Source organism: Eretmochelys imbricata, chromosome 2, assembly GCF_965152235.1.
Source record: "Eretmochelys imbricata isolate rEreImb1 chromosome 2, rEreImb1.hap1, whole genome shotgun sequence".
NCBI lineage: Eukaryota > Metazoa > Chordata > Testudines > Cheloniidae > Eretmochelys > Eretmochelys imbricata.
Window position 1 is genome coordinate 219,718,715 of NC_135573.1, and position 123,364 is coordinate 219,842,078.

Sequence of the window (123,364 nt, forward strand, 5' to 3'; positions counted from 1 at the left end):
CTGCTGTGTTTTCCTACTTGGGCACAGAATTATTTTGTTTTAACTTCTTCTTTGGTAAATCTTTCTGAGATACTGTACCTAGAAACTGAAAGATGCTTAATACAAAATTTTGTTCTACATATACAATATGTGTCTATCAATTTTATTATTGAAGCATTAATAGATATTTTGTTTTCTATTAATAGGAGTAGTAAGTCATCTGATTTTGGATCACAGTAACTATGTGGAAAAAACATTTTGCCTTTTGCCTTTTATTTTTGGCTGTCACAACAGATCGTGTAGCCTATGGACAAAACAGAAAGAAGGGACAAAAGCCAAATCCTCTTGCAAGAAAAGATGATTTTCAGGGTAAAACCTTTTTCTTAGAAATTGCAATAGGCTGTATAAAATGTTTCCTAGAAGTTTTCCAGGATAATTTCCAAGGAAATGTGTGGGATTATTTTTTGTTTGGTTTTTTTTTGGTTTGTTTTGCTAATGAGTCCTGGAATATATAGCAGCACATTTCACATCTACATTGTATTGTAATGTGATATATTGTTTTCATCTAAACATATATCACTTCTGAATTATATACATTATGAGAAATTGAACAACAGTTTTTCATATTGAATTTGCTGTCAGAAAATTTATATTTTAATGTAATATTAATATGACAAAAATAATCTGTGATGTAAGTGTGACCTAAACCTGAAATATTGGGCTAATGAAGTACTATAGAGCAGAATTTGTCCCTACCTCCTAAAAGAAAAAAAAAATGATGGGGGAGATTTGGGAATGTTGCAGTGGCTTCCTTAAGTTAAAACCTTGGAAGCAGGTATATACCCTTAAAATAGAATTATTATTGTAACTTTTTTGTTCCATTACAGATTGTGTGTGCTTCATTGACATGGTCTTTATCTTGGACAGTTCTGAAAGTGCAAAAAATGCATTGTTCAGTGAGCAGAAAGATTTTGTTTACAACTTAAGTGACAAAGTTTTCCTAATGAAACCAGTTAAATTCCGGAAGTATGATGTCAAACTGGCAATCATGCAGTTCAGCAGTACAGTCAAAATTGATCATCCCTTTGTAGCCTGGAAAGACCTGAATAACTTTAAGCAAGAAGTCATGAATATGAACTATATTGGGCATGGCACCTACTCCTATTATGCAATTTCCAATGCCACTCAACTGTTTAAAACTGAAGGTCGTAAGGGAAGTGTAAAAGTGGCTTTGTTGATGACTGATGGTATTGACCATCCAAAGAGTCCTGATGTCCAGGGGATATCTGCAGCAGCCAGAGATCTTGGAATATCATTCATTACCATTGGACTGTCTAGTAAAAAGGCCAATAAATCAAACCTACATTTGATATCTGGGAATTCTCCTAGTGAACCTGTTCTAATCCTAAATGATCCTAATCTCTCAGTGAAAATAGAAGAGCAATTGGTAAGTAACTGTGAATGTTTACATTTCTCTTCCCTTTTATTAGTGGCAGAGTTTGTTGTTGATAGACACATATTAGACATGATATAGACACATAGACACATAAGGTACAGTCTTATTTTCCTTCTTAAGTTTCTAGCCCTCCTGGTTGCAGAGAAAAGATTGAAGACATTACATGAGCGTACCTGAAAAGTTCAAAAACCAAGCAACAAATAAAAAAGCCAATTTTTTTTAATCGAATGATTTTTAAAACAATCTGATGATTTTTTAGGACCTGTCTCATGATGACTTTTGAATATTTAAGATTAAGCAATGCTGCAGGAATAGGTGGAGTGGTTCAGCTGCGAAAAAGATCTGAGGCAGCATGAATCCAGTTCAATTCACAGGCCCAGCCTTCAGTCAAACTACATTTTGGGCAAGGCAGAATTTTGTGCCATCCCTCAGTATAATTTCGGGGATAGTTACTCATAATTACAGTGTGCCTCCTAGTTTTCAAGGAATTGTGCTGTACTTAGATCACCAAAATCTTACACCATCCTTGCAGATCTATCTGTGCTGCCAAAATAGCCTTGTACTCCAAAATGCTGGCATGCTAAGGCCCCAGTCCTGTAATTTTTATGTTAAGTTACTGGTAATTTTGACATCAGGTTAATCAACATTTTGATTTTGATCTAATTATACAAAGTCACACACAAAAGTATGGAGACTAAGACCCTGATGCTGCAAAGACTTATATACATACATAACTTTATGTATTGTTTGTAATTCTATTGAAGTGAATGAGATTATTCACAAGCACATGCTAAGGGCCTGATCCATTGCCCATTGAAGACAATGGAAGATTTTTACTGACTTCAGTGGGCACTGGATCACAACTTAAAATAAGTGTAAGTCTCCTACTGTTCTCATTTAGAAAACACACTAAAAAATCCAGTGTCGTGCACACATACAGTAAGCAGTATGTCCAAAACTGTTTTCATAGCTGACAGTAAATACCAGCACAGCTATGAAGTTGGTAGGGGCTGAAATCAGTGGCACTGACTTGTGAGCTCTGTGGAATAGTCAAAGAGTTTGGATAGGCTATTGTGGCACTTCTTTTCAAGGCTACTGAAAGTATTTTCTTGTAGGATAAGAGGCTGTACATAATAAGCTAAGATAAGGTGAAAACATGTTTAGAATTAAATTAGCTTTTCAGTAACTACACGAGAAGAAATATTGTAAGGGTTTTCTTAATGTTTACATTTCACTAAGTCACTCTAAAAGCATGTTAAAACTAGTTTGGAAAGTTTTAAAACCAGATATAGTGACTAGGTATCACATATGTGTAAAAGTACATGGATAAGCTATGCAATTAAGGAAACATCTGGAGACTTCTCAGGCACTGATGGCAATTGGCAAAAGACAACTGTAAGAGTTTAACTAATTTATGTCTTGCCATGTGTTAGATAGATGTCCTTTGCCTCTAAAAAGGAATACATATTTATAGAACAAACATTTTAAAATCAAATCCACTATATTGTATATTTTAATCAATAGGTAATAGGCCAAATTCTTCTCCGAGTTACACTGGTATAAATCTGGAGTAGCTCTCTATAAACTGATGCATTTTTATGATCTCTTCATACATTGTGCAATGAGTCAAGATGTCAGGTTTAACTATTCACATTTTGACTCTTTGTCCTTCTTATCTTTCCTACTTTTCCAAGGTAAAGATTCTGACTAGATGTTACATACTAGCATTGGTGGCCCATTGGTGGTATCTTCCTGACTGGTGCTACATTATACACATTGTTTCAGTACATATTCCTAGGCACCAGTATATGCAGCTGAAAGTTCCAACCCTCTTCCACTCATTCTGTGGGACCTATTCTCCTCCTGCTGGATATGAGTAACTACCTCTAAAGGGTGGCTAGGATCAGAGTCATTGTGATTTAAGGAAATGTAAGCAAAGAAATATGAGATCTTTGATGGCCCCCTAGAAAACATGGTTTTGGGGGCTGGCATAGTACACTAGCTTGTGCAGAGCTAGCGTGTGCCTGTGTATCTGTGCTGTCAACCGTGCTCTCAGCTGCAATGTCAGACATACCGTAAGAGAAGCTACACAGGAAAACACTGGTAATTCATCTGCTTTTGGAATTTAAGAAAGTGTCAGGATATATTTCTATGATGCTACATGTCTCTCAGTGAATATGGCATGAGTAGGCCTACTAAGGGTTCACAGGTATAAGAATTGCACACTTAAAGGTTGAAACCATTCACTTAATTTACCATTCTTGGAATGGTATTTGGAAACAGTATATTTTATAGGAAACATCTTAGTTAAATTAATAAACTGGTATATTTTACAAGAGAATATATTTTTCTTCTTTTTCCTTCCCAGGTTGCCTTATTTAACAAGCGGGTAAGTGTTCCAAGATTTGAGTACTATCAGCATATCAGTGTAACATGTTTTAATCAGCACATCAAGGCTGTGCCATTTCCTTCACTACTGATATCTGAATACAACTGTAGTAGTGCTATGTTTTTATCTCCTCACAGAACAGAAGAAGAATTTTCTTAAAAACCAGAGTGTCAGAAATCAGATGGTTATTGATATTAATTGTTGGGCCAGATTCTTCTACCTTTACTTACACTGAGTAATACTCCTTAAGCAGAATCATTGGGATGGATGGGACTACTTGAGGAGTAAGGTACTATCCAATGTAAATAAGGGTGACAAAATCTGGCCCTATTATTTGTATAGAAATATGGTGACTTTTATATTAACTCTCATCCATTCCTTCCAGGCCTTCTCACCATAAATCCCCAAACACTGCTCATTAGTGGGCGATATTCAGTTTTTCAACTTAAGAAACTTTCCCTTTGAAAGGATATTGGGGCTACTCCAGGTATAAGTTACTTGCCTGTCTCATTAAAATGTGGCAGTCTACTTGGCTCAAAATTGAGATTCATGTCCAAAACTAGTGGGTAACATTACAGGCTATGTATCCACTACCTGAAGTGTTGATATTGTATAACAGATTTGGCCATTAAGAAAAACATTTTTCAAAATATTTGTAATACAGTATGTGCAAAACAAAGACTGAGATGGAACAGATTTAAGGGATTATTTTAATGGAGATTGTGCAATGTAGAAGTGGTGTATGGTTTGTTACAGGAAGGCACATTTTATAAGATCATTTATTTTCTGACTACTTGACTGTTTTGCTTCAGCTAGCTCATGTCCTAGCCAAAAATACTGGTTTAAAAGTGCTTCTAAAATTTGAAATTCTAAACCTGAATAAAATATAGAAATAAAATATTTCTAAAATATTGTATTAACCCTTTAGTGTGAGCGGAAGTCCTGTGAGTGTCAAAAGGGAGACCAGGGACCACCCGGCCCTTCTGTAAGTATATATATTTTTTGTTAGGAAGCTTCAGAAATATGAATTCTAATCAGAGGTCAAGGCTGAACATTATCGATGTTTGCCAGAACAGTCTTTTAAAATGGTTACAGTATGTATGAAAGCAAGATCTCAGCCTTCCGTGTGCTGTAATGTAAATGTTTAATTTTGTTTCTATGGTTTCTGAAATTATGGATTTTATATACCCTAATGAAGACCTGAAACCTCCAAACAGAGAATCTTCTTAGTGATGTTTTTAAAAAAAACATGAACCCATATACTACCCAGAAATTAGAAGTAAGAAACCCTAATTATGGTTTAATAAACTAGCTTGGTTAAACTGGTACCTGATTTTGAAGCACAAATCAAGAAACCCTAGTTGTGATGGAAGGCTGTTAGGGCCTCTGTGCTATATACGCCCACAGCCTATCTCCTTAGAAGGACATCGCAAAGATTCAGCATAGAAATGGGTACAAGCCAAAAGTCTGAATCTGAGCAGGTCAGGCTTTGGGGCAATTTGAATCCAAAGTCAGAGATGAGCGTTGCTGCTCAGGCAAAGATCTCTGTCTCTTATTCCATCTTTCTGTGGTAGCTGGCTTCTCCATGGCTAACAGATGCAGTTGGTGTCTGAGTGACTTGGAAAATCTTAATGTTGTATTCTGAGTGATCGGCTGTAAAGTTACAGCATAATATTATAGCTCTTCTGGCTAATCTTAGCCAGATGCCGTGTCAGTCAGATGATGAGGCACTTAAAGATATATTCAGCCTACAAAAAGATGATGCTTGGGTTTGTCAAGGTATTCTGTACAACTGAGAACCAGTTCAGTTTTCCAAATACAATATTTATGTAGCTTTTGATCATGCATTTTAAGTACTTTATGGAACAGAAGCAAATCTAGAGTTCGAGCAATTCTAGCTTATAGAATCAAATCTAGACCTGGAGCAATTCTAGTTAATAGAATTTGATTTTTGTTTCTAAGCTGACCAGAAAGTGCTTTCTAAACTAATTAGTTGGATATTGGGAATGCAGTGACTGTTTAGGCTAACAAAACAGGCAGTAGATGTCTAGCAATATCTGTTTCACAGCCTGAAACGTTAAAACCTGTTTGTTTATAATGAATGAGAAAGAATGTTGTCTAGGACACTAGGGTTTTCATGTCCAACTTGTGAAAAGTGCCGGTTAGCACTGCTTTAACTTATTTCTTTACCTAGACAATCTCATAGTCTACACCATACCTCATCCACTGGACCAACTGGCCAGGGCATGGTGGAACCAGAATATTGTGGCAGGCCTACCATCCCATACTACTGCTGGGTAACACAAGTCCAGAAATGAGCCTTCCTCCACTTTTTAGTAGTCTCTAATCAGAATTTAATGTCTAAGACATTTAAGTTATTTTGTCCAAAATTATTAGATCACAATACGGTATGTAACAAGAATCCCAGGACCTCTGCTTCCTTTTCCAGCCCACCCCTTTGCACAAACCACATCACACTTGGTCTCATGGACCAGGAAGGTGTTGGGAAGAATTCTTGGCCTTAGAGCCGCAGAATGTTGGCATTAATCTGTTCTTTAAAACAGAGCAGAGACAACTATATGGGCTAAATCAATTCCTATTCTTTATGTGACAATACTAGTCAAAAATGACTGGAATGTCTCCAAAAGGTAGCAGCGAGGAAGTGTGTTATATTTTCTGTTGCACCTTAGTTCATGAGGTTTACTAGGATTCTATTTTGCTAATGTTGAAGATGGAAAACATATTTACACTGCGCATGGGTAAAGAATCCCTGCTAGAGTCATGTTTTCTAATACTGAGCAAGGAACTTTTTCAGACTAATGAAAACAGTCTTATGCCTGTCCAAGCTCCTTCTCTTTCTCTCTCTGCTTCACTGTAGAACTTTTGCCTAAACCTTTGCCATCGCCATTGTTGCCTTCCTTCCTGGTACAGTTTTAAAGAAACCAGAAACATATCATTAGGATGTTCATAATATTTTCCTGTTTTATTTAAGGGAGGACTTGGTAGTAGAGGGGATAAAGGTGAGCAAGGACCAAAAGGAGACAAGGTAAATTGACAGAGTTTTCTCTTTAAAATTAATGCCAATTTCTTCTAGTTTTATTCAAACTATGCAAATGAGGAAAGCAGAGAAAAGGTATAGTACAATATGCCATAAATCAATCTTCAAGCATGGAATTCTGCCCTCAAAGGATCCTGTTGAAATCTATCAGAGCTGCATACAAGGATAGTATTTGAATCTAAATCCTTATCAGACTGAACAAATTAAGAAGCCAGTTCTTCAAGCTCTTCTCTGCAGACAGACCCCTGCACCTTTGTGGAGCTGTATGAAAGTCAATGAAGCTCTATGTGGCCTCCGGGCTGTTTATTAGGAACAGTTTGCAGGATTGGGGCCTAAGATCCCAGGCATCTAATAACTGTGCTTTAGATTTCTATGTTATCAACGTTTTGCACTGTATATGCTTTATTGTAGAAGAGAAGTTGGAGCCCTTTAAGTTAAAATTGGTGTTGATTTTCAGTCAGTATATCTTGGTTCTAATTTGGTAATGTTTGGTAAAACAGTGCTGCATATTTTGATTGGGCTCCATTGTTCTTGACAGGGTGAGTCTCAAAAAGGAGAAAGTGGAGAAAAAGGTGAAGAGGTATGTAGATGAATTAGTATTTCCTTATTAAGATCTATTCTTGAGAATACTGTATCATAATTTAGAAAGCTAGGGCCAGATCATTACCTGGTATAAACTGGCATAGCTCCAGTGACTTGAAGAGAGCTATGTTGATTTACACTAGCTGAGAATCTGGTCCTAGATTTCAAATTTTTATGCAGATGTTTCATATTATCATTTATAATACATATCTGAACTAGCTCCTGCTTCAGAAAAGCATCTGTATTCAGGAAAGCACTTTCCTTAAGCACCTGTTTAAGCTAAGCATTTGCTTATTTCCTTTCCTAAGATGTGGCCCTTGTGATAACAGGAACTTTTGAAGTGACAGTGTATTGAAGTGACCAGCATTTTACTCATCTGCAAGGGAGAATTGAAGTTCTCATAATAAAGATCTCGTCTGTATAGTTGCCATGAATAGGTCCCTCATCCGGTATTCCCTTAGTTTGAACTCTTGAAGATTCACAGTCAATAAACTTGACAGTAATGCAATAATTCAATCTAATTTGAAAATCAGTCTAGGGTAGAGATTATATTTGCTAGGAATGCAGTAGAAATTTTTTCTGGTAAAGGACATATTTGTCTATCTACTCTTATGGGGGGAAGGGAGTGTATGGAGGGGGACAACACCATTTCTTGAAGTCTACAGAAGATGACAACTTAAATGGACTTTCTTACAACTATATTTAAACTTCATTATACTTGACAATATTATCTATATTTTTCTTGTTCATAATCTAAGTATGTGCTGTATCTTCACTTTATTTTTTTAATCTATTTGTTTTTTAAATAGGGGGATCCTGGCAACAAGGGAGAAAAGGTAAGATCTTTTTGGAGAGGCTAAGGCCGGATAGTCACTTGATGAAAATGCACAGGGGAGTCTCAGCAGAAGGTTCTGTCTTAAGTCCCTACAAACACATATGCACATATAAATGTTACTACCATGAGCAGTTCCACTGAAATCAGTAGGACTATTCATGTCAGTAAAGTTAATCATGTGTGTGTTTGGAGGATTGGGGCCATCACTGGTCTTTGATGTGATCTTTCGCGGGGGTCTCTGCTGCCCTCTGACTGGCTTTCTTTGGTTAGCCCCGGGTTAGGACAGTTCTTGTCTCCTGGCCTTTCATTAAGCCAAGTGGTCTGCTTCAGTCCCTTTTGGCTGTGTTTCTTCACTGTCCCAGGCATTTCTGCCTCCCTTACTTCTCTGAGCTCTCTCCTTTTATAGCAGGCCTTGTTTCCCCATTGGTTGCAGCTGTAGGTGCCTGCCTCCATGATTGGCAGTTGTGGCAGCTGCGTGGGGATGTGGTCAGGCTGCTTGCCTGTAGGTAGGTTTCAGAGTAACAGCCGTGTTAGTCTGTATTCGCAAAAAGAAAAGGAGTCCTTGTGGCACCTTAGAGACTAACCAATTTAATTGAGCATGAGCTTTCGTGAGCTACAGCTCACTTCATCAGACTGATGAAGTGAGCTGTAGCTCACGAAAGCTCATGCTCAATTAAATTGGTTAGTCTCTAAGGTGCCACAAGGACTCCTTTTCTTTTTGCCTGTAGGTAGGAGAGACTCCTCTCCCCCTTTTGCCTCTGCTCAGTATGGGGTTTGTAGACCCTATTACAGGTCCTCCCCTGCAAGGCTGAGGCCCTGCCTTGGCTGAAATATGCGCCTTCCCTGAATGGAAAATCAACATTACAGCGCAACCTTCCCACCCGGTGTTGTATCCAAAAGGCATAAGGCTGTAGTGACAGGTACCACCTCATGATCCTTGGGTTTGTCTGCTTCATCACATGTTGGCAGCACAGACGCATATGGTCCGTAACTAGCGTGAATCTGCTTCCTAGGAGGTAGTACCATAGGCCCGCTATTGCCTATTTGACAGCCAAGCACTCTTTTTCTATCACTGAGTATGCTTTCTCCCAGGGGAAGAGTTTCCAGCTGATATATACTACCGGGCATTCTTCTCCATTGACATATTGAGAAAGGACTGCCCTAGCCCTATCTCTGCTTTTTGGTCATGGGGGTCTTGTATGCCTTTAAGACATGAACCTTGTCCACCAAGGGGCAGACATGTCTTCCACTGACTCTATGTTCCAGGCCTCTTCCTTCCTTATAGCACATCTAGTAGGGTTTGCTGTTAATCTGGCTTCTCTCAGTGATCAGAGGACAGTGGCTACCTTGTCCAAATGGGAGTCCCAACCTTTGCTGTAGATAACTATGTCATCCAAGTATGCCACCACATATTGGCTGTGTTGTTGGAGCATTGGTTCATCAAATGTTGAAAGGTGGCCATTGCTCTGTGTAACCTGAAGGGCATGGTCTTAAAATGGAATAGACCTAGCAGTGTAGAAAAGGCTGTTTTCTACAGACACTCTGGTGTTAAGGGGATCTGCCAGTACCCCTCTGTCAAATCTAAAGCGGTGATATATTGGGCTTCTCCCAGTTGGTCTAAGAGCATCCACTCAGGGCATGGGATAGCCATCAAATTTAGAAATTGCGTTCACCTTCCTGAAATCTATGCAGAAATGTAGTGAGCTATCGGGCTTTGGCACAAGCAGAATAGGATTGCTGCAGTTACTCTGGAACTCTTCTATCACCCTGAGTTCCAGCATGGTCCTGATCTCTTTCTCAGTGGCCCCCTCAACTTGTTGGGGATTGGTCAGAGCCCTTCTTGTATTACCTTACCAGGTTCTGTATTAATATGGTGTTGTGTTCGGAACGTCTTCCCGGGTAGGGCTGAGAATACCTATGGGAAAGCGGCCAGCAGCTGGAGTGCCTTCTCCCTTTGCTTATCATTTAATTTTTTCCCCGAGGATCACTGAACCTTCTTTTAGGCAGTCTTTACCTTGGGGTCCTAGTTTCAGTTTTCAGGGTTTGGTGTGATAAAAACATTTTCCCTGCCTTTCCAGGGCTTCAATACATTTACGTGATAGATTTGTTGTTCCTTTTTTTTCCTGGTTGTCTGATCAAGTATTCCACAGTTTCCACTTTCTTTATCACCTCATGAGGGTCTTGCCACTAGGCCATTTGCTGTGATTCTGAGCTTGGAAGAAGCAACAGGACTCGGTCGCCCAATTGAAAGATATGCATCCATGCCCCTTTGTTATACTTTGTGTTGTTCCTGTGCTTCCTTCAGGTTTTTCTAGCATACACCCATATAGCCTCCAATCTCTGACATTTTCAGCTCTCAGTGTTTGTCTTTCTCAGGTTTTCCATACCAGGTTGAATATATGCCCCTCAGTTGTTGTCCATATATCAATTTGCAGGGTGAAAACTCTGTGGAAGCTTGGGGCACCTCTCTGATGGTAAAAAGTAAGGCTGCAAATAATTGCCAGTGCCTGGGGTCCTGGGCAATGAACTTCTTGAGCACCCTCTTAAGTGTCTAGCTGAACCTATCTGTTAGGCCATCTATATGAGGGTGGTACATGGATATCCACAGGGCCTTGTCTTTTAAGAGTTTCCATACTTTCTTCATCAGCTGGGACATGAAATTTGTCCTCTGGCCTGTCAGGACCTCTTTGGGAAACCCGAGCCATGTGAAGATCTTCAGCAGCTCCTTGGTGATAGTCTTAGCATCTGTAGAACATAGTGGTATGGCCTATGGGTACCTGGTGGCATAGTCCACGATGACAAGTATGTGCTGATGCCCTGAGGTGTTCTTTTTAGGGGACCTATAAGGTTGATTCCCGCTCTTTCAAAGGTGGTCTCCACCAAGCGGAGAGATACTAGTGGGGCTCTCAGGATTCCCTTGGGGACTGTCAGTTGACATTCAGGATAGGAGGTGCAGAAATTCTCAACTTCCTTGAAGACTACTGGCCACAAGTATCGGGCCAGGATCCTAGACTGCGTTTTGTCTTTCCCAAGATGCCCTGCACATGGGGTTGCATGTGCCAGGTGCAGCAACTCACGGTGATGTATCTGAGGTACTAACAGTTGCATCCGTATCTTGTGTCTACTTGTCTTGGTTTACATGGTATAATAAGTCCTCCTTGAGGGCAAAGTGTGGATACTGCTGGCCTTTAGGGGGTCTACCTCTTTGTCGTCCGCCATGGATACCTGTTTGAAGGCTCAGCTCAAGGTCTCATCGTTCCTTTGCTCCACTTGAAACTCCGAGAATCCAGTTAACTTCTCTGGATCCATTTGCAGCAGCGGTGGTATATTTTGTCTCCTGGATGGTCCTTCTCTGGGGTCATCATCGTCAGTGGTATCAGATCTGGCATCTGTGGTCCCTATTATGGCCATGGAAGGGACCACCTCTGCCTCCTCCCTCCACTCTCTCCCCGCTACCAATTTTTCATTCCAAGATTTTCTTTCCTTGGGTCAGCAGGTAAGAAGGTCAGGGTTCTTAAAGGGGAACAGGATGCCTAATACCTCTTCTGAGGTATCTTCCTTGAGTTCCTGGGCTAAGGGAAGCTTCTACAAGAGCTCAGGGAAATATGATCAGTCTCAGCCTAATATTACGGGGTAGGTTAGGTCTGCAGAGACTCATACCTTCATCTGGTCTTGGAGCCCATCAAAAATCTTATTGTCTTAGTGGGATACCCAGTAGAACATTGCCTTGGATACATTTAATAGGGATTTTCCCCTTCTTGGGTTTCCCTGTCACCTCGGCTACCTGTTCTCAGATAAATGTCTGGTCACACCCCAGAGTCTGTTGGCCTTCTACTTCCACTGGGATTGTGAGTTTCTCTGGACTTTTCCTGTGGGCCCTATTCTTGCCAGTCCAGACCTGCCTGAACTTACACTCCATGTAGGGGCAGTCTTAAAATGAGTGCCCCTGTTGTCCACAGGAGTAAAAAGTTATCACATCTGTCCCTTATTTTATACCATCTGTGTCATCTTCTGTCTGGGTTTCAGTGGGTCCTTGCTCCTGTGCAGTTACGGGCCGAGGAGTCAGTGGGGTGTTTAAGGGAGCAGGTCTGTTGTCACTGGGAAATCTTACCCATGGACCCTGAGATGCACCCCTGTCTCTTATGTTGACAAGTCAGCATGGATTTGTCAAGAAAAAACATGACAAAACCAAACCTAATAGCTTCCTTTGACAGAGTAACATGACTTATGGATAGGGGGGAAGTGGTAGATGTGGTATATCTTGACTTGTTATGTTATGTATAGTCTTAGGAAGAGAAATTTAGATATGCTGAGTAGAACTGACCGTCTGCAGAACTTGATATAATTATAGTGCTTACGTGTCTTCAGAAAATACCAAAACTCATATAATGCATTTTATTTAATCAAAAAATCTTCTTCAATTATAAAATTTTAAAATTTGTATAGGGTGAAAGAGGAGAATGTGGGACACCAGGATTAAAAGGGGACAGAGTAAGTACAACTTTTTAATTAAAATGTTGTCTATGGTGTTAATTGTGGAGCACATATATAAGTACCATCAACCTGTGCACTGAATGAGGCAGGTGGGGATCATGTGATTAAAGAATGTATCATTATGCATATACTCACAGGGTGGCTGAATTGGGGTTGCACGGGCACCCTTAAATCTGGAATTTCCTAACTTTTGACAGCTTGACTTTGAAACCTTAATAATGTTATTTTAAAACAGTATTTTTGTGTGTAATTTCTTAATTTTTCTAAAAGCAAACTAAAACCCCAGAAATTCCATCATGTGGCATCATTTTGGAACCCGCATGGGTTGCCAGCAGGGCTTGAACCCTTAGATCCACCTCACAAACCTCTGCCACTTGACCTAATGGAGTAAGGTAAAGTGAAGGTGGTAGTAGGTAGTCATCCGCTATGTGGACCAGCACTCGAGAGGGATGAGACAGTTTGCCTATGGGTTTTGAAGATATTTGCTGTTGGCAGAGGAATGATGAGAATCTTGGGTTCCATTCCAGGCTCTGGACCCTGCTGGCTGTTCCCCATAAGCTTGACTCTTTCTACCCTATTCCTCCAACTTGTCCCTGTCAGAGTCCCAGCTATGCCTCACCCCAGCTCCTCCTCTTACTCCCAGTCTCCTCACCTAGTGTGTCCCAGTCTCCACTGCTCAGATTTTTCATCCCAGTCCCAGCCTTTTTGTCCACACAGTTCTGTTGCCCACTCCTGGCTCCTTGTCTGATTTCTCTGTCCCTCTTCCCTTCACACACATTCTCCAGTCACACAAGTTCCCAGTCCCAGTCTTCCTTCCCTTGTACAGTCTCACTGCCCATCCCATTCCAGCTCCTAGGCCCAGTCTGTCTGCCTGGAAAGTCCCAGTTCTCCCCCCACCTCCTGGCTCCTTGTTCTCCCAGTTCTCCCCCCACCTCCATTCCTGCTGCCCCATGGTTCCCAGTTCAAGTGTCCTACCCCCATCTTATATTTGATTTCAGTCTCCCCACAGGCTTCCAATGCATCACCCCTACCACTTCCTTCCCAGTCCAGTCTGCCCTCCATCCCAATCGCCAACTTGCTCCCAGCCTCCAGTCCCAATCCCACCCCCACATTTCTTGTCCCAATCTACCTCCGACCACACTTCCATAAGTTGTCTTTTGTCCCCTCTGAATTCAAAGTAAGCAGCTCTTCCTCCATGCTGCCTGAGCCCAGCAAGCAGCACAGGGAGAGAGTCTCTCTGGTTTCAATTCCAGTGCCTGGCCCTGGCACAGGCTACAACGGCCCTAAGCTGCAATTGCTGGGAAAGTCCTGCCCAGCCCTGGGCTAGATCATACCCAGTGTGGACAAAATCTTCAGAGATTTTAGCTGCCAAAATCAAAGAAGTCTTTACTAAGCATGTGCGAACCACAATTTTTCAGCGGTTTACAATTTGGCCAAATGATGACTGGATTTTCCTTGAGGTGAGAAAAGACACATCTCTGATACAAATCCCTCCCCCTTGCAAATGTTATATCCCTGCTCCAAACAATGGGAGTGCTAGAACTTTTCAAAGAAAAGGTTACCAGAGCTTTTTAACATGGGCAAAGTAATATATTTTCTCCTAGCCTCATTCTCAGAGAGAGCTGGACTGCTTGAGGCAGATATCCAGCATGAAAAAATTCAGCCCAAACAGTTAGAGTCTGGCAAAATTATAAGGAACTGAAAATTATAATTTCTAGTGTTCAGCAACCATAATACAAACTGCTACCAGCCCTATCTATAAGGCGCTGTCCATAAATTCCATTACACATTTTTTGGTGATTTTCAAGACTCACCTACCCCTTGTAACACTTTGTAACACTGAAACAAACATGCAAAATTAAGGACCCCTGCCATACTTTACCTAATTTATGCACAGCCCCGAATTATACACATACACACACTGTATATATTCTGTCCCTATTTTTGAATATATACTGTAAAGGGAATTACAGATGGATTTAGGGCCTGAGCAAAACCCCACTGAAGACAATAGCAATCATCCTGTTAACTTTATTGATTTTGAATCAGGCCCATGGGAAAGACAATACAGCCTAGCCCTTTCTATATAAACATGCAATATGATTAGGTTGAAATGGATTAGACTTTTATATAAGCAATTTAAAATCAATTGACATAAAAGGAATAATGGTCACTCTTAAGAGGTATCAATTAGCTTTGTAATGACATCATATTACCAAAATATTTACAATTTTTCTTCGGTATTAGTCTCTGTAATATGTACACCTTATCAGAGGCAAAACTGGAAAGTTTTTTAGTGCCTATAAAGCAGTCATTTGATGTAAGTTAACAAAGCAGATGTTTGTGAAACATTTCCGTTGGCAGCTAGGACATACTTTTAAGTACTGTAGATTCAAAAGTTCAAGACATTATATGTATCCAGGCATGTGAGGGCCTGATCCTGCAGGGATTAACCACTGGGTATAGTGCTTGCTACCATGAGTAGCCACAATGATTTGATGCACATTTGCAAAATTATATGAAGATATAGCAAAGCCACCACTAGAATGAAACAAATCATGGTGGTAAGTGTGTGTAGAATCAAACCTACACTGAGAATATGGATAAATGGTTAGAAACAGTTCCGATTTCAAATCAAGACAAGTTTTCTGCATTTTGAGCTATTGTCTATATTCTAGTCTAATTTGCATTTAGGGAAACCCAACTTTCAGGCAGTGGGAAACATCAGATGCACTGCTGAAGTCAGTGTAATTAATTAAATTAAAAGAAAGAAAAATAAACCCTCCTCCTGGACAGCCAACAATACTGCCTATTATACTGCAATGTCAATCACTGCAGCTTCTAAATTTGCTTCTGATTATTGGAGTTATGCTCTTGACACTCTTATGTGTGTTCAATTTCTGATGATTTTCCACAGGCACAGATTTTTTTTTTTAATTCTTGAGAGGTGGTTGGCAGATCTTCATCTATTTTTTCAAATGTGCATTGAGCTGGTAATTCTGTGGGTGTCTATAACTCTGGTCTGTTCAGTAACTTTTTAAAATGCTTAATCTATTATAATTTCTTTACAGATCCTTTACAGATGTCAAATGTTTTTTGCATCACTGTCAATTAAGTAACAGAGGAACACTCTGCTTAGCTTTCTGTAGTCTTGGCATATGGTTTTTATGTCCGATCTCCTGGGCTGCTTTGTTCATGTTGTTTGCCAGTTTCTGAACAACTTCCTTTTATCTTAATACACATTTCACGTAGCCTCCTACTGCTTTGCATGTTGCCCAAACTCGTATTCTTTTTTCATGTGAGATGTGCAACTCCTCTGTTTCTTCGATGTCATTCTCTTCTGATTCACTTGTCCTTAAAGAGATTTCTGAACCCCTGCTATTTCACATGATCTGGGGGGTCTTTCTTTGAGACAAATCTTATTACTGTATTTCAAGATGAGGAAATAGCTGATGGAATGTAATGCTTTAGATGTCACTGCTTTATTCATCAGGACAATTACAAGATCAAAACAACACATGCTGTGGAAAGGACAGCCAGATCCACTGACTTCTGTATATGTAGAAATATAAAAGAATGAAGAGAGGATGAGGAGGAAAAAAACAGGGGAACATCTGAATTGGTCTAAAATTCTTTTTACTTGGGAAGCAAATTGTAATTGATGTGAGTTAAACACTGAAAGTGTGCATTCTGATAACTAGTGAAACTAGTACAGCAGAAAGACAGATTTATGAATTACACTAGAACTGGACAGTAGCTGTAACTAGTAAATGCTTTTTTATGGAGCATAAATATGTGAGCTAATAAGATAAAGGCACTTTTACTTTTGAAGATAAAGGTTTTTATGATTATTGAAAACTGTAAGTCTGCATCTGCTTCTGCTTCTGTTGCATAGTTTGAAGTAACAAGGTTAAAGTCAATTGAAGTTACGGCAGTGTAAAACTTATTCAAGTGAGATCAGACTCAATCTCTGTATCACAGAGAGAACATGATCACTGTTGGGATTGTTAAAGATTTTCCATAAGATATATCAATAGAAATTGAGATTCAGGACATGTATCAGATGACAACCAGCTAAGCAACCAATTAACTCTTATCTAGCAACAGGGATTGATTTCTGAGGGTACGTCTGCACTGCAAAATAAACCCAAGATTAGTAGAACTTGAGTTAACAGACCCTGGGCTCATTAACCTAGGCCTTGAGCATCTACATGCATTTGTAACCCCAGGTTAGGAATTGTTGAACCCTGGGGCTCCAGCATCTACACTGCATTATGTGGGTCTGAGTCCAACCACCCATACCCCAGACTTCTTATCTCTCTCCCAAAATGTGGCCACTCTAGCCCTTTGTTCATGGGCAGTGTAGGAAGATTTGACTGTCCAGAGGACAAAGAAAGTTATCTTGTGGGATTGAGGGATACTATTGGCAGACTTAGAGAGCACTTCTCCATTCGAGCTGCATCTACACTGCAAACCAATAGAACTTGAATCCTGGCTCCTTGGTCTGAACCCTGAGTTAGGGTGATTTGTGTGTAGTTGGAAGGAGGGTTAGGCTTAAGCCTGAGTTCAACTATGGGCTTACATTGCACTGTAGACATACCCTAAGCCACCTTGTATATCTTTTATAATAAAGATGTTTGATCAAACATCAAGAGACAATTCAAAGGAAAAACAGAGAATTACTAAAAACAAAACAACAAATTCATACCCCTGAGGAAACAGCTATACCAGCCTAATCCCCGTTGTAGGCAGCGTGAGGTTGATTGAAGAATTTTATCGCCTTTTGAGGAGATGGATTAACTACAGAGACAGGAGAAGTGAAGTGTCTACACTGAAGTTGCTGAAGTGTCTACACTGAAGCACTACAGCAGTGCAGCTGCAGGGGTGCAGCTGTGCTGCTGTAGCATTTTAAGTGTAGACATAGCCACAGTGGAGTGGGAATGAAATCCAGAGGAAATTCATGAATAGAGATATGGTATAAACAAATCTGGTCTTTTTGTATATTATAAAGAACAAAACAATTTGGGCTACATTTCCAGTACTGTGCTTTAGCAATATGTGGTTCTAAATGCAGTTGGTTGATAAAGTGTACATTGCTACCTTCCCCCCCCCCCAGGGATTAGAAGGCCCTCTTGGACCAAAAGGACCGCGAGGACCACAGGTGAGTGAGCTGAAAGTTATTACACAATAAAGAGAGCTACTTATGCTGTTGTCTGTAACCTTGTTCTGTATTTATCACACAATCCATTTTATTGCTAAACTCTGCAAAGTTGCACATTTTGAGAAGTAAAGTAAATCATGGCAACTCTATGAATTTCAGAAAAATTTTTACGACCAAATCCTGGCCCCTGCTATGTATCTCACACACAGTCTAGCCAGAGCTGTGTGGCTCAGCTGGACTCCTCAACTGTAGAGTTTTCCACATACTGTGGGAGATGTTTCTCCTGTTAGGTTGACCACATAGCACCTATGTAACTGCCAGATCCCATAGCTAGAGTCTAAGGCTTCACCCCTCAACGACCATATATGGCAGCCTCCCTGATATCCTAGCAAGATGGGCAGAGTACTGCCCAGATGAATGATAGCTGGAGAGATGGAATTGGCTGAGCAGCTCAAATGCCAATATCGTCATCAAATGTGCATAGTCTACTGAGGACCCATTGCATCAGCCAGTGACCACAGTTGACGGGCATCATATTAGACATTGTAGAGTAAAGTTCCCGGATCTGGCTCAGTCCTGCAAATCCACGAATCTCTGAGGCAGCCCCACAGGTGACGCCATGTAGGGTCAAGGCATGCATGCTTTTGCACGTTGATGGAGAGTCTGAGAGCATGGTGCGCTGGCGTATTTTTGTCCATCCAGGTGACATGGCCAAAGAGCAAGCAGTGCTGCTTTGAATGTAATGAGCAACTGGAGGAAGGCCAGATCTCTGTGAGATTTTGGCATTTCACACAAAGTCGAACCACTTTAGGCTCAGGATTTGGAACTGACAGTGCCTATGGTGTGTCTCTAGCCGCTCCAGTTCTATCTGTAAGAGGTTTCTGACCCATATAGCAGTGCAGGCAGCACACAGGTTTGATAGATCCTAAACACTAATATGAGAGTTTCAGTAGCAAGAGTGATGAGTCAGAGTAAGGTCCCATCCCATTGATAAGAAGATGCTTCTTGTTGCTTGAAAAGGGATGATGGACAATCCCTTCATGGCTGCCAATCCCCCATTCCAAGCTCCCTCTCTCTCTCTTCCCCTGCAACTTCCACAGTCCCTCTCCAGAGAAAGAGTGAGGACAGGGATCTGGAGATATTTGCTTAGTATAGCGGGGACCTCAGCAAGTTGTTTGTGTCTCCCTAGTGGCTCCATATGCTGGTACTGTGGAAAGTGCATAGAGCCACTCCACTTCTGCACCCAGCCCAACTATTTCTAGATTGAAACACCACGAATCAGAGAGATTTAGACCTATCATAAAATGAGAAAAATCAAATAGTCACCATTTACCTACAGAAACTAAACTCTCCATGCAATGTGTGTTCAGTTATGCATCCTTTGTAAAATACCCAGCTGCTAACTGTTACAAATTGAGCCATTTCTGAATTCTGGTAAAAAATAACTTAGGAACAATTTAGTAGGAAAACAACCCTGTTATTTTTAGGTGAAGTCATAATGAACTGAATATTTTTTTCTTTTCAATATACAGTAGTCAGTGTAGTTTTTAGTTCTGTGATACTCTTGTTTCAAAACTAATGTTGGAATTGTTAATATTATAGTATATTATATTAATTATGTTATATTATATTCATATTATAGTATATTATGGTGTACATTCAGTTTGTTTGGAAGACTTCTGAGGCAAAAAATTGCTGGAAAATAAAAACAGATCAATGTTATGCTAAAATAGAGGATTAATCCATTATGTTCAGCAATTTACTGTAACTATGAACTATGGCAACTAAATAATTACAAATGAGAATAAAGTCCCTTCAGTGACCAAAAGGAACATGCCAAACAATAAACTGGATAGTGATTTATCTCATTTACAGAAAATTACATTATTAGATTCCCTGCCATCCCTGTTGCACATTTTCTACTGCACAGGCATTTCTTCATCTCACTTCTTGGTAATCTATTTTTCACCAAGACAAATACATCAAAAAGAGTGATGTGATTTCCAAAACTTCTGTTAGGAATTCTTTTCAATGTTTGTGTTCTCATAGGCTTAAAAATTATTTTGTTTTCTTATGTATAAGTCCCTCATTTATTAACAGAATAGAGTAGAATTTGTTTTTATTTAAACACATAAAAATTAGTGGCAAATAATAACCAACTCAGAACGACAAAGCCCAGGAAGTACAGAATAAAGGCATATATTTACATACATACAAACACACATACTGTTACCAGCCTTACCTGAGCAAATCAACTAGTCTCAACTCAGTCAGAAAGGAGACACTCAGACAACATTAGCTATCCCCCTTGTTCCTATGGGAGGATTCTTTGCTAGGTTGTGTGATTTGATAATTTGCCTTCTAGAACTTTAACTGTTTTGTGGTTTTGGTGATGGTTATGATGGGTTTTTTTTTAATAATTTGTGAACTATATTATTTTGCGATTATTTAGGGGTACTGGTGTGTTGTTGCATGGTGTGTAGAGCAATTGGTATGGTTTATTAAGCAAGGGAGAGGTACAATAAGTTGATATTTTTTCCAATCCTGCCACAAAGGGTGCAAAATTAAGGCTTTTACAAGTTTTGTAAACAAATTAATTTGGTACGAATACGTCTGATTTAATCTTTGGTGGGACTGCCTTTACTATTCACTTAAAATTGTCAGCCACCATTATTAAAATACCTGTCCTCCTTTAAAAGATCGGTTTTGTCAGTTCCTTGGGTGGTCAATAAATATAGGTTTCCCACTCCTGTACTGCAGCTTCAGCACTGGTGTGATTTATAGCTGTGAGAACATGTTTGTACCCTCAGGGAAACTGAGCATTTTGGATTCTTGCCAGTTCTTTTTCTTTTTACCAGCATACATTTTTCTAGTATTTCCCAAAGTTTCTACTGTAATAAAAAGCAGTTTCCATGGTTGAAACCTCTTTACTGCTCATGAATATCTCTGCCCATCCACAGGAAAACTCCATGAGGCCTCATAGGGTATGTCTACACAGCATAGAAAAACCCGCAGCTGGTCTGTCACAGCTGACTCAGGCTCATGGGGCTTGGACTGTGGGGCTGTTTCATTGCTGTGTAGGCTTCCAGGCTTGGGCTGGAGCCCAAGCTCTGGGACCCTCTCACCCCACAGGGTCTTAGAGCCTGGGCTACACACCTAGCCCGGAAGTCTACACCGCAATGAAACAGCCCCACGAGCCCATCAGCTGGCACAGGCCAGCCACAAGTTTTCCTTTGCTGTGTAGATATACCTATAGACAGAGACACAAAGATCTGGTTATCAGCTCTGCTGCTGGGAGCTGCGATGAATTGCACTTCACAACCCCATTATGGGCAACCTGCCAAATGGTCCTGGGACTCCCAGTAGCAGACTATGGAGATAAAGATCTACTTTGGGTGTCAAGAAGAATTTTAAGGGCTGTACGCATAGGATGTATAACAGTTCCACATTTTGGCTGTTTCTCACAGTCACTCATCAATCTGCACCCAGCAGCCTGACCACCCATTTGGGATATGGACACACTCATGCCCCACACCTTTGTGTAAGTGCTGCAGACTGGGTACCTTACATACTGCTCACAGAAGTCAGAGGATTGTTTTGCTTGTGTCTGAGAACACAGCTGTGGTCACAGTAACAACTAGTTCTAAAAGTATCTTGCAGAGTGCAATGTTTTTCAGAAAATCAAAATAAACTACAGCTCAGTAGTAGATAGCTGGCCTCACAGAAGTGGTTTCTTTACAGACTTGAATGGAGAGAGAAGATGGTGGCTTAGTGAACTTGCTTGGGAAGGGAATTCCAGGCATAGAGGGCAGTATGGAAGTATCACAGAGTCCAGAGCTGGAGAAAGAGAGGAACAAGAAGCTCCAAATTAAACACATGCAAATTATATGTAAAAGTACAATCTACTTTCTGCAAGAGCTGGTTATTATTATTAATGTATATTATGGTAGCACTTCAAGGCCAGGGATCTGTTGTGCTAGGCACTGTACAAATGTATAACAAAGACAGCTCTAGCCCCAAAGATATTTTACTGTATTGTGTTCAAGACAACATTCAAAAGAAACTTATGTATCTTTGAAGAAAACTAATTCTATGGTATTTATCTTGGTTAGGGAATCAGTGGACCTCCAGGCGAGCCAGGTCCAAAAGGTATTCAAGGAAAGAAGGTAAGATATAGAACAGTCTGTGTGGAATATGGAGTGTGTGCAAGATAAGCTCTAGCAGAATGCTAGATTACAGTTTTATCACTGTGATGTCATGAGTTTCTTGACAGTGGTGTGCTCAGCATGAGAATGATGTACTGTAGGGCAGTGTCATCAGGGTAGTAAATCTTAACGTTACTGACAAGGCTCTCTGGTTCTAAATTCGTTCAGGCAGTTTGCTACAAAATCACTTTTTAGGCTGAAATATTTTGCGCTTGAATATTGTTGAAGTAGTTTGATATGTTTCTGTTTTGCTGTTATGAGATATTCAGATGCGAAAGATCTCTTAACGAGTTGAGTATTTATGTGATGCTTTTTTGTGTTCTGAGGACTGAAAAATGGCATTAAAAAAACATTAGATGAGGATTTGGTCCTGAATGAAGACCAAGGTCTTTGACCTATTTAAGATATAATGAGAAATAATGAGTTGTTGTAACCAGAGCTAGTTAGAATTCATTGGTCCAAGTATCAGAGGAATGTAGGCATTCGTCCTGTTCACAAATTATTAGCAAATTGATTTATGCAAATGTATTTGTTTTACTCATAAAATTTCCATTATCTTCAATGAGTGTTGTGCAGTTAAATCCTCAGACATCTCTTTCAAAATATAGGGGCTAAGGTTAACACCTGAAAGTTATCCATTTTACAGCAGAACTATGGGCAGCCTAAAGAATGAAATACCATTTTTAGGTTCCATTGGAATTGGGTGTGCAATTTGGGATATATTCATGTTTTGTTCCTGAGGCAACAAGTCCAGTTGAAGACACAAAGGACCAGCTTTATATGTGGAAAATATTTATGATATAAATGATTATGGAATCTTGGTCTGTTAATTTTTTTCCTTTCCTGACAGATGCTTTTCTTGTTCTTTTTTGTCTATCTTTCATGCCAAACAAAATTAAGGGAGCCCATAGTCGATTATTTCAGCAAGAAAAAAAAAGGGTGATGGTTCTGAAAGAAACTATTCATGCATTGGCAAAATAGCCATGTCTCTACTAATCCTGATTTAAGCTTTGCAAAAGCTAGAAGTCTTGGCTTCTTTCTGTAATTTCACATTGACAGCGCATGGACAGTATTAACAGCTAATCTTATTGTATATTGCATTTACGTCTTCTGAACTGTATTGGTGCTTTCCTCTTAGTTTATATATGTGTATATAACATATATTTGTATGTGCATATGTATAAAATTGCATTTGGTCTTAGCTGCAGATTGTGCAAAATTCAGCCTTGGACCAGCATAGTACTAATTTGAAAAGACACTCAGTAAAAAAGTGGCGTTGAGTGTTCAAAATTAATTGTCTCTCACTGATTCTAGATTAAATTAGTTCAGTGTACACATAAAAATATTTCTCCTAACTGCCAGCTCTACAAAGTCACCCAGAGTTCTGAGAGACAAAATGGGTTCTTCCTGGTTTATGCAACATCGCTTGTAATAAAGATTCTGCAAGCCAAATTCTGCCCTCATTTACACTTTGTACAATTCTACTGTTTACTATCTAGATTTAAATCTAGTTACAGAATCTAGGTATAGAAAGACAAAGATATAGATATACTTTAATTACCTTGTGCCACAGTTAAGCTTTGCATCTCTACACAATGTAATTTATTTGAGATGAGTAACTTAATTTTTTTTTTTTGCACAAGACAATGAATGGTTGTTCACAGCTTAATAACCACCCATTCAGCTAGTGAAGATCAGGGCCTTTTCCACTTAAGTTTCATGATAGTCAGACCCATAACAATCTTCTCAACTTCTGTTATCCTTACAGAAGGATTATTGAGCAACTCTTTTAAAATTAGTTTTCCAGACACTTATTATGATGAATTTGAAAAGTAGGAGTTACTTACAGCCACTCTTTCCAACAGTATGCATAATCAGTCTAGTCTCAGCGTAATAGCAATACAGCTATTCACTTGCCATGTAGAAGCATTTGTTGTCATTTAGTTGAGCTGATGTCTGGCTGCATTCTGATTTTGGAAAATTAAGGCTGGCTGTCCAGAACTGGCACAAGTATGGCATAACTCAGAACACTATTACTGTACATTTCTGTTCATGATGAGGTCAAGTTAGCTCGGACATGCCCTGGAAGAGGACTATTCAATTATAGTGAGCACAACAAATTCAGGGTACATGTACAGCAGCTGGGAGCTTGCTTCCCAGTGGAAGCGGACAGACAAACTTTGCAGTGTAGCCAGGGATAGCACAGATGGTGGCTCAGGCCACCTGACTCAGTTTCCAGTGGTCTGAGTGGATTTATACTCAGGCAGCTAGCCCGAGCTGCCAGCCATGCAACCACTGGCTACATTGTTATTGTTAGTGTGCTAGTTTGAGAAAAACTAGCATGTTTGTCTACTAGTGCTGGGAAGCACACTCCCAGCTGCAGTGTAGACGTACCCTAAATCCGTCATGCTCACTAGAATTGAATCATCCTCTTCTAGACATAGGCTTGAGCTCAACCCCAACTTCTGTCTATATAGAAACCTCTCAGACTCAGGCTCAGACTTAGAGTTCTAGGACCCTTTGGTGGAGGGTTCAAGCCCAAGTCAAGCTGGTACCTAGGGGTCGAGCCCGATTGCTTTGCATTGTAGACCCCGCATCCCCTGACTTGGGTTCTGGAAGTACACCAAAAGTATCCCATAATGCTATGAGCCAATTTCCTTTGTCCTCTCTGTCCCAAAAATCTCCAGTCGACTCCAGGGAAACAGAAGTGTCCCCCCTTGGTGTAATGCAGCAGTTTGGTGAATCTGTGTTTAACCCTTCTATTGTCTTCTGAACACTGAGCTGCAAACAATATCAGACAGCCTTCTGTGTTTGAAATGGAGATTGAACAGAACAAGTCTGTTGCAATGCTGCTTCATGGTCACGGGAGCACAGCCAGATTTTGGTAAAGTCTGGTGGGAGGCCAGTACAACTATGGACGTTAGTAACAGTACGCAGAGTGATCACACATACCAGTGTAAGCAGAGTCAGAATGAGCTCTACCCTGACAACTGGTGGTGAGCTGTGGAAAAGGACTTCAGGGGCTGATCTCATTTGCATGGGCATACCCACCCTGCCTAGCATGATGGGACTGCTTGCCCAAATGGTCACTTTGGTTGCTGTGGGATCCCCACTCTCTTTGTTATTGGGGCAGGAGTAATAAAGTGTTGTTATCTTGGTTATGTGAATCAAGGGCAGTAGAACTGTACTTGGCATTTTATGACTGAGGGACTTGCCCTCAACTAAGGAGCACTTGCTAGGCAAGGGACATGGGTTCCAAAGCCCAGTGAATTGAGAGAAGCTTGAGATAGGTATGTGTACTTAGCAGCATGGTCCCCCTTCTGAGGGCCTTAAACACTACTTTAATCCATCCTCTCTCCACTGTGTAATAACAGAGCTGATTTTGACTCAATTAGGAGGCTTGTTATATACTGCAGAGCCAAAATCACTGATACCTAGGTCTAAGCCTTAGACCTACATTGGGCTTGTGGTTCTGAGTGTACCAGTATTGAGGCTCCCTTACTAATAGCTGAAATCACTAAAGTGCTGAAACAATGAGGAGTCTTGTGGCACCTTAAAGACTAAAAAATGTATTAGAGTGTAAACTTTTGTGGGCTATGACCCACTTCTTCAGATGTATGGAGTGAAAATTACAAGAGCTGAAATCACTGAGAGCTGTGTTGGGGGGGCTGAAGACATATTGGTGAGCGGCTAGCAGAATGGCTAGCGGAGAGGAGTGGCCAGCAGGACAGCTGGCAGAGAGGCGCAGCCAGCAGGGATGGCTGGTGGAGGGGCACTGCTAGTGGTGAGGACTGCAGCAAAACCCCACGGAAAGGCGTGGACATTGGCTGTCGGTCAGAGCAGCAGAGCATGTAAGCTGCCCCCATGCCTCCTCTGTCTTCCACCCAGGCTGAGGGGTAAATGCTGCAGATGAATGTCTGAACTCTGGGGGCTGCACTGACCAAGAACAGAAACTGTGGGTGCGGTGACTTTTGGGTTACTGGACTTAAGACCCTGAGGGAAAAAGGACACTGCCAAACTTACTTGGGGGTGGGTCTTTTGCTCATGGTTTGTGTTATGAATCCTGTTTGTGGTGTTCCCCACATAATGCCACATTGTTTCCCTCCTTTATTAAAAGGCTTTTGCTACCCTCAGACTCTATGCTTGCGAGAGGGGAAGTAGTGCCTCTTAGAGGCACTCAGGGAGTGGTACTCAGGGAGGTGGTACTGGGTGGAGGCTCGAGCTGATTTTGCACTGTGTTCTTGAAAAGAAACCCCTAGATACTGAACCTGGCCCTTGTTGCTGCCAACTCTGATGGGCAGAAGGGTTACACCAGCAAATGACAAAGAAGCTGGCAGCTTTCCAGATTTATTGGACTGGTGAACAGTGCGGGGAGAGGATTACGCGGCTCAAGAGTGAGTACCAGAAAACCAGAGACCAGAACTGTACCTTGGGCAACTCACTGACATCATGCCCATTTTAGGATGAGTTTGAGTGGTTGTTGGGCACTGTGCCAAACATGGAGCCAATGCACCCTGTTGGCCTCAGAATTGAGCATGGGGACTGATGGAAGCCAACAGCAGGTGCCATGTGAGGACAGAGAAGTGACTTTGTTGCTAAAACTGGTCCCAGAGGAGGCTTTGCAGCAAGCATCCTGGGGCTGTACTCTGAGGAACTGTTTGATGCCCCCTTCAGGAACAGCCCACCGCAAAGCCTGCAACAGACACAGAAGGGACAGAAGACACCCTTGAGACTGGTAAGTTTCTGTCTCCAATTTAATATTTATTAATACAGTAATGGGAGGGATTTCCACACTATGAACCAATGCAAAAGTTATGAGAAGCCGTAGCTAGCAGTGCATATCTGCTAATCATGACTGGTGTGGAGAAAGTAACTAAGCAAGTTGTGACAAAGCTCCTGCTCTACCTTGGTGGGTCTTGTGCTTACTGGCGGATTTGCTCAACTTGGAGCTTCACGGCAGCCCTCAGCTTATCCGTTTTTCTGAACCCACAGTCCAGGTCGACTCCTCCTGTGTCTGACCAGGAATTGGGAGGATTTGGGGGGAACCCGGGCCCGTCCTGTACTCCGGGTTCCAGCCCGGGGGCATGTGGAATGCAGCTGTCTAGAGTGCCTCCTGGAACAGCTGTGCGACAGCTACAACTCCCTGGGCTACTTCCCCATGGCCTCCTCCCAACACCTTCTTTATCTTCACCATAGGACCTTCCTCCTGGTGTCTGATAATGCTTGTACACCTCAGTCCTCCAACAGTCTGTGTTCTCACTCTCAGCTCCTAGTGCCTCTTGCTCCCAGCTCCTCACACGCACACCACAAACTGAAGTGAGCTCCTTTTTAAAACCCAGGTGCCCTGATTAGCCTGCCTTAATTGATTCTAGCAGCTTCTTGATTGGCTGCAGGTGTTCTAAGCAGCCTGTCTTAATTGTCTCCAGAAGGTTCCTGATTGTTCCAGTACCTTACCCAGGGAAAAGGGACCTACTTAGCCTGGGGCTAATATATCTGCCTTCTATTCCTCTCCTATAGCCATCTGTCCTGACCCTGTCACAAAGTGTTATTTACTCCTTCTCATTACACAAGAACTGGGGTAACCAAATGAAATTAATAGGCAGCAGGTTTAAAACAAACAAAAGGAAGTATTTTTTCACACAGCGCACAGTGAACCTGTGGAACTCATTCCAGAGGATGTTGTGAAGGCCAAGACCATAACAAAAAAAGAACTAGATAAATTCATGGAGGATAGGTCCATCAATGGCTATTAGCCAGGATGGGCAGGGATGGTGTCCCTAGCCTCTGTTTGCCAGAAGCTGGGAATGGGCGGCAGGGGATGGATCACTTAATGATTACCGGTTCTGTTCATTCCCTCTGAAGCACCTGGCATTGTCCACTGTTGGAAGACAGGCTACTGGGCTAGATGGATCTTTGGTCCAACCAGTAGGGCCACTCTTATGTTCTTAATGGTGGATGATATGCCACCATTGACTTGGCTCACTCCACCCCACCCAACCCCATCAGGAAATGCAAACAGTAAACATGCTTTGAAAATGAATTTACACATTTTTGCTAGGGGCATTCCTGTTTCTAAAAATAATAACTTACATAGCCATGGCTGTAAGTGTGCTACTCTGTAACCACTCAACAGTTTAACAAGCTACCTGCAAACAGTTAACTATATGAGGGTGAAGGAGGTGGAAATGTGTTCCATTTACTAATTTAGTCCATTTCAGGTAACGGTAGTCCATGCAGTCCACAGATGACAATGTTATACTTAGAAAATAAAAACCAGCAGGATCTTATTTAGGGGATAAGACAATATGCCACATTTATTGTGAATACAGAAAGAATCAGAGTAAGCAATCAGTTCTAGCTATAACATTCCATTCACTCACACATTCATTCACCCACACACACAAGTTCTGCAAGGTTGTTATAGTTACCAGCCTAGAAGTTGCTTGTGCCAAGTCACTGACCAGGTGGCCTGGACACAAGGATGGAGCTGAGTCTTGTCAGATGCGCAGCTGATGCTCCTGGAAGTTGGTTGCAGAACCAGACTCAAAGTCCTTAGTCTTCAGGGTCTGTCTTTATAGGGATACATCCTCATGCAAGTCTATGGTACTTGCCTCATCATGCTGTTCTCACGTTTGAAGTGATAGTCAATCACACAGATGGTACAGCAGTGATGGTTTGTTGTTATCTTGTTCTTTGGTTCTTTGGCCCCCCTGTCCTTGGGGCGGTTGGGAGTGGATTCTGGTTTGATACATCTGTGATAGTCTATACCCCTATATTCACCTCTTTTACAGGACTATGATACATTTCATACAAAGTATGCTTTGTGAGGTACAGTGTACTATATTTATAAGACTCACTGATATAAGAATCAACCAATCAAAACCACGGGGACAAAATTATTCCTATACTAACCTATACTCTGCTTGTAAGAATCAATCGCTTATAAGAATCAAATCATCTGAGATGGATCTGATTCTTATAAAAGAAGTGCACTTTATCTGTTGAAAACTCATAATTTGCTGATCATTATTGTCATGGTAAAATATGTGTGGCAACATTGAATGTAAAGTTATAAGATTCTATGGTATGATATTACTAAGACATGTTCCAAATCTGGAGAGCAGTCACAAGCCAGTTCCTCAGAGACAAAAGGCAAACTGACACTTCAGCCAGGTGTCAGCTAAATCAAATGGACCATGATCTGGTTCAGTGGCCATTCTTCGGCAGAAAAAAGAGTATGGGTGAAAAATCTACATCTTGACAAAAATAGCTTGGGGTTCTGATCCATGCAAACTGTCTGTCTCCTGAACCTCAGCTGGAGATGATTCTCAAAGAAGAGAAAAAACTATAAGAAGGGAGAGCAAATATTCCTCCCTTTATATCTACCCATGGCATCAACAATACCTGAAGAACAAAGGAAGCAGCATTGACTGGGGGAGGGATCCTGACTGAAAGGAATTCAGCCATAAGACAGCTAGAATATCTGGTGAGAGGGATGTTGCTCTGAATTCATTTAGCTTGTAAGTTAGGCATTAGTTGGATTTTATTTTTATTTTCTTGTAGCCGATTATGACTTTTGTGCCTCATTACCTGTAGACACATGAAATCTATCTTTCTGTAGTGAATAAACCTGTTTTATTTTTTAATCTAAACCAATGTGTTTGGACCGAAGTGTTTGGGAAACTCCATTTGGGATAACAGTCTTTGTGCATATCATTTTCTGTTAATAAAATGACAGACTTTATATGAGCTTGTACTGTCCTGAAGAAAGCTGGGCAGTATAAGATGTACATTGCTGGGGGAAAGTCTGGGACTGGGAATTTGCTGATGTTGCTCTGCAGTGTAATTCAAGAGTGGCTGGCAACAGCACTCATACAGTATAACTGGGAATAATTTACATGTTGGAGGCTATGTGTGAGCAGATCAGGAGTGATAGCTTTCACACTGAAGCACTGTAAAGGGCACCCCAGGTTGGAGAATTGTGAGCACACAGTTGTTCATCAGTCCAGATTGTATCCTTGGTAATGTCATAGCATCCCTCTTACAATATATTGAAGTTCAGTTTGAAAAGTAATGTTCTTGAAATTCCGCAAGGATTTTTTTCTGTCTTTCTGCAGTGAGCTATTTGGCTTGCTGTGTTCTTCAAATACTTTGTGGAGCCAAAGGTGAGCAATTTCCCCCTGAATGAACTGATGACAGTGAGGGGCTGCTGAATCAGTACACTCAGCCTGAAACTGCATCTACCACAGCTGGAGCTGGATGAACCCAGGCAACGGAAATCAGGGTTGCTTTTGTGCTCCCACGTTATGGACTTGCATGGCCCCATGAAAGAGGAGGAATAATACTTCTATGAATGTGCTTGTGAGGGAAAGGGGCTAACTGATTGGGAGGGGGGTCAGTGCTTGTGGGGGCTTGATTGCCATGCAACCTATTTCTAAATGACAAGATGACATGTGAAATGGGGATGGAGGTGGGGATGATCCACAGTATGGAAGTGACTGAAGTGTCAATTGCTGTACCTAACTGTTGTGGCAAGGCACCTCCTCTGTCCTGCCAGGCTTAACACTTCCCCCTCTAACGGTGATGGGGCCTGGACTAAATTAGCCCCACTCTGGACAGTGTTTGTCTTCCCACTCTGGGTTTATCAGTATTTTCAAGGTAGGTCTTTTGGCAGGTCCCAGGAGTGCTCCTCCTCCAAACAAATTCACAAACACAAAATAAACGGGAATATCTTTTGCTACCCCTTGCTAGGGGGGCTGGGAGGGGAGGGGTGTTGTCCTGTTATTCCCCCTGGGCTGCCAGTCCTTTGCCTAAACCCACATTCAGTATGGTTGTTTCCTCTGAAGGGAGGAGAGCAGCCTCTAAGTGGAGAAACCTATCTCTCTGCTGTCACTATCCCTACAGCAGCTTGTCTCCTCCTCCTCTCTTACCAGAGGATGGGTTTTTAAAGGTGTCAGGTAGCCCTTAATTGGACTCAGGTCACCTAAGGACACCTGAGGTATTACCTTTTCAGCTTATAGTGAAAAGGGCCTTTATTATTCTAGGGCTAATATACCTGCCTTCCACCAATCTCTTGCAAGTCTGGAACCCAATAGGACCATTTTCTTGCAAGGTTTGGAGGGCAGGGTGGCTGAGTGGCTGCGGAGATGGACAGGAATGCTCCGGTGCCTTTCCCTGCAGGGAAGGGCACTCACGCTCAACCAACTTGTCCTGTCCATGCTCTGGCACCGACTCAACTCCCTGAGCTGGGCCCCAGGTTTCCTGGCCCACCTCCAGAAGTTGGTTCTGGAGTTCTTTTGGCCAGGACTGCACTGGGTCTCTGAGGGGTTCTTGAGTCTCCCCCTGGAGAAGGGAGGACAGGGCCTGATTTGCCTTCACACTCAGGTGTCCATGTCTTCTGCCGCCAGGCCACGCAGAGACTTCTTTATAGTGCAGGTAGTCCGGCGAGGAGCACATTGGTGCACGCCTTCCTGCGCTGCTTCCAAGGGCTTCACTATGACCAGCAGCTCCTTTATCTCCATCTGAGAGGTCTTCCAACCAGCCATTGAGTTTTCCAAGCTGTTCTGGACTGCAGCACAGGATACTGCAGCGGGGAGACAGGCCATGCTGTGAGTGATGTGGCAGGAGTTGGTAGTCTTGCAGCCATTAGTGATATCAGCTGCTCAAAAAGCTATTTCTGTTGAGCTCTGTCCTCTCCCTTAGGTGCTGCTTTTGTTCCAGAAACTGTGAAGCATGTGCCTGTTCCGTTGCTGAAACCGTGTCCTCAAGCTGTGCAGCCAGCCGGAGCCTTTCCTCTTGCCTCTGGGCATGCCTTTTCTTTAGCCATAAGTCCCCCTGTCTTTAGTACTGGACCTGGTTGTTGTCCCTGCCTGGAACTTCAACGATGACTTCATCACAGAAATGCTCCCTCTTGGAAGGGTCTGTGCAGGCACTTTGGGCAGGCTTGTGTAGCACTGAGAGCTAGCTGTGGAGGTACAAAAGCCAGTAGAGTTCAAGGGGGCCTGGAACAGGGCAATACACCAATGGGTATTTTCTCAAATAACTCAGAGCAGGAACGCAGAAGTCATTCTTGTGGAATTTCAAGGACATAAAATATGTCACTTTACAATATTTTGTGAAAGGGATGCTTTAGTCCACTGAAGCTCCCAGGACACAGCCTGGTTAATCACAGTGAAAAGTGTAGAGATAATGGTAAGTTAACTGAAAACAGCTTTCATAGCGGCTCTGGAAAATATGCCCTTCCCTGAAATCTGACTGCCTCTCTGTAGTCCCTGCTTCAGGAAAAGTTTGCAGCTATTAGTAAGCCTACGTTTTAGTCATGAGTATTTTTAGTAAAAGTCATGGAGAGGTCACGGGCGGTAAACAAAATTCATGGCCCGTGACCTGTCCACGACTTGTACTATATACCCCTGACTAAATCTTGGGGGAGGGGAACCTAGGGGGCACCATGGGTGCTGGGGGGGGGGACAAGGGGTGACCCAGGTGCTGGGGGGAGGGTGGCCCGGGACCCCCGCTGGAGCTGGGAGGGCAAGGTGAGGGGGTTGACAGGGCTGGCAGGCTCCCTAAGCGGCAGCTCCTGGAAGTGGCAACAGGCCCCTGCGGTGCCTGGGGGAGGAGTCGTGGTCAGATGGCTCCATGTGCTACCACCCCCCCGAGCACCGGTGCAGGTGGAGGCAGCGCATGGAGCCACCTAGCAACGCCTCCATGTAGGAGCCGAGGGATGTTGCTGCTTCTGGGGAGTCCCCACCATGAGGTAAATGCTGCCCAGAGCCCTCACCCCCCTCCTGTGCCCCAACCCCCAGCCCTGAGTCCCCTCCACACCCAAACTCCTGCTGCTGCAGGGGAAAGGGGGCGCAGTGGCCCAAGACTGCTTCAGCAACAGCTGGTGTGGCTGGCCCAGGGGCCACCTGAGCTGATCAGGTGGCCCCTGGGCCCGCCACACCAGCCGCTGTAGAAGTCACGGAGATCCTGGAAAGTCACAGAATCCGTGACTTCCATGACAAACTCACAGACTTAGCTATTAGCACCTGAGATGGGGTCAGAATTTATGAGGGAATCAACAGGATGCTGTGTTAGCTTCCACAGGGCTTACCTGGTTATGGCTGTGTGCAAACATAGGTCCACAGCCTTCCTCCTCCCCAATCCCAGCACATTGAAACAAAAATTCAAACCCAGTCATACTTGGCACAAATTACTTTGTCACCTATTGACAGCATGGACTACCTCTAACTGAAGTGGACTAGATTTGTAATTGGAACACATTTCTACCTCCCCCAGCCCTACACAGTTCACTGTTTCAAGTGGCTTAATAGACTTCTTAGTGGTTACAGAGAGGCATACTTACAAGCATGGCAATGTAAGGTTATTATTTGTAAGGAAGTAAGCAGGAAAGGCTCTAGCAAAAAATTTGTCTTTCAAGGCATTCTTTGCTGTTTCCATTACCCAGTCACCATTTTCAACTCCATGTGGTGGTGGGAATGGGGAGGAGGCAGGAACCAAGGTGCCTTGATACAATCTGCCATTAGTGGATACATGTTGCTAGCCAGGGCTTCTCATGACTTTTGCATTGGTTCACAAAGCAGAAACCCCTCCCATTACTGGATTAATAAACTTTATAATGGATCCAGACATTTACTGGGCTCAGAAGTGACTTCTGTATCTGCTGCAAGCTCTGCAGTGGACTATTCCTCACGAGTGCATCAAACAGGTCCTGCGAGTACGGACCCAGAATTTTCTGCTGCTGCTTCTGTTCCAAAGCCTGCTCTGAGACCAGTTTCAGCACAGTACTTCATGGTCCTCACACAGTGCCAGCTGCTGGCTCCCACCAGTCCCATACTGGATTCTGGGGCCAGCAGGACATCATCCTGGCTGACCTGGTCATCATGCACCATTCTTGGCTCAATGCTGCAGGGACACATAAAACAGGCATGATGTCAGTGAGTTGTCCAAGGTGTGATTCTGGTTCCTGGTTTTCCCGTACTTGTTCTTGAGCCACTGAACCCTCTCCCTGCACTGGTCACCCGTCCAGTAAATTTGCAACGCTGCCACCCATCTTGCTATTTGCTGGTATGTGTGGTCATTCCTGGTACTCTTACTAAAGTCCACAGTTGTGCTGGCCTCACAGCAGAGATTCACCAAAATGAGGTTGTGCTCCCGTGACCGTGAAACGGCACGTTTTGCAAAAGGCTTGTTCTGTTTGGTCTCAGTTGCAAACACAGAAGGCTCTCTGCTGGTGTGTTTGCAGCTTGGTCATCAGAACACTTACAGAGCTGTTGCTGTATGCCACAGGGGGTAATTCACAAATGGAAAAGTATGCTTTTTTTTTTTTAATCAAAAAATAAAACGTACTTCCTGCAGCCAGCAGAGAAAATTGTTCACTGTGAATAGTTTCCCTAACTTTAATGCTGTGCCTCTCTGGTAAATTCCACAGATGTAGCAACATTTTGGATTAAGAGTCAATCCCTACTAATAATAGTAAACACAAAATTTCATTAAGAAATATTTTAGGTTGGAAGTCGATATCAATGATAACTACCTAGCACCAAAAAGTATTAGAATTATGTTATAAAAACTAAATCTCAAATTGTGAAAGCCTGTAAATGAATTGTTAAGAGGTGCTGCTATTTCACTCATATATGTTGTAAATTCCTTCTTTACTTACTTTCGTACAAGGTGTATCTCCCCAGGCGATCTTAATTTTGCCTCCTTGAAATTTAATTAAATATGTGTAAAATTAAGAAGAACATACAACTAGGAGACTGCAATTATACCCCTTTAAAATGAAACTGGGTTTTTTCAAATGTGCTATAATTAGTATAGTAGAGAGTATATTCTACAGTGATGCATGTTACTTATAGTGATTTTAAAAAGTATGTGGAAGATTTACATCAGGAAGTTAAATATCTTTCTTGTAGTGTGCACAAGCTTTAGTATTCTTAAAAAGTAAAGAAACTGTTTATACTGGTACTACATTGAATTTAGTGAGCATAGTTCTCATATTAAATAATGAATTATTTGGAAAAAGCTAAGAGGAGAAACAGCAATTATTGTTGAGAATGTGCCAGACCTAAAACAGTGGAATTTTAATGCCTGGTGATATTAAACCCAGATCAAATGGTATTTTTTGTTGCCATTATCGTATTTAATTTTAAACTCAATTGAAAGAAGATCCCAGCAAGAGAAAAGAAAGGGAACTCAAATGGGTGCATGAAAGAGAGACAATAACTAAAAAGATTTGGGAAATCTTGTTTACACTTCCACAAAAAATTATGTAATGTCCAGGCTTTGATAATTTTGGTAATTTGCACACTACCTAAAATCCTAAGAAGATAAATCCATCATAGGTCACACACACACACACACACACACACACACACAGAGGTTGTGATAATATTAAACAACAGTTTCTAAAACAGCATTTCCTTGGGGTCAAGTGGTTTAAGTTTCCAACTTATTGCCTATGGTATGGTAGGGTTTAGGGTTTTTCCCCATCAGTTGTGAAACTATAGCCAATATCAACAAACATTTGGCAGAATAGTTTCCATCGTAATCCAAATACTCTTAGATTTCCTGTTCTGTGGAAAAGAAATAGCTATGTCAGTACATACTAACTGTGATAGTAACTGCTGAAAAGCTGGTTAAAATCCAGTAGTCACTTGAAGGAAAAACTATGTTTTACATGATTAAGAAACATCTCTGGGCACTATTTGAGCTCAGTGGGACTCCCATCGGCAGTCAGCACAGCCATCATGCATCCCCACCTATGTAAGCACACACACGGCTAGAACATATGGATATCTGAGAAAGAACAAAGTGCATTGGTTTAGGAAATATTGCACAGGGTTACCATCTTTTGAAAGTTCTATCACAAATTGCTGGAAGTGGATGCAAAACAGGACGTCTCTTTGGAAGGCAGAAAACTACTTTTGTAGAACACTTCCTAACAACAGAGTTAATCTCAGCTGAAAAGTGAGTCAGTGCTGATCAAATAGTGCTTTTCAGACTGAAGTGAGACCCCCACACAGTTGCCCGGCTATAGTCGCTGTCAACATCAAAAAATTCAGCCAGGGAGTTCTGTGATATTTTACTAGATTCTACAATTAACTTATTGTCATTTTATAAATACTAGTACTAGATGAATATAGCAAAACTAAAACCAAATCCCAGTAATGGGTTTCATTATTTTCGTTAAATTTGCTTTATATTCACATGGCTCTTTGCGATCACTCCCTGTGAATATTTTAGCAGAGGATTTTGCTGGCAGAAACAGTAATAGTACACTTTAAGCAAACATTGCAGAATATTCAAGGAAAGCAAGTGTAGAGGTTCCAATCCTCATTGTCAGGGACCAGGGTGTAGGCAGTCTTGTCTAACAGTCACAGTTGGGCTGATGTCCACAAGTCAAGGACAGCCACAAAGCATCAGTCAGCCAAGCAGGGATTAGAATAATTGCTAAAGCCAGGATCAATAGGTAAATGTCAGGGCAGTCTCTGACCAGGGTTGGAGACCAGAGATCAGAGGTTCTTCATGGCTAGACGAGGAGGCAAGAGGCAGGGTCAGAGATTGGAGATCAGAAAGCAAGGTTAGGTCTGGAGCCACAGCAACCCAGCAGTCTACATAGTTATCCAGACCACTTCCTGGACCACCCTCCAGAGAGTTAAATAGTCAGCATGGGCCAATCAGAAGGCTGTAGGGTGCTGTTGCTCCAGTCCCTTTGGGTAATACGTCCTGCCGTGCCTAATCTCCACAGTGCTCCTTGGCAGCTACTTTACATGATGTCCTGGTGGCAATCTGGGAACATCAGCTGTCCCAGGTGTTGCAGATGTGGGTTCTTGTTCCCTGGATTCTTACACTCAGCTGCACTGAGAGACATAGCACAGCTGCTGTGAGTAAGGCAAGGATGGCTCTATGCCACATTTTTGCCTTCCCCACTCCCGGGGCCGGCTAGAAGCTAAACTAATCCATGATGCAAATTAGGTGCTGATCCAAAGCACACTGAAGTGAAACATTGCCATTGACTTCAATGGGCTTTGGATCAGGCCCACACAGTAGCCACAAAGCTAGTCTAATTTATGCTGGTTGGATTAGTTCTCTTTTTATCAACCAGGGATTGCCAGAGCACGGTGCACTCTGGCTCAGACACCCCCTACATGGTGGGGAAGAATGAATGGTGTTATTCTGGCTCAGTTGGCTTCTTCCATCAGGAGAATCCTCAGCTTTTGGTTTATGGCAACTTTAAGTCCTCTTTGTCTTGTTGGGGCAACACAAACGATGCTTAGTTTGGCCTGAAGTACTGGCCCAGAATTTGTAATTGCAAATATTCATGCTGGAACTCTGTTTCTGAGGGTTATGGTCCTCCATTCAGTGACTAGAAACATACTCCGAGACCTGTGTGTGCTGTGTTATGTGTGCAATCAAAACAGCTAAAACTCTGAGTATTGAGTACTCACAAGAAGCTATTTACAAACAAGGTCAAGAGCTCTATGGAGAACTTATTTGGTCAATACTTTTGAACAACTAATATTCAAGAAAATGGGCAGCTGTTTGTGGCAATTCATGAACAAGAAAGAGGAAACAGTTCTGTAATAAATTAAATAGATGCATTCAAAGCTGCCAGTTCTGCTTTAGGAGAAGATTTTACAAAGGTGTCTCAGTAACAAGATTTCCCCCTCCAATACACACGCTCTTCCTGTAAGGGCCTGATACTGTAGCTGTTTCATATGGCCCTCATTACTGTAGTATCTGAGCACCTCACAATCTTTTTAATGTAGTGTTTCATCTCTGCGAGGTCGGGTGGTAGTATTATCACTGATTGGACAGACGGGAAACTGAGCACTAAAGGCCTTGTCCAAGATCACATAGGAAAGCTGTGTAGGAGCAGGGAACGGAATGTGGGTATCTCAAGTCCCTGGCTAGTACCCTTGGACCCTCCTTCCTCTCAGCCTTATACCAGCGGCAGTCCTAAGCTGTCAGCCAAAGCCACAGGAGATTTTTCCTTTGTAAGGAAACTTTGGGTGGTGCTGAGCCATATTGGCTGTTGTGCCATACCAACATGTCTGGGGTTTCCCTGTGCTCTGGCTGATGGAACAGAATCTTGAGACCACCAGCAGACTAGCTTATAGAAGAGCTATATGGATTGCCCATACATTCCTAGTATCAAAGGACAGCACAAAAAAAGAATAAAACCGTGTTTGTACCCTGCTTCATGATCTGCACTGAGGGCAGCTTGGGCACAGCCTAGGAATGGGGTGAGAAAATTCAATAAGGTCTTACTTAACACCTATTGAAGTCAGTCAATGGAAAGTCTTGTGTTGCCCTTAATGGGAATTGAGCCAAGTAAGTACACCTGATAGTGAGTGATGTACTGCAGTTGGCTTCAATAACTGTACCCCAGATAATTATTACCAAGTTGTCATGCACAACAACATTAATAATATTTTTCCTTGCACATGAAAAGCTTTCCTCCCTCCAGGTCTGGGTGGCGCTCATGCAGCTTCATCTGTCTCAAGTATTAATATTTAGCATTGCTTTATGGTCTTCAAATCATTTGTCCAACCAATCTCCTATAAAAAAATCATCAAGCTTCTTTGCAGAAGGCCAGCACCACATTGGTTCGTAGAGCTTCTATAATTGTTTTATATCCTGGCAGCTCTTGCTTTATTTATTTCTAGGCAAGACCACCTGTTTGGTGACTTAAAGGCTCAGGGGATTGGTAATAGGCTCTTTTAGTCATGGGTTCAATTCCAGCCCACACAGAAAGTTACCACAATATAAACAACAGGGAGACGCCAGCAAATTCCCCCCATCCCCAGCCTTGCACCCCAGTAATGTACCGTCTTACACTGCTGAAGACCTTCTTGAGCAGTATAAGATCATTAATTAGCTTGCCACTCCATAAAAGGGTCATGGACATACACCAGCCTCTGTAACCTGAGCAGATTACCTAAGTACTTTAACCAAAAACATGCTGATTAGATAAAACATTAAAATAAATGTATTAACTACAGAAAGATAGATTTTAAGTTATTGTAAGTGATAGGCATAAAGGTCAGAACTGGTTACAAAAGGAAATAAAAAATAAAATCATAGTCTAATTCCTAAACTTTATCAGGCTTTATCAAGATTTGAATCAAAGTTTTTCCTCGCCTTACTGGATGTTGCAGGCAGAATTAAGTTCACAGTTCATATTAACGAGAAACCACTCTAGCTAGGACCAACCCTTCTCCCCAGTTCAAGGAGGTTTCTCTTTGTCTTCCAAATGATCTTGCTTCCAGGTGTTGAGAGGGGGATGGGAGAGGTGAAGTGTTGATGTCATCGTCCCTCATTTTATACTCTCCTCCAGGTGCTGGAAAGATCCTTGTTGTGTCATGGAGGTTAGCCAGCCCTATTGTGTATGTGCTTGCACAACCGCCTTTCATGTGAATTGCAAATCTCTTGCTTACTCCGCTGCTGGTGAATGCCTGGTGGTGGTCACTTACCATCTGGCTGAATGTTGTTGACCCCTTAGTTGCCACTGAAAAGCTAGTCTGTGGACGTTTTATAGACTTACAACATGTTTCAGTAACAAACATATAGCAGAACTTCATAACTTCATATACAAGGATGATACATACAGTTCACAGGATAATAAAGTTCAACAGATCATAACTTTTCAAATGATATCTCACAAGGCATATTTCAAACAAAACAATCATATAACAGCGGTGAATGTGGGTACAGTAAAATCACAAGCCTTGCGTATAACTATTTTGCTATAATTATACCAGCGCACTTCTGCCAGGAAATTTTCTCATGTAGACAAGCCCTTAGAAGCATAATTACAATGTTCAAAAAAGTGTCTCAGGTCAAGCAGAAAAGTGAAATTCAGCAAACCATGAGGTGGTTCTGTTTAGATGACGTATGGAGTCAAATCTTCTCTCTGCATCAGTCAGAGGTAGAATTTGAATCCACATCTTCTACTTCCCAGGCCAGTGCCTTAACCACCAGGCTATAGAGTGAGAGGGTAAAAATAATTAACCATTGTAAAAATTTATCAAGGGTCATGGTGGATTTTCTACTGTCAATTTTTCTAAAAAATATGCTGTAGGAATTATTCTGGGGAAGTTCTATGTTCTGTGTAGTACGGGAACTCAGACTATATAATCACAATAGTCTCTTCTGGCCTTAGAATCTAGAAGTCATTCTCATTTTCTCTTTGGCCCCATGAGTATTTAAGTATTTCCACACCGTGGAACAGCTTCAACAGAAGAGATTGAGGACCTGTTATTCTGGAATAGGCTATAGCTTGGTGGTTAACAGGCTCACCTAGGCAGTAGAAGATGTGAGTTCAAGTTCTGCTCCTGAGTGGGCATTCAAACCACATCCTAAGCTAGTGGGTTAAGTTTATAAGGGGATGCATGTAGGTATGCACACATACATTTTGTGAAGCTGGCCCTGAACATTTGGTCCTATATGAAATTTACTGGGTCAAATTTGTGAACGGTTTTGGATTGACTGAAACTGCATTTTTGGGCAAATGAACAATTCATCCAAAAATGTTCATCCCCTTTACTCTGAAATGCATAATTCACTTACCTAAGTCACTTTTGAAAATGGCACTTAAGAGCCTAAATTACTTAGATGCTTTTGAAAAATTTACCCTTCATGTATATTTCTGTATTTATACAGATTGTACTAAGGATTATCCCAACTCAGGATAATTATTTCTCATCCAAATGGAACCACCCCATAATACCCTGAATTTCAACTTTTCTGCTCAGCCTACGAAGGGGCAAAAATACATATAGTAGAATGTTTGCCAAGAAAACTAGAAAGCAGACAAGTATTAATTGTGTTTGTATTATTCTTGGCCTTTTTCTAATAATCCTGCTGATGGGAAATATTTAATAGTCAGTGTTTATTTTTGATAAATTGATATTAAAACAAAATGTTATCTTTTTCAGTCCCAAATAACCTTTGAAGTAGAACTGGTAGGATGGAAAATCTGGTTCCTGGGCAATCTTATTTATTTTTAAATATTTTTAATCAAACAAAGGGAGAAAGAAAAACAATGCAGAAATAGGTCCAAATTCTAATCAGAGTTACACTGGCATAAATTGCATTCAATAGAGTTAATCGGGAGTTATACTGGTTGAGATCAGAATCTGGTCCAAAGTCTCCATGAAAATGAGCACCATCATGGAAGCTAAATAACATAGACTGCCTCAGAATATAGCAAATGCTATTGCTATGATTGGTATTTTGACAGCAGTGACTGCTAAATATACTGTATATACAACAACACAAACTAGGTGCTGTTGGAAGCCAGCTGGTGTATTATTCTGAGCTATACTTGTGAGCATTTCTGTTCAGCTGTTGAGAACTGACCTTTAAAAGCTACATTAATTATGAAAGAATGATTTTTCAAAGTGTCAGAGTTTATATTACGATTTCCTATCAATATATTGTGCTCTAGAGGAGCGAGCATAGGACTGGTAATCAATGTCATGTTTGCATAAGGCTTTATTAAAGATGCAGTGTTACCTGTCTGGTTATAAATTGGTAGGAAAATAGCTACAAGTGTAATCAGGACATTGGGGCAAATTATATACTATTAAACTCCTCTTCTTGCATCTCAGTTTAACTCTTTGCGAGAGGACAGGACAGAGTTCTGGGGGAAACATCCTGGCCCCTTGAAATAAATGGCAAGTACTTAGTATACAAAGAGATTGTAGTGTAGACATAGCCTAAAACTAAGTTAAGTTAAACCGCTGTTGTATATCCACACTATGCTCCTTGTGTCGGCTGAGTGCATCCACAGTAGCGGCTCTTGCATCAACACAGAGAACAGTGCACCCTGGGTAGCTATTCCCCTGCGCAACTGGCTGCAGGGGGTTTTGGGAAGGGTTTGCAATGCCTCATGGGGATGGATTGAGGGTCACATGATGCAGGTGTCTCAATCCCATAATTCTATGGGCATTTTACTAGGTTTCTAGCAGCTTTTCAACTGCCCTAGCAACGTACGAGTCAGTCATCTGTGTCAGAAAGCATGGATCCTGCACTGCTTTTCAGTATTGTGCTGTGCGTTATGAACACAAGGATATAATAGGAGCTCAACAGGGAAGCTATTTACCACCACCCTGACCCCAACCCCCTCCTTGTAGAAGTGGCGTGTCTGCGGCTCCACACTAGAGGCGACTATTTGCCTCTGTTGCCTTCTGCTATGCCTGCTGGAGATCTTTGACTTTTACACAGCACTGCTGCATGTGTCCCTATCATAGCCCTTCCCCTGAACAAGTTCTTGTAGCTGGATTCGAGCTGTGCCTGCCCAGCCTCTTCTCCCCATAGACCAAGGAGATCCACCACCTCTGGTGTGCTCCAGATAGGGGCGTGTATGTTGCATGGAGCTGGCATTCTCAGCTGGGCAGTTGCTATGTGAGCGCTCCACACTGAGCAAAGAAGAAGAGCAAATTCAAAACTTCCTGGGGCTTTAACAGGGGAGGGGTGTTCACCTGTGTACCTGGCTAAAGGGTAGAAGAGTTCAAAACGATGACCAGAGTGGTCCCAGTGGGCATTGTGGGATACCTCCTGCAGTCCAGTTAGGGAGAGGTAAACAACATAGTGTCAACACTGACATTATGTCCCTCTAACTATGTCGTCCTAAGCTCTACGTCTCTCGCAGAGGTGATTTTATTATGTTGGCATAGCAGGCAAGTTAAAGCATTGGGAGGAGCATTGCAATGTGTACACCTCCAGTTAGGTCAGCATAAGCTGCCTTATGTCAGCAAAACTGTGTAGTGTAGACATGGCCTTATTCAACAAGCTAAGCATTTTAAATATTGTTTGAACTACTTTAAAAATACTTTAAAAACCTTATTAGTTTTACTAATTCGCTAAATCAAATACAATAAAGGGGATTGTTCTTTTTAAAATTTTACTATTCTTAAAAAAGGTCCCTAGATACGATTAAGTACATAGCACTGAAAAACGTTAAGGGTCTGGGAAACCAAAAAAGAAAGGAAATGCAAAAGCTGTCCTTATCTCGACACACTGGCCCAAATTAACTACTGGGGTAGGTAGCTGCAGTCACTGAAGTCAATGCACCTTGTTACCACAGTATGTATTGTATCAAACATCAGGTACATTCATATTCAGAGACCCTGGCAATATCAAGGTAATGTTAGAGTAGATTAAAACTCTATTAATGTATATATCGGGTTTATCACCAAGGCAGCTGAACAAAATATTTGTCATAATGTTGAGTTTATTTCGTTTAAATTAAATCCTAATGATGTTTTAAGACAGTGATTTTAGTATTTGTTAGATAACACATCAGAACTAATTGTCTACAGATCTCATTTTTGTTAATGAAACCTACCTTAACTGGATTAGAATCACACTAAGAACACTTGAGAATCAGAGACTGATGAAGATTTACGGAGGAGCTATAATATACAGTCAGCTGTGTGGGGAGATATTAAGCTCAGCAGTTAAGGCATAAATACTTCCTAATCCCCAAAAGAAAGAGCAAAGGACTAAGCAACACACATCAAGTTACCAAATAAGGCCAACAACCAAGGAACTAGCACAAAAAACAACCACAATTTGGAGCTTGTGTTTGCAAAGGAAATCCTGTGGTCTCATTATTCTCAGATTGGTTAGATTTATGCAGTAACATCCTGACCCCAGTGATGTCAATGACACAGATCCCAGTGACTTCAACAGGACTGGGATTTCACCCATGACATCTATTAATTTTGGAACTCATTTCCCTAAATCAGAAATGTTCTTTGTAAGTAAATACATATTTTCCCATCTGTAATGACACTAGGGACACATATTGTGGGGAATATTATCAAAGCACCATAAACACTTTGTTGTCTCCTAACTTCTTTTGGTTCTTTAGGGAGAGCCAGGACCTCGAGGTCCTTATGGTCCCATCGGACTCCCTGGTATTGGACTTCAAGGACCTAAGGTAATCATCAATAATACAGTACATTTCCTATCATGATGCAGTCTCTATGTGAATCCTTTGTAATATATTTTAATGAAAGTTAGCTTGAGTTTAATGTCATAACAAGTGAGTTATTATTATTTGAAGCTGAAGAGCATATAACCAGGGCTTTGGAGCGGAGCACAGAGCTGGAGCGCGGAGCAGCTCTGGAGCAGTGGAGCTGCAGGTTTTTGCTTGGAGCTGGAGCGGAGCCAAAGCACAGCTCCAAAGCCCTGCATATAACTTTAGAAGTTTACACACTTGCATAGGATGGAGGTAGCTGAGTTGCCTTTCAGCCATCCCAAAATCTGATTATAATCTCACCTACAGCAGTAAAAATCAGAAGTAACTCTACTGAAATCTGTATAGACGAGATCAGTTTCATGGCTGAAGTACACATGGTTTGCCTCCAATCCTGCACCATTATGCATATTTATGTAAAGTGTATAAATATACCTTGGCTGCTTTTACACACAATATATATTGCCAAGGACAAGGGAACTAAAAACTTGTTGGAGAATAAATGACTGATTTCTCCCATATTTCTTAGTTGGGAGATGGAGATTCTCTGCTATTTTCTCTCTTATGCACCAATTCGTTCCTGCATCTTGTTTGAACCAAACATTACTTGTGGTGCTAATTCTTCAAAAACTGCTTTAAGTCATGTATCTTCTGTACTGTATGGACAAAGGCCCAACGCCTAGAACAACAAAGCTGTAAGGTTTTATTGCTCTTTTCCCTGCGTCCTTGGAACTCATGGGCGTTTTCCATGCTGTGGAACAGTGTGAGGTGTTGGAATGCATTCAATGTGTGCTACGTGAGAGCTACATAATCATTTTGTAATCTGCCCAGACGAAGGAGCAGAGCGTTGTTCTGCCGCCTTTGGAACATCCCAGGAGGGAAATTGTGGCTTAGGGAGTCACAGTGTCCCTCCCAGGCTTCATGATGCTCTATAGAGGAACTACACTGCATCAGGTTTACACCCAGTGTGGGATATGCTGCCCAATGTACTGGAGTACCTATGCCAACTGTCTACTGCCTTATACAGAGTGGGGGATGTAGTGGCTCTGTGGCACCTGATACTCCCTGTGTGCTGGCTCTAATGGTACCATGTACTGGTGCATGACTATAAGTAGGTGCCTGTTACCCCCTTACTGTGTTGTCATTAGCATGTAGGGTAGGCTACAATCTAGCCCTAAGGATAAACGAAGATGACTTTTTTATGCTCCTAAATTATATTTCATATTAACTGTTCATTCAAAGATGCTAGTGGTTTCATTTCAGTGCCACCAAGGGACATTATATGGTGCACTATACCTCACCTATGAGTAAAGAGTAAAATTTTCAAAAGTGCCCAAATGAGTTGGAAGCCTAAGTCCCAATGAAATGTAGGCTCCAGAGTGCTAAGTCCCATTTTCAAAAGTCACTTAGTCCCAGTCACTTGGGTACTTTTGAAAGTCACACTCTAAGAAAACAATAAGTAACATCTCTGAACTTCCTTCCCAATAGGGTGATAGAGGCCAGGAAGGAAGAATTGGGCCTCCAGGACCTATTGGAATTGGTGAGCCAGGATTAACTGTAAGTGGACAGGACAGTTCTGTATAATGTGTTAGAAATTAAAAACAATACAAGACATCTAAGTGAACTTGTTTGATAGATGATGGTCATATTGACTGGCACACTCTGTACCTGCTGCTGGGACAATGAAAGTGAGGGGATGTGTTAGTAACTGTTGCAATAACAACTGCACATGGCAGAGCTGAGCCAGGAGCCAGTGCCATCTCTAAAGAATATGAAACTTAAAGAAACATTTGATTGCCTGATCCCAGCTAAATAGCCTCTTAGGGCCTGATTTTCAGTAAGACTCTAGGTGTGAATTTGTATCTGTGCTTCTCTTCTAGATGATGTTAAGGAGAAACACACTTTTTAGAACTGTCTGAAATAAAAAATATATCTTTAAAGAATCAAAAGTTGGGGCATTCCTATGTACCTGTGTGTCACTTAAATACGTCAACAACACTGCTGGTCTGGAAAGGTTATTTAGATGCCACATATCTTTAAATGTTTCTGTGCCACTGTCAGTCTCAGGATCTTAGTTCCTGGTTTCAAACTAGTTCTTATATTTCTTTGGTTATAAAGAAAAAGAAAAGAAACTTGTAGTTGGTTAATTTCCTTGCTAAATATTTCCCCATAGTCTCCGCTTAACCCAGAGGTTCTCAGACGGGGAGTTGGGACCCCTCACGGGGTCATGAGGTTATTAAGGGGGGGGTCACAAGCTGTCAGCCTCCACCCAAACTGCGCTTTGCCTCCAGCATTTATAAATATATAAATATATTAAATAAATATATATATTTATATATATAAATATATAAAAATGTGTTAAATATATAAAAAATGTTTTTAATTTATAAAGTGGGGGGGTCGCACTCAGGGGCTTGCTGTGTGAAAGAGGTCACCAGTACAAAAAGTTTGAGAACCACTGGCTTAACCACCACAAATCCTCTTCAAGATTCTCTGCTGACCTTATTCTCTGTAAAGCCTTTCCAAAACAAAGCATGTGATAAGCAACTGTTCTTGAATGCTTCCAATATCTTCCTGGTAGTCAGTGCTTTTAACTAATTCATGTAGATTTAGGTGGTTCTCTTCACCAAAGAGTTAATGCCCTTTGGCATCTAATCTGGGCACCAAATATATGGGAAGAATTATAAAAGAGGTTACATTTCCGTTGTTAAAAATCACAGAGATAGATTATTCATTTTACAACCACAAAATGACCTGGGTGGCAACAATGGTGAATCACTAAGATTTCATTCTAATACCATTTTCATTTTTAAAATCAGCTTGTAACTGGAACAAGTTGAGTATTTTTTTTCCCCACAGAAATCACAGGACCTTTACACTATGCTGTGGTCATCCTTAAAAACTCGTCAATAGCCTTAAATAACTAAGAAAGGCTGAATTCTAGGGAAGTGTAAAGAATGCTGCAAATAGAAAGTTACTTCAGTGTTTATCTAAGGCAAAATTGTCTATTCTTTTTAAGAGCAGCCTCTGAATTTCTATGCTTTGCCATTTCTTTTTTATCATTTTATCATTCCACCATTTCTCCAGTAATCACTCAGAGATGATAATTCCTGTGTTGACCTCAAAAATGATGCTATAACATCACTTGATTAATGACGCCATGGACACTTCCAAGAATAGCAACTCTCTTCCCCTTTGTCTTCTCACAGAGTAGTTCTTCTGGGGAAAACATAAAAACCTTTCTTTCAGTAACTTGGAATGAAAAATACTGCAGTGGCAATTATGAAATATATGACCAAGAATACAAGCTAAATATTGTGGAAAATGTTTGTAAACTTCTCTTAATCATAGAAATGTAGAGCTGGATGAGAACTTGAGATGTCATTAAAAGTCCAGCCCTCTGCACTGAGGCAGGATCAAGTAAACCTAGACCATCCCTGACAGGTGTTTGTCCAACCTTTTCCTAAAAACTTCGAATGGTGGGGATTCCACATCCTCCCTGGAAGCCTATTCCAGAACTTAACTACCCTTATAGTTAGAAAGGTTTTCCTAATATCTAATCTAAATTGCTCTTGCTCCATATTAAGCCTATTACTTCTTGTCCTTCCGTTGTGTTTTACACTACCTTCAATAGACATGAAGAACAACTTATTGTCCTCTTTATAAAAACCTTTTATGTACTTGAAGACGGTTATCATGTCCTCCCTTGGGCTCCTCTTCTCCCGAATAAACAAACCCAATTTTTCAATCTTTCATCATAGGTAATGTTTTCTAGACTTTTAATCACTTCTGTTGCTCTCCTGTGGACTTTCTCCAGTATATCCAATTTCTTTCCTAAAGGGTGGCACCCAGAATTGAGCAGTCTGAGGCCTCACCAGTGTCGAGTAGAGTGGGCCAGTTACCTCCCCTGTCTTACATACAACACTCATGTTAATACACCCCAGAATGATATTACCTTTTTTGAAACTTCATCATTTTTGACTCATTCAATTTGTGATCCACTATAACTCCCAGATCTTTTTCAGCAGTACTACAAGCCAGTTATTCCCCATTTTATATTTGTAGTTGCGTATTTGATTTTCCCTTCCCAAATGAAGTATTCTGCATTTGTCTATGTTGAATTTGTTGATTTCAGACCAAATCTGTGATTTATCAAGGTTGTTTTGAATTTTAAACCTGTCCTCCAAAGTGCTTGCAACCCCTCCCAGTTTGATGATGTCAGCAAATTTTACAAGCTGACTCTCCACTCCTTTGTCTAAGTCATTAATGAAAATATTGACTAGTTCCTGACCCAGGACTGACCTCTGCAAGACCCCACTAGATATGCCTTCCCAGTTTGACAGAGAACCATTGATAACTACTCTTTGTGTACTCTTTGTATACAGTCTTGCAACCAGTTGTGCACCCACCTTATAGTAAGTTAACTTAGTCCACATTTCCCTAGTTTTCTTATGAGAATGTCATATGGGACTGTGTCAGAAGCCTTACTAAAATCAAGATATATCATGTCTATTACTTTGCTGCCATCCACTAGGATGGTAATCATGTCAAATAAGGAAATTAGGTTGGTCTGGCATGACTTGTTTTTGATCAATCCATGCTTGCTATTACTTATAACCCTATTATCCCCTAGGTGCTTACAAATTGATTATTTAATAATTTGTTTCAGTATCTTTCCAGGTATTGAAGTTAGGCTGACTGGACAAAAATTCCCTGGATCCTTTCAGTTCAATATTTTTTAAAGAGAGGCACTATGTTTGCCCTTTTCCAGTCCTCTGGCCCCTTACCTGTCCTCCATGAGTTCTCAAAGATCATCGCTAATGGTTCTGAGATTGTTTCAGCTAGTTCCTTAAGTATTCTAGGATGAATTTCATCAGTCCTTGTGGACTTGAATACATCTAACTTATTTCAATATTCTTTAACTTGTTCTTCCCCTATTTTGGGTTGCATTCCTTCCCCTTGTTGTTAATATTAAACTGTGTTGAGTATATGGTCACCATTAAACTTTTTAGTGAAGAATGACGCAAAATAGGCATTGAACACCTCAGCCTTCTTGATGTCATCAGTTATTAGCTCTCCTTGCTCACTAAGTAGAGGACCTACATTTTTTCATCTTTCTCTTTCTAATGTATTTAAAGAATCTCTTATTACCTTTTATGTCCCTAGATAATTTTAACTCATTTTGCATTATTGTCTTGTGCATTATAATGCCTTTATGAAAACAGTTGAGGGATCAAATTATGCTAAGGGAACTAAAAACATTAATTTTATTATATATGTAGAATTGGGGTTGTATGTGTTAAATAGAAACTAATTTATTCTATGTATAACTTCCACAATTAATTCTTCCATGAATTATTATTCCTTTAGAGTTGATGGTAATAAGCATTCAGTAGTACCTTTAAGACTAAGTTCTTTGGGATCAAAAACTGTCGTTTACTATGTTTGTAGAATGCCTAGCCCAGTGAGGCCCTAACCTAGCCAAAGCCTCTAAGGATCACCAGTATACAAACAATGGAGGTAATTACAATAGCTTATACTAGCTCACAGTACAATACACTGATTTTACAGGCATCCTGAAACCTCTGTAGGTCACGCTATATATGCAGTAGTACTGTAGCTGTGTTGGTCCCATGATATTAGAGAGACAAGCTGAGTGAAGTAATATCTTTTATTGGACCCCCTTCCATTAGTGAGAGAGGCAAACTTTTGAGCTTCATCAGACCTGAAGAAGAGCTCTGTGTAAGTCTGAAAGCTTGTCTCTCTCACCAACAGAAGTTGGTCCAATAAAATATCTTTTTTTATGTTACTCACACCATTGTTATGTAACTCATCAAAAAGTGGCTGCTCCACCATGTTCTAATTGCTTGCTTTAAGTAGGCTGTTGCAGAATTTCTTGTGGCCCTTGCAGTTCTCAGCTCCATGACAGATGGGATGGTACTGGTGTACTTGAAATAGCATAAATAAGGAAATGTCAATTGCACATGCCATCTGAAGCTGTTCTTTCTTTTTTAACATCAGGGGCCTCGTGGTCCTGAGGGTGTACAAGGTGAAAGAGGGCCTGCAGGAGAAGGCATTCCAGGCCAGAAGGTAAATGTTACACTGAAATTCTTAAATACTGTGACTGTGGTTTTCAAAAAGTGCCTAAGTGATTTAGGAACACAATACTGAAAGTCAGTCAATGGGGCATAAGCTCCATGACATTTTAGGTGCTCCTTGAATATTTCACTTTCTCTTAAAAAGTTTAAGAGTCCTACCAAAAGAAATTTCACCCTTGCCAAATACAGTAATAAATTACTGACCCACTTAGTGCTGAAGACTATGTTAATAAGAGGTCTTATCATGTTAGCACTGGTAGGTTAAAAAAGTATCTTTTGAAAAGCTCTTTATGTAAAATATAACCCGTACAGCTGCTCAGTACTGGAGGGAACCATTCAGAAGGCAGTTTGATCCTTCTTGCCACTCTGGGAAATTCTGACAAGGATTATACAGTTGTGACTTAGGCACCTCTGTATTCACACCCTACACATTATTGCAATAATATTTGTACCAAACGTGCCTTATGAGATATCATATAAAAGCTAATAATGTGCAGGTTATTAATATAATTGTAAAATATGTGCACTTATGTTATATGTGGGGTTATGCATTTCTTCTGTCTGATGTTATTAAAATGTATTTGAACCAGACAAATCTGGGCTGTGGGTAAGCAGTTTTTTCCAGCCAATGGAAAGTCTGGTGTCTTCATCCAGGCACAATCACAGACACTTGGCAATGACAGTAAATTGGCACAACAGGAGCTTCAGGGACAGATCACTTTGAGTTATAGAAAGCACTAGTGGGGAAGAAACTAGCATGGAACCTTCTCCATCAGACTCCATGGCACCTTTCCTCACAGCAGCAGAGCATTTTAAGGCACTCAGGTTTACAGGATAAGCAGTGACAACCTCTCACTGCTCTGAATAACACTCCAGAATGTTACAATGAGTCTGTATGGACATATACCTCATTATAGCCTATCATCAACATCAACATATTAAAATAAAAAGTATGAGTATGCTGATTAATAAATATTTTTCTGAAACTAAAACAAACCCCCAAATATTAGCGGTGGAACTTGAACTGAAATCTCACCTCCCAGTCCCATGTAATCCTCTTTCTGTTCTTTTGTACAAGAGCACAAAGTATCATGCTAACAGATATTTTATTGGTTCCACAATTCCCTGGTGCCTTAACTGCTGAACAAAGAGGATTTTCCTCCCTATAAAGGAAAAGATGTCAGACAGTCACATTGTGTGCACTGGTGTTACAACAGTACACTCCAAACTGCAATGTTTAAAAGATGAAACACCCAGAGTGATCTAGTCTCCCTTCTGTTATTGCTTTCCCCTGTCTTACTCTATCTAAACCTAAGAGTTATTTTAAAGCCCTTTCAAGTTACAATAGTTCTATCAGAGTAAATGCAAACATGGTGGTTTCTGAACTGTAGCTAAGCTACTTTCCATTGCGACAAATGACTCTTTTGATAGTGTGTCTTGTTTGAAGAAACTGTTTCCGTGCAGACATTGTCTATTGTGATTTTCTGTTGATTTGTGTTAGAAATTTAAATGTATGAAGTCCTAAAGCCAGTTAACTTATACCAATACTATATATTTCCAGGGTGAAAAAGGCATAGAAGGCCCAGCAGGTCCAATTGGAATAGCAGGAGAATCAGTCAAAGGTGATAAGGTGCAGTAAATAAGATTTTTTTTTAAATCATATTTGTATGATTTATAGTTAAAGTAATGATTATTTAATCCTTTATGTGATCTAGAAATAGTATGTAAATATCTTAGAGTTGGATATGGACTGAACTATTATATGCTATTCTAATACTATGACCATGCCCCTGGTTAAGACTATTGATTGATGACACATTGGGCTCAGTCCTCAGCTGCAACCAGGCTGTGCTCTGTGCAGTTGGGAGTGAGGGGGAAGAAGTTGACAAAGGTGACTTTACCCCACATTTAAGCTCCCAAATCCTGGGGCGGGGCAGCTTCTGGTGCTATTCAGGGCACCTTTCCATCATAGCATGCAAGGGGCATTTCTGTCAGCCAGGGATCGCTGGAGCAGAGTCCCTTGCTTTGACCATGCCCCCAACCTCTGTGCAAGGACTTAGAATGCAAAGTCTGCATTGCCAGCCCTGTGTCACTTGGGAATCTCCAGGAAACTGGGTAAGATGCTTTACTGTCCCATTGTGATGCAAATGGACCATATTCATGATTTTCCAAAATGTGTGTTGAAAATGAGGTCATCTACCAGCAATCAATGGGTCTCACCCTTTCAAAAACGAGGCCACTTTTTAGGCATCCAAATGTGTATTGAAGAGCCTATCTTTAAGTTCTCTATTTGGAAAATGGCCTCAGAATCTGGTGTATGGTATTAATTAGCCTGCAAACACTGAATTCATCTCTATCTGCTAGCAAAATAAATTCAGCCAAAAGCCAGACAATAAATTCTCTTAATTTCTGAGAGATCTCAGTGAGACACACTGAAATCACATTGTGGCTACATTACCACCACATGCCATAGTTTGTCATGCTCTACATAACATACTTTCCCAACACTCAGAATTAACTGTTTTTACATGCTAGATTGTAGAATTTATCAGAAATTCTGATTAGAAGACAATGTGGAACCACCCTACCTCAGTGGGAGATGAGAGAAAGATTGTGTCTCTGGGAGCCATAATTTCTCCCCAAGCACCCCACTGCTTAGGGGGAGTTCGCAGCAGTCCACATTATCTTTTAGGATATCCCACCTCCTCCCTGCCTCTTCAAGGCAATGTGTTTCCCAAGCATAAGAACTACAATTGTCCCTGGCCTTTGTGCAGGGGAAAGTTTCTTGCATCTTTCCTCCCACCTCATGTCCACTCAAATGCCAGGGATAATCTGTTCCTATGTCTGACATTTCCCATGCATAGCACTGAAAGTATTGTAAGGTGCACATATCAGTGAAGTTTTTCTTGTCTGCAAGTTACTGGCATTCAGGGCAGAGTGTTATATTGGAAACTTGGTTCAATAGTAACAAATGCATATAATAGGAACTGCAAAAATAGTTTCAGGTATTTTAAAATATAGTTGAAAGACAATTACTAGCTTGGCTGCTCAAACCACCATCACAGACTTTAGTTGTCTGTGACATACTGCAGAGGTCTTCTGTCTAGGATGTATACTTCAGTCTGCTGCTTTCTAATTCTAATTCCTTTGTGGGTTGGGTGAATGCAAGTTTCAGAAAACTTCTCACTGTATGCATTGCTATGTGAATTATTCTTATTCTTTATTAGAACAGAATTTTGTTAACTAAACTTTGTTATTTGAGTTGGTGGAAGAGTTATATTTTCATTTGCTTTATTTTCCTTAAAGCTGAAGTCTGTGAATTATTCAGACACATTTTCTTAGTGACTTCATGTTCCAAAGATTGGTGTTACTATATATATTGTTATTAACACTGAATTAGACATAACCAGAACAGCTCTTTGGAAAAATAATGGCAAAGCTAGCCCAAATATTCTGTATCCCATGACCTCTCTTCATGGGTTTTTCTTTTGGATGTTTAGCAAGTTAATCTACATGGTAGAATGTGAGGAAACCATTTCAGACCTAAAAATGATGGTGTTATAAATCACTGTGATTTACATGTTGCAAGGTTTCTCCATGCAGGGGGAACAGGGCCCTGAAGGACCACAAGGACCTATTGGACAACCTGGAATCGGCAGTCAAGGAATCCAGGTAAATCTGACATTAAGTTTAGTTAAGAAATACATTCAGTTGAATGTCTAGTTTTGGCATAATATACTCCATTATTATTAGATGACAGGAGCACAAACTAAAACCCTATTAGCTTTGTTTAAGTAAATGGCTGTGTCACTGATTTCAATAGGAAAAGGGTCAGGCCTAGTCCTAAATTTTGGAGATGTAGCAAAATTTAGATCCAGATCTAGATTTCATACTTGGTCTAATCTCTAATTTTTAATGCCTAGAGATTCAAAAAACACCACTGTGATTTGTACCTTAAAAATACCAGACAGGGCCCAATCCAAAGCTCACTGACATCAATGGAAAGACTTTGATTTCAATTGTCTTGAGATCAAGCCAATAGAAAAGTGAATTATCTGGACCAATCCATGCAATAATTTGCACAGCAGACTTCCTAAAATCTCCACATGGGATGATGCAGTAGGGAAGATTTGTATAGGGTGCGTGCTCAGCACCTCTGAAATGCTGATTATTTAAGAGGCCTCACAATGGACACTGAAAAATTGATGCATCTAAAGTGATGAGTCCCTTTTGAAAGTGTATCCCTATCCTCTCAGAGGCCAGAGCATAACTTCCCACTGCACAGGGTTAGTCTGAGGAGACAAAAATCCTCACCCTGGCTTTCCCCACCACTACCCAAGGCAATCCCTGAATTTGGGGTAATTCAGTGAAATCCACCTGTGTGGGGCTGAGGGAAAATTGAGTAAGGAACTCCTGATTTGGCCTTAGAACAGCCAGCCAGTTAGGTTTCTTTCCTTCGGAAGATAATAAATTCATTTTATTAACCTGGAAAATGAACCCATGGAAGTGTAGTTTTCATTAACTTCTTCCTTCTTTTTTTTTTAAGGGTATCCAAGGTCCTAAAGGTATACCTGGGCCAAAAGGGTCTCGAGGCATGGGTGTGCAGGGTCCAAAGGTAACTTTCAAGAGAATTGCAATTAAAAAAAATTATTGGCCACCTTGAGGGACAAGGAATATATCTGACCAAAGTCAGACATCCTAATGCTTTTAATATTCCATTGTGGAAACATTGGAAAGAAATCAGAGCTGTGCATTTTTAGACCACAATCCATATTTGGTCTTTGTAGGAAAACTCCCATGATAGTGTGCTCTGTGGGTGGAATAAGAACTGAATGTTTGGAGCTTGCTCTCAAGTACTCAAACAGTTTTCTACTGCGGAAGAACACACCTCATAAAAGGCAACACTGGCTACCAGTGTTTAATAGTATATGAAGTAGAAATGTAGAGATTTCTGACTGATATATTTGAAAGATTCTGAAGAAGAAAGCCACTCCATTTTAACGGCCTCCATTACTGGACCTCACCATCACATTGTTTCAGGCTAGCAGTTCTTTACTGTTTAAACAAATACAGATTTTCTTCATCAACCATGGATTCAAGTCATATTTCTTTCATTTTGATATATTGTGTGTTGGTTTTGTGGTATATAGCCACTGTATGTAAATGTCATACTCTACTGAGAAATTCTAAACTAATGGCTCTCCCACTGTGAACTCTGGTGATTTGCAGAGAATTTGCTGGCCACATGATGCTGGCTTTTATTCTTCTTTCCATCTGATTCTCCAGCCCTCCATCCTCAACATGGGAAAAGAGTTCAGAGGTCTGTAGCATTAGATGAAAACACGAAGGGAGAAAAAAAAGTCAGCCTAGCTACATTTACAAGGTGACATTGCTACATAAGTGGAAGAAAAATAGGTGAAACAGGAGCCACCGTCATAACCAGAGCCACTAGCAGGACTGGTACTTCAGGAGAGGAATGTTCAGGGGCAAAGCAGCTAGGCAGGATGGGCAGGGGAGCAAGAGAAATGGCAGGAACAGATGAAATAAAAAGCAAAAGTAGACATTGTGATTAACTTCTTCCGCAAGAGGACAGAATGCTTATTTTATTGAAAGCAGCCTGTTAAATACTTTCTGGACATTATTTTTGCATGTAAGCAATTGCTATAGTTGCCATAGGGATGCTGTGTGGTTGGGCACGGGAGAACAGATGATCAAGAGATATGGTCTCTATTAATACGATGAAAAAATCAGGGCTAGTGCTGGTCAGAAAATGGAATTTCTGATCCTCGGGATAATTCTGCCATTTCAAAATTAGTTTTTGTTCTAAATCAGAATGAAAAGTCAAAATATCAAAATTTCCAGTGGAAAAATTTCCTGCCCCCTTCCCGCCCACCCCATTTGATCTGGAACTATGAAGACATTTTTGTTTCATTATGTCAAAATATTTCATTTCAATGTAAATATTTATATATTAATATAAAAGTCAAAATGAATCAAAAGAATAAAGTCAAAACAAAATGTTTCACCATCAAAATAAAACTAGAAAGTCAAAATGAGTCACTGACTTTTTTCTGTTGAAAACTTCATCGAAATAGACATGTTCCTGCAAAACAGTTCAGCTGACACAATTGCATTTTCTGATGGAAGACTGTTTTGTCAGCAGTTTTCAACCAGCTCTACCTGAGAATCTCTGTTCTAAACCTTCAATAATCTGTGCTGCTATACAAATAAATAAAGTTAAGATCTGTACTCATGCTAAACACAAATAATTTTTCATTACTAGGGAAAAGAAGGTGAATTGGGACAAAAGGGGGATCCAGGACCACCAGGAGTTGGAGTACCCGGACCAAAAGTGAGCCTATTTTTTAAAAAAAATTGTGCCCAGTTTTCTGCAAAAATATCTGATAACTTGTAGTGAGAAGTTGGTTATGTCCATGGACTTCAGTGACAAAGTCTCCACAGAGAAGTGAGTTTCAACGGTTTAAAATTCATACTTTCAGCCATTATTCACCCTTCTAAATAAGTCATGTTTAAGTGATGGCATGATGCTAGCAAACGGGAGAGCAATGATCATGCTAATGAAGACTGAATAATATGGAAGAGTGATGAGCTGGGAGGAGCAAACAGAGCTCTCATAGAAGGTGCTGCCTACGCTACTTTTATATCACTTCTGATACACACCCATCCCTTGGCTGACTTGCCATGCCTTCACTCTCTCTCCTCCTTTATGTCCCTTCTCAAATCCCACTTCAAGGAGGTTTGCAAATTAGTCATATACGTAAACAAAGAAGCAAAACCCTGTGTAACTTTTGTATTATTCACCCAACTAATTGCATGAGTGCTCCCATGTCTGGCTCTCCTCCTAAAGTCCAATCCTCAGTTTTTATATCCTAGTCTCTTTAGGGCTAGCGAAGAAAGTGTCTAGGCCAGCACTAACTGCCCCAGGGTTTACTGAGATAGAGTCATAGCTGTGGGACAAGGAATGCAGTTTGTGTGGGAGAGGAAGTGGTTTCTGGGAGTTAGACCATTGGTGGTGGTCGGGCAGGCAAGGCTGCAATTACATTCAGGGAAGATGAAGACAAGATGTCCGCTTTCTGCAGGGTGTTTGTGTAACACCGACAGACCCTGGTTGTCAGCGGGCAGGATCGAACTTGGGATCTCTGGAGCTATGTGCATGAGCCTCTATCACATGAGCTAAAAGCCAACAGCCTGTTAGCTAAGGCTGCAGAGCAGACTCATTTTATCTCTCTCTGTCTAAGTGGTCTCAGTGCCACTAGATGGGACAGAACACCACACTCAGAAGGTGTGTGGGTTACATTTGCAGCAGAACAGAAGTGCACAGGTGTGCCCCCTTCCTGCTGTGCTGAGTCGTGGGAGAGCAGGGGGCATTATCCTCCTCCTACTGCACCCAAAGGCCTGGGGAGAATGTGGCATGAACCCTCTCCCCGCACCGCCTGATCCCTGAAGAAGAGTTCTGTGTAAGCTCAAAAGCGTGTCTCTCTTACCATAGAAGTTGGACCAATAAAAGATATTACCTCACCTTGTCTCTCTAAAATACATCCTAGAATACTTAAGGAACTGATTGAAGAGATCTCTGAGCCATTAGCTATGCAGTATACCTATAAATAACCACAGAAGCATGCCCTTATGTTACATGCTAGCCATGCCATGTGAATACTAGTTTGTTAAATCTAGAGATACTTAAATTTGACAGAGGTGTGGCATTTTTAAAAAAGAAATGTAAAATGCATGAGTTGGGTTTCTTGATTGGTATAATCAGCAAATCCTATTAAGTATAGTATTAAGTAGGAAGAGACTATTTTTGGACATAAATATTGCCCATTAACCAGTATTGTGCCAGAATGTAACTCCCTCAGTGTATAAAGTGTATGAGCTTACTAAGCTTTTGGGAAATAAATATTTATCACCTTTTAAGGGAGATCCAGGAACACCAGGAATCCCAGGAGAATCAGGAATGAGAGGACTAACTGGAAACAATGGGAAAAAGGTAAACCAGTATTTCTGTTTGCTGGATGTGAAAGCTTTAGGCTATATAGAATGATCAAATTCAGACCTCATTGCAAATTGAATCCCTCTGCTCCCAGGAGGGCAGCTACACAATGGAGAGATGTTCCTCCTGGGGGAAGGTTGGCACCAGTACCTGCCCTTTCCTAAGGGGTCTGCTGAGGTAAGACAGTTTTAAATCTGGATAGGTTTCCATACAGCCCCACTGGCGAAGAGGCACTGGGCATTGAAACTGCAACTGTTCTAGCTGACCTCGCAAGGATGGCCACCTGTCCAGGTTTTCCCAGGATCATCTCCTTTTTTGTGGTAGCTGTCCCAGGAGCTCTGTCAGTACACAATTCCAGCTGTCCAGTCTTATGGGTTCAGAATCATCTCAGATTTCCCACTTTTTTTGTACCTTAGAGGTGGCAACCCTAGACCTGGTCCTGTCCATTTTGTGGATTGTGTTGGTCAGCTCTGGATTTCTGTTCTCACCCCCACTCAATACACACACTCCATCAGAGTGATGTAGCAGACATCTTGTGTCATTAACCCCTCTTCCACTCAGATTTTCTGCCAGTGGAGGATTAGTGTGGCCTTCAGTATCTAGCTTGCTTTGCAAGATCTAGTTCAGTCTGTCAGTCTGTGTCAGTAAACCAAACAAAACAAAGAGTACAAGTCCACTTTTCACTTCATTACAACTTCTTTCTAGTGCCAGGCTAAAGGCTGAGGTATTGAATCTTTCTAGGTGAATGGAAAGCAGGGATGAGGTTTTGCAACTTAAAGTTAAATTATTTCACATTCATAAAAAATTGAAGTCAGTGAAAATCCACTCTCCCCCCAAAATGAAGGTCATTGAGTTTAGTAAAAATTGTAGAAAGCAAAAGTTGCTAGGGGGCTTATTTTAGTGGTGGCCTTTGTGTCTTCAGAAAAAAATGCATTCACAAACAATTATACCTTCTTTATAGTTTCCACATTCTTTGCAAGCACAAATATTAGCAATTGGGCATCTATCACATTCATTATAAGTGCAAGTAGGTGACTAGTCTAACTAGCGTTTGCACCTGCAGTGTATTGTGGACACAAAGAATTACAATTATTTGCAGACACAAGACTGGCTCATACAAATGGAGTCCAGGTTGAGGCCCAACTTAAAGTCATGCCCTATAATTGTACTTAAAATCAAAAGTTCTAATCAGAGGCAGATTTTTCAAGAGCTGGCAGACTATATGCACCAATTTAAGCTATTTAACACTTTTTTCTGTTTGTGAATTACTTACAGTCATGTTTATTTACTAATTTGTTCTTATTCAAAACAATTGGATGAAGGATTTTCCTGAATGCCTTTCAGTCTATAGATTGTTTATTACCTATTTGCCACACCTATTGCTTCAAGTATTTGCTAAATGGCATTGTTTCTGCTTCCAAATTGCATAGCTCACAATCTATCCCACAAAGAGTTTTTGAGACAGCTATGCAAGCACTTCTGGTACTTCCCTTATGACTATATGTGCAGAGAGTATCTTTCTGGTTGAAATTTCCTTTTTGGTAAAGTTCTGACCAGAATTGGTCACATGTAGCATAAAAATGAGTTTGTAGCTTTTATTAGATCATTTTCAGATTCTCTTTTGCAATATTTATCCAATTGTAAATGGATGAATCTCAAAAGCAAATCAGGCCCTGATCCTGCAACTGATTCTGTGTGGGCAGTCATCTATGCCTGCATAGAGCTCTGCTGATTTCAATGGCATTCTGCATAGGAATAAGGGACTGCCTGCAGAGACTCTTTTGCAGCTTTTGGGACCTAAAAGTCTGGATACTAACTCCAAACTGTTTGGTCTTTAAACCAAGCTGAAAAATCTGAAGGTTGGGTTATTTTTTGAGGCTGTCAAGCTGAACTGTTTCAGCTACACTGGATATGATTGAGAGAAAAAACTTTTTTTGGTATGTTGGGAGCTTGACCTTGCCCAACCCAGGAAAAGCATAGTGATCCAAACCAGTTCTCAGAATGTTAATAATTAGGATTTTGATTCTGTAGCATACACATCAATGTGAGAATTAATAAACTGATATAATTTTCATTAGGGGGAACAAGGAGTGCCTGGCTTAAGAGGTCTGGAGGGACCACCTGGGAAAGGAGATGTTGGCCAAAAGGTATGAATTATTAATATCCATCTTTGAGACACATAACAAGGGTAAATGTTTGTGTTTAAACACAGTTCAATGACTGGTATAATTTTAATTTGTTATGGTCTTCCTTAAGTAATAGCTTCACCAGTTTACATGTTTGCTCTCAATAGAACTTGAGAGTGCTCAGCATGAGTATGTGGCAGAATGAAATACAAGTACTAAAATTAAAGTTCAAAATGATCATTGAAGTCAGTGGGACATAAATGTGCTCAGCTCCTTGGGGTCGGGGGTGGAAATCAGGCTACTTTTTAGTGCCTAAAGATGGCTTTAGGAACCTAGAAGGATATATTTAAAAGGCACTCATGAGAGTTAGATCTCTAAATACTTTTGAATCTTTCTCCCTAACTTTAGGCACCCAGGATTTTTTTTTAACTATCAAGTGTAAAATCTTTGTAGTGATTTATGAACTAAATAATTATATTTGGGTCAGGGTGACCAAGGAGAAAAAGGATCCCAAGGGGATGCTGGTGCTACAGGATTACAAGGGTCTCCAGGACCAAAAGTAGGTTTGTTCCTTCCTATGCTCCTTTTTCTACACTATACAAACACCTCTGGAATTTTTAAGATATGAATTTATTAATGACTCTGAAGCTTTGAGTTTTTTATGTTAAGCTGGCAAAACAGAAAAGTATATTTTCATCCTGTGCACTGAATGAGGCAGGGGTTCTGTGGAGAAATAGTAAGTGATTATGTTATTCAACACTGTCATTAAGGGGCCAAATTAATGTTGCAAAGGCACTGTTAATTCAGGCATTTCCTAAGCTTGGGGTGCTTAATTTTGCAACTTGAACATTCTTTTGATGTAGTTTAATGTATTATATATAGAGAGAAATAATATCTATATATATGCCCTTCACACTGAAGCCATCCAGATCACACACACATACAGTAAAATAGCTCTGTTAGCCGAGAAAAGAAACAACCACCACCAAAAGAGTTAGTATTAATTTTTTTTTCACATAAGTTGTTCAATCGGTGCTCATTTCAGACTTGAAGTTCAGTCTATGATCCTCAAGAGGTTTGTTAGCGTTTGCAAATTTGAGGAAAAATAGATTGATTTATGTTTTTTCACCAAATATTACCCATTTGATCTGAAATATTTTGACTATTTTATACTAAGGGTTGAACAATAAATAAATTAGCACATACACAGGAAGTATTTACTTTATACTTATTTTAAATTGTTTTGTTGTAGGGTGAACCCGGAAATAAAGGCGCAGTTGGTAACCCTGGACCATCCATTCATGGATCGCCTGGACCAAAGGTAAATTATCTGAGATTTGTCAGCTGGAGCCAAGATATTGAACATATTGCACTCACTAACACTTATACCTCTCTATTCAAGTTAATTGAACTAAAGTTGCAATGGTAGAAATAAAGGCAGACCTAGCCCAGTTAGTTTAATACAGATGTATGCCTGTCTTTTGTTGTATTGTGGTTTATTTCATAGAGGAGAATAACTGTTTTGTCATTTCATTGAAGGTAAATTTTGTCAGAATGGCCCGCAAAAGCTGAGACTTCATATGTATACTGAAAAAGCTAAAAGATTTATTTTCAGCCTTTTGTAATAGAATGCCACCCTCTCAGCAGGGGAGGAGGATGTTTGATTAGCCCAGCAGGGAAAAAAACCTCTGAGATTCTGGGAGGAGGGGTGGAAGGGAGGAATAGGCTTGGCTGCTCAGGGGCCTTACAGACTTTCCCCTTCCTACCCCAAAACTCACACTGAGATGCGCCTGGCCAAAGAGGGGGCAAGAGATTCTCCACCTCTCTCTGCTACCATTGGATAGGCTATGGGACAAGGGAAAAAGGAGAGTAGATTGTCTTAACTCCTCTCTTCCTGTACATTAAGCTCTCAGAGCATGCAGCAGCCATTTTTCTTTCATTGCTGCCCTGCCTGATAATGGAGGTATCATGTGAACTGTGTTTCCAAGATGCTGTAGGTATGTCCGATTGCCAGTCTGAGATCGGGAAGGAATTTTTCCTTTGGGGCAAGAACAAAGTGTCATGTGGTCTGAGTTTTTGTGCCTTCCTTGCAGCATCCTGGAGGCCGAGTTGTGGGTTATTAGGGAATAAGGGCAGAAACTAAAAGTTAAGTTTACACATAATTTCATTGCAGTTTGGGGGCAGTGGCCAGCTCAGGTGAGAAGCTAAAAGGGGCAGCTCCCAAAGGTAAACATAAGTGACACACCCAGAAGATGGTTGGTGGACCCTATTATCCTGGAAGAAGAAGAGTAGCTCTCTCAGACTCTCTTCTTCATGTACCCTGGCTCCCCTCATGGTGCGGGGGAGGGTAGAGGATTCAGAGGTGGGGTGAATTCTAGTGTCTGGTCTGAAGGGGGCCAACCCTGAATAATTATTTTATATTGAGGCCATTTAATATCACACTGGAACCAAAAAATTGACTGGTATTATAATTTTGGGCCATTTAAATCCCATTTTCTTCCATCCTTGAACAACATATACAGTCTCCATTGTGGTTGTGATGCATTGTCTCTTGTTAATTTGCCACTCTTTGACTGGGCCAATGGGGTGTAGTACAAATCCCAGGATTCTGGCCTTGCTGCAGGTGATAGGAATGAATATATGTCCTTCTAAAGTCCTTTCCTCCCTCCCCCACGTCAAACAGGCACTGCCAGCTATATTTACAGTGAGTGAGGAGAATTCCTGTTACTGTTCCGAGCATGGAAAGGAGAGATATTTTGCTAGGAGGGCAGGCTAGACTATGCAACAGTGAAGCTTTTTGATGGGCAGAGTCAAATCCTGAGGTTCTTACTGAATTTTTCCTCTCAGACAAAACTCCCATTCATCTCAGTTGCATAGTAATATGGCCAGGCTGCTAAGCCTACGGAAGTCATTCTCCTGATTTTACTTGGATCAGGCTCTCCTTTGAGTGATGTGATCTGACAAAACAAATTGCTTATGAACAGCAAGTTATTCTTTCAGGAAGAACTTTCTAGGAAATGGACAAATCTTTTTCTCATTGTCCCTCTATCACTTAGATAAGTTTCTTGTTAGGCCATCCACTATTTCTCCCTGATATATTGGGATGAATGGAAGTCCAGCTTCTCTGAATTTTCTTTGGCAAGCACAATCATTAGTAATTTTGTCCTGGAAGCCTCCCATCATTCCACAGTAGTGAAGTCAGATGAAGCAGATGAAACACAATGAGTTTGCATACCATTCAACTCTGGGAGCATCCTAGGCCATTGTTGGCAACTGCTGTATATCAGACACCTGGACAGCTTTGGAAGCGTTCATTGGACAGTTATTTTGGAACCAAAAAGGTATGGATATAGTTCTTACTGTCTCTTGGCAAAGAGACTGTCTTCTGCCTGTTGCTGGCTTGGCTATAGTAACTTCAGCTGTACTTTTGAAATGAACAATTAGATAGCTGTCTTGCACTCTATGGAGTATGCTGTGTCCCCATAGTTTTGAAGTTGGTTGCAGCTCAGTGATTGCTTTATGTAAACAACAATCTTTTAGGAATGTTACTTGAGCTCCTACTGGTGCATTCCGTTGGTGTTGATAAATTGCAAACTTTCTGCTGAAAATTAAGATCTTTGAGAGATCCCAAGAAGGGGGAGGGGGGAAATATAGTTGTTGGTCTAGGTTAAGCCTCAGTGGTACAAGGAGATACTGCTATCTTAATTATGTAATAAAAGCTCAAAGCTAAGCTTGGTAGCACCGAGCAAACCAACTATCTATCAAGTCAGCAGTAAGTACAGGTTAGAAATTCACCAACTATACCCAGCAATATTCAACTGAGACTCAAGTTTCTTTCTGGAGCTCCACAGAAGCCCCATGTGGGAAGTCTGCAACAGAGGGGAGCTGAATCATTGCAGTTTCTGACTTTATTTGCCACAGCCCCTTCCAGGACCAGCACTTGCCACTTTTGGGGCAATACTGACTCTCCTGTAGGGCATCTGGCAGGAGAGAGGTTTTGCCCACTTTGTACCAACACAACAGCTTTTTGGCAGAAGTTCTGTCCCCTGATTTACACTGGCAGTAGCAGGCATAAAACACAGGTGAATGTGGCCCATTGATTGATTAGCATTATTTTAACCCTTGTTCTTTAATGAAAAGAAGTGTTTGGAATTAGTTCTCAAAGGGAGAACTAGCACTTTTTGACATGTTACATTTTTTTTCACAAAATAACATGTCAAGGGAGATCAGTAGTGAGGTAGAAAGAGATTTTCCTAAAATGTTGGTAGCTTACTGTGTAAGACCTTCAGTCACTGTCATTTTGGTGTCAAAAATAAGTGACTACGTGAAGCTGGTTCTTTTCTGCAAAACCTAGAGTGAAGACGATAAATAATAAATTGTTTTGTGTAGGGGGAGCCAGGAGCAACTGGGCCACCAGGAAGTGATGGAAATCCTGGAGATTCAATAATGGGACCAATGGTATGTAGCATGTTTCTTTATTTCATGTTTGGTTGAAAAGAAATGTGAGAAATATTAACCATTTCAAAGAAAAAAATATGGTTGAATGGTTTTGAAAAACCCAAACTGGCTGATACCTCAACCCCATCATTCCAAACTGAATGTAGTTATTTAATAAGCTTCTGACCAGTTTGAGAAATGTAAACAGATTAAATTACTCTCTCACACACCCAGCTCTGCAAAATCTCTACAACAGATCCCTCTTCTGGTCAAAGTTAGCTCCTCAAATTTCTCTATTTTTCGTCCTCTCACTTGGTCTTTGTTCCATTCCTGTGAGTTTCACCCTCCACCCCACATTAAGACCTGTCTGCACTTCGAGCTTGTGACAGATGTCAAACAGTTATAGTTGTGACTGTTAGCCAGGATGGGCAGGGATGGTGTCCCTAGCCTCTGTTTGTCAGAAGCTGGGAATGGGCGACAGGGGATGGATCACTTGATGATTACCTGTTCTGTTCATTCCTTCTGGGGCACCTGGCATTGGATACTGTCAGAAGACAGGATTCTGGGCTAGAGGGACTGACCCAGTATGGCCATTCTTATGTTCAAGTGTTGCAACCCCAAGCAATCAAAAAAGTTATGAAAATTTAAAAAAATTTTAAAAAAACTTTTGGGCTCTTTATTTGCCTACTGGTTTTGGAACCTGAGACATACCAGGGGTACAATCCAGACAAGTGGGGGGCTGTGTCACTCCTGCTCTACAACCTTGAGTGCCTTACAATGCCATGCTATAGTAGCTTCCATGTAGGCTGCTCACAAGCAGCCTTCCAGCATGCAAGCCACACACTGAGTGCCTGTGTGTAACTGCAGCCTGCCAGCTATACCTTGGCTCTCACCAGCCTGGGTTATACTGCAGGGTGACCCCAACATCCCCCCAGTACCAGATCTTCCCCCAGAAATGTCCTGTACTGGAAAATCCACACCCAAGTGACACAGTTATACTGACCGAACTTCCAGTGTAGACACCGTTATGTCAATGGGAGGGCTTCTCTCATTGACATAGCTACCGCCTCTCACGGAGATGGAGCACCTATGCCTAAGCTCTCCCATTGGCATAGATAGCATCTTCACTAAGTGCTACAGGGTACAGCGGTAGTGCTGTAAGTGTAGACATGCCCAAAGACTATGTGAAAGGATATTGCACTTTGTTTTTTTCCTACCTGTTTGAACTTCCTTTGTTTTCCCTTCCAACTCGATGACTCCATTTACTGCTTAAATGCTAATTAAGGCAAGCACACATTCCTTTGTTTAGGACAGACCTGTTTGCCAATTTCTGTTTGGGCAGGGCTGTGGGATTTGAAACATGTGTTGATAAAATCATACAGGGAAACTTTACAACTTCACATACAATGTTGCCACACATTTTACCTGAACAATACTGACCAGCAAATTATGAGTTTTCAAATGATACCTTACAAGGCATACTTTTTGAACAAAGAGTACAACAATAGTGTGTAGGGTGTGAATACAGAGGTATATTTTGTCCCAGAGCCTTTACGGGGGCAGTTGGTTCAAATTTTCAAGCTTTTATCTGTATTTATGAGGGCGAGTGCAAAGGAGTCCATTCACCACAAGTGCCCTCCTTACGGCTAGGTCTGGGAATTAGCTCTCATCTCAGCCCCTTGCCATCAGTTGCTTGCACTGTAATCCCTCCCTCATTCCATGACTCGGGATGCTCCCTCTTCATGACTCGGTCCTTTGGCCAGGACACTATATAGTCCACCCCCTCTGGGGTAACAAAGTCCTACTGAACAAACTGTCCAGATGCTGCCTCAGACGGTCTGATGTTCCATCTCTAGGTCCTGTGCCAATTTTGTCAGTGGCTGATAGGGTCCTGGACTGTAACCTGGAGTATTGATGGGCCTGGTTTCCCCTATGACTAGCAATATAGGTCTGCTCAGTCTCAGATCTTGTTGCTGTTTCCCTTGGTTCCTTCCTACCCCACCTCTCCATCTCCTTGTCTATCTCTGGGTTTACCACTGGAGAGTCCTCTGCTCACAGTGGCTACTTCACCCTTCTCAGCTTTTTGTCAGACTCCCCAGTCCAGGGCAGGACCCCAGGCCTTACTCTCCCCCGGATCGCCTCCTTTTCCCTGGCCAACTCCCTTTCCCCCCAGGGAGTGACTGCAGACCTTCTCCCTGCAGTCTTCTTCCCCTTGCGCACCCCCTCTTTGTGGCATAGCAGACACACTTCCTGATTCTATGACTACCATGGACTTGCACTTTTCCTGGTATTCTTAAAGAATCGCAGAAGAGCTTTTTTTTTTAAATGGGCCCTGTTTTCCTTAGATTCTTGATAGATGCTGCAAGGAAAATTGTGTTACTGTAAGGCCTCTTAGTTTTTTATACAAACACTGCCTTCACTGGTAGAGTCTTTACAATTCCAAAGGATATGATCTACCATTTCCTGAACATTACATGTTACGAATAATTCATCTTTGTGCATATTAATTAGAAATAAATTACTATTTAATCCACAATGCCCTGTTAGAATTCTAAATAGAGCCCTTTTGCTCTTCCTCTCAGGATCTTGGATTATAATCTACATTTTCAACTGTTGGGCATACTTCTCGAAATTCCTGTCCCCCCCCCACCCGCCTTTTGTTTTGTTTCTCCACAGTTTGTGCCATTTCCTCCTTAGCTCATTTTTGATTAGGTGTTTAAATTCCAGTTTGCTTCAGGGGATTCCTAGGTCAACTTGTTTGTGTTTATTAGCACTGTTCCGGTTCATCAATTAATTGATTGCTATCCCTGTATGCCCCAGCATCCAAGCTATTACTATGGTTATATCCAGTTGCACCCAGTTCAGTAGTTAGCAGTAATATTTCATCAAGAATATCATTTCCGCTGTCAGACTTACCACTGTAAATTGCCTGCAGCCCCGATAAGGAGGCAGACAGGATGGCCACAGCAGCACACACATCCAAAGCCCAATTTAGTGCTAACATAATCTCTGTCAGCTCAGCTGTGAAGATGGTACAAAGTTAGTTTTATGGTTTTCTTGAGTCTGAGTGAGGGCATGCAGAAAGCTGTTCCCACTCGTCTTGTTCCCTCCTCTTTTGAGCCATCTGTATATGTCTGGCAATAGTGTCCCCATTTGTCACATATATATTGATTTGCTAAATCTTGTATATTTACCAGTCTTCACCTTTAATTTATTTCATTATATAATTCTATGTCTATCTCAGGGGGAATGGTTTACCAATGACTGAGTATTTTCCCACAGCTATAGATTTTGGTCTCGTTCAATCATTTCTTTTCATTACAATCCTTTATCCACTTCTGTACCCAACTTACATGAGAGATTTTGAATTTTTTGTCCTACTCAGCCTCCACTTAACTCTCAGCAATCATTATATATTGGCTTCATGTTGTCATCTTCGCTGTTTCCTACTACTTTGGCCTAAGAGGCTAACTCTAGGAGTTTCATTCTTAGAAAGGTAGGCATTTAACTAGCTGCTATTTGGAGACTTAGTAGTGAAGGCTCCACATGTGCTCTGCAATGCCTGTGTTTGGATATAGGTCAGTTTTCTCTGTATTTGCTGCTGATCCAAAGGCCTAGCATCCATACTCAGTAATTGGTCTTGTTAGTGCTTTGTACAGCATTTCCACCATTTTTTATCTGCTCCCCAGCATGTTCCAGAGATACTTTTAAGTAAGAAGAAAAGGAGTACTAGTGGCACCTTAGAGACTAACCATTTTATTTGAGCATAAGCTTTCGTGAGCTACAGCTCACTTCATCGGATTCATGCAGTAGAAAATACAGTGGGGAGATTTATATACACACAGAACATGAAAAAATGGGTGTTATCATACACACTGTAAGGAGAGTGAATTCTACCTTTGCACTTAGCTTTAATATTTTCAGTATGGTCCATCCAAGTGAGCTTGTTATCAAATATCACACCTAAGAATTTGTAAGTTTTCCACTATATTTATCTGTTGGTCATCTTTTTGGATTTTCCTTGATGTGAAGATCATTTCCTTAGTTTTGCCTATGGATAATTTGAAACTCCCCATTTCCTCATTCTGCACTTCTCTGAAGTGCATCATTGATTCTTTTGGCAGCACTTTCAAGGTTTCCGCTTTAAGTCCATTTGGCAGAGTGATCAGCAAATAATGTGATCTCTATTTACCCCATTAGGGAAGTCATTTATCATGATGTTAAAAAAGGTTAGGCTAATTATGCTCCCTTGTGGAGTTCCATTTGCAACTCAATATATATTAGAATAAGCTTTCCCTATTTGGACTTAAGAACATAAGAATGGCCACACTGGGCCAGACCAGTGGTCCATCTAGCCCAGTATCCTGTGTTCCAACAGTGGTTGGTGCCAGATGCTTCAGAGTGATCTGAGTGATCCATTCCTTGTCATTCGTTCCCAGATTCTGACAGTCAGAGGTTTAGGGATAGTTGGAGTATGGGGTTGCGTTCCTCACCAGCTTGACTAATAGCCATTGATGGATCTAGCCTCCATAAATTTATCTAATTCTTTTTTAAATTATACTTTTGGCTTTCACCCCATCCCCTGCCAGTGAGTTTCACAGGTTGACTGTGTGTTCTGTGAAGAAATACTTCCTTATGTTTGTTTTATTAATTTCATTGGGTGACCTCCAGCTTTGTGTGTTATGTGAAGGGGTAAACAAACACTTCCCTATTCGCTTTCTCCACCCCATTCATAATTTGATAGACCTCTATCACATCCCCCTTCAGTCGTCTCTTTTCTAAGCTGAACAGACCCAGTCTTTTTAATCTCTCTTCATATGGAAGTTGTTCCACACCCCTAACCATTTTTGTTGCCCTTCTCTGTACTTTTCCCAATTCTAATATATCTTTTTTGAGATGGGGCCAATAGAACCGTATGGAGTATTCAAGGTGTGTGCATTCCATGGATTTATGTAGTGGCATTATGATATCATTTGTCTTATTATCTGTCCCTTTCCTAATGGTTTCTAACATTTTTAGCTTTTTCGACTGCTGCTGCATGTTGAGCAGATATTTTCTGAGAACTATCATGATGACATCAAGATCTCTTTCTTGAGTGGTAACAGCTAAGCTAGATCCCATTTTTGGATATATTAGTTAGGATTATATTTTCCAATGTGCATCACTTTGTATTTATACTATAGTTGTATAGTTCTGTTGCTTAAGAAGTCCCTTACCCACCGAAACATTTTTCCCATAACATGCATGGAGGCCACCTTATGCAGTAGTCCCTCTCTCCATTTTAGGCTTTTCCTGTCTCCAGTAAGGTTCTGATCATGAATTATTTGGTTTATCATGCTTTCCTGTACTTCTGTCCCTTCCCTAACAATATGGTCAATCGCACTCCGACCTCTTTGGAACCCACTTTATGTTCCATCTATGAACCTGTTTCTTTCTAGATGTGCTACTAATCTCTGTCACCATTCTGTCCATTGTTTTACCTAAACATGCTGTGAAAGCAATTGGTCTGTATGCCTCAGGTCTTGAGAGCAATTTACCCGGTTTCCTCACTGGGACAATAATCACATGTTTCCAGTTTGCAAGATTTCACCTTTTTGCCATATGTTATTATATAATTTTAAGTATCACCTTGTGACATTGTCTAATTAAAATATAACCATGCAAATTATACAAAAATATAACTCAGGGCCAGAAAGGGTTAAACAGCTTGCAGGCTGGATGACCCAAACCCAACCTTTAAAGTCATGTTTAAAAGGTATGCAAATAGTAATTAGGGCCATTCATGCTAAATAGGCAATATTGGCAAACCTATATTGTTAGAACTGATTCTAGTTGTGTGTATCTTAAATGCTACCTGTCTGTCACTATAGCTAGTAATTCAGAGATCAAAAGGGAATATTAACATTTAGATCAGGGGTCCGCAACTTTCAGCACGTGGCCCATCAGGGTAATCCGCTTGCAGGCCGTGAGACATTTTGTTTATGTTGACCGTACGCAGCCACAGCCCCCAACAGCTCCCATTGGCCGGGAAGAGCAAAGCACAGCCAGTGGGAGCTGCAGGAGGCCTTGACTGCGGATGGTCAATGTAAACAAAAATGTCTCATGGCCGGCCAGCAGATTACCCTGATGGGTGGCATGCCAAAGGTTGCTGACTCTGATTTAGATGAATCTTGGGTGAAGTAATGTCATTGTCTATATATCCCTTTGAAGTTTGTAATAAACTGCCTAGTGGATAAATTGCCCTGTGTTAATTTGTGTAACTAATTACTGGTGGTGTTTAGAAAACAGAAGGACACGTCAGAAGCCTATTGTTTACCCAGGACTGTGTGGTCAAGTGGATGCTAGAAAACTGTATAAAAGACCATTGGGTACTGATTCTGTTATCTCAGATCTGCTTGAGGCTTCATACAGGGGAAGCTTAAGCTATAAGGACTGAGATCCCAGTCCTAAGCTGGAACATCCTGCAATGATCTTGGACACAGGTTATAGTCCAATGAACTATATCTGAAAGAACTCTTTGCAACTATAAAGCTCACTATCTCTGCTATGAATCTGAACCTTAAGAATTGAACTCATGTCTGTGTGTATATTGATCTTTTAACCTTACTCTTTTTTTTTTAATTTAGTTTAGTTAATAAGAATTGGCTGTAGCATGTATTTGGGTAAGATCTGGAATATTCATTAGCCTGGAAGGTAATGTGTCCAGTCTTTTGGGATTGTTAGAACCTTTTCTTTTATATGATGAAATAAGATTTTCAAAAATCTGCATCATATTTGACTTCGGTACCTGGATGGAGGCCTGAGGCTGGGTCACTTCAAGGGAATTGTGTTGTTTGGACTTCTGAATAACCAGTAAGGTATAACAGAAGCTGTTAGTGCTGGCTTGGTAAATTTAAGTATTGAATTATCCACCAGCTTTGGGGTTTGTCTGCCCCATTCTTTGCAGTTCACCTTAATTGAGTGATCTCTGCTGGCCCCCACTGGGACCCCAGTCACACACCCTCAAGGTTTCCTTGCTTAAGTGTTTAAGCATTTCAAAACTTCTTTCATTCTTGCCTTGTGCAGTGCTTTTGTGCCTTAGTACTGCTTTTTGGAGTTCGCTGTACCAAAGTTTTCATTTAAAACAACATCCACATCCTCCTCCTGCCTCTTCATCATCTTTAATCATTAACAAAAATTTCTTCCTCTCTCTAATTTCTATCCTCTGATCCTCTCATCACTGACTTTTTGAGACTGGGTGGCCAGAATTTCCGCTTTTTCTTTGTTGGAGCTTATTACTCCGTGTCCTGCAATTGCAATGCTTGTCTGTTGCATCCGATGAAGTGAGCTGTAGCTCACGAAAGCTTATGCTCAAATAAATTGGTTAGTCTCTAAGGTGCCACAAGTACTCCTTTTCTTTTTGCGAATACAGACTAACACGGCTGCTACTCTGAAACCAATGCTTGTCTTGTGCGGCTTACCCTTTATTCCATTCATTTTCCTAATTTGTTTATATACTTCTGCTGTATTGGTATATTTATTTACTACCCACAGTGTATTCTCCATTTTTCTCTTTTTATAGTCCTTTGTGCAACTGCCTTACTTGCTTCATATTTCATTAAGTCCTCGCTGTTTAGGGAATTTTTTGCTGTCTTGTATGCCTTATTCTTCTCCCAAATTACTATTTCACATTCCTTGTTCCACCATGGAATGCTTTTTCTATCTTTAGGTAGTGTTGGCATCCTAGGAATAGTTAAACTAGCTGGCTTTATGATTCCCTTAGTAACATTGTTACAGAATTCCTCAATATCTTCTCATTTGCTTTTTTTTTTAAAGAGATTCCAAGTGAGGATATTATCCTCATCTTCTGTATTACCTTTTCCTTGATATTTAATTATGTGAGGAATTGGTCACTAGCCATTCCCTCCTCTGTAAATTTCCCAGCTATGGTTATACTTGCTATTATCAGAAGCTATTCTCAGATCCAGGCATGAGAAGCTTCTGTCAGCTGTACAGAATTTATTCTCTTCAAATAATTGTTCTAAACATTCTATCATTATAATTTTTTACTTCCTCACAATCTGTTCTAACTATTCAGATCACCACAGATAATGAGAAGGTATGTGACATCTGCAATTAATTCTTTCAGGCCATAGCCTCTAGTTTCCTGCATGAGTTATAGGCATTATAAAGTCTTAGAGAGAGAGAATTGTTTTGTATTAGTATGTCAGTAGCATAATACTCAATATTTAGCTTTTTAATCTCTACTTTAGGGTAGTTCAGGTCCTCCTTAATGAAGGTGCAGGTATCCCCACACTTTTCAATTTCTCTATCATGTCAATACATACCATATTCCAGGATTTTATAGTCTAGTTTTTCTATTAGCCAAGTCTCTTACATGCATATTATAGCAGGCTTTGTTTTCATATCAATATTTTTCTTTAATTCCTGCGCATGTGCTATTAGGCGATGGGCATTCCAGCTGAAAATAGTGACCCGAATTTTTTTAACCTTCAATATTTCCTTCATTGAGGTTGCTAACCTGTAGGTACTTTTCAGTCACTTGGATTATAGTTCTCATTTTCCGTATGTTCTTTATTACTTCAGTCAGAAATACAATGAATTTCTTTGTATAAATAGTATGTCGTCTCCTTTTACCCTGAAGTCACTCATTACTTCCTTCTCATTAATTTGTTGCTTGCTATTCCCTTTCCAATGACAGGTTCTTTGTTTCCCCTCTTTTTTCTTTCAGATATCTTCTAGCAGCTTCTGCATATGAGATGTTATCAATAATTTTGTGGGTTTTTTTAATTTCTCTAGCTTGCTTTGCCTTGGTACATCCTCCATATGCAGAGCTGTGTTTTCCTCCACAGTTGCAACATTTTGTTCTGTCCCTTCCTCACAATTATCAAATGAATGTTCATCTTCACACTTATTGCACTATAGTTTCCCTTTGCAATTATTTGCTACATGTCCAAATCTTTGGCACCTGTAGCATCTCACAGGAGGAAGACTAAAGGGCTTAGTCCAGAATATCTGATACCAGAGTAACCGTAGGGTAGCATCCTTCCCTTAAGAGTGACCAGCACAACTGGTGAGGACTTGCTATCACTGCCTCTTCTGCTAATTAGCCTCTTAGCTGTTGTCACCTTATCTTCACCTATTACTCGCTTTATTTCCTCTTCTGACATTTCAGCTAGCACACCATATGCTACCACTCTTGTTTCTGTAAGGAATCTGAGTAGCTGACAGCTTATTTTAATTTTACCTAGCACCTTTGTCTTAAGGAGCTTCCCGACTTTGGTTAGTGGAATGTAAAAACAAAAACAAGTCTCTGCCATCTCCAGCATTTTTTCCTGTTCCACCCTGCAATCTTCAGGGGGCTGATATCTCCTATCGTTATTTCCTTACCTAGGGGTTTTACTGTTATGTAATTTTGCCCATTTCCTTTTCCTGCCTTCCTATTTGCTGGTCCTTCTTCTGGTTCCAGAAAAATCTACCGTTTTCTTTGTTTGCATCCAGTCTTCCTCCATGTTTTCCCTATTTTCATTGTCTAGCCTGGTTTCAGTTTCATTCGTTAGCTCTTCCATCTCACTCAGCCTAGCCAAAGCCTCAGCCAGCTAGCAGCCTGCTGAGTCCAGACTCAGCCACTGCAAGCACCCTATAGCCTCCCAGCCCCTTTCTGCTCTCAGCTTGCTGGTTTTATAGTGCTCGCCCAGCCCTTCCCAGCTGGACTTCCCTCTCAGTTAACCCTGGCCCTCCTTCTCTTAGGTGATGCTGGATGACCTAATTGGCACTCTATCTGGAGATGTGATACGAGGGACCAGAAAACAGCCCCACGGTCTGAGCAATCCCTCCCCCAATCAATCTTCCTCCTCCCTGACTGGTGGATGATCATCTTGGCTGTACCAGGAGCAGGGGGAGGAAGATTGCTGTGCTGTGCTGTGCAGAGCCGGGGAGGGAGGTGTGGGCTCAGCCCCAGATAGGAGCATGCCCAGATCAGACAATCTTCAGGGACTTCAGTATTAAAATCTAAGGCGTGTCTTCTGAAAATCCACTGTTTGCAGAGGTTTATAACTTGGCCAAATTTTGACAGATTTTCTTGGAGATAGGAAAAGGCATGTCCTTGACACGGAGGCCACTTTCCAGAATTCAGATCGCTGGTCCAAAGCCTGGGGGTGATGGAGCTTTTCAAAGAAGAGGCTGCTAGAATCTTTTAACGTGGGAAAAACAAGCTCTTTCCCTCTAGCCTTGTTCTCAAACACAGCTGAACTTTTTCGGCTGAAATTTCCCCCCAAAAATTCAGCCTGCAACAGATACCCAGCATGAAAAAAATTCTGCCCACATGGTTGGAATGTGGCCAAGTTCTAAACAACTGAAAATAGAATCTTCTAATGGGAAGCATTGGGCAACCTATAATTACAGTAGTTTCCAGAAGCCTCAATCAAACAGGGACCCTATTGTGCTGGGGGCTGTACAATATTATAAATGAGACAGACTCCAGCCTAAAGAACTAAAAATCTAAGATCACGATCCTCCAAATACTTACATATGTGTTTAACTTGAATCATGTATATAAATATCTGTAGGATTGTGGCCTAAATAAGAGATATCTACTTATTCCGTGTTAATGACCACTACTTTTACAAATTAGAAATTCATTGGAGCCCATTGCTATGGTTTTGGACTTCAGACATCATTAAAAGACAGTCATTTACAGACCAAAAGATATCATTCCTTCAGTGTAAAAATCTTACTGTGGTGAAACCTCCATCTGGGGGGGTTGAGATGGTCACCTCCATTTGGGGGTTGAGATGGGCCAGCTGGTGTAAGTGAGCATAATTGCACTGAAGTCAAATGTGTTACTGTAAACATTTGAGAATGCAAGAGTGGTAATGAGTTAAACATCATCACATGACTATAAATCCAAGTATCTGACAAATGATAAATATCTGACATACATTTCCAATAGATGGCACATTCACCATCACACTGTGTAACAACATCACCTTTGTCTAAGGAGAGTTGAATCTAGCACAGTTCATATTCATTCATATTCTCTGCATAGCACTTGGAGAGAACAGAAACAGCAGTGACTGAGTTAGATCAAGATGAGATTTAGATCAGAGTGTTACTAGACCAAAAAGTCTCAATTTGTCCTAGAAGCCATATATACACATTCAATAGGTGTGAAAAGATGGAATTCTGCAAAATCTTGAATATAAGGCCCGCAAAGAGATCACTGTGAGGGGAAGAAACAAACCCAATGAAAGGCCTCACATTTCTTTCAGTCTGAATTTTCAGCCATGTTACAAAATGAATTTCTTTCAGACTAAATTATACGCAATTTCGCTGTAAAGTATCAGAGACATACGGGCAGTTCCAGAGTGGCCTAAACCAAGCCTCTGCATTTATGTCCTTAAGCCGGTTTGCATAATTGGTGCACTTACATTGAGTATTTAGATATAGTAGTGGCTTATCTTCTCTCTGTGGTAATACATGTTGAGAGAGTCTCAGCTTTCCTTTTCATGGTATGGTGGCTTAGCTCTCTGGCCCAATTCCAAAAACCTCCTTCTCTTTTGGGGCAAACAAAATTCCAGAATCTTTTCCCTTTTGTGCAGGGGCTTGCTCTCTACACCCATGGGCTCACAAGCAGCCTTACCACTCAACTTTTCCAACCCTTTCTGGAGAGCTACAGGCAGCTCCTGCTCTCCCTGAGCCTCTAGTTTTCTAGCCCCAAATACTAGCCCCTCCTCAGAGGACTTTCACCAGCCCTTAGACTGTTCCTCTAGGTCTCTTCCCAGGCTCTTTCAACCTTCCTGCCAGCAGTGCTGGAACAATTGTTATAGTGGGGGTGCTGAGAGCCATTGAACCGAACTGTAAACCCTGCATATGACGGAAACCAATTCCAGCCAGGGGGTGCTGCAGCACCCTCCATGCCCCTTGTTCCAGCACCGATGCTTCCTGCTAAGCTTTTTTGCCCAGAAACATTCAACAAGTCATGTTCCCTTCTTATTGAGACCTGCACAATAAATCTAGTCTCTTCCCTAATCTTCCCTTTATAGCAGAAAGGGAGAACTTTCATAACCCTGCCCCCTTTCCACGCACACACTGGTCTCCAGCCTACAGCACCCAGGGTCCCTCTTACTACATGTCCCAGGATACGTTGCTCTTGGGCTCAGTTGGAAACCTTCAACCAGCTTTCCCACTAATAATCTTCCTACCCAGCTCACACACACACATTTAAATTTTTGCTATGCAAAACCTTGAGCATCTGAAATTCCATTTCCAAAAATTTGGACACACAGCTCTGGGAGTACAGACTTAGAAACCACTTCTGAAAAATTGGTCCCCAATGATAAAGGCTCTAAACATCATCAGCTCCCTGAGCAGTGAAGCTGAAATATACTAGGGGCCAGATTTTCTGCAAGATCTACATCAACATAAGTCTACCAGCTGAACATCTGGCCCTACATGCCTACTGGTGTCAGATTATTTTCCTCTCAAAATTAATAAGGTCTGATTCTCCACTGTCTTGCACCTTGTTTAATCATTTATACCTGAGCAAAATGAAAACAAAATTGGTATAAAATACTTGTAAATCAGAAATCTCAAATCATACCAGTTGTAATGTTTTAACTTACTTTGCACAGGTATGAATGACTAGATAGAGTGCAAGGCAATGGAGATGAATGCCCACTCTGTCCCTGCATTACTGATTTGAGGGATAAATGGAATAAGGTAGACTCCTGTCCACAATGAACCTGTGATGCCAGCATCCATCGCCTGCTTGTTAAATTTTCAAACAAGCATCTTTGTGCTTTCTCCCTCACTTCCCCTCATGCATGGGAAGAAATCCCTGTAAACATCTCTGAAGTCACTTCATTGTTCACCTTCACATCCCTTCTCTAAAATTCTTCTTTGTTCTGCTGGCTACAATAAAGTTGACAATGGCTAGGCAGTTGGTATGGTGGACCGCTGCCTATCCTGCTGACCAATATTGTCTCACTGTTTCCTCATACTACCCATCTGTCTATACCCATCTATTATCTCTTGTCATGTACTTAGATTGTAAGCCCTATGGCTCAGGGACCATCTTTTGGTTCTTTGTACAGCATCTAACCAAATGGATCCCTGGTACATGGTCTCCTAAGCACTATGATACAAATTAATACTAAAAAATAGAAAGGAGAAGTGCATAATACTTAATTAGGTACTCCACAGATACAAGCAGTGGTACTTGGCAGTTAGCCTTGATGGCTATGGAATCTAGAAGATTCATGGAACTGTGGTGGTGAAGCTGTGATAGAGGCTAATTTCTCCTGGATCATATATCTCTTCTAGTTTAGGTGCCGTTATGAAAGATTTGGGATAGAATAAATTGAATACTCTGAAGCATGAGAATATAATTGAACTGCTTTCTTAACAGCAGCAAGCAGTTGTTTGGCAAAATCCCCAGCTCTTATAGAAGAGAACATGTTAACATGTTTGTACTGGTCTGCTAAGGTTAAATGGAAACATCTGTTTGGCAGCTCTTTACAGCACTGGAATTTGAAATAAAAATAGAGAAATGAACTTATGAGTCATGATTTCCTTTTTCTTAAAAAGAATAAGAAATTAATAGGTGACTACATATATTAATGCATCCTTTATTATGTACAAGTATTAAGAGCTAAGTACACATGTTTTCTGAGGAAAAATGAAAGTTTGGACTTTCATCATTATTCCTTTATAGTAGTTGAACCAAAATAATAAATTAGGGTTGTTCTCAAAACCATTATTAGACTTCTGTGGCTGAGAATCATGATCTGTATCTTCCACAGTCTTGTGCAGGCTATTACATTGTGATTTTTGTACTGTACCAAGTGTCTAAAAACCCAGCGATGGTTTAGAGCCGATACATGCATATCCTTGGTGTTCTGGACATGTGGTCTTTCAAAAGAGTTATCCAAGAAATGTAGATTTTTTTTTCTGTATCTGTCAACAAACTGTAAGTCCAAATACTGAAAGAAGAACAATGTTTTAGACATAGTAATGTACAGAATTATTACTAAGAGTACATTCACTTCAGTGCACCTCACTTAAAGATGTCAATCTAAATAGGAACTTCTAAAGATAAATCCTTCCCTTCTCCATCCTCTCTTTTATCCCAAGTTACCAGCTCTTGTTCTGTTTTATCACTGGCTAGCTCAGATCTGTCACTGTGTAAAGTACAACAAAACTCCTTCCTGTACGGCCCTACTCGATCAATTCTGTTTTAGCTGTAACTTTCCCAAACTTTAGCTTTCACTATAACCTCTTTGTGATACCCCAGTTTTGGCTATTGCAAGGCTCTCCTTTACCATAAATCGTATCTAGTGTTGCATGATTCATTTTGAATTTCATCTTCGACAGTGCTCATCTGTTTCTGTCAGTGATCTTCTTCCCAATTTACATAATATTTTCTATTGCTTATGAGAGTTTTATTTATTTATAGAAAGTTTCCACTCTTCATATGATACCTCTCAACCTTAAAACATGCCATTGTGTGACAGAAGAAACTGAAATATGACAGGTTTCAGAGTAGCAGCCGTGTTAGTCTGTATTCGCAAAAAGAAAAGGAGTACTTGTGGCACCTTAGAGACTAATCAACTTATCTGAGCATAAGCTTTCCTGAGCTACAGCTCACTTCATCGGATGAAGCTGTAGCTCACGAAAGCTTATGCTCAAATAAATTGGTTAGTCTCTAAGGTGCCACAAGTCCTCCTTTTCTTTTTGAAATATGACAAGTGACCAGAGTGGGGAACAGCTGTGCTTTGTTGCTTATCATGCTATGTTTGACAGTTTACAATATTTTAAAATTCTAGGAATCTTTTCTAAATGTGTTAATTAAATAAGCCAGGTTAGACAGAAAATTGGAAAAACAGAAACTCACTCTTGCAAGGACCCTCCTTAGCCAAGGCTCAGCAACAGGATTTGAACCTTCAGATTCTCAGCACACACTTCTACCACTTGAGTTAAAGATTAACTGTTATGCTATATATGGCCCAGCCAATACAAGGGGAATTAACACACTTTGCAGCAGGAGTGCTGGAACAATTTTGATAGTGGGGATGCTGAGAGCCATTGAACCAGACTACAAACTCTGTATATAATGGAAATCACTTCAAGCCCGGGGGTTCTAGTTCCAGCACCTATGCATTGCAGGTAGTTTGCGCAACTGCTAGACAGCAGTAGAATGTTGGAGGATCATGATCCATCTCTGTCCATGAACAGGACTTGTGGTCTAGTAGTTACAGCCAGGATGGCTAAGTATATTGAATTGCCATTTATTCTGAAAGGAGGTGTGGCTGAATGAAGGAAACTTAGGTTCTTTCTTCAGTTCTGCAAGAAGTGATCTAGTGCAAACTCAATAAATTTACTTGCGAAATGCCAGTGAGGAAGGAGGAAGAGAATTATATTCCTAGCCTGTGGTATTACTCATTAGTAAGGCTTTTGAAATGCACAGAAATATAAGCAGTAGAAGATGTGAGCTAAAAACTCATAGTCTCCTGATTCAGTGCATTTTCCCCCTGAATCAAAGGAGATTGTGCAGGAATTTCTCTTTCTTTCTCTTCCCCACAAAACATTGTCTGGTTCTGGAGTACTGTTGAACCTGAAGGCTGATTTACCTGAAAAAAAAAATAAATCAAGACCATACCACATAATCCAAGATAAGTTGAGGCTGGCATGTCGTCTTCTCAGTATTGCCAGAACAACATCAGTCAAGTGCTTCTCAGTGCTAGAACATCATGTGTCAAGCCCCAAATAGTCATGACATTAATAAAACAATCATGAGGTTTTTTTAAAATAATAATCCTTTTTGTTGGCCTCCTGGTTTCTGAGACTTTACGGTGCACCCACTTCACATTTTCAAGGTCTTCTCTGCAACCACTGTGTCTAGGAACATACTTTAAAAGAAATGAAATCCGAGGTTCTCCTGGAATCTCTCAATTCCAAAAGAGGTTGTAAAAATCAAACCACCACCACCCCCACACACAAGTATTGTGAGACTTGCAATAAAATCACAAGAGTTGGCAACACTGTGATCTATTGTCCCCAATAGTTTCTTCATATAATATATGTTTGTCAGTATATCTTGTGTGTTAGTGTTATTTACAGTCCAGTTGCTGATACAATGCTTGATTTTTTATTTGTATTCAGGGTAACACAGGACTAACTGGAGCACGTGGGCTACCTGGACCAAAAGGAGATGGCTATCCAGGTGCACCAGTATGTGTTGTTCTATGTCATTTCTTAATGGCAATTAGATACTGTACTTGGTGTCCCAAGTAACAGGAATAATTTCATGTATAACAATAGTTATGTGGGTATTAGTTACGGGAGTTTGCTGCTTTGAAGTGTCTAGACCCAGTTAGGTTTCTCTCTCATTTGAAGTAACAGGAACATTTTGTTTACATTTTGGAGTCCTCTAACTTCTCAACTTCCTTGTTTATTTAAATAAACAATCAATCAGCCCCTTTCCTGTCCTAAATACAGGCATAACCCTGCAAATAATTACCACTGGGCATAATGTTTTGGGTTTTTTAGTGACACTACTCCTGCTAGAAAGCAAGTGATCCCACCTCCTCCTGCCTCATGACTTCCCTGCTCACACTCTTTCACCAACCCCGACCTTTCCCCTCTCATATTCATCTGGTGTCTTTCCCCTCACAGTTCAAAGATGCTATAGCTTCCCATATCCAAAAACCCACTCTTGACCCCCCCACCCCCACCCCCCACATCTCCAGTTACCTCACTCCATCTCCCTTCTCCTGGTCACCACACCATCTATAACCATTCCTTCAAGTTCCTCTCCTTCACCTCCATCCTGGATCCCCCTCATGCCACTGAAACTGCTGTCACCAACATCTCTAACAAACTCGGCTTGTAGGGTTGCCAGTTTTGGTTGGACATATTCCTGGAGATTTCATCACATAACATACTCTTTAATTAAAGATTAATCTTTAATTCCTGAAGATGCCAGGCCAATCCTGGAGGGTTGGCAACCCTATCAGCTTGCCCAAATCTAAGGACCTGTACCCCATCCTCCTGGATTTCTCAGGTGCTTTTGACACTGAGAGGCGTACCCTTGTCCTTTGGATTTTTTGACTGTGTCTCCTACCAACCTGTCTGTTCCTTCAGTGTCCCTCTTGGTATTTAAGGGAAACCACTCTTCAGTACATGTAAATACTGTTAAGATTCTGACAAAAATATCCAATAGCAAAAATGTAGAAATTCAAAGCTAGGGATGAAACTCCATTCTTTCTCATGGTTTGGGAAACTACTCACTATTTCTCTGGTGTTGTGCTAGGGACCTCCAGGACTGCCAGGCTCTCCAGGACCAAGAGGCCCAAAAGGCACAGGAGATCCTGGACAAAAGGTACCAGTGCTATAGTAATGCATACAATTAAAATAGCAGACATCTCCAAAGTATGAGTCCAGCTAACCTGAGATGCATGCCACATATGATGAAATGGTGCAGTCCCCTCTCATGCCTTGTCTCACTGTCAGGTGTTGATTGTAACATCTCTGACAGAGTGAAAGCTCTTCCTTGTTTTATATACCCACAACCCCTCAAAGTTGTGTCACAAATCTATAGAATGTCTCATCTGAGTGCTGGAGTTTGCATTTAGAATGCAGAGAGAGCTGCAGAATCTCATGCAGGCAGAGAGCTGCCTAGTGACTATGTCTCTGTGGAGATTCACATGTGTTGCCTGTTCTAGAAAATACACAAAATATCTTGTACTGATGATAAGTGTACTTATGTTTTCTGACAGGAATATGCAAATATTTGAAGAGTAGGAATGAAACTCCCATATTTTGGGAAACCATGTGCTTTTGGGGGACAACAACATTTATTTTGTTTCCCTCCCTTCCCATCAACTTTCTCCCTCCTGCCTTCTATTTTCTATTTGAAATGTACAAGTCATTAAATACTGCCCTGTGGGATAGTGTAAAGCAGTTTCTCTTCATTCTCTTTCCTCCAGGTTTGTTTTAAAATGTAGCAATTGCAATGCAACTCTGTGGTGCAGCTATCAGATTGCCTAGAACATTAAAATACTTTAGGTGACACTGCAAATATTATGAAAACAATGTGGAAGCATTTCAACTCTACATTTCTAATCACATTTGTCACCTTTAGTTTCCCCCAGGTGCAATGCCTCTCAGCCACTAAGAGTCTTCGGAGTACTTTCCTAATACGTCACTAGTCCACTTATTTTCAGTGTTATAAATTTTTTAAAATCTCATTAATTCTATATTAACTACTCTTTCCTGGGAGTCATAGAAATGGGAGCACGTGGTTTCCCTTCATTTCTAGGTTTGCCTAGGAGAAAAGAGAGCCAACTCATGATTTTAGGACAGCCTTTTATCTTGAGTTTTCCCAAATCTTTTACATTTTCAAAACTTTGAATCTCATGACATCTGGCTACTGTATATTTAGCCTATCAGGCTACAACAACATTCTGGGGATTGTCTTTCAACTGCAGGTGACCCATTAAAATCTGGCCCAGATGGGTAGATGTTAGAGAGCTTATTCCTTCACTCTCCCACTTCCCTGGTCCTTCTCGCATGAACAGAGAGCAACAATACCCGAAGTCCGAAGGTGCAAACAATTCGATGTTTATTGGGGTGAACTTCCAGCAAGCTTAAATACAAGTTCCTTTTTCCTTATTTTCGAATCCCAATTTACTTCCTGTTTGCCCCTAATTTATATAGTAATATTCTTAGCTATACCTTAACCAATCATTCTACTGAAATTTAACTAACCAATCCTAACATATTGTAACATGATTAGCTAACCAATTATATCCCACCACAATAATTAGATTACACCCAGCAAAATTAATTATACAGCAGACAGAAACAATCACAGAACCAGACAGAGATTATACAGACAAACAATAGCAAAGTGGGAACTATAATGACAAGACAATACAGAAGTGAGGATTTCACATCCCAGCTATTGATAAGGGAGTTCTTGCCAGACAGGATGCTATCAAACTAAGTTTCCTTTTACATTTTCTAGGCACTTCCCTTTCTCTGGAGGTGACAGGAATACAATCCTGTCCTGATAGTGCCTGACAGCCCAATAGCACCTTATTTCAATGTGACTAGTTTGGAATGTGAGGATGTGGCTGTTCGCTTCCTAGCTTATGGCTGCCTCTACTGCTTAGCCAAAGGCCTGAGCCTAAGAACAGGGCCTCAGACTGTCACAGTAAGAGAAGGACCTTACACTGGCAGACAGTGATTTTGATTCTTTCTTTTATACCTCTAACTAGCCAAGTGATAAGAATACACCTAAATTCTTAAAGTACAGGCCTTTACAGACAGGCCTGAATATCTATATCCTAACAGTAGAAACCAAAAATCATCAACTGGAAACAGTTTGATACTTTTTCATAAAGAACTCAATCAGCACTGGCTCCAACTAGCAATCACGTCCTAATGGCCAAGGACTGAAGAGGAGATGTAACCATCCCCTCTCATTCCAGGCAGAACTGAAGCACATTTGCAGTATGTAGGAAGCTTGTATGTAATATCTTCTCTGTGAATGACAGCCTGCAATGCTGTCAGCGTGGCATGTTTCATTAACAGTAAACTCATTTTTTAAAAAATAAACCACCTGATATTAAACTGTATTCCATTGTGAGTGCAAGATAAATGTAATTCTTTGGACAGACACAGACATTAAGGAGATTATTTTAATTCTTTTGAACAGCAATGAGATATTGAACATTGTTCAGATTTACTAAATCAATGGTAAAATGCATCAAAAGCAAAATGGCTAATTGTAACTAGTTAAAGTAAGATATGGTCATGTAATATTTTATTATGCCAGAAAGTAACATACTGGAACAGCTAATAAAAGATACTGTTATGTCAGCCATACATTATTTATTCCATTTATGTACAGTGAAGAGTCTTGTAATCATTTGACTTACACTGCATCAAATCAGGCCTGCAAGCAACTTTCCTCTTGTGAGGAGTCCCATTAAAGCCACTAGGACTATTCACATGAGGAAAGTTAAGCACACGCTGTTACGCTGGAGTGGATCATGACCGTGGGTGCCTGCCTCTGGCCAGACTGCCAAAAGCAGGGAAGACTCCCCAAGCTGGTGGTATGTTCTATAATTAGATACCACCAAGCCAGTACCAAATGTGAACTCCTGGATTACTATAAGATTACTATTACTATAACTACACTAAGGAGTCACATACAGTCCTCTTAGACTCCCCAGTCTATCTTGCCACCCAAACAAACCGCATTTTATGATAAATAGTCACTTATACCAAAAAAAAAAATCAAATATTCCTGGTTACTACCAGTCCCAAGAGACCAGTCACTCACCCGAGTTGAGTTGCACTGTAGATCTTACAAAGATAACACTGGTGGACAATACTATAGTAAACTAACTATAGGTTTACTAGCTAAGAAAAAGACATGAAAGCTATTGAGAGGTTAAAGCAGGTAAAAATATGTAGACTGTGATGCGCCTGTACATAATTCCAAACAGTAGCAGAGATGAAGTAATTTGCCAGTTTCCCAAAAGTCTCTCAGGGTTACCCAGAATAACTCTGGGGATCTCAGTCTTCTTATTCAGTTATTCTGCTCTGTTAGAACCCAAACAGTCCAGAGATGCAGGATCTTTCTCTGAATCCACACTTAGAACTTCTTCTCACAGAAAACAAGCAGACAGGATCACCACCCATGTGGGTTCTTTCTTTGATTGGTGGAGAGAGAAGAGCACGCTTAGAGTCTTTGATCTCTGATCACCACAGGCAGTGACCACTTGCCTGCATGAATTAGTACTTTCCTGTTAAAGTTCTTTATTTGCAGTACACAAGGCTTCTTTCTTGTTTGATGGGTTATTTAGTTACCAGGTCTATATAATGTAAATATTTGCCATTATATTATAACAAGATACAGATAAGTGAAAACAATGCATGTAATGTAATTAGTTGTCATGACGTTTAAACACCAAATATATTCTTACACAATTAACAATCACATTGATCTGTACTAACACAGAAATGAATTGGCCTTGGTCTTTGGCCTGAGCTTGCACCTGCCGGCATCACACATGTGTAAATGGTTGCAGGATTGGGGCCTAGAACAGTTCACAAATTAGAACTAATTCAGAGATTTCCACCTAATGCATAGAGATTCTGCAATGTTCACTGAAGGGCATATCTATTTTTTGCACATAGTCACTTATGCCAGGTCATGTCACTTTATCAAAATGTGTGATAAATGGAAAATGTTCTGTGCTAAATTTAAGTGTGACTTTAAACCTGTCAAAACTAAGTATTAAGATATAATCCATATTTTAACAAATCAAGTGTTAATTAATTGGAAATCTCCATAGAATGCTATTAAATACATATGGGCCTGTGTGAATTAGGTGACAAAAGAATTTGGCGAAGGCAAATAAATCAGCAACATTCCTCAAACATTTATTGGAAACTTCAGGTGGGATTAGAATCATCATGTAAATTAGATACACCTTCCACATTTTTGTAGACTTATTCCATGTTTTTATATGAAACATTAGAATTGTGTAGTTTGGTTCTGAGAATTACACTGATAAAACTGAGTTGCAATAAAGGCTGTCTTTTCAAATTATTAAAAGACCTGGATCTCATACAATACAATCAGAGCCATACTGTGTAGAGGGTTACAGATAAAAGCTTGGAATCTGAGATAAGATCTCTTCAGGCAGGCTTCCACTGAAGTCACAGAGGCTGCTTATGAAGTTCAAGGGTCCACCTATGCTATCTGATTGTGGCCAAAATTTATAATGGAATTGAGTAGGAATGGGATACAGAATGTAGGAGCCTTGGTCCAAGCAAGCTGTATAGCAAAGAACCTTAAAGGAGTAGCTCTCTTTGCATTTCAAGCAATTAATTTAGGGCCAAATCATGGTCACATCAAAGTCAGTAGCAAAACTTTCACCAAGTTCCACAAGAGTATTATCGGTCCTTAACATATCACAGTGTAACACCGACAGACCCCGGTCGTCGGTGGGAGGGATGGAATCTAGGGCCTCTGGAGCTCAGTGCATGAGGCTCTACTGCATGAGCTAAAAGCCAACTGGCCCTTAGTAAGGCTCTAGAGCAGACTCATTAATCTCTAAGTGGTCTCAGTTCCACTAGAGGGGACAGAACACCACACTCAGGAGGTGTGTGGGTTACAACAGCATGATACTATATGTCCGAACTGGAAATTCAAAAATACGTTTATCTATATGGCCTGGATTAAAAATTTAGAGTTAAGGATATTTTACTAAAAATTTAACTTGTTTACGTTAATTTTTTAAAAAATTGCTTCTGTTTTATGATCCAACTAGATGGATGTATACCTTAAGCCAATCAGAATGAAATATTTAATTAAACTAAGGTTTGTTTCCTAATCAAATGTTGACTCTCGGCAAACAGAATGGCTGTAAGTGTTGCAATGTGGGACCATTGTACCACAAAGGGGTAATATTCTGAGAATACATCTGTAAGTTTGGTGCAGTGCATCTATAATAAACTTGACTGGAGAGCAGATAGTCAAAAAAAAAAAAAGGAAGAAAAAAGGATCTGATCTTTTTTCTCTCCTCTGTATGTATACAGGTGTAGGAATTCTTGTCTTTTCCCACTCTATAACCTACCTAAAGCTATCTGAAATGCCAGAATTCCCCCAAATGAGCCCAGAAACTGGAGACTTGGTAACAATTTTTATAAACAGTCAGATTTAAAATAAAACTTTGGCATAATGGACCTCCCACTCCATCCCCCCACAAAAAAATGAGTACAAACAGTACACAAATCTCTACAATTAAAAAAAGCACACTTGCTTAACAAAAGAGACTCAGTCATAAATTTACATGCTAGTCAATCTGAAATTCCACTGAGTACCATTATATAAGAATGTTCCATACATCTGAATTGCAGCTCTGTTCTCCCTGCTTTCAAAGATGGTTCACATATGTGCACACTACAGAATAGAAATTTTGTATAACAGAGGCCTGATTCATATGAAAACAAAGTTGAAACATGTGGAATGCATTCAGCATAGACAGCACCAAATTTTCTATAGCATTGACAGCAAGAGCATGGGAAGCTGGTACTTAATCACAAATGGATTTAAATGTACTACTGCCAACTGAAGGAATGGTTAAAGAAATTAATATCTTAGAAAACACAACATTAGAAAACGGCAAACCACCGCTCTCGCTAAATAACAGAGGAAATGCCAAAACCACCAGTACAATCCCTAGTGTATGAATGATGAAGCCAGAAGCAGTTGCAGGAAGAATATCATCCAGAACTTGGCCCCTGTGTCTCAGAAATAAATCCAGAAAAGGTGAGACAGAATGTTTCCCCTCCTGTGCACTCTCTGCTTATTTCATTTTCATGACAATACTATTTAATCCACACAACCTCCTTCCTCAACCGGAACTTTGTTTTAAAACAAACAAACACAGGTAAAGTTGTTAAGTGATGTTTTACAACATATTACATATCTTACAATCATTTACACAACCCAGAGAATCTTACCTGCTGCTCACATAGAAAACAAATGCACTCCATTTATCAAAAGTAAGGAATGGCTTTACAACTCAAACTGGTTCTAGGAAAGATGTTTATTTTTAAAAGGGGTGGGGGAGAAATTTATACACATCATTGTATTACAGCAGGGGTGGGCAAACTACGGCCCTACCCATAGTAAGGGGTAGTTCAGAACCACAAGGTCCTCCAGAACTTCCAGGAGCTCAGAGGCTGTATGTCTGCTCCCACACCCCTTTGTGGGATGCAGCTTACTCCCCGACACCTCAGAGTTACCGGAGGGGGATAGATGCATTGAAAACTTAATCGGCTTGTTTGTCAAATAATCATTTGTTCGGAGTTGAAAAAATGAATTAAAGACATATCTAATAGTGAACAGAGAACTAAAGCTGTTCCAAATTCTAAATGTGAAAACCAGTGAGTGAGTCTTTCCACTGACTTCAACCTGGATCAGGCCCTTAAAGAAAATTGAGGTTCTGTCAGAAAAATGCAGAAAAGCAAGAGAACACCAACAGGATCGTCTGACACCACCTGGAGGGTATGCTGTGCATTAAGAAATCGTAGGGGATATAGAACTGATTTTTTACCATATGTTCAGTAGCAAATGTAAACTATATTGTTGCATATCACATTCACTTATGATGCTTTTTCTCTGGAGCAGTGGTTCCCAAACTTGTTCCGCTGCTTGTGCAGGGAAAGCCCCTGCCAGGCTGGACGGGTTTGTTTACCTGCTGTGTCCGCAGGTTTGGCCAGTCGCAGCTCCCAGTGGCCGCGGTTCATTGCCCCAGGCCAATGGGAGCTAATGGAAGTGGCGGTCAGTACGTCCCTCGGCCTGTGCCGCTTCCAGCAGCTCCCATTGGCCTGGAGCAGCGAACTGCGGACACTGGGAGCCGTAATCGGCCGAACCTGCAGACACAGCAGGTAAACAAACCAGCCCAGCCCAGCAGGGGCTTTCCCTCCACAAGTGGCGGAACAAGTTTGGGAACCACTGCTCTGGAGGGATTGTGGTCATTGTATCTGTTTATATGTTGGGTCATCTTTACCTGTACATTTCCTTCTTTGTATCATTTAAAGCCCATCCTTACTCCCCCCCCCCCCCCCCCCCCGCAATGAGACTTTAAAGTTTTTCAGTGGAAAATTGGTAGTGTTCATTGTAGAGCTAATCATATTCATGTTAAAAAATGCACGAGGGATTGTGGTGTGCTCAAAGTTATGGCATATATCCCCTACCCACCCAATTGCTTCCAGGAGTTACATATGTTCTGCAGCTCACAGTAGCCCAGAATCCCCCATAGCACTGTACATTAAAAGGACTCCCCGTCACCGCCCTCTTTCCTCCCAGATGGCACCTCTGCCAAGATTTGGGTGGGGCCTTCCACATGGCAGCCTGTGGCCTGCACTAGAAAAATTTTCTTGCAGCCAGCTAAGGGATCTTTGTGGTCTACAGGCTTGGGGGTAGAACAAAGAGGGGTGGGGCGAGAGGAGTGTGCATGCAGATAGTCTATCCTATAATAACAGGTTTCAGAGTAGCAGCCGTGTTCGTCTGTATTCGCAAAAAGAAAAGGAGGACTTGTGGCACCTTAGAGACCAACCAATTTATTTGAGCATAACCTTTCGTGAGCTACAGCTCACTTCATCGATGAAGTGAGCTGTAGCTCACGAAAGCTTATGCTCAAATAAATTGGTTAGTCTCTAAGGTGCCACAAGTACTCCTTTTCTTTTTATCCTGTCATAGTGTATGGTACCTATTTGGGAACACATGCATAGCTCACTTTTAGTTATGCCACTCACGGGTGATGTGATGAATTTGAACTCAAATTCAGGCCAATAAGACCATCACATCACTTGCACTGAGATTTCAAACATCCCAAAGTCCTTCAGATCTGGGCTTTTGGTTCAGGCCCATTTTAACATTTACAAGCACACATATGTATCTCTGGCACTTGTTAAGGGTACACAAAACACTACCAGGAAATGGGAGATGGAGTATCATGGCTATAGAAAGACAATCCATAATGAAGTAGTTTCCTACTAAAGATTGGATCTGGGGTATTTCAGATAGAACCAGTTGTTGAATTTTGAAGAGAGGAGTTTAATTATGGAAAATCACCAAGGAGACAAAATAAAGCTAGAGAATGAAAACACTATAAATTTGTTTTCCTCCTGTTTTAGCCAACTTGATGTCACACACCCTTCTACCCATCTGCTGATGACGATATGTGGATTTGCAAGCCTCCACTGTGAATCAGTGTAACATTGTCTTCTGGTTATCCTAATTCAGGTGCTCCCTCTACAGGCCATGTCAACAATTTTTTTTAAGCAAGTACATGTCAACTGAAATGTTCTAACTGGTACCCTATTAACTGAATTTTGCCTGTGAAAGCCATAGGGCTATCACAGGTTCTTAGTTGCCCTAAAAATACACTAGCTTTTCCGGTCTCTGATGTTAATACGTAGAATGATTAGTAGCTTAGCAACACACTGTCTTTTGTTCTCTTGCTTGTGTATGCAAAAACAAATAAGTGCATTCAGGTTATAAGTTCTAAAAGAAAGTTTCTTACTAAACTTGGTTCATAATTTTCTGCTTCAGTTATTCACTCCATATGTGCACTCCATATGAACAAAACCTATTCTTTTTTCAAACCAGCATGCATTTTTCAGTGATGATCTGCTCATCTTATAGCTATTTTGTCATTTTTACAATGATGTCTCATGCTGAAAAGACAGCTAAAATAACACTCAGAATTCCTAAATGCTAAACAAAAACTTGCAAACTCCTACCTTTCCTTCTCTTCTGTGAAGCTATTAAGAATTACAAAGCAATATCCTTGCTCTCAGAACAAATGCATCTTTGCGATTAAGAAACAGACCAATGAAGAACATGTACGATATCCACCAGTAAAAGGACTCCTTGCCAAAAGAAAAGAGGGTATGCATAATTCACCTTTAACATGTTCAGCAATACTGTTAAAATAAATGGATGGTTCAATCTTCTATCTGAATGAAAACTGCTGATAAATGAATTTATTTCTCACAAAAGGTGTTGATTTGGCAGCCCTGACACCGAAGTCCTTTAATTTCAGAATAGGTACATCACAGACAGTATAACAGTATAAATGTCTACAGCAACCCACCAGTGTGATTCAAGTCTGTCCTGCAGAGTTCCCCAGTAGGAGGTAAAAAGTGACAGACAAAGCAGCAGATAAGTACCAGGTGTAATGGTGGTTTTGGTGGTGTGGCCCTTTGTCAGTTAGGAACTGAACTGAGACCAAGAAATTTTAGTTAAGATATTGAACTGCTGTCACATGATCTGTGTTTTGGCATATATAGCTTCTGACTCAAATCCCTCGTAATTTTTATGTACAATTATTCCCATTTTGGTTTTTTATTTTAAATAGAATTGTTAAGCATACACTTAGATTTATGTATGTTTTAAGATATCATATAAGCGTGATTGACTGTCTCATCCTGGATTTTATCAGGAATGTATAATAAATACAATACAATAATAAAATTCTAAATGAAAGAATGGTCACTACCTCAAGTATATCAGTTCATAAGTTAAGTTACTAGATGATAACTGATTTATGTGTCTCTTTCAGGGAGAGCTTGGAGCAAGAGGACTGCCAGGACCTTCTGGGCCTAGAGGAATAGGAATATCTGGTCCAAAGGTTTGTCAGAGTCCATTTTGTAGATTTGTGATCTTTATGAATGCCTGAGACCTGACACTGATCTCATCTACACTAGTGCAACTTCGTTGACTACTGGACTTGCACTGGTATGACTGAGATCACAATCCTGCCCAAAAGATAAAGGCCCGGATCCTGTACTTACTTATGCTTGTGATGAATCCCATTGAGTTCAATGGGACTACTCATATGATTAAAGTTAAGCACATATGCAAGTGTTTGTGAGATTGTCCCTACAATTGTATAGATAATCAAACCAATAAAGCTCCTAATTAAATTTAGTAACACAGACTGTGTTTGCTTCTGTTTATTTCAGTGCTGTTTCTTTCTAGGAGTTTCCTTTGAGGTGTTTTTTTTTAAAGTATATATATATATATACCTGCAATTCTTGCCCAATTAAATCTAAACCCAAGTCACCACATTAATGAATAAAAGATATTACCTCTCCTACTTTCTCTCTCTAATATCCTGGGACCAACATGGCTAACAACAACATGGCAAACTATATTTAAAAATAGTAATATATGGATTGAGAACAAAAATTGCCAGCAAAAACTAGTGTCAGAAAATATACTACTTACACTAAACTTAATAGGGAGTAACAGAATGAAAAAAATTGTTTTAAATGGAGAGAGGAAAATCATTTTATCTTAAGAATTTTGTGGCCCTGATTGAAGCATGTTCTACCCAGTTCTCAAAATAGTCTTTTCACCGACATGTTATACTTTATACAAACTCAACCTAAAAATAAATCTGTGTACAACTCTTGCCACAAACCACAGCAACTACTTTTCAGTGGCCGTTAACAGCTGGAAGATTCATGAGCTAAACAGCTGCATGTGAAGATTCTTAAGACATCTGAGTTATGCAGCACTTCTAAATAGTATCCGCAGAACACTGGCCCTTCACACAACATTGGCGATATGCCATTTACTGCATGGGAGAAACAACAAAATAGTAAGATGGATTAAGACAATTTAGTGCTGCGGTCTTTCTTAATCACCCCGTTTCTTATCTGTGTTCAATTAATAGCTTTAATTTCAAAGCTACAAGATTTTACTCTTAACATATCAAATTGTTAGCTAACATAAAAAACACAGCACGTGATGCCCACGGTCTAGAGCCCATTGTAAGGGGTAGTTCAGAGCCACAGGGGCCTCCAGAACTTCCAGGAGCTCAGAGGCTGTATGTCTGCTCCTACACACCTTTGTGGGATGCAGCTTACAGAGTTATAGCCTTGCATCATCCTTGAGGTATTGAGAGACCCCAGGGAAGTAGGGAGAGAACAGCCCCGGTATTTCCTAAAGCACAAGGGCTGCAGTTCTTCCTGGACCTTACATCTTTCTCTCCCACTGTGTAAGGACCAGGCAGAATGTGACTCTGAATCAGCATGCCCAGGCCCCACCAGATGTGTCACAATAGTGACTTTTGGCATACCTGGAGATGTGGCACACAACAGGTTAATGTGCACGAAACGTGCTAAATCAATGCCGCTGCATCAATCGCAGCAGTGCCAATTTAGCATGCTAGTGTAGCAAGCCCTTACAGTTTTAAAATGCTTCTACTCTTATCTTTGCTTGTGGTAAAAGTGTGTTGATTAAGAGTAATGTCAGTAACTGAGAGTCCTCAAACTAATTCTTCTCTCTTTGCTGCACAATTCTTAACAGGGAGCCGTGGGACAGAAGGGTTTGCCAGGTCCACCTGGCCCTCAAGGGGATAGCATACAAGGAAGCAAGGTAACCAAGTTTAACATGATGTATAGCCAAGAGTTCTCTATTTAAAATAGTCTTTTGCAGAGATTCTTTGGGTTTTTTTTGTTGTGCGTAAATTCAGTGTAGAGGGCAGTTTTAATGTAGCCAGTTGAATTAATCTCAGTGAATATTAGTTGTGAATTTAACCTCTAAACTGATGGGTTGTTTATGAATTATTTACTTCAACTATTCACCTTTTGTTATTTGTGGTGTGTGATCGGTCACCTAAATTAATCTGAATTACGTCTGCTGTCTGATTGATACTTTTTAACCACGAAAAGTAAGTCTCAGTTCTACAAGATGCTGGTTATTATTTGGATTTTTACTAGTCTATAATAAGAGGGTGTCCACAGGCCCACTCTGGGGCCCCCCGACCAGGGACAGCCCTAGCCCTGGGGCCCAAAATTTCTGTCGGCAGGTCTGGGTGTCCATTCATTGCTCTGAGCACTCTTTACCATATTTTAAAAATACACTGACAGATCTGTCATTTGCTCCCAGATTAAATCAAATAACACAGAGGCAACATAAATATAACAGAAGTTAACCAGCCTCCTGCACAATCCCTCTCCCCAGCCCCAGTATCAAGCCCCAGCCATCACTTATGAGTGAGGGAACAAAGTGAACCTTGTCGTGCACTCTGAGGGTTAACAAACTGGCTGTTATGAACAAAGGTAGAGAAGCGAGTTCTTAATGTCCAGGGCCTTAATGGAGAGCACCCCAAGTGCCAACCTTATCTTCTAAATCAATGGGAATACATACACGCTTACGTGTCTACTTAAATGCTTTGCTGTTTCAAGAATAGCATGTTCAGCATCTTGCAGGATTAAGCCCCTAGTGATGAGGTGCACTGGCATAGCTGTGTTGAGAAATGTGCCTTCCGTACCCCGTTGGCAATGCTATCAGTCCTTGCAGTGTAAGTGGTTCCAGAATGTAGTATGTGGAATGTATTTGACTAAACCTTGTCGTTACAGTGGGTTTAACACTGTAGCAAGGAGGGAAAGCCAAGCTAAGTGGAAATGTTTCAATGGTTGAAATGTATCTAAAATGCAGGAAAAATAATCTGCAGAATATACAGTATTTATGCAAATCCACATTTTTTCAGTTATAGGAGGAAGAATCTGTCCCCTCCTTTGATAGCTAAAAGGTAGCCAAAAAATTCTCTAGAGCAGGAGTGGTCAACCTGAGCCTGAGAAGGAGCCAGAATTTACCCATGTACCTTGCCAAAGAGCCACAGTAATACATCAGCAGCCCCCCATCAGCTCCCCCGCCCCCAGCACCTCCTGCTTACCAGATCAGCCCTCCCTCCGTCCCTGCACCTCCCAATTGTTGTTTTGTGGCATGCAGGAAGCTCGGGGGCGGGGGGAGGGGGAGATAGGAGGGGAGGGTGGAGTTGGGATAGGGCCTGTGGCAGAGCCAGGGGTTGAGCAGTGAGCACCCCCCTGCAAAGTTGGCACCTGTAGCTTCAGCCCCAGAGTCAGTGCCTGTACAAGGAGCCACATATTAACTTCTGAAGAGCTGCATGTGGCTCCGGAGCCACAGGTTGGCAACCCCTGCTCTAGAGGAGTAGTCATATATGTACAAAACTTTAAATGTTGCCTCTATCCCATTGTGAGATAAATTCAAAACATGCAGTATTTTTGAGATGTGCAGTAATAGTTTCACTACCGAGGGCTTTTAATGTGATGACCATGATCCACTGAGGGCCGGCTCAGAATTTCCTAGCCAGCACCCTGTCACAGTACCCCTCTTTTCATTGGGCTTGAGTGATGCAGATGGCTTCAGCATATGAATTGAAATAGCTGCATTTCACATAGTCAGCTTTATCTTACACCTGTCATTCTCTTGTTATTAGTCATGCCACAAACTCACCCTTCTGTCCTTTTACTATGTACATTAAATCACTATGTACATTATATCACTTATTCCATTTTACCAACATGTAACTTCGGGTGCCATTTATGTCCTCTCTTAATTGATCCTTCTGTTTAACACACTCACGCTGCAAGTAAATCCCTCTACTATCATTTTAATAATTTTCATAGGTCCTTATTTCCTTCTCTGCTGTCTTTCGCTTCCCTTGTCTGAGGCTACAGAAAGAGAGTCTTATGGAAACAGAGTCTTGCCTCAGATGTTTCCATTTTCAAACCAGTAATACTTTAGCAGGACCACACACAAACAAAACTCTGAAATGGGGTAAAGTGAAACATAAATAACTTTCCTGCATCTGCTTCAAGCCTTGTGCTTATGTTCTCATGGGAAAATGTCAGACTATATATGTGATTTTCATTTCATAACATGTTCCATCCACATTTTAGTGTCATTCTAAACCAATCTAATGTTTTAGCTTGCAGTCAGTAAAACTAAAGATCTGTGACTGCTGTCTGCAGTAATTAACACTGATAAAGAATGGCCATTGACTGGGCCACATTGCATCAATATTCCTTTTGCTTTCTTTTTATTAAAAACATGACAAAAATGTAAAATATCATATTTCTATTTACTCTAAAGACCTGATCAGATTACCTCCCCTCCTCCTCCCCCCCCGCAAAAAAAAATGTTTGATCTACAAAAGAACAGGAACGGAGACCTGGTATAGAATCCTGGTCCCATTGAAGTCAATGGGAGAACTCTCATTGACTTCACTGGGGTTAAGATTACACCTCAGGGGTAACTGCTTCTCCACAGCATTACTCCAGATTTATGCTAGTGCAATGCCATATCTCACCTGGGAATCACAGCCTAGAATGGTCTCAGGCTGTCCCAGCACTTATTTTCCCCCGTCACTTTAAAAAAAAATGACTGCTACAACCCAGAGACTGGGGAAAGGTGGTAGAGAACACTTTGTATGACTTAAGGGCTAGCCTACACTAGAAGCAGTACTGCGAACAGTACAGCCTCTTCACCAGACGCGCTAAGCCAGTGGGAGAGAGCTCTCCCGTCCACTTAATTACTCCACCTCCGTGAGAGGCAGTAGCTACGTTGGTGGGAGAGCTTTAACGTAGCCCTATCTACCCCAGTGCTTAGGTTGGTATAACTTACATCACTCAGGGGTGTGGTTTATCCAATGTGCTTCTGCAGCCTGCACTGAAACACATGCTGCTGTGGCCACACTGCTAATTTTAACCATGCTAGTGTTACACTTCGGATTGTGGCGTAGATATACCCTAACAGATCTGAATCTTCATTAGGCCTTAAAGGTATTGTATGCTATAGTAGCACTCCCAGTGGCTGTGGAAGAAGTGATTTAAGGTAGACAAATTACTTCCTTTCTGTGGGGCTGCACTACTGAGACATCTGTTTATCATTCCTTTGGGCTTTGGGAATGCACATTCCTGTTATGTAACATTTGCAACTGCTTAGCTGAGCTGTGGGGTTGTTGGCTGCATTTGGCATGATGTCTCAGTCAAAAAATACTAACATTCCTGTATTAAAAGGAACAGAAAGGTTTGTGAACCTCTATCACTGTAATGGATTTTCTGTACATTCAGGAAATCCACATGTAGCTAAAAATTACTGTTTTTAATGTCCAGTTTCCATGGTGGCAGTTATACTGAATACAGTGCTACCATCACAAAGCATTTTACAAAATTATATACATACAGCAGAGCAACTGGTGCACCGTACACCAACCCCTGTTTTACAAAATGTATTGTGGGATCCTTAGTGTTCGGGCTGAATCGCCAAATCCAAACCCATTAGTTATCACTGGTACTTAAAACAGCACCTTTGAATTGTTAGTGACATCATATAATGCAAAGACTTCGATTTTCTCCATGACATAGAATGTTACTACATGAATGTATCTTTTCCATAACTTAATATCACTTTTAATTGAACTCTCCATATTGTATTCAGGGAGAACAAGGACTTCCAGGTTTACCAGGACCTAGGGGTTCAGAGGGATATGGCCTCCCTGGCTCAAAGGTAAATTCTAGCCTATGCGTTAATAAAGGATTTTTTTTCTTATTAGATGCGCCTGGTTCTATGCAGATAAACAAAAGACCAACACTACCTTAAAGAGAGCTTGAAGTCTAAAGGCCTGATCCTGAAAACATTTTGTGCACGTCTACACTATAAAACTATGTTAGGTTGACATACAGTCACCGCAGTAATTACTGTAGTGGTTCATGTACAAACTGCCCATTGACCAGTAATCTCAAATGCACAGATAGAGTTCTTCCATGGGTTGGTATGGAGGACATGTGCTAATACAAAGAACACAAAAACTGGGGAAGCACAGTTCCAATTGTGTGTCTCTAGCACTTCACTACTTTTACCCCTTTGTATTCTATTAGGGAGATTATGGGGAGAAAGGTGATCCAGGAAAGAAAGGTGACAAAGGAGATATTGGAGAACCAGGACCTGCGGGACCAATGGTAAAATGCCTTTTTTACGTTATTTAATTTTACAGAATGGAAATGAGACAAACTAGCATTTATTAATTGATCTCATTCTACAATTCTTAGGGGTTTGTGGGAAGAAAAGGTGAACCTGGTCTTACTGTAAGTATGTACATTTATTGATTCATGACAGTCAAGAGTTTACCCTTTGCAAAAACTGTGCATGTTTTGTTAATTTGAAGAAATTCTGATCCTGCTGCTTCAGAGTTTGACTAAGTTATTGTAAATTGGGCTGACCTGGAATTCAGAGACACACTGACAGTACATTAGCAATACATGTGGAAGAAGAACACAAATTCCACCAGAGATTATCATCTTATTGGTGGAATTTGTGTCATAGGCAGGTTCTGCTGTGCTGTTGTCATTCTTCTTGCTGGCTGGAGCGGTGGAAATACTTTGCTAACTATACCACTTCCTGAAAAATCTACACATGCCAAACATGGAGCGTTCCAAAACCCTTTCATGTGATAGACAGAAGCAGGCAATTTGCTGAGAATGTACAATATGGGTGGATAGAAATGCATACGGGAACAACTGGGATATGTAGTAATGACGTCTAGACCACATAGTTTTCTTTCAAACATCCAAACAGGTCATTTTAGGATAATAAAATAATGGACCATGCGGTCTCTGACATAACCACATAGAGTAAACCATGTCATCTTTGCAAGTTTTTCTTTTTAAATTGTGCATTAAAGGACTTAATACCCGAGATGTGAACAACAGGTTACAACTCTTGAGACCTATGATTAGTATCAAGAGCAATTTATTGTAAATACTTTGGGCCACATATTACGTAGATTTTTAAGAACAGCTAACGGACTTCATCTGAAGAAGTGGGATTTTTTACCCATGAAAGCTTATGCCCAAATAAATCTGTTAGTCTTTAGGTGCCACCGGACTCCTTGTTGACTTCAACTAGGAGTACTATTTAGAAGCTGATGGCATGATATAGCCTCCTGTCAGCTGGTGACATTTATGAGTTCCAGCCACTTTATAATCGACTCTAAGTGCAATATAATTTGCTCTGTAAAAGAGCAAAACTTCAGTAGAATGGGACAGCAGGTTTTGGATATGCAGTAGCAGCTCAAACAAAAGAAAAACATGCCCCAGGATTAGAATAAACGTAACACATTAATGAATGCTCTTTTTCAGAAAGAAGAAATTATCAGACTTATCATGGAAATATGTGGTAAGATCTATGTTATGGAAAAGAAATAACAAGTTTTAATAAAACTACCATGGTTGAAAGGATACAAGTAAAACCTGCTACTCCATGTTAGTGTGGAAGGATCTCTGTCATAATGGAACACATGTAAAGTGTCAGCAGTAAAACATCTTTAAATAAGATGTTACAGAAAATAAATGAAGTTGGGTAGAGCCTATGATTTTCAGCTGAAAAGTAAGCACATCATATGGGCTAGCAATAGGAATTCTGCAAATCAAAAGGAAATCCAGCAGAGCTCACAGTGGAAGTATGATCCAGCCAGAAACTGTATCATATGTCCCTAGACACTGTCCCAGCAGTGTAAAAAGGGTTCCAGGGGCAGACACCAGCTGAGGAAGTCCTGGCAGCATAGCCACACTGCCAAAGAAGTGGGGGGAGGGGAGAGGGGAAGGAAGAGAAGAAGAAGGAGGGAACACCAGGGGCCAGGCTTTCTGCATATCTCTGGGATCTGCAGGGTTTGTCGGCAAGCCATGCAGAATGTTCCACAAGTGGCCAAGAAAGAACCTGTTCTCTACACAGAATTACTGGAAGGATAACTTCACTGAGATGTCTTCCCTTAACTCTGTACTGCACACTGTCTGCAGAAGGGGTGACTGGGCCTAGAGTTTGGGCATATTGCCTTTACAGACGGTGCAAACCTGGGAAATCTGAGGACATAAACCACATAGTTAATGTCTTTTTTTAAAGGTTTCAGAAATTATAAACTAAACTGTCAGAAAAAATGTTAGGGTTTCAATTACTAGATTGTGGGCTTTAAGGGAGATAGAACTTAAAATTATAAACGCAAAATGCAATAAAGAACATTTCTGTTTATTAATTTACTTTGAATATATTAATAGCGCCACTGAAAGTTATTAAATTGGTATAGTTATGGATACTTTGTCTCCTATGTAGGTAATAGTGCTTAGTTCTCTGAAAACATCTGCTCAATGTGCAGCGGCAGTCACAAAAGCAAACAGAATGTTAGGAACTATTAGAAAAGGGGATAGATAATAAGACAGAAAACATCAGAATGCTAATATATAAATCCATGGTACGCCCACATCTTGAATACTTGCATGTGGTTCTGGTCGCCCCATCTCAAAAATATATATTAGAATTGGAAAAGGTACAGAGAAGGGCCACAAAAATGATTAGGGGTATGGAACAGCTTCCGTATGAAGAGAGATTAAAAAGACTGGGTCTGTTCAGCTTGGAAAAGAAACGACTAAGGAGGGATATGATAGAGGTCTGTAAGAATCAAGAATGTTGTAGAGAAAGTGAATAGGAAAGTGTTATTTACCCCTGTACAAAACATAAGAACCAGGAGTCACCCAATGAAATTAATGGGCAGCAGTTTTTAAGTAAACATAAGGAAGTATTTCTTCACACAACACACAGTCAACCTGTGGAAATCATTGCCAGGGCGTGTCATGAAGGCCCACAGAATAACTGGGTTCAAAAAAGAATTCGATAAATTATTGGAGGATAGGTTTATCAATGGCTATTAGTCAAGATGGTCAGGAACACAAATCCATGCTCTTAGTACCACTAAACCTCTGTTTGGCAGAAGCTGGGAGCGTATGACAGGGGATGGAACACTTGATAATTGCCCTGTTCTGTTCATTGCCTCTGAAGCGTTTGGCATTGGCCACTGTCAGAAGACAGGATCCTGGACTAAGTGGACTATTTGTCTGACCAAGTATAACCATTCTTACATTCTAATAAATATTTAGTAGATGTTGGTTTAGTAGATGTTGATAAATAAACAAAATGTAAACAAGGAAAAAGAGCACCTTCATTATAAAAATGTAAAGATAGATAAATACTTTAAAATTTGGCAAGTCAGAATCTTCTACCCTTTCTCTCCATTCTGTATCTGGCCTACCATTTGCTATGAAAAATTCTTAGTAACAGTAACTGTAGATTACTTTAGTTTTCTATTTTCAGAAAAGTCCCCTTGGCTTGGGTGACTGAGAGTCTGATATATATTTTTTCAGTTGCATTCATTGTGTAATCGAAAGGAAATTTCTCATAAAATGTCTAAAATTGTTAATATTTTAGGCTGTAGCGTCAAATGTAAAGAAACTCCACTGGAACTTGTATTTGCGATTGACAGCTCAGAAAGTGTTGGACCAGACAACTTCAGAATTATCAAAGATTTTGTGAATACACTCATTGACAGGGTAACAGTCAACCAAGGTACAGCCCGCATTGGCATTATCAACTTCAGCCACAAAGTAGAGCTGGTATCGACTCTGCAGCAGCACATGAGCAAAGACAGGCTGAAACTTGCTGTTGATAATATGCAGTACCTAGGGGAAGGCACTTACACAGCTGCAGCTATCAACAAAGCCATTAAGATGTTTCAGGTTGCACGACAAGGGGTAAGAAAAGTGGCTGTTGTGATAACAGATGGACAAGCTGATACTCGTGATCAAAGACTGGATGTCGTAGTGAGGAATGCGCATGCCATCAACATTGAGATATTTGTAATTGGGGTAGTTCAGAAGACTGATCCCAACTTTCAGGAGTTTCTGAAAGAATTGCAGCTCATAGCTACAGACCCTGACAGTGAACATGTCTACCAGATAGAGGACTTCATCACACTGCCAGGTAAGAGAAACTACCTCTTTAACAGGAACCATGAAATTAGTGCATTGAATGGAATTAGGCCTTTGACATAGCAACTGAAGCCAGTCAGTATAGTTCTGTGGCAAAGTAGCTTGCCTTTTACCTTCAGATGCAACTCGTTCCTCAGTTTCCTTCACTCGCTCTGTAATTTAGTCCTCTAGCCAAATCAAATCTTCATGCCTTCCAGGGTAAATAAAAGTCCAATACAAACAACGAGAGTTCCCACAGCCATTCTTTATCCAACTTCTTTTGTTCTGTGGGCTACCAGCCTTCCATTGAAGGCTTCTGTCAGTCTTTTCCCAGGATGCTTCATTGCTGGATCAAAGTTCCATTGTCTGTGAAGTTTTCTGTCCTTCATGCAGGAGAGAGAAGAGGATTTCTCCTCACCTTTGCATTCTGTCTCTCTCTCTCTGGGCCACTAATCTCCCTCAAGGTCTGTCAATCCTTCCCTCCTTTTCACAGTTTCACATAGTGCTATAAGGGAGCTTATGACATTTCCCAACCTCTCCTCCCCATAGACACCACCACAAAGTATTCCTTCCCAGGCACTCCACCCCATAGATTCATCAGTTTCAAGGCCAGGAGGAACCACTGTGATCATCTAGTCTGACCTCCTGTATAATACAGGCCATAGAACTTCCCCAAAATAATTCCTAGAACATACCTTTTAGAAAAACATCCAATTTGATTTAAAAATGGCCAGTGATGGAGAATCCACCAGAACCCTGAGTAAATTTTTCCAATGATTAATGTATCCATACTGTTAAAAAAATACAACTTATTTCCGGTATAAATTGTTCTAGTTTCTACTTTCTGCCATTGGATTGTACTATACCTTTCTCTTACAGACTGAAGAGTTCATTTATCAAATATTTCTTCCCCATGTAAGTACTTAGAGATAAGGCTACCTTTTAGTCACGGGTATTTTTAGTAAAAGTCATGGACAGGTCATGGGCAGTAAACAAAAATTCACGGCCCGTGACCTGTCCATGACTTTTACTGAAAATACCTGTGACTAAAACTTGGGCAGGGGGCCGCGGATGCTCGGGGCGGGGCAGTCTGGGGGCGCCATGGTGGCTGGGGGGAGTGGCCCGAGACCCCCGCTGCTGCTGGGGGAAGGTGGTGCACAGCCAGGACTCCTGCTGTTGCTGGTGGGGGGAGGGTTGGCTGGGTTGGCAGGGGCTCCCTACCTGACTCTGCATCCCTGCAGCTCCTAGGTGGTGGAGGGGTCAGGGAGCTCGGTGCACTGCTCCCGCCACAAGTGTTTCTGAAGCATTTCCAAAGTTCCCAGTAGATCTAAGGCCTCTGGCAGTCTTAGTGCATTCGGATCAAACTGATAAGCATCCTGTCAGACAGGACATCAAGGAAGTGTCTATTTGGCAGGGAAGCCATCTGGCCTGGGGGCTTTCGCCACTTTCATATTCTTAATATTCTCAATTAACTCATCCTCTGTTAGAGGCACATCAAGGTTTCTGTGCCAGTCTGCAGTAATTTGCAGTAATGTAATATTTTTGAAAAATTGATCCAAAGCATCTGTGAAGGGGCTTATGTCCAATTGGTACTGATCTTTGCAGAAATTAAAGAACACTTCATTAATCTTCAGGTGATGTACATTGTTTACCATGTGTATCATGGATGGCCGTGATTCTACATGCAGAGGTCTTTTGTCTTAGGCCACTGGTTTTCAAAGTGCGGGTCGTGACCCAGTACTGGGTTGCAGAATGTAAGGCACTGGATTGTGGCGGTTCTGGTCAGCACCACCAACCGGGCCATTAAAAGTCCTGTCGTTGGTGCTGCCCGGCTGAGGCAGGCTAGTCTCTACCTGTTCTGACACCGCGCTGTGGCCCAGAAGCGGCCAGCAGCAGGTCCAGCTTCTAGGCGAGGGGGTCACAGGGCTCCACGCACTGCCCCTGCCCTGAACACTGGCTCTGCACTACCATTGGCTGGGAACTGGCCAATGGGAGCTGGGGGGCAGTGCCTGCAGGTGAGAGCCGTGTGGAGCTGCTTGCATACTTCCGCCTAGGAGCCCAACCTGCTGCTCGACGCTTCCAGGGCACAGCATGGTCCATGGTGCCAGAACATGCAGTACACTTTTTTCTTTAAATGGAATATTGAGACACATTACATCCCAGGAAATAAAATTAAGATTCAGGACCATTTGGCTGTGTTAAGAATTATTTTGTAGCCTTACAAATGAAGGGGATGGAATGTTTGTATAATTTGCTCTATTACGTCTCGTCTTCCTCCCCATACAGAAACCCACTGGGGTAGGAGTCTATGGATGAAATGTCTCAGACACTCATTCCACAGATTTTGGATTACCTTGCCAGATAGATGCTTGACACTTGCCAGACTTCCAGGGAATAGGTAGGGGAGAAGAGCACAAAAAGACAAGATAAAGCAAAAACGTAACATACATATAACAACTTAACTTTATACCAAGCATAAGCAAGCACAATGAAAAGGCAATAGTTGTCAAATACTTAACATTATATAGACAAAACTAATCCATTCATAAATTCCGGAGGGGTCAGCCAGGGAGACACACTATCCAGGCCGGGAGAGCCACCAATATCCATTATTTAAAGTATTGTTATTATTACTATTATTTATTTAAAACAGGCATCCTATTTTCCCTACACCAGAATAGTAACTACATGGTAAGGAGATAGGAAGGGATCATGCACTCCACAAATGTAATACTTCTTAACTAGGTATGTCAAGGTTACATATATTATCCCCTAATTTGTACTTGTTTCAGTTTGCCAAACCAAACACCAGAATACTGGTAATACAGGTTGGTGCACTGAGTAAGACATTGTATGTTGTGGGAATTCCAGAGCCACGTGTCCCTCCCCCTTTTAGTTTACAACCAAACATTCAGTTTCCCTTCTTCATATTAACATATAACTAAGAGGAGAGGAATCTAACTGCTCCCAAAATTGTAAATTATTGCACCAAAAACACAGCAAATAAGTGACTCTTCTATGCTAACTTCATACTTCATGTTCATGAACTCCAGGTTTGAGCTTATCGAAGGCATTAGGATGGAGGAAGGAACTGAAGAAGGGGGGGAAGAGGAAGGCAGTGGATGTGGGGAGAGGGGCAAGCAGGGTCAGGGTGAGAGGGAGAAAGTAGAAGGTGACAGGGAGGGTAGAAGTCACTGTTCTTGTAGCTCAGCAACGCATGTTGGTCTTCTCCTCTGCTCTGTTGGACCATAGGGGGTATAACTACATTGCTCAGCTCCTGTGCAGCTTTCCAGGACGTCTTGTAGGGAAGAGAGCCATCTCTCCTACTTCCAACACATTGGCTGTCAAGCTGCTGGGCTTTGAGGAGCCCCAGCAGCAAGGCACGGCAACACAGCAGGGTCTCTCACTGGCATCAATTTTAAAAAGTGATATCAGAGCCCTCAAATTTCTACAGAGCATCAGGGAGCTGCACCACTCCATCTTTGGTGTATGTTGGTGCCCAGCTAATACACAGGCCTTGTAATATTTACAAACAAATGGTTCATGTTGATCTGCCACATGGGGATGTTGTCAAATGTTTCATGAATACCCCAGCACAAATACAGGAGCAAAGAACTTCATATTCATATGCAATTTAAATAAATCCTTTTCACAGTCAGTTCGCTCCCATGAGATCAGTTCAGGATGAGGTGTTCCCTTAACTCCCCTGCTGGGGCGCTTCACAGTTAACAATTTGATGAGAATTTATATATGTGTCCCAAAAATGAATGAAGTATAAGCTTGGAGCTGAAGAAATAACCCAAATAAGTCAGTCAGTCAGTCACAATAATTGGATAGGTTCATAAGTGCAGGTAAGGCAGACATAACAACTGGGAAGTAAACATGGTATAAATCAGAACAGATACTCATTTCACTTCAGGTTATTTAAAAACCTTTTTGCTTCCTGTGGCTTTTGGAACAGATACACTTCCTCACTAATCCTGATATGAAACTGAGCTGGAAACTTTATGAAATATTTAAGTCCTTGCTGCTTAACCAGTTCCCATCCTCTTCTAAAGCCTGATCTCTGTTCAACCATATCTTTTACAATATCTTGAGAAATCATTATTTTATTTTGTGGCATCCCCTCAACGGATCTCCCCCCACCCATGAGCTAGCCGCAATATTTTTCTTTTGCCGTAAATCTGAGAAATTTGACAATCAGTGCACAAGGTTTAGCATTCCAGGCTGTTTAGGAGCCAGGGACCTACATGCTCATTCTAAATCAAATTTAAAATCATCCAGCAAGCTGAGCATTTCTCAAAGGAGCCAAGGAACAAATTCTAGGGAGTGATCTTTCTCTGCCCCTTCAGGTAATCTTGATAATTCTCAAATTATTGCAACGAGACCTTCCCTTGAGATCTGCCAGTTCAGATTTAAGAAAAAATAAGTCGGTGCTTCTCTGCAGCTGGGCAGAGAGCCCTTGTACTTGATCTTCCACTGATTATACTATTCCTTCTGCTTCATTCACCCATCTTGTCATGTCAGCGCTGGCAGAAAGGAGTTAACTGAGGTAACAGTGTATCGTGTGGCCTTGATATCTACTATGTCTGCCGTAACTCTCTCCAACAGGGCCACCATATACATAGTGCCGTCAGCAGTTGCCAACTTGTTCACAGTGTGTGTGTGTTGGGGGGGGGGGAGGTGGAACTTTATTCTCAGCATCTCAATTTTGTGCTAACTAGTGCTTATATCTTTCCTTTTCTTATCCCCCACCCTTTTTGGTGTTAGTTTAACCCCCTTATGACTACTCTAGCTAGCCTGTCCCCAAGGAGATTGGTTCCCCTTCTCCTGAGGTGGAGGCCATCTAAACTATACAATCCCCTCTTCCCATAGAAAGTAGACCAATGTTCCACAAAATCAAAACCCTCCACCCTACACCACTTACCTAGCCAGCAGTTTACTTCCAGAATCTTCTGCCTTCTGTCTTCCTTTGCCCTTGGCACAGCCTTTCCAGGTTCTCTCACCTGAGAGAACCATCACCATCCCTCCCGTGTCTCTTTCTCGCTGGGAAAAAGGACCTCCCAGCCGGCCTGGCTCTCAGGTTTGTAGTCGCCATGTCCCATAGGAGCTATAATCTGCAGAAAGCCTTTTTTCTAAACTGAAATTTCTAAAGAACTGTGCTAGGCCTGTATCCTGCCTTAAAGCGCCAGCGTGCCCTGTTACAGACTCATAAGATTAAGATTTTTCTATGGAAAATCAAAACATTATGGCCCAGATCCACCAAGGTAGACTCCTAACTTCCATTGACCTCAATGGAAATTAGAAGACTAAATACCTCGTGGATCTGGTCCTAAATCTTTTTTTTCAACTCCACTGGCAATATTTACATCAGTGTATAGGACAGATGATACCACCTACTCAGTTAGCCCCTGAACCTGTAATAAAGTCTGCCTGCACAGACATGTTGGCAGAACTGGAACCTCACTGAGTAAATGGTAACATCATTCTTATACTCTGATGCAGATTATGGCCAGCAGTAACTCAGTGGGGCTCCATGTGGGCTCAGGGGCCAGCCCATGAAGAGCTCATGGCAGGATTGGGACCTTAATGACAGATTCAGCAACTTTCTCTAGTCACCTGTCCCTATGCTCTTTAAACTAATAAAGCCCTATATATTAGTCCCATTCAGTCATTAATTGGGAAATATCATTGATATATGAAGCAACAAAAATAAACAGATTTGAGAATACTCATTTTATATTAGTTCTTTTCAGATAATTTTAAGATCTACTTTTCAAGTCATTCTCTTTCTAATACATTTTCCCTGTACTAATTAATTAAGTGTGTTTTAGAGGTAAATACATCTAGGATATGCTATATGACACAGCTTTCAAGACAAACAGGTGACTGCCAAGCAGATCTACAGACACTAGAGCAACGGTTCTCAAACTGGGGTCATGAACAGGTGTCAGGTGTCATAACCACTCTGCTCTTTCTATATTGCTAAATGGGAGAGGGATTCCAGATAGATACTAAGGGGTTTCTTGGGGAAAGCAGTCAAGGGATGGAAAAGGTTGAGAACCACTGCACTGGATTATAGACTTTTTTTTGTTCATGTGTATGATCACTTTAGAGCAACTCTGGCAACTGTTCCACTTTTGCACTGAATTTCCTTTCAGAATCAGAGTAAAATGTGGAAGTGTTTCATCTCTCTCTTTCAAACACTAACATATACAATTTTTTCTTTCCGGACACTGGTCCAACACCAGTAGTTAGAAAAGTTTACTGGTCCTGGAAGCATTAACTGTTTTAACTAAATGTTTCTAACTCTATCAAATGTTGGAGTTTAAAATCAAATCATTCTGAAGACTACATGGTTTTATTCCTTCCCACTGCAATTCTGACATGTCCTTAGCGGTCAATACCTCATTAACCATTAGAATTAAAGATTCATGCTTTATACCACAATGCAAGTATGATTAGAATCAGGCTCCAAGTTTATCTTTTCTTTTGTTAGCCTCTACAAACTTCCTGTTTCTGTTAATCTTTGCAGCTCTTGAGAATAATCTCATCCAACAAATCTGTGAGAGTGACTCCAGCTCATATATCACCAGAGTCCTCAGTTCATCTTCTACTCTTCACCCTGGATTTGAAACACCCAGTGAACGTAATATTGATCAGTTTGGTAAAACTCAGACTCCAGAACTTTATGTCCCTCCACCTACGCAAGAAACTATCAATTTTGTAAGTAAAGCATAATTATTGATCATCTTTTAAAAGAACTATGGCTGTATTTACATTAAAACATAATTTCTTACATTGTTCATTATCCTACCAAGAGGCAACATGCTCAAATCATGAATTCTTTCAATAGACAGAAGCAAGATTTGGACAAAGGATATTTAAAGTGAGATCTGGAACTTAATTGCTAATTATTAAAAAACTGCTGTTTACCAAAAGAAGTAGATGTTGGAGTCTTAGAATCAAACGGAGATCTGTAAAATATATATTATTCCAAGGATTTTCAAATTTTTCATAGTATGGACACATCTTAAAGTTAGCTTTGTGGGTACCTCTCCTTCCATTCACAATTGTACAAATCACCACCCCTTTGTGAATGCAACTAGAACAATTTCTTACATGGAAAAGTACTATTAGGAAATATAGTTATCTAAGAAAAGAAAATATATGTAGCAAAGTGCACATGCACGCTATGAATGTACAGAACATGAAATTCACTCTTAAAGCAACATTTTAATGGGGCTTCAATCTGGCCTCTACTTTTACCCCTGCAGTTGAGTACGCACCCAGTTTATATGCCTAATTATGCAATAGAAGACATTTTTATGTGGAAAATATGGTAACTGCCTGTGCAAATGTGTTGTGAAGGCACAGTCTTGTGCAGTTAGAATGAAAATGTTGAAAATTAGATTCTGTAATCTCTGAGGAGAAAGTCCAGGATAAACATCTTAACACACTTAAAACCGACTTCTCCGAAAAAGGACACTCCACTGAGAAGTGCATTGCATCATGGAACAGCCCACCCAAATACCCCAAGAGAACCTGCTTCAATACAGAAATAACCCCTCCTCTCTGATCACACCTGCTTAGTTTTCACCTACCACCCCACACTGGAACCCATGCAGGGTATCAAACAATCCATACTTGATGGGGACCCCATTCTGAAAGAAAACTTTCCTGAACCCCCACTTCAGACCTTCAAACAGCTTTTGCAAGTTCATCATCAGAAGCAAGTTCCCCACAGATCAGGACACATCAATTCAAAGTGGCACCAGACCTGCCAGAGCAACAGATGCAAAACCTGAAGACATATCTCCACTGCTACAATGATCAACATCCCCCACAACACCCTTTCCAGATCTCTGGGTCCTAGACATGCCTATCACAACATGTGGTGCACCTCATCCAGTGCACTAAATGCCTAGCGACACTTAATTTAAGGTTTATTACAATAACCTGTAACCCACTAACCCTGTCTTTTTGCCCTATGACTGCAGAGGTGTTAATGGGCCACTCTACCTTGAATAGTCCCTTACAATATGTGCCAACTACTTATGTTAAACAATCTGTTCCACCTTGCATTTTGCTGTGATGCTGGGATTACCCTTCCCAGGCCTGAAGAAGAGCTCTGTGTGGCTCAAAAGCTTGTCTCTCTCACCAACAGAAATTGGTCCATTAAGCGATATTACCTTACACACCTAGTCTCTATAATATCCTCTAGGATATTGTTAGCTGATACCAGATCATTCAATTTTCAAGCGTTGCTGTCTCTTTTCCTTTCTTTCTGCATGTATTATGGACACCCAAGAGGGGGTGCAGGGTTGCTTTTTTTAAAACTATTTTAACAGTTAAAATGTTACAGTTCTAGTGATATTTTCCATTCTAAGGAACATCTGTTCAAACCAACTATATGTTACCCAAAAGCAGAAAAGTATTTTTTAGGGCTGTCAAGCAATTAAAACAAATTAATTGCATGATTAATCATACTGTTAAACAATAATACAATACCATTTATTTTAAATATTTTAGGATTTTTCTACATTTTCAAATATATTGATTTCAATTATAACAGAATACAAAGTGTACAGTTCTCACTGTATGTTTATTTGTTATTACAAATATTTGCACTGTAAAAAACAAAAGAAATAGTATTTTTCAATTCACCTAATACAAGTACTGTAGTGCAATCTCTTTGTCGTGAAAGTTGAACTTATAAATGTAGAATTATGTACAAAAATATAACTGCATTCAAAAATAAAACAATGTAAAACTTCAGAGCCTACAAGTCCGTTCAGTCCTATTTCTTGTTCAGCCAATTGCTCAGAGAAACAAGTTTGTTTACATTTGCAGGAGATAATGATGCCCGCTTCTTGTTTACAATGTCACCTGAAAGTCAGAACAGGTGTTCTCATGGCTCTTTTGTAGCTGCTGTCGCAAGATATTTACACAATTACAGCTATTGAGTCAAAATGGGCAGGATTTTCCCTGGACTGGCCCTGGATTCTGGTTGCTTGTAAACAAGGGATGCAGAACATAGTGTCCAGTTATAAAAGTGACAAATCAGCTCACCAGTATCCAGTATTATTTCACATGAATCTATAACACTACATGCTTTAAATTGCTGTTTGAAATGCTGAAGTCTATAATATTATTTCTTTTAATTGAGAGTATACATAGTTTCGTAAGTCAAAAGCAATGCATTATTTATAGATCTGGAATTCTGATAATTCAGAGAAATCTCTCCATTCTGTGATCTATAATTCCATTGTTTCTAAACCTTGGAGTCATTTTTAGAATTTGGGGTTAGGTTAATGATCTACAGAGCTTTACAGGTTTTAGGAAGGGGGGTTATTTTGTCCAAAAAATGCTACATATTTCTATTTCCCTAATTGCCAATTCACTATCAATTGTAGATTTCTTTTCAAATTCTGATATTTGATCAATTGTATTCGCTTCTTAATATGATCTGGTTAACCATTCAAAATTCTGACTATCAGCAGTAGGGAGATGAGATGATCCCATGCGACCATGAATGGGAAGAGAAATGTCCACAGAACAATCTGTGTATTAAGATATGGTCTGCATAATTTAAATGTTTATCACCTTCTGCTCTAGTAGTCTCTTAGGCACTACTTTCCTACTTCCTAAAAGTAGGAAAGAGGCAGAATGCATGCATATCCCCCTGCAAATAATGCAGCAAATAGGGTGCCATCCATCTCAGTGCCTAGATTCAGGATCTAAAATGTCACATAATCCCTTGGAACTACATACTAGAAATTATGAAGCATTTCACAGATTCATTTTACCCTTTGGCCCCTCATATCCCTGATTTTCTTTACTTTGCCAACAAAAAGTTTCCTGCGGCGTTGATTAATGAGAATTAGGTTTGACATAGCCTGTTACTGAATTAAGTGGAAAGCACTATACTGCTTTCTCAGTCTGGCAGCACCCAAGAAGTTCTAAAAATATATTCCAAAAATAGCAAGAGAGAGATGTGGAGGTTCACAATTCATTAGAGAGGTATGAAATTGCCGACCAATACAGCTAAATAGCACATGAGAAAATACTCTTAGCCTCCTACATCATCTCAATTTTTCTCTTGGTATGTGAGTCTAAGTAGAATTTTACCACTAATATAAACTTTGAATCCTTTTGTAGCTGAGCCCTCCAGAGACTGACAGAGAGACGGAGCTGTTATCTGTCTCACTGGATTATACTGCTAGCACACCTTTTCAAAGGAACCTTCCTGATAGTCACAGACAACCAGTGACCTCTTCTCTTTATGGCAGACCTGATGACTTGGAAAGTAGAACTCCTAGTCCAGATGTACCTCTGCCATTCAGTATAATCACAGATGTAGAATGGCCTTCAACAGTTTTGCAGCCTCAAGTAATAGCAACTAGAAAAGGTAAGGAGCAAATGCTGCTGCTAGAATTTGGAAAGAACAAAGATCTTGTTCTTGTCTTTTTACCTTTGGTTTTTGTTTTACAGTAGGTGTTGTTTGGGTTTCTTTAAGGACTTCATTTTTTCCTCTTAAATGCTGACTACTTTTCACAACACTTTGAATACAACCTATTTTAATTTTTTTATTATGCCAAATGCAGAGTGAATAAGGAGGCAGAGTGGATTAAGTGAATAAGTCATTTTCATGTTTGGAGAGTTGAGTTCAAATCATTTAGCTTTGACAGAGAAAAAATGTAATAGCTCGATACACAACTGAGAACAATTAGCAAACTCTGCTCAGGTGAGCCTGGGGCCTGGAAATGTAGCACATGTTTCTCATCAAGGATGAATGGCATTCACAATATTTCAGGAGGTAGCTTGCTCACTAGAGTTGCCTCCACTATTTTTTAGTCTAGGCAGTGTTAACAAACCTTAATATTTGCTAGACCCTAAATTCCCTAGATTATATCGGGAACAAAATAAAAGCATGTATAAACTTGGAGTTAAATATTTGCAAACCACTAATTTTTTTTATCCAACTGGTTGCTGTTGCTTGGCAATGACAATTTCTAGAATAAGAGCACAATTCTGGCACCTCAACACTGATTTAGGTTCCAGAATAGGGATTTAAGCACCCCAATTTGAAAACTGAGCCACTAGTCCATATATCTTTCAATCCATTCACATACCTTCCACTGATATCAATGGGAACTTGATTGAGGGCTGTATATGACCCCAAGAGATCAAGTGGGTGGAACAGAAGATGGTTTTTATTTACTGAAGAAGGTTCTTTTATAAAATTCAATTTAACACAATAAGGAAGAAAATTCCCAGCTAACTTAACTTGATGTGTTTTCAGATCCTAGGTGCTTGGAGCCTATGAAACCAGGAGACTGTCGAGATTATCTGGTAAAGTGGTATTATGACAAGGATGCCAATTCTTGTGCCCGATTTTGGTATGGAGGTTGTCATGGCACCAGAAATAGGTTTGAGACAGAAAAAGAATGTCAGAAAACCTGTATTCATGGATGAACAAGTAAGTCACATCTGTGCTGGAGGCTATCCTCACAAATCCTTTTAAATTGAAAAGATAAGAAAATTAATTGTGCAGCATATTGAACACAGGGACCAGAGGTATTCAACTCTTCAAGTGGTCTCCCAAGTATAACTGTCTAAAGGGATGCAAAACCTGATTTATAGAAGTACTACAGTAATTCAGTTGTCTTGTTGCCATGTAGAATATTTCGCAGATACTGTTTAACATGTGCCTCCACAGACAACGAGATAGAATTCCTAGCCCTTAGGTAGCATTTTTCATCCATAAATCTTAAAGCGCTTTACAATAGGTGGGTAAGCATTAGTATCATCATTTGACTGATGAGACATGGAGGCTCGGTGATGTTACATAATTTACTTGAGGGCACAAGTGGGAATATTGGACTGCCTATAGTCTGAAACCTCCAAAGAAAAACTATTGCATTGTCTCATAGCTATAGCTCTCTCTATAATAGCTACCTCTATATAGATTGATGTTTTAGATATCTCCTTAATGTCCAAGACATTTTTAAAAAATTAAGGTTTTGCTGTAAGTGGCATAAGTGTTTACAGTTAAACAACTAGACCTGTGGGTACATCATATTAATTAGGTGATATAGAATCCAACACAGCAACAGCTGAACCATTATCTCTGGTATCAGAATTAACTTCCTTATTTTTGCTTGTGAGTCTAAGAAAGTTTCTGCTCATCTAAATCACAGAAAATATGATCTTTATAGTGACTTTAAAGTGCAGCAGTTGCATTCCTCAAAACTCTCTAATAATCAAATTAATTTTTATTGCCTTCTAGAAACTGTCAGTTGGGATTGGTGAAGATGAATGTTTCTGGCGTGAATACAGGAATGAACACTTGAGAAGAATCCAGAATGATGTGCCAATATGAACACTACTAGCATACCTTTTAGTGCTTGTCACAATATGACAGACATTCACATTAACTAGAATGTAGATACACTCATGTATACCATATATATCTAGATCTTCACAGTAATAACTTTATTATGTATACAAAGGAATATACCTTTTCCCTCCAACTTTGTTGTTTTAATATAGTACTGTATATGGCAAATATCATTTCAATTTTAGGATTAAGATGTCAAACATTTTGATACTCAGCATTTAATAATAGAGGCCTCAATCTATTTGAAAAATAAAATATGCTACAGTTTTAAACAGAAATTAATGGTGCTTGAAATTATTTCTCTTGTTACAGCACTTAGAGCAGCGAATGAAAATGTGTCATTTATGAGTATCCCTGGGGGATTTAAATACCATGGATATAACTGAATCAGTGTTTTCTTCTGTTGAAGCAGGTTTGGATTTACCACTAGAATAATTTTGTCAGTTAGAAAGGTAAGCCCTGTCAAGTCCTTTTATTATATAATTATGGTAAAATCTATGAGCGACTTCAACTCTTAGGCTATTTAACATATTTTGATATCTTAGGGCCCCTGCATAATAGAATGAAACAAAAAAGTATATACATGACAGTAAAATAAAATAAATTATGTTGCAATTAAAAGGGAAAAGCACTGAAAGGTGTACAGAAATCTTTATTTCTCTTATACTACTTTTTGCTTTCAGACCCAACCCTACCTGAAGGCACTGTATAAGCTAAAACTGAAGAGCTTCTGATTAAATTAGTATAAAGTAGTCTTGCATTGTTATTTGTTTGGAAATACAATACTTATGCTTGCATAGCACTCATGCCAATCTTTACATGATGATCATTATGGTTAGATGGATCACTATGCTTACACAGTTTTAAGTTCCTCTTACTTAACCCTTAAGGAAATCATATTTACCTCAGATGTTATTCAAAGCTCACTGAAAGAAATGCTGGAGCATATGATTTTTCCAAAGGACTAGTGATTTTGTGTGCCCAACCGGAGACACCTAAAACAAGGCATACTTTTCAGAGAAAGGGTGCTCACCCATTTCTGAAAATGAGTCTCTGGTAACGTGTCTCAAGTTGGATATCCAAAAAGGAGGCAGCCCAAATCACTAGTCACTTCTTAAAATGTTGGCCTGTATGTACAGAACTAATATTAGCTCATGATCACTACATCCTGAAAAATGGGGGATTTAGTGCAGGGGTTCCCAAACCTGGTTTGCAGCTTGTTCAGGGTAAGCCTCTGGCGGGCCACGGACGCTTTGTTTACCTGAGCGTCTGCAGGTACAGCCGCTCGCAGCTCCCAGTGGCTGCGGTTCACTGTTCCCAGCCAGTGGGAGCTGCGGGAAGCAGTGGCCCAGCCCGCACCACTTCCGCAGCTCCCATTGGCCGGGAATGGCGAACCGCAGCCACTGGGAGCTGCGAGCAGCCATACATGTGGATGCTCAGGTAAACAAAGCATCTCACAGCCCACCAGGGGCTTACCATGAACAAGTCGTGAATCAAGTTTGGGAACCCCTGATTTAGTGTCTGTTTAGAATGCAAAAGTCAAAAATGAGGAGAGTACCAGGGAAACATTGAGCTTCACAGTGTTGCTTGCTTCAATAGCAGGGGTTCAGAGATTTAGAACAAAATCAAGCTGTTAAAAGCTCAAATACTATTTTCTTTCACAATAAAAAAAAAAGGGAAAATTCTCTTCACTTCTTATTTCAAAATACACTGAAATTTATTAACAGGGCCACCAAAAATCTGCTATTCTTTTGATCACAGCAACAGGGGCACTGCAAATGATATGGAAAAACTCTTGTGGGGACTAAGATTTTATTGGCCCACAGGATAAGTGGCCACACTTAGCAGGGCACAATTACACATTCATTCTAATAATTCAAGACAGAACTCTTTATTTTACATGTAATCTCCTCAAATACCACCAGATGGGGTAACTATAAAAAAAATTACAAAGTCCCTCGTAGCAAGAATAAAGACAATGGACAAGAAATTCTCTTTACTGGATGGGAATTCTACAGAGCAAGGCAAAGACTAGCAATTCAGATACAGATCCGGTGGAAGAGATACTAAGGACGCTTCAGTCACTGCCACAATGGTATGCACACGGAACTCAGCCTGTTCAGTCTATTTCTTTAGAGATTTGTGTGAAAACAAAGCAATGCCCACGAGAGCTCTATTTTAAACAAACAGCCTTTTATTTTTACATTCTGAAAAACACCAAGTGAGTAGCATCTTGTCTGCTTCACATGAAACAGGCTGTCCCAGGCTCTTTCACAGATGTTATGGATGTTATTAAAAATAAGTTATATTTTGGTAATTTCAAGTTGACTAGTGTTCATATCACAAAACCAATGAACTGTTACTACTCTGACGTATTAAAAATGTATCCATGACATTTTAAAATCCTAATTCCCATTAAACTGAAACCTAAATACTAATATGTTGTCTACATTATATACTTAGGATAATATTTTATATATTGTTATATAAATCCACATTTATATTTAATAATGGAGTATATTTCAGACAGGAAGAGACCTCTGGCAAAGTATAATTGGAGAAATAGAAATAAATATTTTCTGCTAATGAGGAAGACACTACCTGTCCCCTTCCAAGGAAGTCTTTGTAGAAATACTGCGGGGGGGGGGGGGGAGGGAGGGAGGAATAAAGTACTTCTTACAATTTAGTTTTAAAATATGACTGTTAATTAGCCAACAATTTTAGAGCAAATCTATTTAACATTAATATTTTTGTCAGAAAACAAATGGATACTACGTCTACAGTGAATCATATACATACGTATTCTATCTTGTTGCCAAATACAGAACACTATTTATCATTTGTATCTTACAGTATATTCTACTTTTTGAAGACCAGTTTTTTGCAGTACAGGCAATCAGATTCCATATTACCGCTATTGTTACATATTCTAACTTTTAAGTATCATCATTCAGAAAAATTCCAGAATGATACGTATCAACTATGTTGTTTTACTGGCAAATAAAAGACACTGCTACCCCGATATAACGCAACCCGATATAACACGAATTCGGATATAACTCGGTAAAGCATTATAAAGGTAAAGGAGGCGGGGTGGGCAAGCGGGGTTAAGGGTGGGAGGCGGGTGGGCACGTAGGGTGAGGAGGAGAATAGGGAGGTGAGCTGCAGGCAGAAGGAGGGTGAGGAGGCAGGCGGGTGGGAAGATGGTGAGCAGGAGAGCAGTGGTCGGGCGGAGGCGCGCCGGACGGATGGTGAGGAGACTAGCAGGGTGGCGAGCAGTGCAAAAATTAAGTGAAGAGAGAAGAGCAGGAAAGGAGGAGGAAGAGAGAGAACAAAGGGAAGCCCGGCGAGAGGAGGAGACAGTGAAGGAAAATGCCTGGGAAAGCAGAGAGATTGCAACTCTCTGGAGTTGCCTTATCCTGCTCTACATAAGAGGGAAGCTACAACGGCCTATTTTAGGGACCTCGTGAGGTGGTGGGGAGGGAACCCTGAGTCCAGGGAGGCTTTGCTCGCTAATGGGCTGGGGCGGGGGCATAGTGATGGTGCAAGTGAGATTAGGGACCCCCTCTGGAGCCTGTATTCCGGTCTCGTGTTGAGCAGCGCCCTGGCAGCCGTTATGGGAGACGCTGGCGCCAAGGGAATCCTCTTTGTGATCGGGATCTTCTGAATGTTCCTTCACATTGAGCAGCATCCTGGCACAAGGTGTAGGAAAGCTTTTGGTTTCAAGCTGGTTTGTGAGGCTCCCTGCATCCTATAGCTCCAATGGGATTATAGGGAGAGGGGCTTGAGAGTCAGCATCTCCCTGCCCCACCTGCTTCCCCTGCTAGCGACGGACCCTTCTCCCTGGCTCCCCTAGTGAGTCCGCCCCAAGCTCCCCAGCCTGGTGCTGAGCTGCAAGTCACGCACCTAGCCTCGCCAGGACAACAACTGCCCCGTGCTGTATGGGTCCCAACTCCCATCGGTCCCCTCGGGCTTTCGCAGCATCACTGCACCAAGGTGGCCTGCGCTGCGCCTCTGTGGAGCCCCCCAGCTCCCCACCAGGACAGTCTCCAGAGCTGTGGAACTTCTCATCCCGCTAGCTGCCCCGGTGCCTCCCCCCAGACACTCCTCACCCTGCCGCCGGTCCCAGCACGCCTCCTGCAGCGCCCCTGGCACCCAGAGCTTTCACTTGTGGCACGGGGGTCTGTCCTTCCCCTTCCCGTGCCCGCACAGCCACCAGGAGATACCGACTGCCAATCCCCCCCTCACTCCTCAGTGCTCCACCGGGACTTCCCGGGCCTCCCGGAACTGGACCACCACTGAGCACATGCATAGCTCCCCACTCTGTCCCCACTGACCCTTCCAGCCGCCACCACTAGCCTCCCAGCCCTCCTGACTGCTCCATCAGAAACCTCCCTCTGTGCCGCATTACTTCACCCCCCGCCTTGTCACCGACCCCCCTGCCCGACATAATGAGGTTTCACCTATAACGCGGTAAGATTTTTTGGCTCCCGAGGACAGTGTTATATTGGGGTAGAGGTGTATACAAATACACACGAAACTGATTTTATTGTCACATACCTTAAGATAGATTGCTTCTTCTAATTTCTGTGTAATATTTTTTGCTTATAAAAGTCACAGACAAATAACACTGACTAGATCCAAGTACAAGGTGGCCAGGTGACATTCTGTCTTTCCCACTTTCTACTAATGAAACTTATTCTTAACCACAACACCTCTGAAACTGCTCTTGGACAGAGACTTTAAATCATGCAGGTTTAGGAGGTGGACCAATGTCAATTCATGACATGAAGCAGAATTTGAATTGGTGTGTTTTACACTTCCAAACACATTCTAAAAGTACAAGTAAACCCTGATTTTCCAAACTCTGACTATTTGAATCTCCATGTTGTCTGCAATTCATATTGTCCAATGTAGTGGGGTATACAAACCCCTTACAGGGCAACAAGGGGTTAAGGAGGTGCTCTGGACTCAGCCAGCCCTGCCCCGCCCTACCTGCAAGAGAAGCATAGACTGGAGGGAAAGTTAAAAGGGAGCAGAACAGCTCACTGGGCAGGCCAAGGAAGAGAAAGGACCCTTACTTTGCAGTTCCAGAGGAAAGGGCTGAGGGAAGCCAGGATCTCTCCCAGGAAACTACCCGAAGGGCCCACCCTGAGGGAAGGGAGGATCTGCTTCTGTTGTACCTGGAAAGGGAGGTATTTCCCCCTTTTGTACACTAACTCACTTTGCTTGTGTTAATTCCTCTTGTTTTGTTTATGGCTAGCCCAGAAGGGGAGAGACTTGGAACTGACCTCGCCAAAGGGCCAAGTCACAGAAGGAGGCAGCCGCTACCCGCGAGAGCTGCCATGCCACACCTGGCCATGAGGAGGTGCCAAGCAGTGAGCTGACCCCTTTCACAGCCTCCTGTGATAGACAATGAACTTTGGACACTACCTGGATGGTACGAAGTGGCCCAGCGAAGGCAGCATTAACATGCTTCTGAGTGCCAGACTGCTGGTAGCCCCCACAGGGCCCTGGGCCAGAGCCTGGTGGAGTGGGAGAGCCTGGGTCCCCTACCTCCTCTGTGTTTTGAAGGGCCTAACACCCTGACCACTAGGTGACACTCCTCATGAATGCCAACCATCACAGACCTGGAACAGAAACCAACCAAATACATCTCATATAGGAGCCACTAAAAAAAGAATTTGAAGAACAACTAGCGAAAGACTCAAAAGCAACAGCAAAAAAAGTTTTAAGTACATCAGAATCAGGAAGCCTGCTAAACAACCAATGGGGCCACTGAACGATTTTGATGCTAAGGGAGTACTCAAGGAAGATAGGGCCATTGCAGAGAAACTAAATGAATTCTTTGCTTCGGTCTTCACAGCTGAGGATGTGAGGGAGATTCCCAAACCTGAGCAATTCTTTTTAGATGACAAATCTGAGGAACTGTCCCAGATTGAGGTGTCATTAGAGGAGGTTTTTGAACAAATAGATAAATTTAACAGCAATAAGTCACTAGGACCAGATGATATTCACCCAAGAGTTCTGAAGGAACTCAAATGTGAAATTGCAGAACTACTAACTGTGGCATGTAACCTATCATTTAAATCAGCTTCTGTACCAGATGACTGGAGGATAGCTAATGTTATGCCAATTTTTAAAAAAAGGTCCAGATGTGATCCCTGCAATTACAGGCTGGTAAGCCTAACTTCAGTACCAGGCAAACTGGTTGAAACTATAATAAAGAACAATATTGTCAGACATATAGATGAACATAATTTGTTGAGGAAGAGTCAACATGGTTTTAGTAAAGGAAAATCATGCCTCACCAATCTACTAAAATTCTCTGTGGGGGTCAACAAGCATGTGGATTAAGGGAATCCAGTGGATATAGTGTACTTAGATTTTCAGAAAGCCTTTGACAAGGTCCCTCACGAAAGGCTCTTAAGTAAAGTAAGCTGCCACAGGATAAGGGGGAAGGTCCTCTCATGTATCAGTAACTGGTTAAAAGTAGTGTGAAGCGATTAAAAAATTATTTGTGATTAATCACACTGTCAAACAATAGAATACCATTTATTTAAATATCTGTGGATGTTTTCTACATTTTCAAATATATTGATTTCAATTACAACAGAATACAAAGGGTACAGTGCTCACTTTATATTTATTTTTATTACAAATATTTGCACTATAAAAACAAAAGAAATATATTAGGTGACTTGAAATATATAAGTACTGTAGTGCAATCTCTTAATCATGAAAGTAGAACTTACAAATGTAGAATTATGTACAAAAAATAACTGCATTCAAAACTAAAACAATGTAAAACTTTCGAGCCTACAAGTCCACTCAGTCCTACTTCAGCCAAATGCTGAGACAAACAAGTTTGGAGATAATTCTGGAGATAATTCTGCCCAATTCTTGTTTACAAGGTCACTTGAAAGTGAGAACAGGCATTTGCATGGCAGTGTTGTAGCCAGCATTGCAAGATATTTACAAGCCAGGTGCATTAAAAAATCATATGTCCCTTCATACTTCAACCACCATTCCAGGAGACATGCATCTATGCTGATGATGGGTTCTTCTTGATAACAGTCCAAAGCAGAGTGGACCGACACATGTTCATGTTCATCATCTGAGTCAGATGCCACCAGCAGAAGATTGATTTTCTTTTTTCATGGTTTGGGTTCTGTAGTTTCCGCATCAGAGTGTTGTTTGTCTAAGTCTTCTAAAAGTATGCTCCACACCTCATCCCTCTCAGATTTTGAAAAGCACTTCAGATTCTCAAACCTTGGGTTGAGTGCTGTAGCTATTTTTAGAAATCTCACATTGGTACCTTCTTTGCGTTTTTTCAAATCTGCTGTGAAAGTGTTCTTAAAACGAACATGTGCTGGGTCATCATCAGAGATTGCTATAACATGAAATATATGGCAGAATGCAGGTAAAACAGAGCAGGAGACATACAATTCTCCCCCAAGGAGTTCAGTCACAAATTTAATTAATGCATTATTTTTCTAACGAGCATCATCAGCTTGGAAGCATGTCCTCTGGAATGATGGCCAAAGCATGAAGGGGCATACAAATGTTTAGCATATCTGGCATGTAAATACCTTGCAAAGCCGGCTACAAAAGTACCATGTGAACACCTGTTCTCACTTTCAGGTGACACTGTAAATAAGAAGCTCGCAGCAGTATCTTCCGTAAATGTAAACAAACTTGTTTGTCTCAGTGATTGGCTGAACAAGAAGTAGGACTTAGTGGATTTGTAGGCACTAAAGTTTCACACTGTTTTGTTTTTGAGTGTAGTTATGTAACAAAAAATACGTCTTTTGTTTATCATTTTACAGTACAAATATTTGTAATAAAAAATAATATAAAGTGAGCACTTACACTTTGTATTCTATGTTGTAATAGAAGTCAATATATTTGAAAATGTAGAAAAACATCCAAAATATTTTATAAATTTCAATTGGTAGTCTATTGTTTAACAGTGCAATTAATCATGATTACTTTTTTTAATCACAGTTAATTTTTTTGAGTTAATTGTGATTAATCGACAGCCCTAGTTAAAAGATAGGAAACAAAGGGTAGGAATAAATGGTCAGTTTTCAGAATGGAGAGAGGTAAAGAGTGGTGTCTCCCAGGGGTCTGTACTGGGGCCAGTACTGTTCAACATATTCATAAATGATCTGGAAAAAGGTGAGGTGGCAAAATTTGCAGATGATACAGAATTACTCAAGATAGTTAATCCAAAGCAGACTGCAGAGTGTTACTCAGAAAACTGGGTGACTAGGCAATAAAATGGCAAATGAAATTCCATGTTGATAAATGCAAAGTAATGGACATTGGAAAACATAATCCCAACTATACATATAATATAATGGGGTCTAAATGAGCTGTTGCCACTCAAGAAAAGGATCTTGGAGTCACTGCGTATAGTTCTCTGAAAACATCTGCTCAATGTGCAGCAGCAGTCAAAAAAGCTAACAGAATGTTGGAATCATTAGGAAAGGGATAGATAATAAGACAGAACATATCATATTGCCTCTATATAAATCTATGGTACGCTCACATCTTGAATACTGCATGCAGATGTGGTTGCCCCATCTCAAAAAAGATATATTGGAACTGGAAAATGTACAGAAAAGGGCAACAAAAATTATTAGGGGTATGGATCAGCTTCCACGTGAGGAGAGATTAATAAGATTGGGACTTTTCAGTTTGGAGAAGAGGCGACTAAGCAGTGGAGGGTAGGGTAGAGGTCTATGAAATTATGACTGGCATAGAGAAAGTAAATAAGGAAGTGTTGTTTACTTCTTCCCATAACACAAGAACTAAGGGGGGGGGGTGGTCAGCAAGTGAAACTGATAGGCAGCAGATTGAAAACAAACAAAAGGAAATATTTCTTCACACGGTCAACTTGTGGAACTCTTTGCCAGAGGATGTTGTGAAGG

At 40.8% G+C, this 123,364-nt stretch overlaps 1 protein-coding gene across 1 annotated transcript; it reads left to right on the top strand.

The window, feature by feature from the left end:
- The first annotated feature begins 221 nt into the window (after positions 1 to 221).
- Positions 222 to 113,503, top strand: COL28A1 (collagen type XXVIII alpha 1 chain). The gene is made up of 34 exons (XM_077809387.1): positions 222 to 348; positions 867 to 1,426; positions 3,804 to 3,824; positions 4,753 to 4,809; positions 6,817 to 6,870; positions 7,421 to 7,462; positions 8,274 to 8,300; positions 12,746 to 12,790; positions 17,910 to 17,954; positions 22,067 to 22,120; positions 44,043 to 44,111; positions 45,639 to 45,707; positions 50,172 to 50,240; positions 51,810 to 51,878; positions 53,852 to 53,920; positions 54,795 to 54,863; positions 56,532 to 56,600; positions 58,185 to 58,256; positions 60,338 to 60,406; positions 60,873 to 60,944; positions 61,638 to 61,706; positions 64,775 to 64,843; positions 80,984 to 81,052; positions 82,134 to 82,202; positions 91,978 to 92,046; positions 93,732 to 93,800; positions 97,671 to 97,739; positions 98,111 to 98,191; positions 98,282 to 98,317; positions 99,371 to 99,407; positions 101,487 to 102,038; positions 108,561 to 108,751; positions 112,187 to 112,436; positions 113,331 to 113,503. Exons 1-34 carry the CDS (start codon positions 222 to 224, stop codon positions 113,501 to 113,503), a joined length of 3,531 nt encoding a protein of 1,176 aa, XP_077665513.1.
- The last annotated feature ends 9,861 nt before the right edge of the window (positions 113,504 to 123,364 follow it).

Coding starts and splice junctions, on each gene's coding strand:
- COL28A1 (XM_077809387.1), top strand. CDS start 222: ATGTGGAAAAAACATTTTGCCTTTTGCCTTTTATTTTTGGCTGTCACA. Junction 349..866: donor AAGAAAAGATGATTTTCAGG/GTAAAACCTTTT, acceptor GTTCCATTACAG/ATTGTGTGTGCTTCATTGAC. Junction 112,437..113,330: donor AGTAATAGCAACTAGAAAAG/GTAAGGAGCAAA, acceptor ATGTGTTTTCAG/ATCCTAGGTGCTTGGAGCCT.